This window comes from Coregonus lavaretus (assembly GCF_964263955.1).
Source record: "Coregonus lavaretus genome assembly, chromosome: 15".
Taxonomy (NCBI): Eukaryota; Metazoa; Chordata; class Actinopteri; order Salmoniformes; family Salmonidae; genus Coregonus; species Coregonus lavaretus.
In genome coordinates this window covers 37255429-37399607 of record NC_140002.1, presented here as the reverse complement: position 1 = coordinate 37399607, position 144179 = coordinate 37255429, and the positions used below count along the sequence as shown (strand labels likewise).

The 144179-nt window shown below is 43.1% G+C and overlaps 6 protein-coding genes and 1 pseudogene across 11 annotated transcripts; 1 reads left to right on the top strand and 6 right to left on the bottom strand.

Annotated features, from left to right (window-relative positions):
* Positions 1–14194: 14194 nt before the first annotated feature.
* On the bottom strand, positions 14195–30593 carry LOC311143129 (protocadherin alpha-3-like; annotated as a pseudogene). Its single transcript has 4 exons — positions 28183–30593; positions 25420–25950; positions 16625–17433; positions 14195–14242 (listed from the first exon to the last, which is right to left on the bottom strand). The product of its transcript is annotated as a protocadherin alpha-3-like (transcript).
* Positions 30594–42459: 11866 nt separating this feature from the next.
* LOC311142386 (protocadherin alpha-C2-like) lies at positions 42460–50382 on the bottom strand (the record flags this gene model as incomplete). Its single annotated transcript, XM_084178035.1, has 2 exons — positions 42460–42489; positions 47929–50382. 2 exons carry the CDS (start codon positions 50380–50382, stop codon positions 42460–42462), a joined length of 2484 nt encoding a protein of 827 aa, XP_084034161.1.
* A 2715-nt stretch (positions 50383–53097) lies between these two features.
* Positions 53098–59348, bottom strand: LOC311142383 (protocadherin alpha-C2-like; the record flags this gene model as incomplete). Its single annotated transcript, XM_084178034.1, has 4 exons — positions 53098–53417; positions 53612–53714; positions 54052–54129; positions 56820–59348. The coding sequence occupies 4 exons, from the start codon at positions 59346–59348 to the stop codon at positions 53098–53100; spliced, it is 3030 nt and encodes a 1009-aa protein (XP_084034160.1).
* An 18055-nt stretch (positions 59349–77403) lies between these two features.
* Positions 77404–81750, top strand: LOC311143128 (fibroblast growth factor 18-like; the record flags this gene model as incomplete). The annotated part of the gene is made up of 5 exons (XM_084178927.1): positions 77404–77435; positions 77892–77931; positions 78035–78212; positions 81030–81136; positions 81463–81750. The coding sequence occupies 5 exons, from the start codon at positions 77404–77406 to the stop codon at positions 81748–81750; spliced, it is 645 nt and encodes a 214-aa protein (XP_084035053.1).
* Positions 81751–83319: 1569 nt separating this feature from the next.
* On the bottom strand, positions 83320–95849 carry LOC311142136 (F-box and WD repeat domain-containing 11-B). 5 transcript variants are annotated; one of them, XM_084177722.1, is made up of 13 exons: positions 95586–95849; positions 93517–93579; positions 92484–92712; positions 88944–89130; positions 88636–88726; positions 88398–88535; positions 88073–88191; positions 87679–87928; positions 86177–86295; positions 85895–86005; positions 85493–85571; positions 85232–85396; positions 83320–84440 (listed from the first exon to the last, which is right to left on the bottom strand). In XM_084177722.1, the coding sequence occupies exons 1-12, from the start codon at positions 95622–95624 to the stop codon at positions 85235–85237; spliced, it is 1587 nt and encodes a 528-aa protein (XP_084033848.1). In that variant the 5' UTR covers positions 95625–95849; the 3' UTR covers positions 83320–84440; positions 85232–85234. The 5 variants fall into 5 exon arrangements, with proteins under 5 accessions (XP_084033848.1, XP_084033852.1, XP_084033850.1 ...); XM_084177726.1 differs by lacking the exon at positions 95586–95849 and adding an exon at positions 94942–94963; XM_084177724.1 differs by lacking the exon at positions 95586–95849 and adding an exon at positions 94843–94961.
* Positions 95850–98773: 2924 nt separating this feature from the next.
* Positions 98774–105331, bottom strand: LOC311143054 (eukaryotic peptide chain release factor subunit 1). Its single transcript, XM_084178859.1, has 11 exons — positions 105219–105331; positions 104733–104843; positions 103244–103419; positions 102970–103109; positions 100905–101043; positions 100617–100807; positions 100360–100489; positions 100037–100219; positions 99851–99915; positions 99476–99623; positions 98774–99336 (listed from the first exon to the last, which is right to left on the bottom strand). The coding sequence occupies exons 2-11, from the start codon at positions 104816–104818 to the stop codon at positions 99254–99256; spliced, it is 1341 nt and encodes a 446-aa protein (XP_084034985.1). The 5' UTR covers positions 104819–104843; positions 105219–105331; the 3' UTR covers positions 98774–99253.
* Positions 105332–109041: 3710 nt separating this feature from the next.
* LOC311142333 (short transient receptor potential channel 7-like) lies at positions 109042–122387 on the bottom strand (the record flags this gene model as incomplete). The annotated part of the gene is made up of 12 exons (XM_084177962.1): positions 109042–109172; positions 109318–109393; positions 109508–109594; positions 109693–109914; positions 110210–110405; positions 110548–110808; positions 112115–112361; positions 112563–112779; positions 112910–113074; positions 113444–113626; positions 114871–115633; positions 121996–122387. The coding sequence occupies 12 exons, from the start codon at positions 122385–122387 to the stop codon at positions 109042–109044; spliced, it is 2940 nt and encodes a 979-aa protein (XP_084034088.1).
* Positions 122388–144179: the final 21792 nt, after the last annotated feature.

The window sequence follows — 144179 nt, the reverse complement described above, 5'->3', positions numbered from 1 at the left end:
GAACCTTAGGTGGCATGCAACGTTGTTTTAATCTTCTGGGGCCTCATTTATAAACGTTGCCATTTTAAATGACATTTCTGAAAAGACTGTGCATGCACAAAAATATTGAGATATATGAACTTGGCGCACGTCAAACATACACATCTTTTCCATTATAAATCAGACCTGATGTAAAACTGTGCACGTGTGAACGAGCATGATAACCCCCGCCTGAATAACGCCCATTATGGTGACAATAATGCCCTTGTTTGCTGTATACTTTGGAATAATTGGAATTAGGCCAAGACAGTAGGCTATCTAAAGGAAATAGCAATCGCGAACTTGATCAAATGTCTTTGAAGGTGTTGGCAGAATGTTTTCTTGTGACTTGCTGTATCTGAAAGAGAAAAACAATTGCAAATTGTTGTCGACCTGTTGTTGCAAATTGTTGCATTGACCCCAGCAGCAGGGTCAATGCAAATAGTCTGGGTAGCCATTTGGTTAACTGTTCAGGAGTCTTATGGCTTGGGGTTAGAAGCTGTTAAGAAGCCTTTTGGACCTAGACTTGGCGCTCCGGTACCGCTTGCCGTGCGGTAGTGGAGAGAACAGTCTATGATATCAACAATGGACTAATGAAACAAATACCAAAAATAGTTTTTGGGTGGAGTTTTCCTTTAAATGTGTGGTGAATTATTATTAATGAACTGTAGAGTTTAATGGACTATGAGGTAGAACTGGGTTAATCAAGAGCATAAAGTTAGAATTCTTTGTTACTGGGCCAGGAATTGTATTGGGTCATTAAATTTCACTGTGTTGGTGAGTAGAGCGGGAATCTGCCCTAGGGTCAGATTGCTTGCTCTTACTTAGAATAGTCTGGGTAGCCATTTCATTAGACGTTCAGGAGTCTTATGGCTTGGGGGTAGAAGCTGTTTAGAAGCCTATTGGACCTAGACTTGGCGCTCTGGTACTGCTTGCCGTGCGGTAGCAGAGAGAACAGTTTATGACTAGGGTGGCTGGAGTCTTTGACAATTTTTAGGACCTTCCTCTGACACCGCCTGGTATAGAGGTCCTGGATGGCAGGAAGCTTGGCCCCAGTGATGTACTGGGCTGTACGCACTACCCTCTGTAGTGCCTTGCGGTCGGAGGCCGAGCAGATGCCATACCAGGCAGTGATGCAACCAGTCAGGATGCTCTCGATGGTGCAGCTGTAGAACCTTTTGAGGATCTGAGGACCCATGCCAAATATTTTCAGTCTCGTTAGGGGGAATAGGTTTTGTCGTGCCCTCTTCACAACTGTCTTGGAGTGCTTGGACCATGTTAGTTTGTTGGTAATGTGGACACCAAGGAAATTGAAGCTCTCAACCTGCTCCAATACAGCCCAGTCGATGAGAATGGGGGCGTGCTCAGTCCTCTTCTTTTTCCTGTAGTCCACAATCATCTCCTTTGTCTTGATCACGTTGAGGGAGAGGTTGTTGTCTCTGACCTCCTCCCTATAGGCTGTCTCGTCGTTGTCGGTGATCAGGCCTACCATTGTTGTGTCATCGGCAAACTTAATGATGGTGTTGGAGTCATGCCTGGCCATGCAGTCATGAGTGAACAGGGAGTACAGGAGGGGACTGAGCATGCACCCCTGAGGGGCCCCCGTTTTGAGGATCAGCATGGCAGATGTGTTGTTACCTTCCCTTACCACCTGGGGGTAAATTCCTAACTTAATTGTTGTACGCCTATGTGCTATTACGCGAGCATGAAACCATCACAGTTAGAAAAGGTGAGGGATTTATTCTGCAATGATCATGGAAATGAAATAACCTAAATAATAGAAAATATATGCCCATTTCTAATTATTTTAGAATTCAAAGATAAAATAAATAAATGTTTGCTCTTCTCACTAACGGCAAATGATTGCATCTGGTTCTTATATTTAGCTAGGCTACCAGTGTTTTTGTTATGAATAAGAGTGTCATCATATATTCCCCATTTGCACAAGGCCACATTTTCCTTCTTGCAATTCAATACTTCAACCAATAGAAACTGTGCATATGCATGGTCTAAAGTTTGCGGGAGGATAAGCACATTCTCACGTCAAGTTCATTTTTTATAAATGCGAACTGTTGCGTGAAAACTGCCGCATGCATGTTTTGGGGGCATATTTTGTGCATACACAATGTTTATAAATGAGGTCCCATGTCCTGCTTATCATCAACAGGAGCAGGAAGCTATCTGACACAGACAGAGAGATAAGGTGAGAGGCGAAGAGAGTGACATTGACAGATGGATAGAAATAAATAAAAAATTGTACACAGATAGATATGGAGTGTGTGAGAGAGATATGGAAATTGCCTAAATCTTGCATTCAGCAACCAAAACTCAACATACAAAAAGTTGATCCAAACCTAGCAGGTGGTTGACTTTGCATCCCAGAACTATGCCTCTCGAAAAGTTCAAAATGATTCTGTGCAAACACAAGTTTAAAATAGAAATACTTACAGTTGAAGTCGGAAGTTTACATACACCTTAGCCAAATACATTTAAACTCAGTTTTTCACAATTCCTGACATTTAATCCAAGTAAAAATTCCCTGTCGTAGGTCAGTTAGGATCACCACTTTATTTTAAGAATGTGAAATGTCAGAATAATAGTAGAGATAATGATTTCTTTCAGCTTTTATTTCTTTCATCACATTCCCAGTGGGTCAGAAGTTTACATACACTCAGTTAGTATTTGGTAGCATTGCCTTTAAATTGTTTAACTTGGGTCAAACGTTTTGGGTAGCCTTCCACAAGCTTCCCACAATAAGTTGGGTGAATTTTGGCCCATTCCTCCTGACAGAGCTGGTGTAACTGAGTCAGGTTTGTAGGCCTCCTTGCTCGCACACACTTTTTCAGTTCTGCCCACAATTATTCCATAGGATTGAGGTCAGGGCTTTGTGATGGCCACTTCAATACCTTGACTTTATTGTCCTTAAGCCATTTTGCCACAACTTTGGAAGTATGCTTGGGGTCATTGTCCATTTGGAAGACCCATTTGCGAACAAGCTTTAACTTCCTGACTGATGTCTTGAGATATTGCTTCAATATATCCACATAATCTTCCTTCCTCATGATGCCATCTATTTTGTGAAGTGCACCAGTCCCTCCTGCAGTAAAGCACCCCCACAGCATGATGCTGCCACCCCCGTGCTTCACGGTTGGGATGGTCTTCTTCGGCTTGCAAGCTCCCCTTTTTCCTCCAAACATAACGATGGTCATTATGGCCAAACAGTTCTATTTTTGTTTCATCAGACCAGAGGACAAAAAGTACAATCTTTGTCCCCATGTGCAGCTGCAAACCGTAGTTTGCAGCTGCATATGCGTCGTTTTTTTATGGCGGTTTTGGAGCAGTGGCTTCTTCCTTGCTGAGCGGCCTTTCAGGTTATGTCGATATAGGACTTGTTTTACTGTGGATATAGATACTTTTGTACCTCTTTCCTCCAGCATCTTCACAAGGTACTTCGCTGTTGTTCTGGGATTGATTTGCACTTTTCGCACCAATGTACGTTCATCTCTAGGAGACAGAATGCGTCTCCTTCCTGAGCGGTATGACGGCTGCGTGGTCCCATGGTGTCTATACTTGAGTGCTATTGTTTGTACAGATGAACGTGGTACCTTCAGACGTTTGGAAATTGCTCCCAAGGATGAACCAGACTTTTTTTCTGAGGTCTTGGCTGATTTCTTTTGATTTTCCCATGATGTCAAGCAAAGAGGCACTGAGTTTGAAGGTAGGCCTTGAAATACATCCACAGGTACTCCTCCAATTGACTCAAATTATGTCAATTAGCCTATCAGAAGCTTCTAAAGCCATGACATCATTTTCTGGAATTTCTCAAGCTGTTTAAAGGCACAGTCAACTTAGTGTATGTAAACTTCTGACCCACTGGAATTGCGATATAGTGAATTATAAGTGAAATAATCTCTCTGTATGTCACGACTTCCGCCGAGGCTGCCTCCCCTCCTTGTTTGGGCAGGTTTCGGCGTTCATCGTCACCGGCTTACTAGCTGCTGCCGATCCATTTATCATCACTCCACTTGTCTTGTCTAATTAATCACACACACCTAGTCCTTATCCCCAATTGGTAAGTGTTCCCTCTGCTTCCTTGTCTGTGTGGGTGATTGTTTGTAGTGAGCTGTGTGTAGCTCGGTTGAGCTACACTTACCTTGTTGTTGCCGGGGTAGATATTTCCCCTGTGCCTGAGTTTTGTTGTTGCATGCTTGCGCAACTGTTTATCGACGGAATAAACTCTTTGGATGCATATTACTCTCTTGCGCCTGACTCCTTCTATCACATGCATCACAGAATCACCCATCTGCTATGGAGTCAGCGGGAGAAGAGTGCATGCCTGGAGTCGTGGCACGGGTCCAGGAGCACTCCACGATGCTGGCCAGCTTGGGGGAAGCGATGGATCAGGTTCTTCAGGTCGTCCAGCACCTGGAGAGGAGCACACCCGATCTGTCGAGACCAGCTGGCCAACCGGATCCAGCCACCTACACCCCAGCACCAGGAGGGATCCAGATATCCCGACCACGGGCGTTTGAGGGGACAGCGGCGCTGTGCCAGGGATTCCTCCTCCAATTGGAGCTTTACTTCACCAGCATCAGGCCGGCACCATCGGAGCGGGAGAAGGTGTCCGTCCTCTTTTCCTGCCTCTGTGGGAAAGCCCTGGAGTGGGCCAACACGGTGTGGAACGAAGGAGGAGCTGCGTTTTCGGGTGGTATTCGGGCGGGTGAGCGGGTGAGCGACTGGTCCACCTGAGGCAGGAGACGAGGACCGCGCAGGACTTCACGTTGGAGTTCCGGATGCTGGCAGCAGGGTCCGGGTGGAACGAGCGGGCCCTGATCGACCATTTCCGGTGCCATCTGCGGGAGGACGTCCGACGGGAGCTAGCCTGCCGGGACACCATGTTGTCCTTCGATAAAATGGTGGACATGGCCATTCGGTTGGACAACATGCTGGCAGCCAGAGGACGTCCTGGTAGGGGTCTGCCCGTTTCCACCCCGGAAGACTCAGTCCTCGAACCGATGGAGCTGGGTGGAGCTGCCGGCCGAGAGAACGGAGGAGGACAGCGACAGTCCCGGCTCCGCTGGTCTGCTGGGGCGGATCTGGCCTTCAGGAGACTGTGGGGTCTGTTCACCTCAGCTCCGGTACTAGCCCACTCTGATCCATCACTACCGTTTGTAGTGGAGGTGGATGCGTCCGAGGTAGGGATGGGTGCTGTCCTATCCCAACGCTCGGGCATGCCACCCAAGCTCCGCCCCTGTGCTTTCTTCTCAAAGAAGCTCAGCCCGGCGGAGCAGAACTACGACGTTGGTGATCGGGAGCTGTTGGCTGTTGTCCGAGCTTTGACCATGTGGAGGCATTGGCTCGAAGGGGCGAAACACCCTTTCCTCGTCTGGACGGACCACCGTAACCTGGACTATATCCGGGCAGCGAGGAGGCTGAATCCTCGCCAGGCCAGGTGGGCCCTATTCTTCACCCGGTTTGATTTTACATTGTCATACATTCCGGGTACGAAGAACGTAAAGGCAGACGCACTGTCCCGGCTGTATGACACAGAGGAGAGGCCCAGAGACAACACCCCCATACTCCCGGCCTCCCGCATTGTGGCGCCAGTAGTATGGGCGATGGACGCGGATATAGAGCAGGCATTACGCACAGATCCATCTCCACTGCAGTGTCCAGCTGGGCTGCGGTACGTGCCTGCTCTTATCCGTGATCGTCTGATCTTCTGGGCACACACGTCACCCTCCTCTGGTCACCCAGGTATCGGTCGTGTGCGCTGCCTGAACGGAAAGTACTGGTGGCCTACCTTGGCTAAGGACGTGAGGATGAACATCTCCTCCTGCTCGGTGTGCGCCCAGAGTAAGGCACCTAGGCACCTCCCAGCGGGTAAGCTACAACCGTTACCAGCTCCACAATGACCATGGTCTCACCTTAGCAATGATTTTCTGACTGATCTTCCCCGCTCCCAAGGTAACACCACCATCCTGGTCGTTGTGGACCGCTTCTCAAAGTCCTGCCGCCTCCATCCTCTGCCCGGTCTCCCCACGGCCCTGCAGACTGTGGAGGCCCTGTTTACTCACGTCTTCCGGCACTATGGGGTACCAGAGGATATAGTGTCTGACCGAGGTCGCCAGTTCACGTCCAAGGTCTGGAAGGCGTTCATGGAATGTCTGGGGGTCTCGGTCAGCCTGACCTCTGGGTTCCACCCCGAGAGTAATGGGCAGGTGGAACGGGTAAATCAGGCCGTGGGTAGGTTCCTGAGGTCCTACTGCCAGGACCAGCCGGGGGAGTGGTCGGTGTTCTTGCCATTGGCAGAATATGCCCAGAACTCTCTCCGCCACTCCTCCACTAACCTAACGCCTTTCCAGTGTGTTCTAGGTTACCAACCGGTTCTGGCACCGTGGCACCAAAGCCAGACCGCGGAGACATGGGATGCTGCCCATGTTCACCTCCAATGCGCCATGCGTCGTCAGAAGGCCAACGCTGTCCGCCACCGCAGTGAGGCCCCCGTCTTTGTACCGGGGGATCGGGTCTGGCTCTCGACCCGGAATCTGCCCCTCCGCCTGCCCTGCCGGAAGCTGAGCCCGCGGTTTGTGGGTGTGTTCAAAGTCCTGAGGAGAGTCAACGAGGTCAAATATAGGTTATTACTTCCCCCTGATTACCGTATTAACCCCTCGTTTCATGTGTCTCTCCTCAGGCCGGTGGTAGCTGGTCCGCTCCAGGAGTCTGAGGAGCGGGAGGTCCCTCCACCTCCCCTGGACATCGAAGGGGCCCCAGCATACTCGGTCCGTTCCATCCTGGATTCGAGGCATCGGGTGGGGGGCCTTCAGTACCTCGTGGAGTGGGAGGGGTACGGCCCGGAGGAACGGTGCTGGGTCCCGGTGAGGGATATCCTCGATCCCTCAATGTTACGGGATTTCCACCGTCGCCATCTGGCTCGCCCTGCTCCGCGTACTCCTGGCCGTCCCCGAGGCCAGGGTTGGCGCGTTGCTGGAGCTGTGCATCAAGGGGGGGGGGGGGGGGGGGGGGGGTACTGTCACGACTTCCGCCGATGCTGCCTCCCCTCCTTGTTCGGGCAGGTTTCGGCGTTCGTCGTCACCGGCTTACTAGCTGCTGCCAATCCATTTATCATCACTCTACTTGTCTTGTCTAATTAATCACACACACGTGGTCCTTATCCCCAATTAGTAATTGTATAAGTGCTCGGTTGAGCTACCCTTACCTTGTTGTTGCCAGTGTAGATATTTCCCCTGTGCCTGAGTTTTGTTGTCGCATGCTTGCGCAACTGTTTATCGACGGAATAAACTCTTTGGATGCGTATTACTCTCCTGCGCCTGACTCCTTCTATCACACGCATCACACTGTAAATAATTGTTGGAAAAATGACTTGTGTCATGCACAAAGTAGATGTCCTAACCGACTTGCCAAAACTATAGTTTGTTAACAATACATTTGTGGAGTGGTTGAAAAACAAGTTTTAATGACTCCAACCTAAGTGTATTTAGACTTCCGACTTCAACTGTATTTTTATGTGCATGTATTAGAGAGAGCAAAAGAAAGTGAGAAAGAGAGAAACAGGGAGGGAGGGAGGGAGGGAGGGCGAGAGAGAGCGAGCGAGAGAGTGAGAGAGCGAGAGAGCGAGAGCGAGACAGAGAGAGAGAGAGAGAGAGAGAGCAAAGATTTGGGATGGAAGGGAGACCCATTTCCAGTCGTTATCTTCATTCTGTGTTGTATTTTGATAACTTGTGCTATGTTTTAGGGTTAATGTGTTATTTCTGCTTACTATCAATTGCTTTACACCATTACAGTGAGGGAAAAAAGTATTTGATCCCCTCCTGATTTTGTACGTTTGCCCACTGACAAAGAAATGATCCGCCTATAATTTTAATGGTATGTTTATTTGAACAGTGAAAGACAACAAAATCCAGAAAAACAAATGTCAAAAATGTTATAAATTGATTTACATTTTAATGAGGGAAATAAGTATTTGACCCCCTCTCAATCAGAATGATTTCTGGCTCCCAGGTGTCTTTTATACAGGTAACGAGCTGAGATTAGGAGCACACTCTTAAAGGGAGTACTCCTAATCTCAGCTTGTTACCTGTATAAAAGACACCTGTCCACAGAAGCAATCAATCAATCAGATTCCAAACTCTCCACCATGGCCAAGACCAAAGAGCTCTCCAAGGATGTCAGGGACAAGATTGTAGACCTACACAAGGTTGGAATGGGCTACAAGACCATCGCCAAGCCGCTTGGTGAGAAGGTGACAACAGTAAGAAACACAAAATAACTGTCAATCTCCCTCGGCCTGGGGCTCCATGCAAGATCTCACCTCGTGGAGTTGCAATGATCATGAGAACGGTGAGGAATCAGCCCAGAACTCTTGTCAATGATCTCAAGGCAGCTGGGACCATAGTCACCAAGAAAACAATTGGTAACACACTACGCCATGAAGGACTGAAATCCTGCAGGGCCCGCAAGGTCCCCCTGCTCAAGAAAGCACATATACAGGCCCGTCTGAAGTTTGCCAATGAACATCTGAATGATTCAGAGGAGAACTGGGTGAAAGTGTTGTGGTCAGATGGGACCAAAATCGAGCTCTTTGGCATCAACTCAACTTGCAATGTTTGGAGGAGGAGGAATGCTGCCTATGACCCCAAGAACACCATCCCCACTGTCAAACATGGAGGTGGAAACATTATGCTTTAGGGGTGTTTTTCTGCTAAGGGGACATGACAACTTCACCGCATCAAAGGGACGATGGACGGGGCCATGTATGGTCAAATCTTGGGTGAGAACCTCCTTCCCTCAGCCAGGGCATTTAAAATGGGTCGTGGATGGGTATTCCAGCATGACAATGACCCCAAACACACAGCCAAGGCAACAAAGGAGTGCCTCAAGAAGAAGCACATTAAGGTCCTAGAGTGGCCTAGCCAGTCTCCAGACCTTAATCCCATAGAAAATATGTGGAGGGAGCTGAAGGTTCGAGTTGCCAAACGTCAGCCTCAAAACCTTAATGACTTGGAGAAGATCTGCAAAGAGGAGTGGGACAAAATCCCTCCTGAGATGTGTGCAAACCTGGTGGCCAACTACAAGAAACGTCTGACCTCTGTAATTGCCTAAAAGAGTTTTGCCACCAAGTACTAAGTCATGTTTTGCAGAGGGGTCAAATACTTATTTCCCTCATTAAAATGCAAATCAATTTATAACATTTTTGACATGCGTTTTTCTGGATTTTTTTGTTGTTATTCTGTCTCTCACTGTTCAAATAAACCTACCATTAAAATTATAGACTGATCATGTCATTGTCAGTGGGCAAACGTACAAAATCAGCAGGGGATCAAATACTTTTTTCCCTCACTGTATATGGCTCCTCTCCTGTCAATTAAGCTTATTTGAATTTTGACCAGAGAGCGACATAAAAATAAGTACAAGGGAGGACACAGGACAGTGAGCAGGGGACGAGGGGTCTGTCTAAGTGGATTAAAGGCTGATGGCTCCACCCACTCCACTCCCCTTCATGTTGACACAACATAATGATGACCTCTGAACCCCAGACAGTGGCGCATTCTCTTTGGCATCTGACCTCACACCCAATGCGGACGGGACACATGTTCAGACATGTCCTCCATCTCTCTCTGAGGATCCTTGTTTGACATCTGCTCCTGACCTCCTCGCTTATGTAAGTGTTCTGGATTTCAGCTGAGGTGCACTCATTTGAGAGAGCAGACAGACAGCCCCCACCACAGCACAGCAGAACAGCGCCCTCAGCAAGGGCAACTGCGGTCACACAACCAGCTATAGGCTCAACAGCAACAGGGACCACCCTCTCTTTCTAACAGCACTCAAAACGGCATATCCCTCTCTCTCTCTACTCCTCCCTTTATCAGACACCATCCCCCACTCATTCCAATTATTTATCCATCTCTCTCTCTCTCCCTCCTCTCTTGTTCTCAAGCTGCGACCGGAGACTGCTGCAGCCTCCAGCTGAAGCGTTTGTGTACAGAAACAGCATGACTAGATGTGACAGTGGGTGCCCTCTAGTGTCCATGAGTCACTGCAGTATTGTATGAGGTCCCAACATTGTGCACATTTCACAGTGCCTGCTGATTAGTGCCCTGTCCATCCCAACACCTCAATATGTCAGAGGAGCAAGTCAGGTCTATTCATTTCTAAGTCTGTGTTATGATATACTGTATCTACATCAAGCAGGTGACAATTGATATGAAGCTTAGACATCAACTACACCCTTACCCATGCTCCTATGGCTTGAGAGATTGGTTTGTCTTAGTACAATAACCTGAACAGTACAATACTAGCTTGTGGTGGACTTTATACAAGGAGATAAATCCTGGCATGCACAGAATATGTGGCAGCAGATGAATGTAACTGTTGAATTTCAGAATCTCCAAGGTCAATTAGAGTTATATGCGGATGACACACAGCTGTACATTTCAATGAAGCATGGTGAAGCCCCAAAATTGCCCTCGCTAGAAGCCTGTGTTTCAGACATAAGGAAGTGGATGGCTGAAAACGTTTTACTTTTAAACTCGGACAAAACAGAGATGCTTGTTCTAGGTCCCAAGAAACAAAGAGATCTTCTGTTAAATCTGACAATTCATCTTGATGGTTGTAAAGTCGTCTCAAATAAAACTGTGAAGGACCTAGGCGTTACTCTTGACCCTGATCTCTCTTTTGACGAACATATCAAGACTGTTTCAAGGACAGCTTTTTTCCATCTACGTAACATTGCAAAAATCAGAAATTTTCTGTCCAAAAATGATGCAGAAAAATTAATCCATGCATTTGTTACTTCTAGGTTAGACTACTGCAATGCTCTATTTTCCGGCTACCCGGATAAAGCACTAAATAAACTTCAGTTAGTGCTAAATACGGCTGCTAGAATCCTGACTAGAACCAAGAAATTTGATCATATTACTCCAGTGCTAGCTTCCCTACACTGGCTTCCTGTTAAGGCAAGGGCTGATTTCAAGGTTTTACTGTTAACCTATAAAGCGTTACATGGGCTTGCTCCTACCTATCTTTCCGAGTTGGTCCTGCCGTACATACCAATACGTACGCTACGGTCACAAGACGCAGGCCTCCTAATTGTCCCTAGAATTTCTAAGCAAACAGCGGGAGGCAGGGCTTTCTCCTATAGATCTCCATTTTTATGGAACAGTCTGCCTACCCATGTGAGAGACGCAGACTCGGTCTCAACCTTTAAGTCTTTACTGAAGACTTATCTCTTCAGTAGGTCATATGATTGAGTGTAGTCTGGCCCAGGAGTGTGAAGGTGAACGGAAAGGCTGGAGCAACGAACAGCCCTTGCTGTCTCTGCCAGGCCGGTTCCCCTCTCCACTGGGGTTCTCTGCCTCTAACCCTGTTGCAGGGGCTGAGTCACTGGCTTGCTGGTGCTCTTTCATGCCGTCCCTGGGAGGGGTGCGTCACTTGAGTGGGTTGAGTTACTGACGTGATCTTCCTGTCTGGGTTGGCGCCCCCCCCTTGGTTTGTGCTGTGGTGGAGACCTCTGTGGGCTATACTCGGCCTTGTCTCAGGATTGTAAGTTGGTGGTTGGGGATATCCCTCTAGTGGTGCGGGGGCTGTGCTTTGGCGGAGTGGGTGGGGTTATATCCTTCCTGTTTGGCCCTGTCCGGGGGTTTCTTCGGATGGGGCCACAGTGTCTCCGGACCGCTCCTGTCTCAGCCTCCAGTATTTATGCTGCAGTAGTTTATGTGTCGGGGGGCTGGGGTTAGTTGGTTATACCTGGAGTACTTCTCCTGTCTTATCCAGTGTCCTGTGTGAATTTAAGTATGCTCTCTCTAATTCTCTCGTTCTCTCTTTCTCTCTGAGAACCTGAGCCCTAGGACCATACGTCAGGACTACCGGGCATGATGACACCTTGCTGTCCCCAGTCCGCCTGGCCTTGCTGCTATTCCAGTTTCAACTGTTCTGCCTGCGGCTACGAAACCCCTACCTGTCCCAGACCTGCTGTTTTCAACTCTAAATGATCGGCTATGAAAAGCCAACTGAGAGACCTGAGCCCTAGGACCATACGTCGGGACTACCGGCCGTGGTGACTCCTTGCTGTCCCCAGTCCGCCTGGCCTTGCTGCTATTCCAGTTTAAACTGTTCTGCCTGCGGTTATGGAACCCCTACCTGTCCCAGACCTGCTGTTTTAAACTCTAATGATCGGCTATGAAAAGCCAACTGAGATTTATTCCTGATTATTATTTGACCATGCTTGTCACTTATGAACATTTTTGAACATCTTGGCATGGTTCTGTTATAATCTCCACCCGGCACAGCCAGAAGAGGACTGGCCACCCCTCATAGCCTGGTTCCTCTCTAGGTTTCTTCCTAGGTTTTGCCTTTCTAGGGAGTTTTTCCTAGCCACCGTGCTTCTACACCTGCATTACTAGCTGTTTGGGGTTTTAGGCTGGGTTTCTGTACAGCACTTCGAGATATTAGCTGATGTAAGAAGGGCTATATAAAATAAAATTGATTGATTGATTGATTATATGACATAGTAATAGAAACCTGGCTTGAGTCAGAGAATGACTGCTAATTTTTGTCTGTGTCTCTGTGCCAATGCATAACATTTCTACTATATATCCTGCTACACCCTGTTTCAGTCCTGGAGCCCTCTGCTATGAATGATAACCCCAACGCTCCTCCTTATGAACTCTGATCCAGTACCAGAGCTGTTGGAGCGGGCTGATGACCTCACTGCCCTCCTCTGTGCATTCTGGTGTAATCAGACGGCTTTGGGCGATGACTGATGACCTCACAGCTCCTCCTCATCAGCTCCAGCCAGTGTATCCTCTCTCTGCTCTGACACTGATCGAAATGGGTCAAGCATCTTCAGCCGCTCTCACACGCTCACACTGAAACTGTGACTAATCATATCACACTGAGCATGGGAAGCCATAACAATTCCTAGAGAAACACAATTGTTCCACAGAAGACGAGGCGCCTTAGCCTATTATGTGAATGAGTGAGAAATCCCTGACCTATATGTCTGCAGGTTATGTCATTTTATCAACAGTTACTGTTATGTCCTGACTGAGAGACAGTGAGTGCACTGTGACCTCAATATTGTGAGTCAACAGTCACTATGATAGCACAGTACAAAATACATGTTCCTCTGTGATGTCATTGGCACACTGACTGATTTCCCTTTGTGATACTATTTTTATGGTAAAGAGAACATCACATCACACAGAAATTGGGGGAGATTACTGACACAAAACCATGTCAACCACTGATGGTTTCTAATGGATAAATCTCTTGGCTAAGTAAGACAGGTCAAATTGGAGCCTTCTACAGACGCTGCCAGATAAATCTCCCGTCCTCCCACCTTCCATCACCACCACTACACAGACAGAGGGCGCCAGTGAACAGCTTGCTCTGGCAGTCTCACACACAGCTCAGCTTAGCTTGGTCTGCCACCTGCAGCCCTCCGCAGAAACATACCAGCCAAGCCATTCAGAGACTGACTGTTAGAAACACTCGATTATGATAGCCTGGGCAGCGACAGCCATGCATAAGAAACAACATACTGTACATCTTAGAGAAGACAATAACATGATTAGAAATACATCACATACTTGAAGAGATATCTAGGTATGCATCTGTATGTGTTCTCATCCATCCATCCTCCATCCTCCATCTATCTCTCTCTAGCTCTCGCCTTATCTCAATTTCTCTCTCCCTCTCCCTCTCTCTCTCATATGTGTGTGCAGCACAGGAGGTTGATGGCACCTTAATTGGGGAAGACAGGCTTGTGGTAATGGCTGGCATTCCATTTGCTTTGTTCCACCAATTATTATGAGCCGTCTTCCCCTCAGCAGCCTCCACTGGTGTGCAGGTTGTCTGTGCTGATCTGTAGTGATGTTATGCTCTTGGTTTTGGTCCATGACCTTTGGATGTGATATGAGTAATAGATGTGGTGGACTAATGATGGTTGTATAACGACAGATAGATGGCTATGGATTACCATTTTAGATGTACCTTAAAATGAACATTTCAATTGGACAAACGACATTTTCTCCTACAGCACAGTATGAGATTATGTGGATGATATTTGTTTTAATGAAGTAGACTTTAATTGTGAATTTGAGAGCTTCACTCTTCATGACTATGTGGTTGTTAAAGACAGTGTGTGTCACACTGCTTAGGCCAGGTTTGTAAGAGGCATGCTGCTGCCTCCCCACTGGCCCTGCTGAATAACACATGACGAAATGAAGGACCAATAGAAGAGGTGCCATGTCTGAATCATCTGTCCAACCAATACACAGGGAATGTATTTGTTTTGATTAGGGATCCCCATTAGCTGCTGCCAAGGCAGCAGCTACTCTTCCTGGGTTCCAAACATATTAAAGCACTTACATAACATATAAAACAAAATATAAAACAGTACATCATATGACACGGAGAGGAAAGAGATGATGAAAAGTAAGAGAAAATAGGAAGAAGATAAGGTAGGGATGAGAAAAGAGAGAGAGAGACCTGCATGTGACGGTGTGTCGATTAATACGAATGTAAAATTATTCTTGAATTCCCTTGGGCGGTTGCAGCAGGCTTGCTTAAGTTACAAACAAAATAAGAAGATATGAAAGGACATCCTGTCGCTCCTATTCCCTATTCCATCCTCTCTCCTCTGTCTTTGCTGCACAGCAGGGAATTGTTAATCTCTCTTCCTGAGACAGCTCTACAGCACTACTAACTATAGACAGACAAAGTTTAGAAACTCAGTATTACTGGGAAGCTATCTGAACACTAGTGTTTGAATATGGCTTATAATGCAGTATGAGTAATTGGCCCTGTGGAGAACTAGAGAACCAGTATTCTGACTCCCAGAAATGTTATCTAACAAAAGCTCAGAGAGTGGACATTAACACCGTACCATACATTCTCAACTTCACCTAAGACGGGAGAAAAAGTACAACATTAAACATGAAACATCAACATACACAGCCACTTTATGAGATGTGTCATCTCAGTGTGACACACACTTCATCTGTAAGGCAAACAAGTGAAAAACTGTCCTTAATCAGAATCCTTATCCCAGCCGCCCAACATATAGGTGGGCTCTATGTAATATTCTGCTCTCATGGATGAGGTGATTAACCAGGAGCACAATGAGACTCAATCCCCTCAACTGGTTCAGTCTGCCTCTAGAAGCACTTACAAAGAGTTAGAGGAAATACTGAAATCTTATTAAGGATTAGTGTAGCACACTTTTCATGAGAGCCTGCTGTAATATGGTGATACAAGACACTGTGAAATCTGTGAAAACCGCAGAGAGAAAAGAAAGAAAGCAATTGTGAGAGAGTGAGAGAGCACGTGAAAGAGAGAGAGAGAGAGAGAGAGAGAGAGAGAGAGAGAGAAAGAGAAAGAGAAAGAGAAGAGAGAGAGAGAGAGAGAGAGAGAGAGAGAGAGAGAGAGAGAGAGAGAGAGAGAGAGAGAGAGAGAGAGAGAGAGAGAGAGAGAGAGGAGCAGGGCTCTAGCCCAGGCATGTCTCTCTGAAGTTGCAGTATCGCTCTCAGTGCAGCAGTGAGAGTGAATCCTCCTGCCTTCCACACATAATGCAGGTGGGATTGCTCCAGTGCTCCGGCCTTCAGCCCCTGGCACTTCTAATCCATGTATCTGCCTCTGCCAGACGGGCCAGGTGGAACCTCAGGCTTGACGCACATACAGCTGGACTCATCCGTGTCCTCTGTCAAGGACTCATGCATAACTGACCTGTGGGATGGCATTACAGAAACATGCTATCATTTCATATCCTCAGTGAGAACCAAAACACACAGTCAAACAGATGACTGACATTTCGACCTATACTATACCTCAGGGCCACGTTCAGTAGCCAAACGTTGTTGAATGTTGCAGATAGAAACATGATTGCTTGGTCTTTATGTCGGAGAGGCATGTTTGTTCTACATTACATATTTCTATCTGAATGTTGCAAAACATTGTGTCCTGCTGAACGCAAGGCAGTACTGATGCTGCTTTCCACACCAGTGGTGCTGAAATAGGCCTATACTATACCTCCGTACGGATGCTGCTTCCCACACCGGTGGTGCTGAAATAGGCCTATACTATACCTCCGTACGGATGCTGCTTTCCACACCGGTGGTGCTGAAATAGGCCTATACTATACCTCCGTACGGATGCTGCTTTCCACACCGGTGGTGCTGAAATAGGCCTATACTATACCTCCGTACGAATGCTGCTTTCCACACCGATTATGCTGAAATAGGCATGCAGTACTGATGCTGCTTTCCACTGTGGTGGTGCTGAAGCACTGATTCTGCTGTCTAGCTTGGTGGCACTGAAATAGTCCTATACTCTACTTCCGCAGGCTACTAACGCTACGTTTGATGAAGCAGCATTCGCTGTTGTGAAATTTGACTTCACTTCACAATTGAAGAAAATGTCACTGTCAATTAATCATCCAACAATAAAATGTTGATAAAACCGAAGCCATGAACAGTGAATGAATAAAACAGAGTAACAGACCCAGTACTTATTGTGAATAGTGAAAAAGGCTCACCTTTATCTGAACTCAATGACAAAAAAATACATTATGAAAAGCTTTCCTTACCTTCTCACTGTTTGGAAGAGTTTGCGTCCTTTGGAAAGTGTCACCTCCATTAATACTGATCACCTCACCATCAGCAGGTGGAAACGGTGTGGGGAAAACTACTATGTCACTCTTCAGTGTATCGGAGCTAAAACACTCGTCATCCTGCTGAGTAGATTTGAAGTAAGACCAGCTACCGTCAGGGTGTGCGGTGGTCATTGGGGCGCTGTACCTGCTGAATGTGCCATCTGTCCTGTGGCATTTTACTGATGAGGCTCAGTATAAATATCACTAATACTGACACAATGGCAATGAGCAGATACAGATTTAAATCTGAGAAACTTTCCTCCTTTACAGGCAGTTGTCTGAAAGTTGTCTGCATGTCACCTGTACTTTCAACGACCAAAACATCATTAGACACAGTGGCAGACAGGGAAGGTTCTCCATTATCAGATACCAGAATGACCAACGGGTGAGTTGTAACTCAAGTCATTGTCACTCTTAGTCCGTATTTCTCCATTGCTGGTTCCAATTCTGAAGAGATTGGTCCCCTTTGGTTCAGAGATGTGATAAGAAAGCAGCCCATTATAACCAGAGTCGGCATCTACAGCCCTGATCTTGGCCACAAAGTAGCCTGCTTCAGCAGAATAGGGAATGTTCTCAGAAATAACGGAGCCGTGGTCAGAATAAGGCGGGAGATTCACAGGACAGTTATCATTCTCATCCAGGATAAAAATGTTACCAGTGACATTGCTGCTTAGTGGAGGAACACCAGAGTCTGTGGCCTGAACTTGGAACTCAAACGTTTTAAACTCCTCATAGTTAAAAGACTGCAACCTGTAAAGTTCACCAGTTAAAGAGTTACTATTGACAAAATGAGAACCTGCAGCTCCCTTTGAGTTGTTATCCAAGACAGAATACGAAACTTGGGCATGTTCATTAGTGTGCGGACACAGTGCACATTAGCATTCCAACGGGTGCGTTTCCTTGACATACACATTAAGGGTACTGTCTGCAAAACGTTGTGAGTTATCATTAACATCAGAAATATAAACCGTGGTAACGCTTGCACTAGAAAGAGGAGGGGTTCCTTCATCTGTTGCTAAGATAGTAACATTGTATTGTGAGGCACTCTCTCTCTGTCTAATGCCCCGTTGAGAACAACAGAGTAGTGATTACGATAAGAAGTTTGAAGGTTAAAGGGTGATTCACCCATTAATCTACAGTTTACATTATTTCCTCCATCTTTATCTATGACAATAATTAGTGCGATAGCAGTGCCAGTCTTACCTCACTGCGTGTAACAATGATGTGACACTTATCTCTGGTATGTTGTCATTAACGTCAACTACTTCAACCAACACTTTACAATGAGCACCCATTGCTGATTGGCCTTTGTCCAGGGTCTCAGCCCTAATTTTATAAAAAGCAGTTTCTTCAAAATCGATCACTCCTTTAACGTTGATGTCACCGTCAAATATAAAATGTATCTAGATTGTTTTCCTGACAATGTCGGCTGAAAAGATACAAAATCTCCCCATTTGGACCCTCATCTAGATCAGTCGCATTCAGTATTAAAATCTTAGTTCCTGGAGCTGCGTTTTCATACACACGTACTTTGTAAAGTGGGCTGCTAAAAACAGGACTGTTGTCATTAATATCCAGCACATTAACTTCAATTACCAATGTCCCGGATCGAGCAGGCTTTCCCCCATCAGCGGCAGTCACTACTAGCTTGATAAGAGCCTGTTTCTCTCGGTCTAACGCTTTCTTTAACACTAACTCAGCAGACAAACTCTGCTCTCCACCGCTCTGTACTTCCAAAGAGAAGTATTGATTCGGACTGAGGTTGTAGGTTTTCACCCCGTTTGATCCAACATCGGGATCCAAAGCACTCATCAACGAGAACCTAGCACCTGAAGCACTGACTCAGATATATCAAAGACCTGTTCTTTCACATGAAAAGTGGGCGGATTATCATTGATGTCCATAACATTTATCTTCACTCGATGCAGGCTGAGGGGATGGTTAACAATGGCCTCTAGATGTAAAGAGCACGAGCGAGCATTTGATCAACTCTCTCGCTCACAAACAAGATTCCCGTTTTCAGATTTTCATCGACGTTACTCTTCTTTGATGCAGAAACGATCTGAAACATCACGATTCCATATCTTGTACGTTCAGATTCAAATCCTTAGCCAAATTGCCAACAAATTACCTTGTTTTACCTCCTCTGAAATCAAATACACAATCTGTTCGGAGGACGCTTGCATGATGAAGCACAGGAGTAACGAGTACAAATAAATCCATGAGTGGAAGTAAGATGTAAAGTTAGCCATTGTCTCCTCAAGCAGGTAATAATGCAACACAGTGGTCCTTAAAATTCAAATAATTTATGACGCAACATATGGCTTCCCAGATGTTACAGAAAAAAAGGACCCTCGTTTCGTCCACGTCAGTGTTTCATTTCACGGAGGAGGCCTCTGTACTGGTCACATGAGATTTAAGATTATGTGAGAGGCGGAGTCCAAGGAGTGGAGGGGTTTTATACAGCATTCATGGTCTGTAGTGACACCATGTGGAATATTTTTCAAAGACAAAATAATGTGGCCCTACATCTCTGCCTATGGCGACCCGTCATTCAGGGCAGGTGGGGCAGAGCCTGTTTTGCATGTTATTTTGGCATTAATATGTATCACATTTCAGTTTGCAAATAATGATAATAAATAAATAAAATAATTTAGTTAATAAAGCCGCATACAAACTTGGTCTCTTTTTTGCTTTCTTGAGTAAGGCAGCTCCAAAATGCAGGTGTTTCAGCCTAACTTAGTGCTTTCTGTGGTGGTGGGAGAGCCAGCGGAAAATACGGAGCATAGGGGTTGGTAATGTTCTCTAGTTGTGCCGTGATTTGCTCAGTGTTCTGTCACTTATGGGGACACTACTTCACTGCAAAGTCTAAGGGTAGAGCTCGAAAATGCAAGTCCCTTGGGTGTGCCATAGAGTTACTGTCACGATCGTCGGATATAGAGGACCAAGGCGCAGCGTGGAAGGTGAACATACTTATTTATTAAATGATACACAAACAAAACAACAAATCGATACGTGACGTCCACAGGTGCAAAACACAAACCAACACGGAACAAGATCCCACAAACACTGTGGGAAAACCACCTGACTAAATATGGTTCCCAATCAGAGACAACCAGCAACAGTTGATACTCGTTGCCTCTGATTGAGATCCACTCTGGCCAACATAGATATACAAAAACTAGACTAGACACAACGAGCACAAAACATAAACTCTACACACCCTGGCTCAACTTAAAAGAGTCCCTAGAGCCAGGGCGTGACAGTACCCCCCCCCCCTAAAGGCGCGGACTGCGACCGCGCCTAAACATCACCGAACAGGGGAGGGCTGGGTGGGCATTCCTCCTCGGAGGCGGTTCCGGCTCCGGGCTTGACCACCACCCTCTACTAACCCCCCCGTAGTGCCCCTGGTCTGGTCTAGCCCCACTGGCTGGAGCTAGACTGGACTTCGGTGGAGCGGATTGCTCAGGCTCCGGTGTGGAGCAGCTGACCGGTACCTGACCAGGCACCGGTGAAACGGGCACGGGCTGGCGATGCGCACCACAGGTTTGGTGCGGGGAGCAGGAACAGGCCGGACCAGGCTGGCGACGCGCACCATTGGCTTGGTGCGGGGAGCAGGAACAGGCCGGGCCGGGCTGGCGACGTGACCATAGGCTTGGTGCGAGGGGCAGGAACAGGCCGGGCTGGCGACGCGCACCATAGGCTTGGCGCGATGGACAGGAACAGGCTGGACCGTACTGGGAACACACACCACTGGCCTTACACGGGGATCAGGAATGGGCCGGACCGGACTGGCAACACACTTCAGTACCTCTCGCCGTGCCTCTACATTTCCCTTCCCTCTATACACCAATGGCTCCCGTAACCCGGTGGCCTTCTCTCCTCGTCCACCAACTCGCCCCTTATCTGCCTCCAGTGGCCCCGTCGTCCCTGCCATGTGCCCTCCCCTAAACATTTATTGGGGGTGCCCCTCGCCTGTCCGACGACTGCCCGGTTGGCGCCGCTTCTCCTCTCCTGCCTGGGCACGCTGCTTTGTCCTGTATTGGTGGGATCTTCTGTCACGATCGTCGGATATAGAGGACCAAGGCGCAGCGTGGAAGGTGAACATACTTATTTATTAAATGATACACGAACAAAACAACAAATCGATACGTGACGTCCACAGGTGCAAAACACAAACCAACACGGAACAAGATCCCACAAACACTGTGGGAAAACACCTGACTAAATATGGTTCCCAATCAGAGACAACCAGCAACAGCTGATACTCGTTGCCTCTGATTGAGAACCACTCTGGCCAACATAGATATATAAAAACTAGACTAGACACAACGAGCACAAAACATAAACTCTACACACCCTGGCTCAACTTAAAAGAGTCCCTAGAGCCAGAGCGTGACAGTTACATTAGAAGTGCCCATCCAAGAAGGCTCATCATTGGCCACAGATAAAATTATGTCAAATCACGTTATATCTACAGTAGCTTTGATTGGACTGATCACAACATCATACTTCCAAAATCTTAGCTAACAAGCTAGCAGTCATCATCATGAATCAAGTCGACAATCTACTGGCAAATCCTTTTCAATCCTTGTCATGGGAAGATAAATTATAGATAAAACATATTGGTGCTCATCGGCAATTGGACAAAAACATTACTCAACAAGTTGGAAATCGCAAATTCAACAATGAGTGGTTTGGAAGGAATTAGTGGCTAACTGCAAGCATTGCAAAGCAATCACTAGCCTGCTATTCAGTGGAGTGGGTGTGTGGTCCACGTTTGGGTTTAAGGGTCTCTTTTCCAAGCTTAAAATGATAATCATGCTGTCAATCCAGCATGATTTCTGCCGCGCTCAAAACAACTGGAAACTCAGAACTGGGAAATCTCAAACTTCAGTGAGTTCAAGACAACTGGGAACTCTGAAAAAAACATGCTCCGACTGGGAAAATACGTTTTGAACGGACATCCAACTCGGAATTGCAAGTCGGGATCTCGGGCCTCTTTCTAGAGCTCCATCCTGAAGATCACTGATGTCATCATGATTATACCTTGTTTTTTTCAGAGTTCCCCGTTGTCTTGAAAACACCATAAATCCAGAGAATGCCAGACTCTGATGACAAAGTTTGATGACAAAATTTGCCCACGAAGGACCTCCGCGACACCTTCCTGTTCAAGTGAGCACAGCACAACAAGGTGAGACCAAAGGTGTCTTGTATACTGCTGCATAAATGATGTAATATCCCAGGGAGATATTTGTACTGTAGCTAAGAAAGTAATACTAAGTGTATGTTGGGTAGTAAGCTGTTAGTAGCCCATGTGCCTCACCCTAATAATTTGGTCAATTTTCCCCTCATAACTTAGCCTACTGTTCTGACTTGGTGGTGCACATGTAGCCTATAGTCTGTTTTAGAGAAATGTAATCGTCAAGTATTGTAAGAGCTTTCATTGTCTGCTTATATGCCCCCTTTATTTATCCTACGGTTCTGACTTGGTGTACAGAGAGAATACTGTAAGAACAGCACATGTTCTGAATGATGTCGCTGTACATTTCAAAAGTGCTGAACAAATTGTTATATTGACTACATCCATCCTAGCTCACTCATTAATGTCTTAATCGAAATTACGGATTGAGGCTGAATTAACTGTGTCGCTGCCAGAAAAGGCTCTGCTGATAGCCAGGTGTAGCAGTGGTAAGATGTTGGGACTGCTGTTGGAACAGCTTTATGTAGGCCCTAACAGTTTGTGGGCACCGTTTTTCACCGTTATAGTGCAATGAATGTATTGTTTAGTGTTGTGGTGTGTTGTGTAGTGGCTTTGCTGGCATGCATATTTCATACACTGTATTTCATACACTGCCAATTTTGCAGATTTTCCTACTTACAAAGCATGTAGAGGTCTGTCATTTTTATCATAGGTACACTTCAACTGTGAGAGACGGAATCTAAAACAAAAATCCAGAAAATCACATTGTATGATTTTTAAGTAATTAATTTGCATTTATTGCATGACATAAGTATTTGATCACCTACCAACCAGTAAGAATTCCGGCTCTCACAGACCTGTTAGTTTTTCTTTAAGAAGCCCTCCTGTTCTCCACTCATTACCTGTATTAACTGCACCTGTTTGAACTCGTTACCTGTATAAAAGACACCTGTCCACACACTCAATCAAACAGACTCCAACCTCTTCACAATGGCCAAGACCAGAGAGCTGTGTAAGGACATCAGGGATAAAATTGTAGACCTGCACAAAGCTGGGTTGGGCTACAGGACAATAGGCAAGCAGCTTGGTGAGAAGGCAACAACTGTTGGCCCCGAAACCTGAAGGATCTGGAGAAGGTCTGTATGGAGGAGTGGGCCAAAATCCCTGCTGCAGTGTGTGCAAACCTGGTCAAGACCTACAGGAAACGTATGATCTCTGTAATTGCAAACAAAGGTTTCTGTACCAAATATTAAAGTTCTGCTTTTCTGATGTATCAAATACTTATGTCATGCAATAAAATGCAAATTAATTACTTAAAAATCATACAATGTGATTTTCTGGATTTTTGTTTTAGATTCCGTCTCTCACAGTTGAAGTGTACCTATGATAAAAATTACAGACCTCTACATGCTTTGTAAGTAGGAAAACCTGCAAAATCGGCAGTGTATCAAATACTTGTTCTCCCCACTGTACATGCTAAAATCGCCACTGATCTCTGCTGTTTAACGACTGGTAGCCTAAACATAGTCTGACAAAATGAAATGCATTGTAAAATATATTTTTTAAGGATAAAGGAGAATGCTACAAGACCTATTTACGCAACTGAGAAGTGATAAGCGCATGCCGAACCGAATCGCTGTCCGTGGTGCTGAATGGATGCTTGAATAACTCCTCTTAATGGCGTAATTTTTATCAACTACAATAATCCAAAAACGAATCTCCTAAAATTATAGATAATACAAAACTACTTACATAAATATAACTTCCTACTGGCAAGTCACATTTCGTTACCTAAAAGGCCAATATAGGCCTACCTTCGAGATAACTGAAGTTAGGCCTAAACAAGATTACCGAAATCCACAATAGAAACACACCAAAAACACCAGGTTACAATCACGGTTTTGAATATGGGGTCATTAAAGAAAACAATAGCTTACCTTGTCACTATTTGGAAGCGTGTGTGTTCTTTTAAAAGTGTCCGCTCCATTCATACTGAGTAAGAACAGCTCTCGTCAGGGTGTGTGGTGATCATTGGGGCGCTGTACCTGCTTTAACTGCCTTCTGACCTGTGGCATTTTACAGCTATTAAACTGATGAGGCTCAGTATAAATATCACTGCTACTGACACAATGGCGAGGAGCAGATACAGATTTAAATCTGATATACTCTCCTCCTTTACAGGCAGTTGCCTGAAAGTTGTCTGCATGTCACCTGTACTTTCAAAGACCACAACATCAATAGACACAGTCACAGACAAGGAAGGTTCTCCATTATCAGACACCAGAATGACCAACGGGTGAGTTTTTAAGTCATTGTCACTCATTCGTCTCTTAGTCCTTATTTCTCCATTGCTGGTTCCAATTCTGAAGAGATTGGTCCCCTTTGGTTCAGAGATATGATAAGAAAGGAGCCCATTATAACCAGAGTCGGCGTCTACAGCACTGATCTTGGCCACAAAGTAGCCCGCTTCAGCAGAATATGGAATGTTCTCAGAATGAACAGAGCCGTGGTCAGAATAAGGCGGGAGATTCACAGGACAGTTGTCATTCTCATCCAGGATAAAAACTTTAACAGTGACATTGTTGCTTAGTGGAGGAACACCAGAGTCTGTGGCCTGAACGTGGAAATGGAATGTTTTTATCTCCTCGTAGTTAAATGACTGCAAGCTGTATATTTCTCCAGTGCGTAAGTAAATGTAGAGTTTTCATCGATATCAGGGTGATTCGCTGTCACGCTGCCAACAGGAACCCCACTGTACTATTCTCATAGATATACACGATCATTATGGGCTCTGGAAAGCTTGGCGCGTTGTCATTCACATCAGAAATGTGTACATAATAACACTAGCGCTGGAGAGAGGTGAGGTCCCTTCATTTGTGACTTTAATAGTTACATTATAAAGAGATGCACTCTCTCTGTCCAGAGGCCCGTCTACAACTAGAGTAATAGTTTTTATAAGATGACTGTAATTTAAAAGGAACATCTCCGATTACTTCGGACTTGATGAGTCAATTTTTTCAACCATCTTTGTCACGCACATTTATTGAAGCCACAACTGTTCCTTTCTTAGCATCCTCTTGCAATGCGACAGGAGGTGACGTCACTATTATCTCAGGGGAATTGTCATTCATATCAAGTATTTCAATTATGACTTTGCAATAGGCACTCCTTCGTGGATTACCCTTCTCTTTTGCTTGTACACGGATTTCAAATGAAGGGTTTTCCTCGTGATCCAAACGCCCTTTTACTGTTAATTCACCAGTATGCTGGTTGAGTTTAAAGACATGTTGAGGGCCCATTTCTCCTTTCCCAGTGAATGAGTATTCAATTTCAACGTTCACCCCCTCGTCTAAGTCTGTTGCGTTTAAAGTTAGAATTATGTTCCAAATGCAACATTTTCTGACACTTGCATTTGATAGAGAGGTTTGGAGAAAGTCGGAGTATTTACGTTCGCATCTATTACGTGAATTACTATCTGTTGAGTTCCGGATCGTGGAGGTATTCCTCCATCAACAGCAGTCAGTACAAGCTTTATCGCATCCTGTTTCTCTCGGTCTAAAGCTTTCTGTAGCACTAACTCAGCAGACACACTGCTCGCCACCGCTCTGTACATCCAGAGAGAATAGTTCGTTTGGACTCAGTTTGTAGGTTTTTACAGAGTTACTTCCAACATCCGCATCACTGGTGAACGGTAAAGGAAATCTGTCCCCTGGAAAGGCGGATTCAGTCATATTGACAACGTGGATGCGCTCCGCAAATGATGTCGGGTTGTCATTTATGTCCACAATGTTAACTTCAATACGATGTATATAAATAGGATTATTCAATATCGCCTCAACATCAATAGGAGCCTTTTACTGAGTTTGGGCAGAGGGCTTCTCGGTCAATTCTCTCATTGACAAAAAGATTACCCGTCTTCACGTCGACATCAAAATACCTCCTTACAATCTGAATCTCTCTCGAAACCAGTTCTTTCAAATTTAGATTTAGGTCTTTAGCTATATTTCCAACAAATGTGCCTTTATCCACCTCCTCTGAGACGGAATACACGAACTGTCTAGAACACAATCCCCATGAACAAAGCAGCAGAATATATCGTATCCTAACACGTCTTCTGTGGTCGCACAGGCCCATCGCTGTACAAGTAAGCGCTAATTACAACAATACTCAAAGGGGAAAAATGTGCATAGCCTAATGCAGGCTCTGCTAGTCCGTGCTAGTATAACCAAAGTGATCTCGGACAAAAAGACAAACTATAATTTCCCTCTCCTCCCAAAACAAAAAACTGGTTTCAACTCGATTCCCTTTTTGGTATTCACTAGAGAAGGAGTCCAGCATTAATCCTCCTATTAATAATTATCATGGTCAACAGCGACATCCTGTGTTTTCTGTATGTATAGGCTACAGCATAAATACTATTGACAAAACTAATCTGTTATGTGTCAATTACACCACCGTCACTGTTAACAAACCAATTGTGGCCAAAATCAACCTTTTAAAGAGTACTATTTCAAATAAAAGGATACAACTATAACAAGAACGCATCTTCGAACTATAAAAAAGCTGGGTTGGTCATGCGTAATACGCATGAGTATCCAAAACGATTAAGAGTTCTGCGACATTGCAAACACGACCAAATACATCATGTAGAGTGAGAGACTTGCTAGCACATGTCAATATGGAACAAAGGGCTTTCGAAACTACCCCTGGCACTAGAGACTGCGGATAACTATTTAGCATAAATTAAGCGCAGGCATGTGCATGTCTATACTGGTTGTTACTTCTACAATAAACAACCCAAAAAACTATAATATTTTGACAGGTTCAAAAATAATACAAAACAACCGTGCTGCAGAAAACATGTTAGTATGAACGAGTCTGACACAAACCAATGCAAGTAGTCGTATGTCGCTGTCCATAGAGCTGAATTGAAACGCTAAACACCACAGCATTCAAAGCTGGATTTGACCTAACCTAAACATACCCACACAAGTTGTACTCTCTCGTCAAGTTAGAAGGGATTCAAATTAAGAAGAATGTGTAGAATATACACGCAAGATGATAACAATTTGTCAGTAAAAAAAAATACATCTAAACTCAATGACAAAAAATATTTATTATGAAAAGTTGTCCTTACCTTCTCACTGTTTGGCAGAGTTTGAGTCCTTTGAACAGTATCTCCTCCATTAATACTGGCCACATCGGCCCACATCCGCATCCTCAGCCACTGGCAGAAGAAATCGCTCTCCCGCAGCAGCGTTTTCGTAAACATTTAATGCCAGTGAATTTACCAAGAAATTAGGTTCATTATCATTTATATCCAGTGTCTCTATTTCAACACGAAAAATGTTTAGAGGATTGTGCGCAATGGCCTGCACATTTAAAGAACACTTCTGATTGGTCTCACAAAGCTCCTCCAGGTCGATTCTCTCATTCACCAATAGGACGCCAGTTTTTAGGTTCACAACAAAATACAATCTGAAGCATATGGGACTCAAGTTCCTGAAAATTGAGATTCAGGTCCTTGGCTATATTCCCAATAACGGTTCTCTTGTTCACCTCCTCTGAGACATAATAGACGATCTGACCGGAAGATAAATGCCATAAACAAAGAAGCAGCAGAATCCGAATCCAACAATATCCACAATGTACTGACCGTCTGATTATTCTGTGAGTTGTTTACAGTAGATTCGTAATATTGCTAAGATCGCGTTTTACAAGACAAATCTCTAGTATTCCACGGTTTTTTCTACATACAGGCCTATCTAAAGTGCATCCCCTGACTCTACCTTCAGCAGTGGGAGTTAGGGGAGGAAGGAGCCCCACATAGCAGTCAGCTGAATATAATCACGGTCTACAGCGACACCAAGAGCTCTTACATTCTATGGTGTACACATACATTTTTGTCTTTACTAGTTGTTGCTTCTACAATAAACAACCGAACTACTATATTTCGACAGGTTGGTATATTTATATAATAGAGGAGAATATTAATAACATTGCATCAATTTAATCGAGAAAACATGTGAGCAGGAATGAGACTGACACTAATCAAAGCAGCCGTATGTCGCTGTCCATGATGCTGAATAGTGACGCTTTATACAGTACCTCATTGATTGATTTTGAGCTTCTTTTTACCTAACCAAAACCGCACCAATACAATTTGAACAGTTTCAGTAAGTAATATAGGATTTAATTCGTGCAATATTTTTTATTTATTTACATATTTAAGAAAATATATACAAAGTGCAAGCAAGATAATAATAATCTTTCAGTGGAAAAAAACGACACAACGCAATAAAAAATAATAATAATAGTTGCCCTTACCTTCTCTGTGTTAGGGAGAGTTCGTGTCCTTTGGAAAGTGTCCCCTCCATCAATACTGATCAGCTCGCCATCAGCAGGTGGAAACGGTGTGGGGAAAACTACCACGTCACTCTTCAGTGTATCGGAGCTAAAACCCACCTCATACTGCTGAGTAGATTTGGAGTAAGACCAGCTCCCGTTAGGGTGTGTGGTGATCATTGGGGCGCTGTACCTGCTGAATCTGCCGTCTGTCCTGTGGCACTTTACAGCTATTAAACTGATGAGGCTCAGTATAAATATCACTGATATTGACACAATGGCAATAAGCAGATACAGATTTAAATCTGAGAAACGTTCCTCCTTTACAGGCAGTTGCCTGAAAGTTGTCTGCATGTCACCTGTACTTTCAAAGACCACAACATCAATAGACACAGTCACAGACAGGGACGGTTCTCCATTATCAGACACCAAAATGACTAACAGGTGAGTTTTTAAGTCATTGTCACTCATTCGTCTCTTAGTCCTTATTTCTCCATTGCTGGTTCCAATTCTGAAGAGATTGGTCCCCTTTGGTTCAGCGATGTGATAAGAAAGGAGCCCATTATAACCAGAGTCGGCGTCTACAGCCCTGATCTTGGCCACAAAGTAGCCCGCTTCAGCAGAATAGGGAATGTTCTCAGAATGAACAGAGCCGTGGTCAGAATAAGGCGGGAGAAGCACAGGACTGTTGTCATTGTCATCCAGGATAAAAACGTTGACAGTGACGTTGCTGTTTAGTGGAGGAACACCGAAGTCTGTGGCCTGAACTTGAAATTGGAACTTTTTTACTTCTTCAAAGTTAAAAGACTGCATGCTATAAATCTCACCAGTTAAAGAGTTAATGTTTATCATCATAGACAAAGGGATGTTGTTGCTAGTTTCCAGCATCGAATACGCAACTTGAGCATTCTCATTGACATCGGGATCACTTGCAGTCAAGCTTAAAATTAAAACTCCCACGGCACTATTCTCCTTTGCAAAAACGTTTATTATGGGTTCTGAAAAGCGAGGTGGGTTGTCATTCACATCAGAAACCTGAACTGTAATAACAGTGGTATTGAAGAGAGGTGGGGTGCCCTCATCTTTAGCACTGACCGTGACATTATACTGCGAAGTTCTCTCTCTGTCTAGAGGTCCGTCCACTACAACAGAATAATAGTTATTATAAGTAGAGAGCAGTTTAAAAGGAACGTCTCCCACTATGGCACACATAACATGTCCATTTTTACCTCCATCTTTATCTATTGCATTTATGGACGCGACAACGGTGCCAATTAGAGAGTCCTCTTTCACTGCGCCCATGTGTGATGTTACAGCTATCTCTGGAGCATTGTCATTCACGTCAAGCACTTCAACTAAGACTTTACACTGCTTGCTACGAGGAGGGAGACCCCTGTCCTTAGCCTGTACACGAATCTCAAATGCGGTACTTTCCTCATAGTCTATTTTGCCTTTAGAGATGACAACTCCCGACTGTGGATCAATGGAGAACATTTCTGTATTTTTTGAATCTTCGTTTGTCGTTAAAGAATAAACTATATCTCCGTTTACACCCTCATCAAAATCAGTCGCATTTAGAGTAAGAATTGTTGCTCCACTTGGGACATTCTCAGGAACTTGAACTTTGTAGAGTTGTTCGCTGAAAAATGGGGAATTATCGTTTACATCAATAACGTTGACAATAATCTGTAGTGTCCCGGAAATAGGAGGTTTTCCTCCATCAACAGCAGTCATTATCAACTTAATCACAGCCTGTTTCTCTCGGTCTAAAGGTTTCTGTAACACTAGCTCAGCAAACATCTGCTCGCCACCGCTCTGTACATCCAGGGAGAAGTGTTCATTTGGACTCAGCTTGTAGGTTTTCACAGAGTTACTGCCGACATCCATGTCCTGAGCTTTAGGCAAAGAAAATCTCTCTCCTGGAGAGGCATATTCAGTAACATTGAAGATATGAATTGAGTTTCGGAATGAAGGTGCATTGTCGTTTATGTCTATAATGTTAACCTCAATGTGATGGAGATTAGTTGGATTTTTCAAAATTGCTTCAACATTTACAAAACATTTGACTGAATTCTGACACAGCATCTCCCTGTCGATTCTTTCATTGACAAACAGAAGCCCAGACTCCCGGTTTATGTCAAAATACCTCTTATTCGATCCTGTTACAATCTCAAATCCTCTTGATTCCAGATCTTGCACATTTAGATTGAGGTCTTTGGCGATATTTCCAACAGCTGTGCCTTTATCCACCTCCTCTGACACCGAGTAGATGGTCTGTCCGGAACACAATCCCCATGAATAAAGAAGCACAAAACACTGTATCCAAACACGTATCCTACGGTCACACAAACCCATCGCTGCTCAGCTCCTTGACACCGTAATCCAGAGTAATCCAAAATTGATCAGATTGAAAACTAGGTAGGAGTAGAACTAAAAATTCACGACATTCCACCCAGACGACTTATCTGTACCTCAAAGTATTTAAATGTGTTCTTCAACAAAGGCTCCACTGCTATGCTAGCCTACATATAGACACCCTGTAGCTAAGGACAGGAGGAGCCCAGGATTTCAATCAGGTGCATTTCTATCATGGTCAACAGCGACTCCCAGCGTTGAAACATGAAAACAGTCAGCCCTTTTCTGAAGAGAAAGGGTCATAATATACTGTTAAACCAAATGTCTTTGGAATTTACGCTAACATACTTTTACAGTAATTTACAGGTAACGGCTGCCAGTAAGTTACCTTAAAAACAACAGGATTATTTGTTTGTTTGTTTGTTTGTTTGTTTGTTTGTTTTTACAGCGTAGTCAATAGTTCCTGGTAGCCACTCTAGCACAGGTGGGATTGCAAATGTTCATATGTGCCTACTCTCAAACCAGTACAAAACAATGCTCTTTCCAAACCTGGATCTTTGGTTGGATCTTTTGCCTATTAATTAGCAGCAAAGATAAAAACATAACAACAATGCCTTACAGGCACATGTAAGTAACTGTTTCAAAACACTATTAGTAGAATGATATAGAATATGCTAATATAGTGTTGGGAAGCATCTGTGTCCCCACCATTAATACTGATCAGCTCAGCATCAGCAGGTGGAAATGGCGTGGGGAAATCTACTCACTCACTCTTCAGTCTGTCAGAGCTAAACACACGTCGTACTGCTGGGTAGATTTGGAGGAAGACCAGCTCCGGGTGTGTGGTGTTCATTGCTGGTTCCAATTTGTCCGCTTCAGCAGAATAGGGAATGTTCTCAGAATTAACGGAGCCGTGGTCAGAATAAGGCGGGAGATTCACAGGACTGTTGTCATTCTCATCCACAATAAAAACGTTGACAGTGACCTTGCTGCTTAGTGGAGGAACACCAGGGTATGTGGCCTGAATTTGGAACTGGAACTGTTTCACTTCTTCATAGTTCACTGACTGCATGCTGTACATTTTACCTGTTGCAGAATTCACATTGACAGGTGTCTGCAAAGCTGTAGGCCTATTTATGGGCTCTAGTAAATAATATTTGAGCATTTGCTTCTGAATCTGAATCCAGCGCAATCCCAACAGATATAAAATATCCTGCCAGACTATTTTCTTTTAAGAACACATTAACAATGGGTTCTGGAAAGCGTGGCGCATTGTCATTAACATCAGAGTAATAATACTAGTACTGGACAAAGACGGGGTCCCTTCATCTGTGGCTATGATGGTGACATTATACTGAGAGTTGATTTCCCTGTCCAGCGTTTCTCCAAGGACGAGGCAGTAGTATTTACCCTGAGATGACTCCAATAGAAATGGTGAGCCACCAGATATGGCACAATGCACATTCCCGGTTTTACCGCCATCCTTATCAATAAATCCCCCTAGAGTGATTGACGCACTGGTACCTCAATCTAAGTAACATTTTTGAAAAATCCCCATCAAAATCCGTCAGTTTAAGCTCAAGATATGTTTTTTTTTGCATTGGATGCATCTCAATCACAGGAGGCTGCTGAGGGGAGAACGGCTCATACTATTGGCCTAATGGAGCAAATGGAATGGCATCAAACACATGAAAACCATGTGTTTGATGTATTTGATACCATTCCACCTATTCCGCTACAGCCATTATCACGAGACTGTCCTCCCCAATTAAAGTGCCACCAACCACCTGTGATCTCAATCCACCGCATCCGCCGATGTCGCACTTCCGCATCTGCGTGAAATGTGGCAGAGCTACCTTATTCAATGCGTTTCTCTGGGCTATAGTAGTAAAGTCCAAATTCAATATTTTATCCCCCAAAAAATTATACCTAAAGGGGTCCTAAAGTTCCAAATCAAATAGCTAAATTATCCATAGTATAACCATTTTAAGACAATTCCATATGTCAGCTTAGAATCCCCCAAACAGCTTAGAATTTTAAGAAATAACCGTGATAAGCGCAATTGCCACACCTTTATTTGCGTCCTCTCTAACACTCTCCAAAAGGGAGGAGAGTTTGATGTCTGGGGCATTATCCTTTATGTCAACTACCTCTACCAACACTTTGCAATGTGAGGCGAGGCGAGAGGCAAGTGGCCTCGGTCCTGGGCTTCTACTCGGATTTCATACACACTGGTCTCCTCATAATCTAAAGGCCTTGCCACGGTTATTTCCCATTGCTCTAGTAGATTGCAAATCTATCATATCCTCCCCCTTGTTTGTTTGCTGAACAAATACATTATTTCACCATTCATACCTTCGTCTAGGTATGTTGCATCAAGCCTTAGGATAGTAGTGTCAATGGGTGCTGTCTCTAAGACTTTTGCCTTTTATAGGGCCTTGGAAAAAACCTGTGGCATTACCATTTGCATCTAGTACGTTGACAATTATTTCTGTGGTCCCTGATCTCGGAGGCTTTCCTCCATCAATAGCAATCAGTACAAGTTTGATCACAGCTTGTTTCTCTCAGTCTAAAGCTTTCTGTAGCACTAACTCTACTGATGGACCACGATCAGCCTCAGTATGTACCTCTAGTGTGAAAAGGGCATTTGGGGAGAGTTTATAAGACTCAGTAGAGTTGCTCCTACATCCTGTAGGCAGAGGAAATTTAGCTCCTGGTGCAGTTAGCTCAACAATCCGAATAGTCTGCGATTTCACAGGAAAATGTGGTGCATTGTCGTTTATGTCTAGTATATTTACTTCAACATTTTACATTTGTAAAGGATTAATAACAATAACCTCCAAGCTTTCAGTACAAACAAGGTTGTTAGGACAAAGCTCATCTCTGTCTATCATTTCGCTAAGGAAGAAAGCCCCAGTGTTCAAATATACCTCAAAATGTTTCTTAAATGTTCCAGATTCAATCTGAATCCTGCGTGCCTCCAGTTCAGTCACTTTCAGATGTACATCCTTAGCCAAATTCCCAACAAATGTCTCCGCTTTTAACTCTTCGGAAACGGAATAAGTAGTTTGTCCAGACACAGCACCCGGAATACAAAGCAACAGCCAAAATAGATTCACAATCCAAACCCATTCACGGTTCTCGAATGCAGTTATTGTTAAGTAATCCTTTCACAAATGTAATCCGTACATTGTGACGGAAAGAAAGAGAACCAAATGAAAACAATGGAAGATGTTGCTATCCTAAGGAGAAACAACCTCACTGTCTTCCACCTCATTGCAATTTCACTGATAGTCGGCGCAAAATAGGCTTTTTGCTAGTCCCTAGGTGGAGTTGAGTAAATTATTGTTTTGCTGGTAGACACTGACACCGTGTGGAGAGTAACTTGACTGACAAAAGAGCCCACAAGAGAACCGTAAACTGGTTCCAGAGAAAAAAAGCTGGCATAGGCTACAGGAGGGCAGACTGAAAAGAGGTGAAAAGTTTTGTGCAGCGCTGTTAAATTCTTACGCGCAATCCAACTAGATAAATGTCTGGTGGCTTTTATCAGTAAAAAGTCAGTCGAAGAAAAAGGGGACATAATATATGACTAATGAAAAGGAAGAACGCTCCCCCCCAAAAACGTTAAAAAATAAAGAAACCACTTGGAGTCTGATTTCAGCACCATGGAGAGCTCCCGTCCAACCACCACTCTTGTTTAGCGGACGTCTACTCGCGTTCAGTTCCCACAACTCGCCTGATACACAGTCAGGGTGGTTGTTAAGCCAGGACACAGGAGCGGCACTCAGAAGTCAGACAATAAACTCATCCTGCCATAGAACAATCACACAGTTTTATACTGATAATAATTCCAGACTAAATAGAAACAACATCGTAAATAGAAAATCAGGCATGCATAGCCATCAGTCATCCGTAGCCATCATTCATCGCGTAATGTGTTATAGCTTACACCTACAATGTTAATACTGTAGTCACACGTACATGCAGACACAGTCAAGAGCGCACGCACACACACACAAACACGGGTATGATTTTTCCCTTTTACTCGTACTTACCTTCATTCAATTACTCAGGATAATCATTCATCAATCAAAGGATAGCTATCTCTTTCAAGTCTAGAATTCTCACATAGGAACGAATATATGGAACATGATCACTGTCGAAGTATAACCAAGATAGCCTACTCCTAACTGTTGTGTGTGTTTTCACTTAACTCCTTCATTTTGCTAGTCAAGTGTGCTCTGAATATCTACCAGGCTAGTTTGAGGAGAATGGGGCCCCTCTCTAGTCTAAAGAGCATACCTCGCTCTATGACCCACTGGGCACACGCCGGTTGAATCAATGTTGTTTCCACATAACTTCAATGAAATTACGTTGAACCAACGTGGAATAGACGTTGGGGAGTGTTTCTGGAGTCTCTTTTCTGAAAAGTTCAAGAGTTTTATTCTGAATTCTTGCTCACTCATTGTAGGCCAGGCATCAGCGTCTGCTAAATGGCATATTATTATTGAATCACCCAAAGCCTCATCGGCAAGAGAGAGCGAGAGCGCGAGAGAGCTTCTCGGCTCAGGGGTTTGAACTAACAACCTTTCGGTTATTGGCCCAACGCTCTAACCACTACGTTACCTGCTACCCTGTCATATATGTTCTGACTCTCAGTAGTCCACTTACTTTACCACGATCCCTGTCTACTTTCTTGCTTCAACTCCTCCGATGCTGAGTGCATGTCAAAATGGGAGTATCAAACATAAAAAAACGTACACAAGTCGGCATGTCATATGCAGATTTTGTCATTTTAATATCCCTATGGCTACATCAATGCACAACTAGCTGCAACCTGTCCTGACAGATGGTCATACATCATTGGATCTGATTAATCTGGTTCAATAAAATTACTGACAAAGTAGCTTTACAAATTTGGAACCTTACCCCCACAAAGAGGAAGTATAAGCAGTGAGTGCTCGGCAAACTACTGGAGTGTTTGATATACAGCATATATAATACAGTCATCTGTAGTCATAATGTAGTGTTTGATATACAGCCAGTGGCGACGTATCATTCAGGGCAGGTGGGGCAAAGCCACAGCACAACAAGGTGAGTCAAAAATGTATTGTATGCTTCTGCATAAATGATGTAATATGCCAGGGAGATAGGTATACTGTATGTTCTGTAGTAAGCTGTTAGTAGCCCATGTGCCTCACCCTAATAATTTGGTCAATTTACCCCTCATAATTTAGTCTACTGTTCTGACTTGGTGGTGCACATGTAGCCTATAGCATGTTTTAGAGAAATGTTATCATCGAATATTGTAAGATCTTTCATTGTCTGCTTATATGCCCCCTTTATTTATCCTACGGTTCTGACTTGGTGTACAGAGAGAATACTGTAAGAACGGGCCATGTTCTGAATTCTGTCGCTGTACATTTCAAAAGTGCTGAACAAATAGTTATATTGACTACGTCCGTCCTAGCTCGCTCATTAATGTCTTAATCAAAATTACGGATTGCCTCTTATCCGCTCGTCGTTGCCTTACACCATAGTTTGTCTCAATTGTCAGTAGAAACCACATTTGTTTAACAAAGTCAGCCATATCAGCTATGGTTTTTTAAAAGGCTGAATGAACTATTTCGCTGCAAGACAAGGCTCCACTGATAGCCAGATGTAGCGGTGGTAAGGTGTTGGGACTGCTGTTGGGACTCTGCTGTTGGGACAGCTTTATCTAGGACCTAACAGTTTGCGGGCACCGTTTGTCACCATTATAGTCCAATTAATGTATTGTTTAGTGTTGTGTTGTGTAGTGTAGTGGTTTTGCTGGCATGCATCAAACATTTTTTTTTTAGTTTGCCCCACCAAAATTTACATGCTAAAATCGCCACTGTATACAGCATATATAATACTGTCATCTGTAGTCATAATGTAGTCATCTTTGTCCTGTGTAGTAAAAACAATGATTAATGCTTCAGTTGCTAGAAAATAAATAATTTTAATGTATGTTTAGCCTATTATTTGCTTGTGTGTAAGACTACCTAATATTTTCCAGTCATAGACACTTTCAAACTTGGGGTAGGTAGGATATGTTCCTTGCAATTAATGTATGATGTCTGACTGACTCCTAGTGGACAATGAGAAATGTACCTCTCTCGGCAGCACAGCTCATCTCCATAGCAACAGAAGTTTGAGATGGGTCACTATCCATGGTGCTGAACCACAAGAGCTTTAGTTGAGGAAAACGCTGCCAATAGAAAGAGGAATTTGTGTGTGTGTGTGCACATCAGCATAGGTGTGTATGAGAGAGAGCAACTGAGAATGGTGGGAGATAGAGGGAGGGAAATACTGAGACAGAGGGAGGGAGAGCAAGAAAGTAGAGGTTTGTGTAGGTTGGTGCTGCAGATAGAAGGTACTGACTGTTGTAACTGGAGCACTCTGCAGGGGCTTGAATATGATTACTGCAATACTTTATTACATACAGTATGATGATTACACTAGATTACATACAGTATGATGATAATAAAGTGTCATTCACACTCTAGTCAAACAGAGAGATTATGTCATGAGTTATGAAATATCTGGTGCAAAGACAATCACACAGCAGACACATTTAATCACAGAGAGCGGGAGAGGTACAGAACAGCCCAAAATGAGAGAGGGAGTGACGGAGACAAAATAGAAAGCAGGGTGTTCATGATAATCTTCCCTCCTCTGTAATCACAGGAAGCTGGTGTGGTTGTCATGGCAACCATTTCCTAGGTGCCATGTGGTTCCTGGCAACCAGCCCACTCCCATCAATCATTTGCAGCGGACTGCAGGGTAGAGGCTCTGTGCTGTCATAACAGAGATCATCCATCAGTGTTTCAATGTGTGGTGTAGGCATGTCTTTAATGTCTTTAAGATAAGAAGAAAATCACCATGAGAAAGCTGTGTTTCTACCTCCTACTTAATCTTAACCTCCCACTGGAGTGAGAAAGTGGGTCATCATCGATGTCTGACAATTTAAGTATCCGATCAACACCGATAACTTCAATACTGGCCTTCAGAAAGAAACTGACCCATAGAAGCACAGTTCTTAAAGCTTTATTCACATCCGCATCTACAAGCAGGACATTAAGCAACAGAAACAACATCCAAACTATTTTTGAATAAAAAATGTAAGCAAGGCCATTCTCTCACATACACACTTTCTCATCTACCAATCAGTGTTGTGGGTTGTGTCCCCACCCCCCACCCACCCACCTAGAACACAGGAAGCCCTGCAGAAAGGCAGGCAGATACAGTAGACTGTAGAATCAAAATGTAGAATCAAAATGCAGGAATAAGCAGTGTAGCCGCACAACAGAGACAGACACATCCGCATGATACTGAAGCAAGCAGCACAAACACCCTCCTGTGCTATCAAGCCAAGTGCAGAGATTACAGCAGATATAAAAAAGTATATTGTATAGAAAAAACACAAAGTAGATACGCCGATACAGGTTTTGAACCACTCCGTTGGTTTCCACAGAACATCTGTTCTGTCAAAGTAGAGCTTGAGGTCTCAGGTCACATCACACAGCCATCCAGCCACTGCTTAGGATATTCTCTCCTAACTCCTGGGATCTAGGTTCATCCAGATGGCATTTTATCCCTGGTAATAATCATGACTTGAATATGGATTAAGCACCATTATCTCATTGTCCTCACGTCACATGTACTAGTATAATGCATGACACCCATAAAGAGCACATGACGTCTGAATTTAGTTGGATATTTTCTGTAACCCAAATAAATGTGACTTTATACAATGCTCAGGCAGCATTTCCTCCTTACAGGCAGAGTAGGCAGAGCCCACATGTGTACCATCATTAGTGTAGCACCTCCCCCACACAGTGACCTCACAGTGTGAGGGGAGGTGAGGTCATGATGCACACAGAGAGAGCTTTAAATAGGGAAAAGAGATCAAGAGAGAATTGGAACATTGATTAGAACTTCAAACTATGGCTGCACTGCAGTCTGTGGTAGTTGAGTGGTGCAACCAGGTCTGGATTCAGTGCAAATCACTGTGTATAGGAAGAGCTTAGTGTTTTCCCATGCAACCTATATGATTCAGATATATACAGTAGTATTTAATTACAGTATTGCATTTCAAATGAGATTGGATCGATTGTGAGTGTAGGGCCTATAAGGTCATGCACTAATGTCAAAGGAATAGAATTGTATTAGTAGCATAATCTTTCTGTCTCACGCTCGGCTTCACAGTTTCTCTCTCCTTATCTCTCTCTCCTTATTTTGGCCTTTCCCCTCCATATTTTGACGTGCACGTCTGTTTCCAGTGGTGTAAAGTACTTAAGTAGTACTTTAAAGTATTTTTACTTAAGTAGTTTTTTGGGGTATCTGTACTTTACTTTACATTCCTAAAGAAAATGATGTACTTTTTACTCCATACATTTTCCCTGACACCCAAAAGTACTCGTTACATTTTGAATGCTTAGCAGGACAGGAAAATAGTCTAATTCACACTTATCAAGAGAACATCCCTGGTCATCCCTACTGCCTCTGATCTGGCGGACTCACTTGCTTCGTTTGTAAATGATGTCTGAGAGTTGGAGCGTGCCCCTGGCTATCCTTAAATGTAAAAAAAACTAGAAAATGTGTCCGTCTGCTTTGCTTAATAGAAGGAATTTGAAATGATTTATTCTTATACTTTTACTTTTGATACTTAAGTATATTTTAGCAATTACAATTTATTTAGGTACTTAAGTCAATTTAAAACCAGATACTTTTAGACTTTTACTCAAGTAGTATTTTACTGGTTGACTTTCACTTTTACTTGAGTCATTTTCTATTAAAGTATCTTTACTTTTACTCAAGTATGACAATTGGGTACTTTTTCCACCACTGCTAGTTTCTCATTTCTAAGACCTAATGCCTTTCATTAAATCTTTGCACTTCAGGGTCTTGCTGGGAGAACAGCTACTCTATGTATGAACACTTTGACACATTGAAAATACCATTTTGGTGAAATGCTTAAGCAGTGGAGTGCTCCATTCAAATTTCATAAAATAATTTCGATCGTCTGTCTGTACATTGTATCAGATAAAATAATTGAATGCTGTATTATTGCACTACAAATATAATACAGTAGGCTACAGAATGCACTTGAATAAGTCACATAAAGCAGCATTAAGAATTGTTAGGTCAAAATATAAAAAAACATACAAATTCATAAAACATTGTAAACTTTAAAAACATGTCCAGTGTATTGTATTGTATCATGCCAAACATACAATACATTTGGAATATACAACGATAAATATTTGTTTTAAACAGTCATATTTCTTAAGTGAATGTAGTAACATTTCTCATTTAAAATACACATGGTTTCTTCCCGTAAGCCTCCTGTTTTACACTGATTTCTCCTTTAGCTGATTCCCTGAGGGTGTTCACAGTGCAGGGACACTGGGAGTGTGGGATGGAGAAAGTGATAGATTAATCGGAACCTGGCAGAGAACTGTGCAGGTATGTTGACAAAGCTCAGACGGAGGTATGATAAGTTATTGTAAAGTGAAGCCCTTTAGTGCAACAGATATTCTACATTTTTTGGTTGACCTTCATATTGCACTGTTTAGGCAGGTAGGAGCTATATCCTGGTGTTTGTCACTGTCCTTTTTCTTTGGACATGATCACTCACTAAAAATTGATTCTAGTCTGTGCTTTATATAGATATGCTGAGAAGGAAATGTATATCATCAAAACATACTAAATATAGTGCCAGTGTCAAATGTGCTCATGAATATTTGAACTGTGAGAATATATTAACTCTGTCTGCAATGTGAAGTGGAGCAACATGGGGTACTTCTCTCCTAACTGGCTCATTGGATGACATGTATCAGGTATTGATCTATCTTATAGTAGCAACTCAACATGCACATCCCATACCATGTATCAATAAATTAATAATTCCATACTATAGGCTGATGTTCGGAGTCCAAAACATAATTCAACACATTCAACAAAATTGGTACGGTCTAGAAAGCCAAATTATGAAAAATGTTAGTCTTATTTCTAAACTAAATTAACTAAAGTTCTTACTTACAGTATGCACACGGCAAACCGCATCAATATATCCTTCAAACACCGGCTTCGAGGGCATTATCACTTTTATACAACGGGATACCAACATATTCAAATAATGGTTGACATATTTTCATTAAAAACTTTATTTTGATGAATTTATTAATACTATTCCATCCTTCCACAAGATATAGTCCCGACACAAATCTAGGGTTGCTACCCAAGCCGGCTGGTCGTCCGTTCTATCGGTTCAGTTGCCAGAGACGCGACCCAGTTGTTCAGTCTTTTTGTTCTGTATCTATGGACGTGACCCAGTCACTCGTTCTAAATGTTCCATTGCCATATTGGCTGGCAACATTCTTATCCCTTGCTTGCTAGCTAGCCAACTATGGCTAACTTACAGTCATGTCAAACAGTGCAGCCAGAATAACAACAAAGTAGCTGCATTTGCATTTATTTAAGCTGTTTTCTAGTGACATTTATTTGGATACATGCAGAAGAATGAGCTAATGATGCGTGATTTCACCTGGCATAGAAAATGTTCTCTCTCGTCAGGACACTGTTGTTCAGAGGAGCTAGCCAACAACACAGCTAACACAATCACTTCAAGCAGAAGCTGGTAAGACTGCAAACTAGCTGCATTTCGTTTCATTTGACCTTTTTTCATTTTTTTCTTTCTATATATCCATAAAAATGATGCCAGCTGATTCATGATTTCAACTGGCTGAGAAACGTTGCCTGTTTGTCTGTCTCATCCAGACTCCTGACACGTTCATTACTATGGGACAGCTGGAGATCGAATTTGAATATTGAAACAATGTTGCAAATGTCGGAGAGGCAGACAGCAAGGTATATACAAATCTCCGCTGTTGAAAACTAAATGTTAGTCTAAAAGAAATGTGAGATAATGTCTAATGTCTTTTTATAGTGGAGATCAAGTTTATAAATTGTCTGGCTGGGCTGATGAGACAGTGGATTGCGCAGTCAGATGGAACAGAGTAAATAGGCATTTTAACGTCATAGATTTAGCCGGTGGTAACTTGTGGAATAGACACCAGCTGGAATGCGGTTTTAACCAATCAGCATTCAGGATTAGAACCACCGTTGTATAAACCACATTGTAAACTGGGTGGTTTGAGCCCTGAATGCTGATTGGCTGACAGCCGTGGCATATCAGACCGTAGACCACGGGTATGACAAAACATGTATAATAGCAATAAGGCACCTCAGGGGTTTGTGGTATATGGCCAATATACCATGGCTAAGGGCTGTATCCAGGCACTCAGCGTTGCATCGTGCTTAAGAACATCCCTTATCCGTGGTATATTGGCCATATACCACACCCCCTCGTGCGTTATTGCTTAAATAACGCATTATGACATCACAATGAGGAACCCTCACAAGGACACGACAGAATATCCCATTTGTATCATGTTTTTCCTGGAGAGGTAAGGTAGGATTTTGGAAGATATTGAGTGCCTGGTCCCATGTTTATGGTCAAAAGTCCCAGGGAGGGGTTTATGCATAATGACATCAGTCAACTTTTGTCTGAAATACCTAATGTTTGAAGTTCCTTTCTTCTTTAAGATATTTTCTAAATACAAGTACCTGTTGATGTAGCCATGCAGATTCATGCTTGATGGAAGATGATAAAGGTAGTCTACAGTTGCTGAGGTGGTTGGTGTGGTCTGTTCGGGCAGAGGGTTCGAGGAGCTGCCCCCAGAGGTAACTGATGGATCCCAGTGATTGAAGGAGGGGTGTTTGTGGAGCTCTTAACTTCTTTGAACGTTCTCTAGCTGAATACCCCAGAATGAGGACATCATGGTAGGTCACTGCTGGCCCTGGAATCCTGCCAATAAATAGAAAATACAGTCAACCAATAGGAGATGAAGAGAGGAGGAATCAGCTTGACTGACAGCCTATAAGGAGTCACAACTCATGCAACTGATAAGCTCCCTTAACTGGGACCTGACTGGTTACTGCACCATCAATCAAACATGGGTGGGTGTTAGATACAGAGTTGCTTACATAAACAATTATCATGCCTCTGGATTATGCAGGGAGGTGTGCATGGTGAGCTCCATCAAATTGTCTACATGGGCTATTTGTTCAAATCCTTATCTTATTATCCTCACAGACATTGGAAATCAGGCCAGATTACAGAATGGCTCTATCATGTGCATCTAGGCCAGATTAAAAAGCAAGCAAGTGAAATTTGAATAAATCCAAACAAATGACAAAAATAAGGAAACATGAAAGGGAGACATGTTACCATAGAGACATGCAAATCACAGTTTGGGAGAGTGGGGGATAGGCAGGCTGGTGTTTGAACTACTTTAGTGCAATTGTTTGTGTTGTGTGTGTGTGTGTGTGTGTGTGTGTGTGTGTGTGTGTGTGTGTGTGTGTGTGTGTGTGTGTGTGTGTGTGTGTGTGTGTGTGTGTGTAGGGCTATTTGGTACTATGTCTACGGAGGCCACAGTTAGCCTGTGTTAGTTAGACTGTGGCCGCTGCCTGACACCATGCTGATCATAATTGAAATGTTTTCCCTTGTATTGGGCCAGTGATAAGAGGTGGCTGCTGGGGAGCAGGGGCATAGCTCAAATGTGATGTGTGTGGGTGTGACAGAGGGACTGGATGCAGCCACTGCTCTGAGGCAGGTGTACACCCTGAGAGCTCAGGACCAGGACAGTGCATTCCTTAATCCTCTACTTTATTTGTGTTTAGTGCTTTGCCATGAGTCTCTGCCAAACAAACCACATATTGTCATTATTGCTCTGACCTGGCAGACACTTTGGGCCTAATCTCAGCTGTCAGTGAGTGATTGGTTTCCCGCTTTAGAGAGATTTCCCAATCTAATATTCATAGCTCACAGATGCATCACAATGAAGGCCAATGGGAAGGAGGGTGTGCAGTGCGTGTTAGGGGAAGGGGACAGTGGGAAGGAGGGTGTGCAGTGCGTGTTAGGGGAAGGGGACAGTGGGAAGGAGGGTGTGCAGTGCGTGTTAGGGGAAGGGGACAGTGGGAAGGAGGGTGTGCAGTGCGTGTTAGGGGACGGGGACAGTGGGAAGGAGGGTGTGCAGTGCGTGTTAGGGGACGGGGACAGTGGGAAGGAGGGTGTGCAGTGCGTGTTAGGGGAAGGGGACAGTGGGAAGGAGGGTGTGCAGTGCGTGTTAGGGGAAGGGGACAGTGGGAAGGAGGGTGTGCAGTGCGTGTTAGGGGAAGGGGACAGTGGGAAGGAGGGTGTGCAGTGTGTGTTAGGGGAAGGGGACAGTGGGAAGGAGGGTGTGCAGTGTGTGTTAGGGGAAGGGGACAGTGGGAAGGAGGGTGTGCAGTGCGTGTTAGGGGAAGGGGACAGTGGGAAGGAGGGTGTGCAGTGCGTGTTAGGGGAAGGGGACAGACGAAACATAGAGAAAGGGAGAGACCACACTCTTACAAAAAAAGGTGCTATCTAGAACCAAAAAGGGTTATTCAACTGTCCCCATAGGAGAACACTTTGAAGAAACCTTTTTGGTTCCATGTAGAACGCTCTTGGGTTCCATGTAGAATCTGCTGTGGAAAGGGTTCTACCTGAAACCAAAAAGGGTTCTCCTATGGGGACAACCGAAGAACCCTTTTGGAACCCTTTTTTCTAGGAGTGCAGGAATTCATTGTCCTTTCTCTGCATCCTCTCTGAGAATCAATGTCTGTCTGCTCTTTGCTGACATTTTATAATCCATGCCCCCTTTTAAAAAGGACACTGAACTCTGCCTACACAGATCACCCCACATTTGGGGTGATAAAAGTGACAATTAGACATCCTGCCATTAGAGCAGAACAGAGAAAATTGCACCAAAACAACAGGCCTAGAAACATAAGTCTAGTTTGAGCCACACCAATCACAGTGATCCTACAACATGCTACCAGCAACCAGCATACCTCCAGCTGTAGAATGGGATTCCTTTCATTTTGAGTACTTTAGAATAGAAAAAGAGAAAGGTTCAATGGTCAGAGTCCAAAACACACACACTTTTCAAAAACACACGCTCCACTAATCCAATCCATCCCTTGTTAGTTTTCATGCCATGTCAGTACAATGGAGAGGAGACTCTGCCTTGTCCCTAAATCAGAGCTGAAATTAATTAATTAATTCTTATTGGGCCTGCAACCAGAAAAAAAAATGCACTAACACAAATCTACACAAATGTCATTAGAATAAACACACAATGTCATACAATGTTTAGCCAACACTGACATTCCCATTAACATTACACTGTACAAAGCTTAACTGTGAAATAGTTCACTTGAGTCCATTCTTCTCCCCCGGGTTGGTTTTATTATTACATAAACCCCAGTCCTGGTTTTCAATTCACTGACCTCAAAGAGTTGTAGTGTCTGAGACAACAGCATACAGACAATCTTGGAAAGCAATGTTTTTTTATATATTAAAATTGCATGAACTGCAAGCAAAGAAGGAGAGGAAGTGGCAGCAACATGACTTGGGAATTAGCATGGCTCAATGACTTACATAACCAATTGGAGTGAATGGCTGCAGGGAAAATTAAAAGCAAATAAGTATTTCTGTTAATGTCTGCAAAGCACACAGTAATAGCCTACTTGTGTCCATACACCGCAGGACTAGAGCAGAGCATAACCCTATAAAACCTGCAGACATCCCATAGATCCTTAGAAATAAAGGGGTTTATTTAACAAACCAACCTCAAGCATCCTCTCTTTGGGAAACCCTGGTCAGAGAAGTAGTTATAAATAGTACACTACTCTGTTCATTAACTGGAGTGTGTTAGCAGATATAAAAGGCTGAGAGCTGCAATGAGGCGACACAGGGTCTATAGGCTCCTCCTCTCAGAGGAATGAATATGACATTGTGAAGTGGGTCAAACAGTCACTCAGTCTGCAGGGTGTGCAGTGCAAGCACACAGAAACATTGTCACGATCGCCAATAAAGTAGGACCAAAGCGCAGCGTTGGGAGTGAACATGATGACTTTAATGTTGAAATAACGACAAAACAAATCACGATCCGTAACGTCCTCAGTACACCGACTGAACATAGAACAAAAACCCACAACTAACACAAGAAAACCTACATCTTAAATATGGCTCCCAATCAGAGATAACGAGCCGACAGCTGACACTCGTTACCTCCGATTGGGAGTCATTGAATACAAACAAGGAAACACAACCACAACCTAGAAATAGACACAACAGAACTCCCCACCTAGAAATAAACGTGCCAGACATGCAACCATAAAACATCACCCAAAACCCAACAAAACAACATACACCCTGGCTCAAATACACAAGTCCTGGAGCCAGAGTGTGACAGTACCCCCCCCTAAAGGTGCGAACTCCGGGCGCACCAGCATACAGTCTAGGGGAGGGTCTGGGTGGGCGTCTGTCCACGGTGGCGGTTCTGCCCCTGGTCGTGGTCCCCATCCCACCTTAGTCACCACCCGCTTCCCTAGCCTCCTCCACATTACCACCCCCCAACTACACCCCACTGGGTTAAGGGGCGGCACCGGACTAAGGGGCAGCACCGGACTACGGGGAAGTACCGGACTAAGGGTCAGTACCGGACTAAGGGGCAGTACCAGGCTGAATGGCGGATACTGGCTGGACGGCTCTGGTGGCTCCTGGCTGGTCGGCTCTGGCGGATCCTGGCTGGACGGCTCTGGCGGATCCCGGCTGGACGGCTCTGGCGGATCCCGGCTGGACGGCTCTGGCGGATCCCGGCTGGACAGCTCTGGCGGATCCCGGCTGGACGGCTCTGGCGGATCCTGGCTGGACGGCTCTGGCGGATCCTGGCTGGACGGCTCTGGCGGATCCTGGCTGGACGGCTCATGGCTGGCTGATGGATCTGGCTGCTCATGGCTGGCTGACGGATCTGGCTGCTCATGGCTGGCTGACGGATCTGGCTGCTCATGGCTGGCTGACAGATCTGGCTGCTCATGGCTGGCTGACGGATCTGGCTGCTCATGGCTGGCTGACGGATCTGGCTGCTCATGGCCGGCTGACGGATCTGGCTGCTCATGGCTGGACGGCTCTGGCGGATCCTGGCTGGCGGAAGGCTCTGGCTGATCCTGTCTGGCAGAAGGCTCTGGCTGATCCTGTCTGGCGGAAGGCTCTGGCTGATCCCGTCTGGCGGAAGGCTCTGGCTGATCCCGTCTGGCGGAAGGCTCTGGCTGATCCTGTCTGGCGGACGGCTCTGGCTGGACAGGGCTGACGACGCACCCCGTAGGCTCGGGGCGTTGAGCAGGGACAGGCAGAACCGCACTGGGGACACACACCCCTGGCCCTACACGGGGATCAGGAACGGGCCGGACCGGACTGGAAACACCCCCCAGTACCTCTCGCCGTGCCTCCACACTTTCCATCCCCTTCGTAACCAGTGGCCCCCTTAAACTGGCGGCCATATCTGCCAACCTCTTGCACTCCTCCGGGCCGTACACCTTCTGCCCCGACGTCGTGAGCCCCCCCCTAAAAATTTTCTGGGGGTCTCTCCTCTCGGTGGACCAGGCCTCCATAGTCCTCTCCCAACCTTCGCTCTTCTGGCTCCACCACCCGTTATCCAACTGCTGCTTGGTCTCGTTGTGGTGGGTTTTTCTGTCACGATCGCCAATAAAGTAGGACCAAAGCGCAGCGTTGGGAGTGAACATGATGACTTTAATGTTGAAATAACGACAAAACAAATCACGATCCGTAACGTCCTCAGTACACCGACTGAACATAGAACAAAAACCCACAACTAACACAAGAAAACCTACATCTTAAATATGGCTCCCAATCAGAGATAACGAGCCGACAGCTGACACTCGTTACCTCCGATTGGGAGTCATTGAATACAAACAAGGAAACACAACCACAACCTAGAAATAGACACAACAGAACTCCCCACCTAGAAATAAACGTGCCAGACATGCAACCATAAAACATCACCCAAAACCCAACAAAACAACATACACCCTGGCTCAAATACACAAGTCCTGGAGCCAGAGTGTGACAAACATGCAGAGGTGGCTCTGGTCTAGGCTATTCGTTGACTTCAAAATATTTTTTCAAAGGGGGAAATAATGTTCTTTACAAAACAAGGCCCTGTTTGAATATTTTTGGAACGCATCCTTCATTCATGTAATCAGTGACTGCATGATAGGCACAATAACAGCAAGGCTACTGCTTTCATCAAGCCAACCTTGTCAGATGTGTGATTACATGAAGGAAGGAGGAGTGTGCATTTCATATAAGGAAATATAAGAGGAAAACTGCTCCGGGCCTCCATCTCAGAGGTGCGCATACCTGTAGCGTGGATGCTCTTGAGTCGCTGGTCTCTGTAGGACCTGTGCTTCTGGGTATACTGGACACAAAGTAGCCTGCTCCCTTGGGTACTATAGGCTGTCTGACAACCACCTTGCCTTTCCTGGTCTCTGCTAGAAACAGGCTGTACCAGTAGGCATCACTGGAGATCAGGGTGGAATCGGCTATGGTGGAGCTCCTCTGGCTGATGATACTGTTTCTGCTGATCACACTGTTCCTGTTCAGACTGTTCAGATTCATATTCATAGCAGGAGGCATCTTCATGGGCTTCGGTTTCTGACACTTTAGCACGATGATCACCAATATGGTGATCAATAGAAGGAAGGACACTGAACCCAAACCGATGACCAAATAGAGATTTAAGTCTGTGAACAAGTCATATTCTAAAGGCACCTCAGTAGTTTCTGAGAATGGTGTCACCATGTGTTCTACTGTTGATATCTTGATGGTAACTGTAGCCGAAAGAGCGGGGTCTCCATTGTCTTTGGCGACAACAACCAGCCTCTGATGACGCGGGTCCCTATAGCTGAACATTCTGGTGGTCCTGATCTCCCCATTGTACTGATCTAGACTGAACAGGGTAGAGTCACTGGTCTGTAGAAGCTGATATGTGACCCGTGAGTTCTGTAATGAGTCTGTGTCAATAGCAATGACTTTAGCAACCAGCAATCCTTTATCAGTGGACCTCGGGATCACCTCTTCAATTACCGAGCCCTGCGCTCGCCAAGGCGACACTATGAGTGGGGTGTTGTCATTCTGGTCCAAAATGATGATGTGAACTGTCACATTACTGCTGAGTGGAGGAACCCCAGAGTCTCTGGCCTCTATGTGGAAAAGAAACTCCCTCTCCCTTTCAAAGTCAAAGGTCTTTAGAGCATAAAGGTTGCCATTCTCTGGATTAATGGAGAACAGCATGGACATAGACGTGTTGATGATCTCCTTCTCCATGATAAAATAGACCAGATACTGGTTCTCATGGAGGTCAGGGTCAAAAGCACTGAGTGACGTCAACAGTGCGCCAGGGATGTTGTTCTCCACAATATGGATTGTGTAGAATGACTCGGGGAATATTGGTGCGTTATCATTGACATCCAGTATCTCCAAGGTGATTGTCTCATTGTCAGATAAGCGAGGTGTTCCTTTGTCTGTGACTATGAAAATGATGTCATATCTTGGAATTGTCTCACGGTCCAGTGGTTCTGAAACAAGCAGAGCGAAGTAATTCTCTGAAGACTTATTGAGAACGAAGGGTAGGGATGCTTTTTGGTTCAAAGTGAGTTCAACTTCACCGTTGTCCCCAGAGTCCCTATCGCTTATACTGATCACTGCTATTAATGTTCCTATGGCAACATCTTCCTTGACTGTGCTTTTAAAAGTTGTAATGGTAACCTCAGGATAGTTGTCATTCAGATCGGTAATAAACACCATTATTTTACAATCTCCGGATAACGAATTCGATCCTTGGTCTCTGGCTTGAATATATATATCGAAACTGTGACTCTCCTCGAAATCAATCACATCCTTCACCTTTATTTCACCTGTATTTGAATTTAGAGATAACTTTTCTTGCGTCTTCTCGGATGTATATAACGTGTATGAATATGTAATCTCTGCGTTGGTGCCCTCGTCTAAGTCTGTTGCGTTCAACTTCATTACTACAGTTCCAATTGCGGAGTTTTCAGTTACATTAATAGCATATATCGGCTGGTTAAAAAAGGGGGCATTGTCATTGATATCCAAAACCCTAACGATGATACTGGCTGTGCCTGAGCGCGCAGGGACCCCGCCATCTGCAGCCGTTAGTATTAAATTATGATCCGCCTGTTCCTCCCGGTCTAAATTACTGTTGAGAACCAAATCTACGTATTTAGAGCCATCGCTTCCCGTCTGTATGTCAATTGTAAAATACTTGCTTTCGCTCAAATAGTAAGTCTTAATAGAATTCGCACCGACATCTGCATCCACAGCATTTGTCAAAGAGAATCTCTCTCCTGGAGCGGTAGATTCTGAAATATCCAAGTGCATTGTCTCCCTTCGAAAGACAGGTGCATTGTCATTTATATCCATGATTTCAAGCTCAATGTTAAAAATACGAATGGGATTTTCAAATATGACATCCGTTTTAAGAAAACAAGAGGTTGTCTTGCTCGAGCATATGTATTCCCTGTCTATCTTTTCAATTATGAACAACTCTCCCGTTTCTTTGTTAATGTCCAAATATTTCTTACTGTGGATGATGTCAAGCTTTGCCTTGCGTGTTACCAGAGCGCGAACGTCGAGTCCCAAATCTGTAGCCAGGTTTGCAACAACGGAACCCTCTTGCATTTCCTCGGGAATAGAGTAGCGAGTAATGGGCAAAGCAATTCCCCACATCGCGCTGAATACAAAGAGAACCGTGGCGCACCTTGTCCATACAGTTGCAATGGATAAAGCCATAATTGCAAATCAAATATGATAAAATATGACAGTACTTGCAGCAATACGTTGAAGCCGAATACCTTTACATCTACGATCTATTGTTTATGTGAGAAACAATCGGTAGCCTTCTCTTCTACACTGGGGAATTCATGCCAAGCCTCCACGCGGTACAACTGCGGTGCGTTGCCCTCCCAATCGTGATGACGTCTGCTGGGTAGTCGTCATTAATATTTGTAAAGGAACAGCGACATTGTGTGTGCTATGTGAAATAGTTTAACTTGATTATGAATGTAACGTTAATGCAAGTTTGCAGACGAAATCTAATCTTTCGAAAGCCCTCTACACCCTCATACTTGTTAAAAAGCTTCCGGCAAGTTGTGATAATTAGCACCTCAAAGCTATAACTTGATGGCCTCTCCCTCACTTTATCGTCCTACTGCGACAGCGACAAGCACGAGAACAGCGACAGGGCCTCTCTGAGCAACACTGATCTGGTGAAATAAAACCAGTGCAACAGATAAATAGAATAATAATAATCGTAATGTGATGTCAACGTCACAAGGATAGTCTGCGTAAATTCAGAGCCAACCGAAATTCAGCACCAAACCACATAGACAGCACCACACAGTATCTGGATCTCCAAACAAGATTGCTTGAATGAGCAGCGCTATAATTGACAGAAATGTGATTATAAATGTTTCCATCCACACTTTTTATGCGAGTAAAGTCATACCATATCAAAAAAAGAAATCACAACAGCTGTGATGGAAACAGGAAGTTTAGGTACAACTGTATAAATGCCAACGTATCATTTGTTCGTTCGACATGGTGGGATCTTTATATGTCGGTAAAATGAATTATGTGAGAAATGGTGGTGGAAACGTTGGTTATATTGATATAATAACCATTATATCGAAGTAAACTTGGAGTCACGCGATACAATGTTGTGTGGTCCTCCCACTATGACTCGGGAAAGTATGCAGTTTATTAGGCTACAGATTAAAGAAATTATGATGAACTTCACAGGGTGGTGAAAGTGCACGGTGATATTGATGCTACTTTCCAATAAATATCGATGGTCTTATTTTGGAGAAATTATGACAGATGCTTGACTGCCGTTTGACAAATAAAGAATATTCTCGCTCTTATCCATAATGATCTCATTATGTAGACTAGCCTACCCGCACAGCCTACCCGCACTGTATCTGCGAGCTTTTGGCTAGAGCGCAATGCCAAGACCAGAGTAGGCACATTTGCTATTTAACGCAACAATTTGTGTGACAAAACTATCAGTAGAGTTGAAAATGCGATGGAAACACAATGAACTTTAGATTTTTATACTGTAGGCCTACATGAAAACTTAAGTGAAAAAGTACATTGTGTGTACACTACGTCATCACGCACAGATTTTTTTCTGCAACAAGTCAGTTTGGTGGAAACACCACTGGTGGAAAAATTTATATATTTCCTTTATGCGGATTTTAGAATATTCGCATGAAAAGCTGTCGCCAATTGGATGGAAACCTAGCTAGTGTAAATGTCGATATCAAGCCACAGTTATTTCCTCTGACTGTGTGTGATGGTGAAGGATATTCTTAGGGAACAGCGGCGAGAGTGTCCAATATCAAAGCACATTTGCTCTACGTGTGGATTCGAAACGCAAAAGGTTAATAATAATAATAATAGTCTTCCTCACATATTGCCATTTCTCTTAATCTGCTTCTTTGATTTCATATCGACGGAGCTAGGCTCATATACGGACCCCACTAAATGGTCTGTAAAACATGCAAGACAGTATTTCAATTATGCTATACATACCTGTGATAAAACTCCCCTGCAAGTTGTCATAATCAGCAGCACCTCAAAAACAGAAACTCGATCTCACTGTAGATGTCCCACTGCAAAAGCAACAAGCACGAGAACGAACGCGAGATGGCTCTTTAAATCCCAGAGCAACAGATACTTTGAATTCAACTTTTGACACAATAATCATATTGTGATGTCAACGTCACAGAGATGGTCTACGTCAATTCAGCGCCACATTCCATGGACATGGCTCCAACCATAGAAATATAATCTACATTCTTGAATCTAGATTGTATTTCTATGGCCACAACTACAATGTATGTCCCAGAGCCAAACGTAAGGCTTGGTGTGTCCTCCAGTCCACCCGTCCTAACTCACATTGATGAAAATAAATCAGCAGTAATCTCAGATTTTATACATATATAAATGTTTAAGAAGCCAAACGGGTCAAACATGAAGGTATAAAGTACAATCACATGATATACATGTTTTTAAATGATTGCCTAACAGAATGCCGTGCATAATCTTCACAACGCAACCCTCAAGGCATTAGGAGAATTTGCCATAACTGCTGGCAACAGAGATCCTCAGATCAATTTCACCATTATCCCCACAAGTGGCTATAATTGCCCTTATATCTGCACATTCTCATCATCACCATCGTTATCATTATCAACTAAAACTGTACATTATATTAATTAAAAGAGATAGAATTATGACACTGCTGTATTGAGAGAAAATACTATACTGTAATGTTATAAGTTATGTGTTCGAAGGAGCATGGATTCAAACATACTAAACATAACTAAAATATTTTCATTCTCCTTGTGCACAGAGGGTTATACTTTATGGGTTGATGATATTAATAGTTAATGAACATCCACAGAAAATTGTATTCAATTGTATGCACAGTCTCTTCCAATATATTCATTTAAAAAAGTCATTGTTTATCATGTTGTCCTCTCTCTGGTCACAGCTCGGGTCATAGCTAGAGATGAACCCCTTCTTTTTTCCAAACGTAGAGAATGAGTTGTAGACATCCAGTTCCCCCCTGGGTGCAGGCTTCAGAGTGCAGTAGGCAGACGGTGTGCCAGGGATGTAGACATTGTGCTGGTAGTCAGGTGGTGGCTGTGCAGGTGGAGACTGGGTGTACCTCGGAGTCCACGAACGGTTTGGAACCCCTCCTACACATCCAACATTTCCTACCCCTCCAATCCCTCCGACCTGGGAGGACATCTTGTATTCTGCTAACAAAACAAATCACATAATAAAGTGTTAGTTAGTTAGTGTGATTTCTGCAATAGCAACATGTTAAACAGTGTGGAAGAATGTCATGGCGTCAGTTTTTGAATTATTTATCCAGAAAGCTTGTCTGTATTTTGTTGTCTTTTAGTATTGGTATAGAATATTTTCTGACACTGTAGGTTCCTGGTCCACGTACCACGCATATGATTACCCCAGGTATAGTACTGTGGTGCCACCGGGCAGGAGAAGCCATCAGGGTCTGGCCTGGGTCTACGTGGGATGGTCCTCTCCATGGTGACAGAGCTAAAGCTGTGGAAAGAAAATAAAAAAATAAGGAACTAGAATGACTCCTTGTTGTGTGTGTGTGTCTGTGCGTTCATGCCCCTCCCTACCTTCAGGCTATGCTCAAACCCTACACCCCAACCCGAGCACTCCATTCTGCCACCTCTGGTCTTTTGGCCCTCCCTCCCCTATGGGAAAAAATGTACTTTCTATGCCTGTGATATGTGGTTGTCCCACCTAGCTATCTTAAGATGAATGCACTAACTGTAAGTCGCTCTGGATAAGAGCATCTGCTAAATGACTCAAATGTGAATGTAAAATGTGTGTTTGTGTGCTCGCTTGTTATTTTTCCACCAGCATTTTTGTAGACCTTTTGTGTGCTGAATTGTGTTGATTGTTCGTCGATGTCCAGTCCATGTTCGCTTGCTTGAGCTGCAAAATTGAGGACGTAGAGAGGTTAGTAATACAGCAGAAATGATAACCCACATCAATTACATAGAATTGCCACAAATAAATATGAGTCTGTAAGAAATATTAAATGATGTACTATGTAGTGGATAGTTTCAATTGCAACTTGAAATAAATAAATAATGAAAGAATAAATTAAGTATTGAATAGGAAAAAAGGGCAGCACAGTTGTATCATGTCTTGCAATAAGATTCTACACTTGGCCTACTACAGTCCATTATAATGGACACTCGCATGCAACTATTGCCCCCTTGTGGCACGATGGAGCATCCCTAGGGAGAAGCAGATTATCTGAAGTTGCAAGAGAGCCACCAACCCCAGGCATCAGTGATCATACATACTTACATTACTGGTCAAAAGTTTTAGAACACCTACTCATTCAAGGGTTTTTCTTAATTTTTACTATTTTCTACATTGTAGAATAATAGTGAAGACATCAAAATTAAGGAATAACACATATGGAATCATGTAGTAACCAAAAAAGTGTTAAACAAATCAAAATATATTTGAGATTTGAGATTCTTCAAATAGCCACCCTTTGCCTTGATGACAGCTTTGCACACTCATGGTATTCTCTCAACCAGCTTCACCTGGAATGTTTTTCCAACAGTCTTGAAGGAGTTCCCACATATGCTGAGCACTTGTTGGCTGCTTTTCGTTCACTCTGCATTCCAACTCATCCCAAAGCATCTCAATTTGGTTGAGGTCGGGGGATTGTGGAGGACAGGTCATCTGATGCAGCACTCCATCACTCTCCTTCTTGGTAAAATAGCCCTTACATAGCCTGGAGGTGTGTTGGGTCATTGTTCTGTTGAAAAACAAATGATAGTCCCACTAAGCCCAAACCAGATGGGATGGTGTATCGCTGCAGAATGCTGTGGTAGCCATTCTGGTTAACTGTGCCTTGAATTCTAAATAAATCACAGACAGTGTCACCAGAAAATCACCCCCACACCATCACACCTCCTCCTCCATGCTTTACGGTGGGAAATACACATGCGGAGATCATCCGTTCACCCACACTGTGTCTCACAAAGACACAGTGGTTGGAACCAAAATCTCAAATTTGGACTCATCAGACCAAAGGACAAATTTCCACCGGTCTAATGTCCATTGCTTGTGTTTCTTGGCCCAAGCAAGTCTCTTCATTATTGGTGTCCTTTAGTAGTGGTTTCTTTGCAGCAATTCGACCATGAAGGCCTGATTCACACAGTCTCCTCTGAACAGTTGATGTTGAGATGTGTCTGTAACTTGAACTCTGTGAAGCATTTATTTGGGCTGCATTTTCTGAGGCTGGTAACTCTAATGAACTTATCCTCTGCAGCAGAGGTAACTCTGGGTCTTCATTTCCTGTGGCGGTCCTCATGAGAGCCAGTTTCACCATAGCGCTTGATGTTTTTTGCGATTGCACTTGAATAAACGTTCAAAGTTCTTAACATTTTCCGGATTGACTGATGTTCATGTCTTAAAGTAATGATGGACTGTCGTTTCTCTTTGCATATTTGAGCTGTTATTGCCATAATAGGTCTTTTACCAAATAGGGCTCTCTTCTGTACCTTGTCACAACACAACTGATTGGCTCAAACGCATTATGAAGGAAATCAATTCCAGAAATTAACTTTTAACAAGACATACCTGTTAATTGAAATGCATTCCAGGTGACTACTTCACGAAGCTGGTTGAGAGAATGCTAAGAGTGTGCAAAGCTGTCATCAAGGCAAAGGGTGGCTATTTGAAGAATCTCAAATATAAAATATATTTTGATTTGTTTAACACTTTTTTGGTTACTACATGATTCCATATGTGTTATTTCATAGTTTTGATGTCTTCACTATTATTCTACAATGTAGAAAATAGTAAAAATAAAGAAAAACCCTTGAATGAGTAGATGTTCTATAACTTTTGACCGGTAGTGTATATGTATATGCATTCTGCATGTTTTATTTATTTATTTAATGACTTTTCGGATACATTCATTATTTTATCTATTACTGTATGAGTCCCACACTATGGACGTCATGCTCTATTAACTCTCAAGACCTTGCAACGTCAGTTTATTCTTAAACAGACAAATGGATATTGTTGGATTGCTGAGGCAATCAGAATAACATTACAATAAGTTGTTTTGCTTATTACACGTAATACTTCACATGACCTCCTCTCAATTTATATAAGCCTATACAATTTAACAGTATCACCTGGGCTACAATTTATTCATATTGTATTAAATTATATATTATGCTATATTACATATAAACCATGGTGGATAGACTAACCATGGACCATTTTAAGGATTATTAAACTAGTGACGTTTGACCCTGATGTTAGCTCACTCACTCCTAATAGTATATTTGTTTCTCAGTCCACTTCAATGCATAGTCTTCACACAAGATTTTAATAGTATGACTTTGGAAGTATTTTTTTGAACGTTTAGTTTTATTTTTTACTTTAAACGTTAGCCGTATTTCAAAGTAATCAGCTTTCCTGACTCGTGCGAAATTGCTTTCCGTTCATTGACAGATGTATCAGTTGCAATTAGTTGTTGAACAAGCATGAGTGACAATCATCAAAGTGATACAAATAAAATGATAAATTATCATTATTTTGAGGTATGATGTGATTATATTTGGTGCAGTATGCCTCGGCCTATTTACCTCGTTCGGAATAGTTGCTCGGTTGTTCACTATCAGACTGCGGGAGTCCTGTGCGCTCCAACCCGATGTGAGGTAGTCTGCGCCCTTGGCGTTATTCTTTTGTGGAGTCGCAGTTATCGGATTGCATGACTTTAGGAACATGAAATCGCTCTTGGATGATTCCGGAGTCAGACACATCTTGTAGCAGTATGGCTGGGAAAGGGGGCCGTTGCCATTTGCCTCAACGCAGTTCGTGGATCCTTTGGTGCCTGTGGTTATCTGCACCTTCAAGTTGGACTTCTTGAACACATCAGCGGTAGACTCCTCTGATCGGAACCCGCAACATGCACTCAGAGAGAAGTTATACCCCCGAATGGAATGTCTGTCCCTGTATCCCTTTATCGCGGCCAGGACGATAATAGCCAGCAGAAACGTGAACGAGATAGCGCCCAGAGACACTATTAAGTACAGCGTGAGGTTCGAGCGGTACTGGGGGCTCAGTGTGAGGTCGCCGAAATCAGGCAGCGATTCTGGCACGTTGTCAACAACTGACAGGATGATGGAAACTGTGGCCGAAAGGGGTGGCTGACCGTTGTCCTTGACCAGAATGACCAGCCTTTGCCTTATGGGGTCTTTTTCCACCAATCGGCGAATCGTCCTGATTTCGCCCGTGTACAGGGCCACGCTAAACAGGCTTGGGTCGCTTGCCTGGAGCACCTGGTAGAACAGACGCGAGTTTTGACCTGCGTCTGCGTCCATCGCACTGATTTTTGCCACAAGATAACCAGCATCAACTGACCTTGGCAACACTTCAGTCGCCGCCGTGCCGTTTTGGGGTACAGGTGCTACTATGACTGGTGCATTGTCATTTTGGTCCAAAATAAAGACATTTGCGGTAACATTGGTGCTCAGGGGTGGAAAACCGGCATCTTGTGCTTGGACTAAAATCTGAAAGTTTCTTAGCTGCTCATGGTCAAAAGAACGCAGTGCGTAAATATTCCCGTTGTCTGAGTTTATGGAGACGTAGGTGGACACGGGCATCCCCTGTATATCACCTTCCAGAATAGAGTAAGAGAGATAGGCATTTTGGTCCGAATCTGGATCCAGGGCAGCAACCGAGCAAATTGAGGCTCCTGGTGCATTATTCTCTGTCAAATAGACGGTGTATGATGGCTGCTTGAATCGGGGTGCGTTGTCATTCATGTCTGACACTTGAACTAAAATAGTTTTCCTTGTGAACAAGGGAGGCGCGCCCATATCTCTTGCTGTGAGAGTGATGTTGTACTCTGGCACAGTCTCCCTGTCCAAAAAATCACAAGTAACTAAAGTGTAATAGTTCTTAAAAGAGGAGTGGAGCTGGAAGGGGACATGATGTGGAATTTCACAGTCAACATTCCCATTTTCACCTGAGTCCTTGTCCATGACGCTGATGACAGCTATCACTGTCCCCGGTGGTGCGTCCTCTTGGACAGGTGTGGACACTGATGTCAAGATCACCTCCGGGAGGTTGTCATTCACATCTAAGATATTCACCAGAACTTTACAGTGCACGGCCACTGCCGATGGGCCCTTGTCCTTGGCTTGCACATATATCTCATGCATTCTGGCCTTTTCATAATCTACGACCCCTTTCACTCTGATCTCTCCAGTGCGCGAATCTACACTGAAAAGCTCGCGCACTTTTATGGGAGCATGCCCGCTGAAAGAGTATGTGATATCCGCGTTAGGACCCTCATCCAAATCCGATGCGTTTAGTTTTATCACAATGGTGCCCGTCGGTGCGTTTTCCACAAGCCTCACTCTGTAGAAAGACTGGTCGAACACTGGCGCGTTGTCATTTGCATCCAGAACTGTTATATTGATCTGTGCTGTCCCGGATCTCTCTGTCGAGCCTCCATCCACAGCCGTCAGCACCATTTGGTGCGTATTCTGCTGCTCTCTGTCCAACGGGCTCTCCAGGACCAACTCCGCAAACTTACTGCCATCACTACGCGTCTGGATGTCCAGGACGAAATGTTCGTTCACACTCAGCAGATAGGAGCGGAGCGAGTTGCTGCCAACGTCCGAGTCCTGCGCGCTCTCTAGTGGGAAGCGGGACCCGGGTACCGCCGACTCGGATATATCCAAATTAAACTCACTCCACGGAAAACTGGGTGAGTTATCGTTCACATCTAAAATCTCCACCTCAACCCTGTACAGTTCCAATGGGTTTTCGATTACCACTTGCAAATGGAAAGAGCAAGACAGACTCTGTTCACATAGTTCCTCTCGATCAATTATTTCGTTTACAAATAAAATACCATTTTCTAAATTCACCTCCAGGTATTGCTTTTTTGCGCCTGAAACTATTCTGAACCTGCGCACAGAAAGTCTCTCAACGTCTAAGCCCAAGTCCTCGGCTATATTTCCAACAAAAGAGCCATGTTCCAGTTCCTCGGGGATTGAATAACGAATCTGAGCCCAAACTAAATCCAGGACACATACGACGAGAGCTAGGCATATCACCTGCCATGTCCCCCCAAGCCGTCTCTTCGCGCCTCGGAGGTCCATCTGAGCGACGGACTATACTACAAAAATGCGCACTCCATGACCAAAACGCACTCCATAACCAAACAGGGTTTCAGTTAGAAAATCATTACTTTTAAATATATATTATTCTGTAAATGTTACTCGTTTACCCTAAATGAAAAAATAGTTAATATAAAGATATAGGCTAATATCATCCACAACTTGAAGTGGAGCCTTGGTGTTCGCCCCAGCCGAGTGTCTTTGAATGTGTGTGTGAGTACGAAAAGAAGAGGAGAGAGGGAGGGGTGTGGGGAGGAGGTTGCTGTCTCTGATTAGCATTGTGATGCTCTGGTGTGTGTGTGTGTGTGTGTGTGTGTGTGTGTGTGTGTGTGTGTGTGTGTGTGTGTGTATGTATGTATGTATGTGTGTGTGTGTGTGTGTGTGTGTGTGTGTGTGTGTGTGTGTGCGTGCGTGCGTGCGTGTGTGCGTGTGTGTGTGTGTGTGTGTGTGTGTGTGTGTGTGTGTGTGTGTGTGTGTGTGTGTGTGTGTGTGCGTGCGTGCGTGTGTGTGTGTTTATTGGCTCAATTCCAGTATTCCGATAGGGAGAAGCGACATCTGCTCTGATTCCAGTTTGAGCACAACACTATAGTAATCTTTCGCACTAATCAAATGCAGCGACCGTGTTATTTAGCCCAATGTCTACGGGACGGGGGGCTAAAATGATAGGCTATCATAGTTTAGTTTAATTAAACTCATGTATCTATCTTGAAGGTTACAACACAAAATAGCCTTCATGCATGGTTCATGCGACAAATCGCATTCTTCAATATTTCAAAAAGTTTCTTACCCATTTTGGGGTTACAAATGATCCTCGGTTTTTCAAATAGATCTACTCCAGTAGCTTAATTCAAAATAACCTATTGCAGAATAATAAAGTAATAGGCTACAATCAAATCTATAGCATAAGCATTACAACGTATAGGCAAATATTTGAATACAACCTAAATACGATATATTTTTAAGAGCAAATAAGTAATATCTCACTAAAATAAACGAGTGGGGCAGTGTTCTAAGGCACTGCATCACAGTGCTAGCTGTGCCACTAGAGATCCTGGTTCGAATCCAGGCTCTGTCGTAGCCGGCCGCGACCGGGAGACCCATGGGGCGGCGCACAATTGGCCCATCGTCGTCCAGGGTAGGGGAGGGAATGGCAGGCAGGGATGTAGCTCAGTTGATAGAGCATGGCGTTTGCAACGCCAGGGTTGTGGGTTCGATTCCCACGGGGGGCCAGTATGAGAAATAAAAAATAATGTATGCACTCACTAACTGTAAGTCGCTCTGGATAAGAGCGTCTGCTAAAAAAAAAAAAGACTAATAAAATGAACCGTTTTCAGTAGGCTATAGGCTAGGCTATTCCAGCTGTGTGAGTAGAGGATATGATGGAGCTCAGTGTCTCCTCACCAGTGAGAGGTCATCCTTTCTCTCATCACTCCATCACACGCCAGCTCTAAAAACTCTCTCCAATCCCCTTGTTTTAAATAAGCTGAAAACACAATCTGTCTACCGGAATGAAACCACAGCAGATGGCGAGGTTTTCCGTGGGCTCGTGCTCTTTTTAATTAATGGAGTGGGGATTAGAGGGAAGTTATCCGGGATCATTAGCGAACAGAGGAATTAAGATGTTTTGTGAGAAATAAACCCGGGGCTATCCGTGGGATACACAGCGGTTTTCTCTGGTGTAGTTGCATTGACCTGTTTTCCACATGCTTTAAGTGCATGCTTAACGTCATTTACCCACAGCGGAAACATAACTTAACTGCTAAGTGGCGGTTGGTATCGTGACAAACACATTTACGGATAAAAAGACAAAGGGAATACCACACACACACACACACACACACACACACCATTATAAAACAAATACTAAAAGTAAAGTAGGGTATGTAGCAATATATCTGGTCTTGGTCTTAATTACAGCAAATCTGTAAAGCTGCAGATGTGGTACATACAGTAAACGGTATTTTAGATGTGTTTACCATCAGTGTTAGACCTAATCCTTTATTTTTCAAATCCTCCAGTAAAACTCCAAGGGTGTATGTTAGATTAAGATAAAGGCCTACACTAATGGCCCACCAATATCATGAAATGCACACGATTTCTATTAATCGAATATTTATTTATTTATAGATGTTCTCAATAATGCTTCCAACGTTTTACTGTCTGGTAGTGTGTTACCTGCTAGGATATTACAAGTGATCGTGATAAATGCCTGGGGGAAACGATAGTCTCTGCGCCATCTGGCGTATCAAAGTCAAAAAGCAGTATACCTTTGATGAAGGCGGTGGCGCTCAGAGGAATTTACAGCGGGAGAAGATGCAATCATAGGATATTTCGTTAGGGTGCCTGTGGAGGCCAGTAGAGGGAGACAGAGACTCTAGATTAGCGTCATTAGTCTGAGTCAATGGGAGGCTCTCAAATAATGCAGTCCTGAATGCATCTGTGACTCATAAATGCCCTCAGGTTTGTGTGTGCATTAGATGTGGTAGTGATATTGATTGGTTGAGTAGTGCGGTTAGTTGTAACAAACAGTGAATCATTTGTTCCCATTACTTGTTGACAAGGATTGATGTAGAAATAGAGATGGTAAGGAATTTGGAGTTTTCCTCTGCTTACCATTCCTCTCACTGCTGCATCTCTCTCTCTCTCTCTCTCTCTCTCTCTCTCTCTCTCTCTCTCTCTCTCTCTCTCTCTCTCTCTCTCTCTCTCTCTCTCTCTCTCTCTCTCTCTCTCTCTCTCTCTCTCTCAGGGTACAGAGATGGAGTGGAGCAGGGTGCCACAGACAGGGAATGTCAGGAATGCCAAAGGAATGTGGGTACTACCCTCACCCTCTCTCTCTCTCTCTCTCTCTCTCTCTCTCTCTCTCTCTCTCTCTCTCTCTCTCTCTCTCTCTCTCTCTCTCTCTCTCTCTCTCTCTAACACACATGAACAACACACATGTCCAAACATTTATGGGATCAGCCATACAGGTAGGTCTACACCAACTGTCAATCAAATGTATGCCTACACAAATGTCTCTTATTGAGATGTGCCTGAGATAATGACAGTGGGTAAAGAGAGGGATCGACTGCAGCTTCTTATCTTTTTTCGTTCATCCTATGCTGGCATGTCAAGAGACAGTGGCTGATGGGAAGGAGAAGTCTGAAAAGTGAAGAGCTTAAAGGAGAGACCTTGTTAAGGAGAGAGGGAGAGGCAGAGGGAAAGAGAAGGACAGTGGGTGATGGCAAAAGCAGTGGGGAAGAAAAAGACCAAAGGGAAAGATTATAGGAGGGAGAGAGAGAGAGAGAGAATGAAAGGAGGGGAAGGAGGGTAGAGGACGATAAGGGCAGCCACAGCACCTGTTACTCAGCTGTGTAAACCGGAGGATTCCCACAGAAAAAGGAAAGCTACTGTATATCAATAGGAAAGTCCTAAGTGTCTGTCTCACCCCTTCACAGAGTCAGAGATCAGCACACAAAGTCAGAGAGTATGGTGGTGGAGGATCAAACCATGTGTTATGTAAAATATGGCCTACAGACACAGCTAGTTACTATACCAAAACAGAAGTAAATAAAGATATGGGAAGGTATACATATCATTTGTGTGTGTGTGTGTGTGTGTGTGTGTGTGTGTGTGTGTGTGTGATTCAACCAATTAGAATGATTCAATCAGACAGAATGAAACAGTTGGACATGGCAGGGAAGACAGGTATTTATAAATATTGTCAAGCCAATCAATAGATGTATTTAAGCACAAACAGTGTTTGAAACTAGGCAGATAAAATAGAGATTGGATGGTAGGCTACTTGATGTGCAGTTCCACTATGTCCCTCAAAGCGGCAGCATTGAGTCTTCATCAGTCTTACCTGGCTGTCAGCTTTTACTGTTTATTAGCTCATGTTAATACAACTTCCTGGCACTCCAATGCAAGTACAGTGTAATGACAATATACTCTTGACACTATTATATTCACATGAACCCTGTTCAAGGCCACAGATTATTATCCAAGGCCACATTCTCACCTGTCACCCTTTTGTTATGTGCATGTTTCCACCTCACTTTCAACCCCCAGCTAGGAATTGTGAAAATGGGAATTGTGAAATGTTGATTGAAAACACCCCCAGCAGCCTATGTTTATGTGTGAAAAATGGGAATGGTGAAATGTTACTTGAATAACACCCATGGTGCATAGGAGGACAATGCTCTATCTATGTACATGGAATAAGTCTGAAAGTACTGTGTTCAAACAAGGGCTACATACAATTGCCCATCCAATGTCTGGGTGTGTTTCCATTTCAACACTGTTTTGTTTTTTGACCCAAAAGCTCAACTACCATCCTTCACAACTAGGCTGATATGTCAACTGTGTCTACACAGCTATAACAAAGTTATTAGGCCTGCACATGCTGAAGTTGGACACAACAGTGAATAAATCACAGGATACATTAAAGGCCTTGTATCTTCTTGTATATGTCCATATTGTATTCTGGCTTCCCTTCTTCTCTCCACTCCTTTAATCTCCTCCATCCTGCCAACCCATCTTCCCTTTTCCTTGTTCTATTTTGAGCTCATTTCTGGTAAGAATATCTGCTGTGAGAAACTAGACATGACCTTTGACACAAATTCTATTTAAGTTAAGTGAATATATTCTGAAAAACGATGGTAAGTGTGTGTGTGTGTGTGTGTGTGTGTTGGGGATAGGGGTTTACAGAGCCTTCCTGGAGAGAAGTATGAGTGCTTACCCAGGTTGAGGGATCATAAACAACATACTGCTCAGTGCCATTGAAAGAAGGGGGAGGTGGAGCTAGATGAAATGCTATGTGTGTGTGTGCATGGGTATGCGTGGGTGTGCATGTGTGTGTGTGTGGGTGGGTGGATGTGTGTGTGCGTGGGTGGGTGGGTGGGTGTGTGTGTGTGTTTGGGTGGGTGGGTGGGTGTGCGTGGGTGTGTGTGTGTGTGTGGGTGTGTGTGTGTGGGTGGGTGTGCGTGGGTGTGCGTGGGTGTGTGGGTGTGTGTGTGTGCATGTGTGTGTGTGTGTGTGTGTGTGTATGTGTGTTCCTATAAAGTCCTGAATGTTATGTATCTGTGAAATCGATTGAACCTGATTGACCTCAGATACAGAAAATATACACGCAGTCATTCTTACTTTCGTACACTGTATTTTGTTGCACATTACCTCAGGTGGTTATGTCGAACTGACACATTTTGTAATGACCAGCTGCCAACACCAACATCCATGTAGCACTCAGTCATTCTTCTAATACATCATGCTGTGTATATAAGAGGTGAGTGTTATTTACATGTACCAATCACTGACTCATTCTACTTTTTTTCAATATTATATACCGCTAAACCACTCCAAGTGGGATCATTTGCTATGTCAGGCTTGTTTCTGGGGAAATCAGAAACTTTTTGCATCGACTATACACTACAATTTCTTTATCATTCATCCCTTTTACTGCACAGTATCTCTGTGTGTCAGTATGTGTTTCTATGTGTATTGCGTGTGTTGGCCTATAAAAGTGTCTGTTCTACCAAAGATCACAGCACTGGCAACAAAACAGCCCAACACAGTCCAGCAACACAACTCCCAGAGCACAGTACAACCCTAGAGGCCAACCCCACAGCGGCAGAGTGTGGTACTATTTCCCAGTAGACCAAACCCACACCACCTCCTGAACACACAGGGCAACCTTCTGCAACAACACAGGCCTTCAACACAACCCCAGAGCACGGTGCAGTTTCCACTGCTCCACAGCCCAGCAGCACTGCACTACTTCCTCTACTGGGTGGGTGCCAGCGGCCCTTAGCCAATCACGTTGTGGCTCTAATAAGATATGACTGACAGGAGGCCTCTTTATGCCAAAACCCAACAGGGTCAGGGAATTCAAGCTGGATAGACGTCCCTGTCTGAATGTTAAACACATTTTCCACAAAGCTAAAAGAAACTCTACCATTTATTAGCAATTCATAAACTGCATCTTTTCCTTCTCCTTTTCGTCTGAAGTCACTCCAACAGATAAATAGCAAATAGCAAGTCAAATCTTTCCATTACATTTAGTTGTGTAGCTGTAATAGGCTTGGTTTAGATCAGTCCAGCGTATTTCTCTTGTCATGGTCATGCAGAGGCAAATACACGACTCCGCACTTCGATTTCATAACATATCTCCTACCAGTAGGTTTCAATAACCAATTTATCCTTCATCTGCTGCTGCTCGCCTAGTCCAGGAGTGCCAGTGTGTGTGTGTGTGTGTGTGTGTGTGTGTGTGTGTGTGTGACTCTACCAGTTAGAATGTTTCAACCAGTTAGAATGAAAGAGTTGGACATGGCAGGGAAGACAAGTATTTCAAAATATTGTCAAGCCAATAAATAGATGTATTTAAGCACAAACAAGGAGTGTTTGAAACTAGGCAGATAAAACAAAGATGTGTATCGCACCAGATGAATCAGGCAAATGAAGTCCATCTCTTTCAGCCCAATGTCTCCCCTGTCTCCTTATACCTCATTATGTCTCTCTCTCACTTGTTCAGCTCACCCTTTCACTCACTGCTGCTAATCTATTCCAGAGGAAAGGCTACCATGGAAAACGCATAACAAGTGCACATACTTCTGCTCTTGCCAAGAGCGAAATAACACCAAGAAGGGAAAATGGGAGTGGGGGACAGACAGAAAGGGTGGGAGAGAGAGATATTGTTTATTCTAAGTCAAAGTTAGATCTTTTGTTGTGGTGGGGACCTGTCTTATATTAGACGTCTGAACTCCCTTCAAAGTCTGGAAAGACAGAGGGTGAGCCAAGACCAACTGTTTGTGCGCGTGTCTGAGACAGAGAGAGAGAGAGAAAGAGAGAGGGGGGGGGGGGGGGGAGAGAAAGGAAGAGGGCACACTGATATACTGAGTATGCTGATATACACTGAGTGTAGAAAACATTAGGACCACCTTCCTAATATTGAGTTGCATCCCCTTTTGCCCTCAGAACAGCCACAATTCGTCGGGGCATGGACTCTACAAGGTGTTGAAAGCGTTCCACAGGAATGCTGGCCCATGTTGACTCCAATGCTGCCCACAGTTGTGTCAAGCTGGCTGGATGTCCTTTGGGTGATGGACCATTCTTGATACACACGGGAAACTGTTGAGCGTGAAAAACCCAGCAGCGTTGCAGTTTTTGACACACTCAATCCGGTGCGCCTTGCACCTACTACCATACCTCATTCAAAGGCACTTAAATATTTTGTCTTGCCCATTCACTCTCTGAATGGCACATATACACAATCCATGTCTCAATTTTCTCAAGTCTTAAAAATCTGTCTTTAACCTGTCTCCTCCCCTTCATCTACACGGATTGAAGTGGATTTAACAGGTGACATCAATAAGGGATCATAGCTTTCACCTGGATTCTCCTGGTCAGTCTATGTCATGGAAATGTTCTGTACACTCAGTGTAGATTGATATTGAACATATGCAGCTACTGAAATGAGATGGACATCTTACAAGATACCAACAGACACATGCAAAACATAAAACTCTACTATAAGATAGATACTACTCAGTCTGACATGTATGCATAATATCCATTAGGCTGACGTAACACAGTGGAAAAAAATGGCTAACACACTGTAACAGAAAAAAAAGATCATTCATCCTTCTTTGCACCGTGGAGATTAAGCTTGTTTAAAATGGGTCCAGTTTTCCATTGTTTTTTTTTTCTTCCATATTTCAACATTTCAAAAATAACAATGTCTGGGGTGTGGGACCTCTACTGAATAGACAAAGAGACAGACATAGCGAGGGCGAGACGAGAAAAAAGTATAATTTGTTTGTCGAGACAAAAGGTTATCCAATCACAGTACAGGTGTCAGGTAAAGCATGACAGCCCAAATGAGAGAAGACAGAAAGTGTGTTGGTGGCGCCAGGCCCAAAACAGTGAATAGGGTCAGCCCGACACAGGCCCAGCTAGGCCAAGTAGTCTCATATGGAACCAGTTAACAAGACCATGAGTCTCTCACAGCACTCTTATATTGCTGCACTTAGTTCATTGGCACATTTTGGCTAGTGGTGATGGAGGCTAGTAGTGATGGTGGCTAGTGGTGATTGTGGCTAGTGGTGATAGTGGCTAGTGGTGATAGTGGCTAGTGGTGATGGTGGCTAGTGGTGATGGTGGCTAGTGGTGATAGTGGCTAGTGGTGATAGTGGCTAGTGGTGATGGTGGCTAGTGGTGATGGTGGCTAGCAGTGATGGTAACTAGCAGTGATGGTGGCTAGCAGTGATGGTAGCTAGCGGTGATGGTGGCTAGCGGTGATGGAGGCTAGTGATGATGGTGGCTAGTGGTGATGGTGGCTAGTGGTGATGGTGGCTAGTGGTGATGGTGGCTAGCGGTGATGGTGGCTAGCGGTGATGGTGGATAGTGGTGATGGTGGCTAGTGGTGATGGTGGCTAGCGGTGATGGTGGCTAGTGGTAATGGTGGCTAGTGGTGATGGAGGCTAGTGGTGGCTAGCAGGCTCAATGCCACCAAGCCCTGTTAATCATACAACTATGTGTTTCATCTGGGGGGTTAAGTGTCAGAAGAACATCTGATCCACATTAATCATCTCTACTGCATCCAAACTAACTGGCAAACAAATGCCTGAGGCCTAACATCTCAACACAGTAAATGTTATTTGACAGCTAGGCCTACCCCAACGAACAGTAATTTTATGCCATATTTAGCGTCTGCTAAATGATGTAAATGTAAATGTAAATGTAGCCTAGTTATTTCAAGGAGCAGACTATAGGCCTATACGGTAGGTGGAGCTAATGCTAATGGCTGAAAACTTGAATGTGAGGTACCGCTTACCTAAAGCAGTCTGCATAGGCTGCACTATTGCAGCAGAGCAAGATGGTTTCTCCCATGGACCCAATAATCCTCAAATGTGCACCAAATGAGACCATGGCACTGGGTATTACAATGATAATTGGAATGACACCTACAGACAATATACAGTAGGCATAGGCCTATGCTGCCTATTTTAGTCTGTGTAATTACACTAATGGGACGCACTCACTCATTTCACACTCAAACGCCCTGGAAAGAATTAAATGTGTAACATCAACTCTACTGACCCTGATGTGACCTCTACCTCAGGTGCCAGCTAAGGTAGTTCATCATCCTTAAAAGTGAGAAAAGAAAACAGTGGATATCTGTCTGTGTGTGAGAGAGAGAGAGAGAGAGGAAGGGAGAGAGAGAGAGAGAGGGGGGGGGGGATGAGAGAGAGAGAGAGAGGAAGGGAGAGAGAGAGAGAGAGATGAAGGGAGAGAGGGGGGTAGTAGGGGTTAGCATGGTTGGCTGACCATGTGTCTGCGGTTCTGTGGTGGAGGGGAGTGAGGATCTGCCGGTGTTGTTAAATCCCTAAGAAATGTTCATTTTGGGTTCTACTCTTTGCTTACATACCTTACGCACACCCACCCTCACAGAACTTTAAACTAAATAAGATGGCAGGACTATAGGCTACTACTATGTGTCCCCCTCTCAAACCATGAGCAGTTCTTCAATGTACCCATCATGTTTGTGTAGTGCAAATGCAATGGTAGCCTACTCACCAGTCACCACTACACTTGACACAGAGACTAGACTTAACATAGTACCTAAACGAAAATCCAGGATGATCAAATTGGTCGGGGTGGATGGGTGGGTGTATAATGTGAATGTCTAACAACAAATTGGGATTCGTAACATATCATATGTATTGCAAATTCGTAACATATGGTACGAATTGCAATTCATAACATATCATACGAATTGTAGGCTAAACACACATCACGACAAGAGAGACACCACAACACTACATAAAGAGAGACCTAAGACATCAACATAGCATGGCAGCAACACACAACAACACAGCATGGTAGCAACAACACATGACAACAATGGTAGGAACACAACATGGCAGCCTCACAACATGGTATCAGCACAAAAACATGGTACAAACATTATTGGGCACAGACAACAGCACAAAAGCAAGAAGGTAGAGACAACAATACATAACGCGAAGCAGCCACACTTTCAGTAAGAGTGTCCATGATTGAGTCTTTAAATGAAGAGATGGAGATAAAACTGTCCAGTTAGAACACCTAAAGTAAACGTATCTGCATTCTATTGGGCTTGTCTTCTGATTCTAAGCTTACATAGCTTTACAGTATAGCCTGGGAAAAAGGAAGTTCAGTTCACAGTGTGATGTCTCAATGTGGTCTCAGAGCATTTATTATTGTTCTGTACGTAAATCCTCGTATGTACGTAAATCCTCGTACAATATTTTATGAATTTGCAAAACTTACAATATCTTATGATTTTGCAAAACGTATGATACAGTGGGGGGGGAAAGTATTTAGTCAGCCACCAATTGTGCAAGTTCTCCCACTTAAAAAGATGAGAGAGGCCTGTAATTTTCATCATAGGTACACGTCAACTATAACAGACAAATTGAGAGAAAAAAATCCAGAAAATAACATTGTAGGATTTTTAATGAATTTATTTGCAAATTATGGTGGAAAATAAGTATTTGGTCACCTACAAACAAGCAAGATTTCTGGCTCTCACAGACCTGTAACTTCTTCTTTAAGGGGCTCCTCTGTCCTCCACTCGTTACCTGTATTAATGCCACCTGTTTGAACTTGTTATCAGTATAAAAGACACCTGTCCACAACCTCAAACAGTCACACTCCAAACTCCACTATGGCCAAGACCAAAGAGCTGTCAAAGGACACCAGAAACAAAATTGTAGACCTGCACCAGGCTGGGAAGACTGAATCTGCAATAGGTAAGCAGCTTGGTTTGAAGAAATCAACTGTGGGAGCAATTATTAGGAAATGGAAGACATACAAGACCACTGATAATCTCCCTCGATCTGGGGCTCCACGCAAGATCTCACCCCGTGGGGTCAAAATGATCACAAGAACGGTGAGCAAAAATCCCAGAACCACACGGGGGGACCTAGTGAATGACCTGCAGAGAGCTGGGACCAAAGTATCAAAGCCTACCATCAGTAACACACTACGCCGCCAGGGACTCAAATCCTGCAGTGCCAGACGTGTCCCCCTGCTTAAGCCAGTACATGTCCAGGCCCGTCTGAAGTTTGCTAGAGTGCATTTGGATGATCCAGAAGAGGATTGGGAGAATGTCATAGGGTCAGATGAAACCAAAATAGAACTTTTTGGTAAAAACTCAACTCGTCGTGTTTGGAGGACAAAGAATGCTGAGTTGCATCCAAAGAACACCATACCTACTGTGAAGCCTGTAGTTGGAGCTTGGAGCTTGGAGCTTGGCGTCGGGTAAGTTTGGCTTTATACATAGCTTGGGCTTTGTCGAGTAAGGCTTAAACTATGTATTTAGATTGTAGTTAGGTATTGTAGGTAGGTATCGTGGGTTGTTGTATGTAGTTATTGTATGTAATTATTGTAGGTTAGTATTGTATTCGGCGGTGCCGGGTGTAGCACGAAGCTAGCTAGCTAGCTAACTCACCACCTAGACTAGCTGGCGAGTAGCTATTAGCAACGGTATAGTTGTTTCACGCCTGAGAGTGCCTGTAATTACGCCAGCTGGCTGCCTACAATAATAACATACAATAATTGCCTACCATTCAGCTGATTTCTAACCTCATTGTCTGAACCGTTAACGTTAGGCAGCAAGTGGCTACTGTGCTCGAAAATTAGCAAGCTTGTTGCAACCTGGATAGCTACTTGTAAACAATAGCTGGAACGACCGAGCGAACAGACGCGAACTGGCTGAGTCAATTCAGTGGCTAGCTTTGCACTTGGCTAGCTAACAGTAGCTGCTAGGGGTAAGTCATAACCTACACTTGTGTTTTTTTTTTTTTACATATTGATAGCCCGAGTCGCTCAAGGAATTCGGGACATGGGTGACTAGTTAACGTTAGTTTGGCTCTCTCTGTGTGTTCGTGCCGTGAAAGGAGGGGTTCTTCTTTGTCTGAAAGCAATGGCTAGCTAGTTTGCTAACTAACTGGCTGAATAAGTTGACGACGGACTCGCTCAAGCTGTCGGGACTAACCCACAACGTTAGACACGGACGATCTGCTTGTGTGTTGATACACTGGTGGTTGTTGTGGCTGAGTATTGGCGCTAAACCCTGCTGTTGGAGACCGGCATGCTAGCTGGCTGTGGCGTCTTATGACGAGGTGCCCGGACGTTTTTCACGGAATAATACTGCACCTAGTTAGCTAGCTGAATAAACTAGGTTAGTCTATTCCTAGAAAACATTGAACCGCTGTAGTTTACAATAATTATAGTTTCTGAGGTGGAAGTTGGGAGAGTTATATTTGGGAGTTGTGGTGAGGGAGGCCCCGCTCTCTCCTTTCCCAGATGTTTAGTTCATTTTATTCCGATCTCCTCTGCATTATTGTAGTCATCTGCTGCAGCCTGTCAACTATGCCTCTGCCTATCCCTGTTCTCTCCTCTCCGCACAGGCTACACAAACGCCTCACACCGCGTGGCTGCTGCCTCTCTAACCTGGTGGTCCCTGCACGCACGACCCACGTGGAGTTCCAGGTCTCAGGCAGCCTCTGGAACTGCCGTTCTGCTGCCAACAAGGCAGACTTCATCCCAGCCTATGCTACCCTCCAGTCCCTCGACTTCTTGGCGCTGACGGAAACATGGATTACCACTGAAAACACTGCTACTCCTGCTGCTCTCTCCTCGTCTGACCATGTGTTCTCGCATACCCCGAGAGCATCTGGTCAGCGGGGTGGTGGCACAGGAATCCTCATCTCTCCCAAGTGGACATTCTCAATTTTTCCCCTGACCCATCTGTCTGTCTCCTCATTTGAATTCCATGCTGTCACAGTCACTAGCCCATTTAAGCTTAATATCCTTGTCATCTATCGCCCTCCAGGTTCCCTTGGAGAGTTCATCAATGAGCTTGACACCTTGATAAGTTCCTTTCCTGAGGATGGCTCACCCCTCACAGTTCTGGGGGATTTTAACCTCCCTACGTCTACATTTGACTCATTTCTCTCTGCCTCCTTCTTTCCACTCCTCTCCTCTTTTGACCTCACCCTCTCACCGTCCCCCCCTACTCACAAGGCAGGCAATACGCTTGACCTCATCTTTACTAGATGCTGTTCTTCAACTAATCTCACTGCAACTCCCCTCCAAGTCTCCGACCACTACTTTGTATCCTTTTCTCTCTCCCTCTCCTCCAACACTACTCACTCTGCCCCTACACAGATGGTAATGCGCCGTCGCAACCTTCGCTCTCTCTCTCCCGCTACTCTCTCCTCTTCCATCCTATCATCTCTTCCCTCTGCTCAATCCTTCTCCCTCCAATCTCCTGATTCTGCCTCCTCAACCCTCCTCTCCTCCCTTTCTGCATCCTTTGACTCTCTATGTCCCCTATCCTCCCGGCCGGCTCGGTCCTCCCCTCCAGCTCCGTGGCTTGATGACTCATTGCGAGCTCACAGAACAGAGCTCCGGGCAGCTGAGCGGAAATGGAAGAAAACTAGACTCCCTCCAGACCTGGCATCTTTTCACTCCCTCCTCTCTACATTTTCTTCATCTGTTTCTGCTGCTAAGGCCACTTTCTACCACTCTAAATTCCAAGCATCCGGCTCTAACCCTAGGAAGCTCTTTGCCACATTCTCCTCCCTGCTGAATCCTCCTCCCCCTCCCCCCCCTCCTCCCTCTCTGTGGATGACTTCGTCAACCATTTTGAAAAGAAGGTTGACGACATCCGATCCTCGTTTGTTAAGTCAAATGACACTGCTGGTCCTGCTCACACTGCCCTACCCTATGCTTTGACTTCTTTCTCCCCTCTCTCTCCAGATAAAATCTTGCGACTTGTGACGGCAGGCCGTCCAACAACCTGCCCGCTTGACCCTATCCCCTCCTCTCTTCTCCAGACCATCTCCGGTGACCTTCTCCCTTACCTCACCTCGCTGATCAACTCATCCTTGACCGCTGGCTATGTCCCTTCCGTCTTCAAGAGAGCGAGAGTTGCACCCCTTCTCAAAAAACCAACACTCGATCCCTCTGAAGTCAACAACTACAGACCAGTATCCCTTCTTTCTTTTCTCTCCAAAACTATTGAGCGTGCCGTCTTTAGCCAACTCTCTTGCTATCTCTCTCAGAATGACCTTCTTGATCCAAACCAGTCAGGTTTCAAGACTGGTCATTCAACTGAGACTGCTCTTCTCTGTGTCACAGAGGCTCTCCGCACTGCTAAAGCTAACTCTCTCTCCTCTGCTCTTGTCCTTCTAGACCTGTCTGCTGCCTTTGATACTGTGAACCATCAGATCCTCCTCTCCACCCTCTCCGAGCTGGGCATCTCCGGCGCGGCTCACTCTTGGATTGCGTCCTACCTGACCGGTCGCTCCTACCAAGTGGCGTGGCGAGAAGCTGTCTCCGCACCACGTGCTCTCACCACTGGTGTCCCCCAGGGCTCAGTTCTAGGCCCTCTCCTATTCTCGCTATACACCAAGTCACTTGGCTCTGTCATATCCTCACATGGCCTCTCCTATCATTGCTACGCTGACGACACACAACTAATCTTCTCCTTTCCCCCTTCTGATAACCAGGTGGCGAATCGCATCTCTGCATGTCTGGCAGACATATCAGTATGGATGACGGATCACCACCTCAAGCTGAACCTCGGCAAGACGGAGCTGCTCTTCCTCCCGGGGAAGGACTGCCCGTTCCATGATCTCGCCATCACGGTTGACAACTCCGTTGTGTCCTCCTCCCAGAGTGCGAAGAGCCTTGGCGTGACCCTGGACAACACCCTGTCGTTCTCCGCTAACATCAAGGCGGTGACCCGATCCTGTAGGTTCATGCTCTACAACATTCGGAGAGTACGACCCTGCCTTACACAGGAAGCGGCACAGGTCCTAATCCAGGCACTTGTCATCTCCCGTCTGGATTACTGCAACTCGCTGTTGGCTGGGCTCCCTGCCTGTGCCATTAAACCCCTACAACTCATCCAGAATGCCGCAGCCCGTCTGGTGTTCAACCTTCCTAAGTTCTCTCACGTCACCCCGCTCCTCCGCACACTCCACTGGCTTCCAGTTCCACCTCTGGCCTGCTGGCTCCCCTATCTCTGCGGAAGCATAGTTCCCGCTCAGCCCAGTCAAAACTGTTCGCTGCTCTGGCACCCCAATGGTGGAACAAGCTCCCTCACGACGCCAGGACAGCGGAGTCACTCACCACCTTCCGGAGACATTTGAAACCCCACCTCTTTAAGGAATACCTGGGATAGGATAAAGTAATCCTTCTACCCCCCCCCCCCCCCACCCCCCCCACCCCAAAAAAAATTGTAAAGTGGTTATCCCACTGGCTATAAGGTGAATGCACCTGTTTGTAAGTCGCTCTGGATAAGAGCGTCTGCTAAATGACGTAAATGTAAATGTAAATGTAAGCATGGGGGTGGAAACATCATGCTTTGGGGCTGTTTTTCTGCAAAGGGACCAGGACGACTGATCAGTGTAAAGGAAAGAATGAATGGGGCCATGTATCGTGAGATTTTGAGTGAAAACCTCCTTCCATCAGCAAGGGCATTGAAAATGAAACGTGGCTGGGTCTTTCAGCATGACAATGATCCCAAACACACCGCCCGGGCAACGAAGGAGTGGCTTCGTAAGAAGCATTTCAAGGTCCTGGAGTGGCCTAGCCAGTCTCCAGATCTCAACCCCATAGAAAATCTTTGGAGGGAGTTGAAAGTCTGTGTTGCCCAGCGACAGACCCAAAACATCACTGCTCTAGAGGAGATCTGCATGGAGGAATGGGCCAAAATACAAGCAACAGTGTGTGAAAACCTTGTGAAGACTTACACAATTGGTGGCTGACTAAATACTTTTTTTCCCCACTGTATGTTATGAATCCAATTTGTTGTGGCTAACGTTAGCTAGGTTGCTAGGTGGCTAACGTTAGCTAGGCTAGGGTTAGGGGTTAAGGTTAAGGTTAGGGTTAAGGTTAGGAGTTAGGTGAAAGGGTTAGGGGAAGGGTTAGCCAAAAGGGTTAAGGTTAGGGTTAAGATAAGGGTTAGCTAACCTGTTAAGTAGGTGCAAAGGAGCTAAAAAGTAGTAAGTCATTGAAAAGTGGCTAATTAGCTAAAATGGTAAAGTTGTCTGTGATGAGATTCGAACACGCAACCTTCGGGTTGCTAGACCTTCGTGTTATACACCCTCCTTTTGATTTTGCCTTAAGTAACCTTTTATCTTATGTAACCATTCCAAACTTAACATATTATACTAATTCCAGTGTCCCTGATTTACGTTCACTATGTTACCTCTCGTCTATGAGACCAGTTTGGATGTCTAAACCACTTTTCATCTTGGCCGGTGTCTGCTAACTCACTGGGTTCTCTGAAAGTCGCATTGCCATTGCTTGTGGACTCCTCGATTTACTAGGTATTGCTATGACTGACGCTTTCTGTAATCTGTTCCCCTTTCTACTCCGCCTTCGCCTCTGTCCTGCCAAGTGGTCTCGTCTCCCGCGGGACACACCTATATCATCACTGGGATTACACCCGCCGCGTGCCGCCTCCCCTTCCCCGCCACTACTCCACTCATGCCCCGCTCTCACTCCCTGAATACAGACTTTCCGTGATACTAGGAATGGCCGTTTTTCTGAACGACTATACGTGATAAATGAACACAGAAGAAAGAAAAGAAGACAATAGGAACTAATGGACAATGGCAATAGTTGACAAGAAGTTCAACTGAGTTCTGCATTTAAAATAAGCCTATTTTACAATTGTCTCATAGAAACATTGTAGGCATTGCTGTAGAAATATACTACGTTTTTTTTTAAAGAAGGCAAACCTGCGAACAGTCCTATTTTGCCAAACACCTGTCATGATTTCGGCGAATTGAGGTGTTGGACAAACGGGACATACCCAGCGCGCATTCCCTCAAATTTTGGCTACATGATAAAAATTTTGCAGAGCAAACCCATTCCCATCCGCCAGCATTCTAACCGATGTGCCCGGCGTGCTCTGCTGATGCTCGCAGGAATTATCGCAGGAGTTGTTGCCGTCCTCCAAATCCTTCTCCAACGAACGGATTACAGACAGTACCAGCTAGAGATCGTCGGTAACGGTGCCTGACTTTCCCTGGCAGGGTAGCTGCGCGGGACGAGAGATGAGTTCCCTCCTCTCTACGCTAGTCATGTTGTAAGTTAAATGTGCAGTAACCCTTGATGCGCAACCTAAGGTTTTCTGGAGTGAAACGAATGGAGGTATTGTGTGTGTGTGTGTGTGTGTCTGCTTACATGTTTCTCTTCATGCATGCTCTGACCATCAGTCCAGCACAGCAGGTGTGGTGTTTCATACACTGTCATATAGGGTGCATGTTCTCCTTTAGCCATTGTAATAATGAAAAACGTTCATCTGGACAGCTAACTGTGGTATAGAAATGGCATCTATTTTTCAGTACCATGTGGTGTTGGAATCTTGTGCTTCTTATCTGTATAATTCCTCTGAGGCTGTTCCACATGGTCATACATTTCCTGTAAACTGTCATGTCAGCTCCTGTAGCATATTGCTCCTCTGGCCACTAAAGCATGTCCCATGACCCAGACACCTCTTTCCATTCTCCCCAGACTAAAAGACCAGACATTTGTCACTGACAGAATGTCTGCTAAGGGGTTATGAATTAATGAGATGATGACTGTACCTTATTAGTGTCTTTGATGGGTGTCTGTGTTTGACAGGATCATGTGATTTGTGAAGAGGATAATCAGCAATTAGCTATTCCCCAAATTAGGGCATCCATCCACTTGAACCAAACCTAAAGCAATTCTGTCAGACTCGTTAACGAATCTTACATTTACAATGAAAAATTAACCTGTTTCCAACTTTAAAGTGTCCCTGTCACCACCATTATGACCTTGTATCTCTCAAACTTACACTCCACTTCTCAAACAACAGAGACCAGGTCAGATTTTTACAGAGGTTTCATTTGAGGTAACACAGAAGTAGAACAAAAGTAGTCTGAGTAGAATTGGAGGCCAGACATCTGTGTGCGCTTTGGGCCAGCTGTAGGCTGCGTTCCAGGCATCCCTACATCTGGACAGCACAGGGGGTATGGGGTCCCCTAATGAGCACACAGCCAGGGGGTACGGGAAGATATGAAAGAAAAAACACTCTCTACTGCTAACGTGTCTCCTGCTCTTCCCCCTCTTTATTTAAGTAGTTCAGCATTATTTACGTACCGTAATCTATGTATCTATGCATGTGCTGCGTGTGCTGTGTTTATACAGGGAGGGATAAGAGATTGAAGTGCTTAGATAGATGGCTGGAATGATTAGTGAATATTGATATTCTGTTAGCTCATCATAGATATGAGCTGAGCTCAGCAGCTGTCCCTAGAGAGAGACAGCATGGCCACTGTCTGTTGCCGTGAGGGTTTGATCTAGAAATGACCTTTTTTGGAGGCATAGAGACTGGTTTAAAATTGGTGGTGGAGACAGAAAAGAGGCAGGAGTGTGGCAGCCAGACTGCTTTTGTATTATTTTGGAATGCAAAAATACCAGATGTAATCTCAATGCAGATCCATTCTCCCCTTCTCTCAGATCTGTCCAGGCTTTACTGGTGGTCTGCAGCCCCCTGCAGGTAAATGTGTGTATACAATTGTATCTATTGTGTTTTCTAATATTCCATTCTGATTAAAGTCTCTCATTCTAACCACATGCCTGTCTGTTTTGTGGTGGTACAGGTCTTAGCTGATGACCATGTTAATTTCAGTGTATACGTGGAGAATCAGACACGGGTTCGAGACGCCATGAGCCGCCGGCAGCACAGAGTCTACCAGCTGTACAGCAGGACAAGCAGCAAACACGTGCAGGTGATGGGGAGGAGAATCAGTGCCAAGGGAGACGATGGGGATACATATGGTAAGATATAGTACTACTACTTCCTACAATATACAGAACACGCCAATACAAATCAGAATCAACAAGAACCAAGCAATAATTTCCTATATGTTATCACATCTACAGTACATGGCCCTCAAAATCATAAAGAAAGTAGCAAATAGACAGACAAGCCTATGACACATAGAGAGAAACAGAAAGATGGAGCAGCAGTTTGTGTGGTAGACTCAGTCCCGCTATCGATAAGGTCATCGATTTTCCATTTATCCCGCTTTGTTGCTTTGTTGTAGGTGGATCGAGGGGGGTTTGGGTAGTGAGAGGGAGAGTAATGTTATTGATTTGGTTTGACCTCTGCATTGTGGCTACATCAATTAACTAATTGCATGTAACAATCCCCCCATCCCATCCTATGTGCTCAATCTCTATGCCCACTCCCACATGACAAAATACTACAGTTTACTATATAATACCACAGTACTTACTATAGAATGATATAGAATTCTGTAGTAAGCTGTAGTATACTGTAGAATACTATACTCCACACTGTAGTATCCCTCGATCATGTGTAGTACTTACTATAGAATTGTGTAGTATACTGTAGAATACGATATTTCAAACTGTAATATCCCTCAATCACGTGTAGTACTTACTATACAATTTTGTAGGATACTGTAGAATGCTATACTCCACACTGTAGTATCCCCCGATCATGTGTAGTACTTACTATAGAATTGTGTAGTATACTGTAGAATACGATATTTCAAACTGTAATATCCCTCAATCACGTGTAGTACTTACTATACAATTTTGTAGGATACTGTAGAATGCTATACTCCACACTGTAGTATCCCTCGATCATGTGTAGTACTTACTATAGAATTGTGTAGTATACTGTAGAATACGATATTTCAAACTGTAATATCCCTCAATCACGTGTAGTACTTACTATACAATTTTGTAGGATACTGTAGAATGCTATTCTCCACACTGTAGTATCCCTCGATCATGTGTAGTACTTACTATAGAATTGTGTAGTATACTGTAGAATACGATATTTCAAACTGTAATATCCCTCAATCACGTGTAGTACTTACTATACAATTTTGTAGGATACTGTAGAATGCTATACTCCACACTGTAGTATCCCTCGATCATGTGTAGTACTTACTATAGAATGATGTAGTGTAATGTAAAATACTATTCTACACACTGTGTGGGTCGTTATTATTCACCAATATTGAATTTTAAAAGCCTGTTATATTAAAATATGTGCACTTTAATATAGACCACATAGAGGATTAAATCAATTTTTAATATGAATAAAGGCTTTCTAAAGTGCCAAAATTCAGCATTTTGACATGTCCCTTCGTCAACCCTGTGTCACTTCTAGGAAGATTTCAACCCACTTAATCCCCAAAATGTATCCAAGTTTCACCATCATTGTAAAGGCCTAGTTATTTTTCTGCTTTGACAAAGTCATTTCTGAAGACTATTATTTATATTCATGATATTAGTGATGCATTTACGTCTGTCCCTCATGTTAACCCTGTTATGCAAACAATGTACCCCTTTAAAATAAAGGACCATTCCACCAAGTTTAATGATTCACAGCAGGTGACATCATTTGGGTCTTCTGAACAGCATGGTGGAAAAGGAAGGAAGGCTTCACTCTCTTTTTGGTCTATTTATAATTGTTTTATCATCTTTGACTGATGTGGTCGAGCTTAATAACACGTCAACCCTGTTAGCTCAATTAATGTTAGGAAACTAGAATATGATTTAACTTTCATTATGATTAAACTTTCATCATGCTCTTCACCACATGAGGAGTAATGGCCGATCTTCACCTAAACCTCAACCCTATTATCGTCAACCCTGTTAGAGGCCCAACGGAAACTTTATCAGGTTGATGTTATACGTGAGTTGATTTGTACAAGGGATACTTGATCAATGAGAACATTTTAGATTTATCTCAAACATGAGTTTAATAAATAATATGTAGGCAGTTACATAGGTGTCTGTAACAGTGTTTGTTGACAGACAGTGTGGTTCAAGTGCAGATAAAATGCTCTTAGTTCATAGGATTTTAATGCCTGAGATGGGAAAAAGTGTTTTTCCATAGGCTAAACATATCCTCCATGCAACTGAATGTTGAAAGAAAATATATTTTAAAGTTAATTTCTTTAAAGTTTGCATGTCCAAAAGGCACCCATTTCGTGGAACGACCTGTGTAGTACTTAGTATAGAAATGTGTAGTATACTATAGAATACTATAGTAAATACTACAGTATTATCAGCAAAAAAAAGATTGTAGTAAATACTACAGTAATATCCGCAAAAACACTTCAGTGTCTGAAAAATACAGCAGTTTTTTAACTGTAGTAATACTACAGTATTTAATTTGCATATACCCCACCCATTCCCCTCCCCCACATCCCAATTTGTGCCACTCATGAGTGAGAAACCTACATGCCAAGTATAGACCATATATTGTGTTCCCTACATGATATAGAAAAGCCAGAAGCTTTGAACTATCCGTTCAGACTCCAGTCTTACCTACAGGTTATGGAAAATGTGCTATTTTAGTTTCCTCAAGGAGAAAGCCCCCACTTCTGTGTCAAAGATAAGACAACAAAAACACTATTGTGTATACTACAGTAAATACTACAGTAATGTCCGCAAAAACACTACAGTATACTATAGTCATGTCCGCAGAAACACTACAGTGAATACTACAGTATATAAATATAGTAATACTACAGTATTTATACCATACTATAGTATTTTTTCATGTGGGCTTTTACAATCTGTCTTTTTGTGCCTCTGTCTCTTTCCAAGCCCAGCTTGTTGTGGAGGCTGATACCTTTGGAAGTCAGGTGAGAATCCGTGGTAAAGAGACCAACTTCTACCTGTGCATGAACCGTCGAGGCAAGCTTGTGGGGAAGGTGAGACAAACACGATTCTTATTCTGACTCTCGCTACACGTTCCTTTTAATGTATACATTTAAACGACTTGGGAGTTATTCACTTTGCATCTTATATTGACACTACCAGTGCTCGACTTGGGCAGGAGCTCTCTGGAGCAGAGTACCGGCACCTCAACATTTCTACTGCTTGAGCTCCTGTTCCTTTTATAGAATAATAGCTCAAAAGTATTGTGGAACTCCTGCACCTAAATATAAACAGTACCGGCACCCAAAACGAGTACCGGCACCTATTTCAGTCCAAGTCAAACACTGGACATTATCATGTGTGTGTGTGTGTATTCCAGAAGGCTAGTAATCGCAGTGCAGACTGTGTCTTCATTGAGATGGTGTTGGAGAACCACTACACAGCTCTGATGTCAGCACGCTATCCAGGCTGGTACGTGGGCTTCAGCAAGAGGGGGCGCCCCAGGAGAGGCCCTCAGACACTGCCCAACCAGCAGGATGTTCACTTCATGAAGCGCCTGCCCCCCGGGGAACAGCCCGACCTGCAGCCCTTCCGCTTTACCACGGTCAGCAAGAGGAGTAAGAAAGTGAGAGGGACCCGACCCACAGCTACTACAGCACCTACATAGTCAATGCCACAACACATACCAAAATGACTCGACAACTGTCCTTCCCCCAGTGAATTGAATGTAAGGAGTTAGCTGGGCTGAGCCCAGGTAACGACCTAACTGAGTGGTGCATACTACAGTATGTGCATCAAAAGACTTGGAGCTAAACAATCTGACCACATCAGGGAAGATGTTGTCCTTGCCCTTTTCCTCCCCATTCCAGAGACAGTGTTGTCTCAAAGACTGTTGAATTACAATGTACAGTGCCAACCAGTCTAGTTAGGCCACAGAAGACAGCTATACTCAGTGTTTGCTCCCAGAGGCACTAAAGTTGCTCTACCAAAGACTACTGAACCATAGCGTTCAATACCAAATATTCATGTTTTCAACATCCCAAAGACAACTGGTCAACTGTTCAGTACCAAACACCCAAACCAACAAAGGCGACTGGACTGTAACGTGTACCCTACAGAGGGACAGTCATGGTTTCTCAATACATTATTTCTATGTTTGTCTTCATATGACTTAGGAGCTACTGTTCCTGCCTATTCACTCAATACAGAAAGCTGCTGTAACATAGTTAGTACAATATCTTAAGTTTGTCTCATATGAAAATATTTAAGGAGAAATTGAGAAGTTATATGCATTTTATTAACATTGTTATTATTAAAATTATTTATTTAACTTGTTGGTATGATAGCTGTTTTAGACCAATGGTATTGCCTAATTGAATACAAACATATGGTCCTAAATGTTACTGGTATGCTATATTGTGTGATACACATTATCAATATGCTAATCAACAAATGTTTTTCCATGTTTGTGGCCATACAGGAAAAGACTCAACCATGACATTGTAGACACCATGCTCTGAGTCGTTGCTGTTCCATAAAAAAGTACAAGTGCCATCTGGTGGTCACTGGAAATGGGAGCATCTGCACAGAACCTGCCAAACCACAGTCAACTGATTTATCCCTTGGAAAACAAGCTGAGCCTATTGTGACCTTCTCGATGGGATGCAGCTGCCAATACATATAATCAATTCTGATCAGGTTAATACACATCTTGAGTTCATAACTGAACGGGAAATGAGCTAAAACAAGCAGGGAGTACCTACACTAACAGATAGTGTGTTATAGATGTATCTAGTTGTGAGCAGCGCAGCCCTTTCATAACTGAATGAAGGCCTCAACAGCCACACCCATAATCATGTCATTTCCTGCAGCTGGGATGTCTTTCCCAGGCAGGCAGCCTGCACGTCTCAGACATGTGGGCCCTGTAGTACTGAGGAGGGCGGGGCAGGAGGTAGTCTCTTACTGCCCAACACCATGGAACATTTCCTTGAGAGAATGTGTGAGGCAGAGAATGGGCTGAATGTGGGTTCCAGTGCATTACTGCATTCCTGATCACCCTTTCTGGGTAACAGCATTCCGTCTGCAGACTAACTTTGATCCTCCCCTCGATACACTACACACACACTCTTTCCAAACACCAATTCGGAGTTAATAATATATATCCTCAATTCTCTAGTTTCTTTCCAATTTCTAGAGCCACACTCATTAAATAAAAGAATGTAACACACAACACATCCTGCTTCTGTCATTTTCAGACCAGGCCTCTCTAGATCAGGATTATTTTTAATAGACGAGCAATGTGAGGTTCACTTCAACTGAGTGGTGGTTTGGTCTGTACATATAGTACCAATGGCATAGATGCATGATATTGAACAAGCACACTGCTCATTCATACACGCTGGTTCACATTCAAGTACTTTATTATTAATGTTTTTTTGTCTTCCTTTAAAAAAATCATTTCAATATACAACACCATTTTAGACGAGACAATTCTGTTTACAACTAATTTCAGCTCAGTAAGGGGTCATTCAGAACCTAGACAGGCAGCAAGAAGGGGACAGAACAGGACAGAAGGAGAGCAAGTGAAAGACGGACACAGGATAGAGAACTAGGGATGAGAGGGTGAATTTGAGAGGGGATTGTAATTATTAGTACACTGTAACAAAGAAAGCTAAATGAATTACAAGTCCCAAATAAAAAATACAAATAACTAAAATATAAAAATTTAAATAGGTCACTAGCACACTGTTGTCCCATCACTCATCCATGCAGTACAGTCTTCAGGGAAGAAATAAACATCAGCTTTCTCTTACAGTTTTTTTTTTTTTATACCAAAACAAAATATGAGAAAATAACAAGATTGATATGTCCTTGGTGCCCAAAGGGGCGGGCCTGAGGCATCTGTCACTCAGTCTGGATGGAAAGAGTTGAGCCCCGACCCTTCCTCCTTTCTTTCCTCCCAAGGGCATCTTCAACAGGCCGTCTCCAGCCCTCTCTCCATTCCTCCAGCCATTCAGATCAGATTCCTTCATGTCCATGTCTGTGCCTCTGTCTTGGGTGAGCAGAGTAAAGGGAGGTGGGGCTTAGTTTAACCTAGTAGACTCCGCTCTGAGTATGTTTGTGTGCGTTTTGGTTGGGGGGGTAAGGGGGCAATGTGTTTGAGCACTGAAGGCCCGATGGGGAGGGATGACTCCTCCACATGAACACCAGAAGGAGGACAGAGATGCAGAGATGGTGCAAAGAGGATGATGGAGGAGTGGGAAGGGAGGGTGGGTCCATTCCGTGACCTCTGACCCTGGCACATTGACTTGGCCATTAGGACTGTCCGCGCACACATCAAATTCCACCGGGCCTGCCCTGAAGAGAGAGAGACAAACTCAGCACACTATGCAAGTAATCCTGTAAGTGCATTCAATTTAGGTCAGGAGTCCCGCCTCCAAGCAAATAATGAAGTTTGAGTTGTATATGAGCTGCAGTGCTTACCAACATTTTTTTTGTAGACTGAAGATCAATAGAAGAAAAAGGGTGGCTGGCTTAAAGGTTGAGTCAGCAATGCACCAAGTAAACAGCAATATCGGGCCAACAGAAGCCCACCCATGCAGATATTTTTAGTGAGTGCAACATCTTGCATCGCACTCATCTGCAGTTCATCATGCTGCTTGTGACGTCATATCGATGAGTCTCAGTTCAACTATTGAATTCAATAAATGTAAAATACTCAACAAAAGCAAACTTGTATTTTTTGTGTGTGCACCCTATTTCCACTATTGATCCTGTAGGTGTGTCACTTCATATATTTGTCTGTAGGACACCGTGTGTGTGTGTGTGTGTGTGTGTGTGTGTGGGGGGGGGGTTAGGGAAGGGTAAAACATTTTCTAAATCAATTAGTTGATGGCTGCTAGGGCCGATGAATCAACAACAACAAAATTATTAATCCAAATTTGGCCTGCAAAATATAGAAAGATATGTGCGTGCATACAAGACATGCTTATCTTAACTATCGAAAAGCTACACATTTTCAATCTGAACAACATATTTTTCATAAAAAATATCACTTAATTATGTTCTATTCATCCCTAGTGTGTGTAATTTCTAGTGAGAGTGTATGCAGGTGTGTACTCCTGACAGTGTGTGTGAGTCGTGTGCACCTGCTATCTGGAGATGTATGTATACGTGCGAGAGGGCGACCGGCCCTCAGTCTGTCCATTGGTCGACACGTTCAGGAAGTCCCAGATGAGGATGGTGTCGTCATGGGAACTGCTGATGATCTGGAACTCATCAAACTGTAGCCGGAATACACGCCCAGAGTGCTCCTGAAAGACATCATATTCATCAGTATCCTCTACAATAACCATTCTTATAATTATGACCTCCACCACCTCCATGTTCTAGATCCAGACTAGACTCACCACCAGTGTGCGCAGACAGAGGGTGCTGGCAGGGGCGCGAGGGTCCAGAGCAGCTTGCAGGTCCCATACTTTGATTTTACTACAAAAGGATCAGCACAGGTACACGCTCTTAACATCATCATCATGTAAACAACAAAATAGTATTCAAGTCTTGTTAGTGGATAAGCTGGAGGACCCCTTACTCTAGCCTATAAAAGTTTGACTAACAGACTAACAAATTGACTCTGATTAACAGGCCGAGACTGGGATTGAGATTGGGGAACCAAGAGAATTACAAAGATTAACAGACGCCAAGTGCAGGATTAGAGTGAAGGAATAAAACCATTACCAGTCAGATCTCCATTAGCAGTGAGAGATTAGCTCAGACTAACACCTGCCACAAAAGGATAAACCCTCCCTTACCCATCGTAGGCTCCACTAACGATCCTTTTGTTGTCGAAGCGAATGCAGCGGACTAACTCTTCATGGCCTTCCAATACACGCAAACATGCCCCGCACTCAATATCCCACAACCTGAGGAGAGAGAATACATGTTAGTTTAGTAACATTTGACAGAATAGTCATGACAAATTATGTTCATCTCCAGGTTACAGATTCTATAAATATAGACCAGTAATAAACACCCAGATTAATATTCCACCCTCATAAACAAACACATGATACACATACGACAGCCACACTCACCGGATAGTGTTGTCCGAGGAGCCGCTGACCACTAGTCTGTCTCTGTACTGCAGACAGGCGATGCCTCTTTTATGGCCGTTCAGCGTACGTACAAACTCACACGTGCTGGTGCTCCACACCTGCAGGGGAGACAAGGCAAAAACACAACCCAGAGGTCAACACAAACAGGCAGAGGCATTTAGCCTACATAATCCTTCATGTTAACACTAACAGTTTTTACTTTCCATCTCTTGAAACCTCATCCTTCCTGTTTTCCTTCATTAGAATGCATCTGTACTAATCACTGTCTGGACCGGACGCTGAAGCTGCTGAGAATGTCTGCAGCCAGAGCTATAATCCAGCTGTACACCTCTCCCTCTTCACACTCACTCACGTGTCAGAGAGTGATACTGTGCAGCTGCATGAACACATTAATGTAAACACATGAAGGTATAATAGTACTACACATTTAGGGGTGTTGAGTAACACTCCCTCTCCCAAACACATACACACATACTGCAGTCTGCCATCTCTCCCTTATTACTTAGGGAATGTTTTCAGAGAGCTGGGGCATAGTGTGCGGGAGACGGCTCGGTACGGAATGCCTTGGCCTGTCTCCCAGGGCGATGGGTGGGCTAGCCAGGGTCTCTTTGTTCCTGGAATCCTGGCTGCCCACAAATCCACCGTCTGGAAGACAGGGGGAGGTACTGGGGAGCTGGGGATGAGACTGGGGTTGGGGCTGAGATGAGGAGACAGAAGGGCAGGGCCACAGTTTGGCCCCAGGAAGAGAGACTTCAGCTCTGGACTCTGGGTTCAGTCAGTGCTTCCCACAGCAGGCCTCACACACTGCGCTAACTCCTGCTCTATGCTGCCCTCTACTGGACACGTTGCTGAAACTGAAGCCGCTCATTTATCAGTCTAGCTCACAGGAAGTAACACACACACACTATCATTAGCCAAGAAATCAAAGCCTGGCTGAATAAAGCCGGATGTGCATTCAGTAGACTCTGCTAAAGCAATGTAAAGTAGCTACTTTTGTATGGTTCAGAGTGCTGGAGGATCATTAAGACAGACATGAACAGAGTTGATGCCAAATGGTTGTCTTTGCAAGATCTGCAATATCTACAGGCCAAATAAGATCTCTAAAGCGTATAAGACAAAGTTTTAAAAAATGGCTTTTAAGATCAAGATGCACAGGATCCATTGGGTTGGACACGTGCTAAGAATGTCTCAAGAAAGGATCCCTAAAGTTGCTCTCTGGAAAATACAAGGTAGGCAGACGAAAGACAAAATGGCGACAGACTGGTGGCTGAGCTGGATCTCTCATGGGACAGGACCCAAGCTACAGCAAAAGACAGACTGTAGTGGCAGAGATTGTTGCGGCCTTAGGTCCCACTAGGGACGAAGAAGACTAAGTTAGTAAGTCTTGTGCTACCGCAAAAGTACTAGAAGATATGCTTGTTGAGATGTTGCCATGCTTGAGGCTCTAGTGAGTTGACCTTAGGTCATCGGGGCAAACTTGCCTTGATGGTACGGTCACCGGACGCTGACACAATGTACTTGTCGTCGAAGTCCACCACGTTGACCGCTGCTCTGTGGCCGACCAGCACGCGGCGCAGACTGATGTCTGTGGGCGAGGCCATGTCCCACACGGCGATGGAACGGTCCTTAGAGCACGTCACCATCAGACCGTTACAGAACCGCAAGTGGAGGACCGCCTCGTTGTGGTGGATCAGAGTGTTCAGCACCTCCCCAGTGTTCACATCCCACACCCTGAGACACCGAGAGAGATCATCAATATCCATCAAACACAATATACCACATGCAGATGGCCTCTTCTCTTGAATTAAACACGCTTTGGAGCTTCCTGGAGCATGGGTAAGAGGACAACAGCAGAGAGGGAGAGGAGTTGCTGACCTGACGGTGGAGTCCGAGGACCCGGTGACAATGACCCTCTCATCATACTGCAGACACAACACTGAGCCTGTATGACCGGTCAGGATCTTCAAACACTCCAGAGACTGCTTATCCCAGATCTACACATACACAGAGGGTGAGAAATTCACAAATTCATCCCCAAATATTATTTCTAAAAAATTTACTAGACATTGCATTGACACATTTTAAAGGTACTTTCTTGTATTCTAAATATGGATATTGTAATCTTGTATTCAAAATATCCAGTAGACATTAGATGACACCCCCCACCCCCCTTCAGTCAACATCAAACAGGAACACCGACCTTGATGGAGTTGTCTCTGAGGCCGCTGATGATCTTGTCGTCGTCATACTGCAGACAGTAAACCCCCTTACTGTTCTCTGAGCGACATTGGATCCGTTGCAGATTGTGCCGACCACACCTCCAGTTGGCCTCAATCGTCTAAAGAGAGAGGGGGGGGCGGTCAGTGAATGGGAAACACAGGAAAGATCAGTGAGAAGAGAGGGAGGTTGAAGAAAGGGGGAGCAGCAGAAGCACTCACCTCTATGTCCTGGATGATTTTGGGGTACAGGGAGCGGTAGTAGGAGTTTGGTGGGACTTCTGTGGTTCGATTCTTGAACAGGTACTTTTCCCTAGAAGAGAGAACACAATCACTATTTTAAAAAACGCACAAATATATTAATCTCCACAACATCAATTGTCTTTTCCTAAGGTGAAGATGCTTGGATACATTCTATTATGTAGGTTCTTGAGAACAGATAGAAAGATATTGATCCATTCTACTGGTGATCTGAATGAAACTCATTGTTATCCAGGGTGGCCCAGCCAGAGATCCCAGTCCGTACTCACCACTGGTGCCTCTCTGACAGGCCTTTCCAGAGGGGGTCTGTACGGACCATGCGTTCTATGAGTTTCTTCCAAAGCATGCCCTCTGAGATGACCCTCTGCCACTCCTTACACACCAGCTCTGCCGAACACAGCGAGCGCGCATCCAGGAAGGACAGGATGTTCTCCGCTATGTGGTCCAGACCCTGAGCTATAACCACAAGGAGAGACACAGTGCAACACATACGTTTAACACAATGGGTAGAAGTACTAATTTAATTGGGAATGTGTGGATGAACAGAGCTTGGGGTGTGTTCATTAGTCAGATACCGTAGCAAACAATTGCAAAAAGTTTAGCCTATTGAAAAAGGTTTTTCCCACCGAAAATGTGTTTCTATTGGACAAATTCAGGTAGGTCCCTCCCTGTTTCATTAGCTTCCATTTGGTTCCTAGTCAATATACACCCCTGTAGATGTGTTTCCTTTGGAGCATGCAGTGGTGGCTAGGTTAGGTAGGAGTTACAGTGGGGGAAAAAAGTATTTAGTCAGCCACCAATTGTGCAAGTTCTCCCACTTAAAAAGATGGAGAGAGGCCTGTAACTTTCATCATAGGTACACGTCAACTATGACAGACAAAATGAGCATTTATTTTTCCAGAAAATCACATTGTAGGATTTTTTATGAATTTATTTGCAAATTATGGTGGAAAATAAGTATTTGGTCAATAAAAGCTTCTCAATACTTTGTTATATACCCTTTGTTGGCAATGACACAGGTCAAACATATTATGTAAGTCTTCACAAGGTTTTCACACACTGTTGCTGGTATTTTGGCCCATTCCTCCATGCAGATCTCCTCTAGAGCAGTGATGTTTTGGGGCTGTCGCTGGGCAACACAGACTTTCAACTCCCTCCAAAGATTTTCTATGGGGTTGAGATCTGGAGACTGGCTAGGCCACTCCAGGACCTTGAAATGCTTCTTACGAAGCCACTCCTTCGTTGCCCGGCAGTGTGTTTGGGATCATTGTCATGCTGAAAGACCCAGCCACGTTTCATCTTCAATGCCCTTGCTGATGGAAGGAGGTTTTCACTCAAAATCTCACGATACATGGCCCCATTCATTCTTTCCTTTACACGGATCAGTCGTCCTGGTCCCTTTGCAGAAAAACAGCTCCAAAGCATGATGTTTCCACCCCCATGCTTCACAGTAGGTATGGTGTTCTTTGGATGCAACTCAGCATTATTTGTCCTCCAAACACGACGAGTTGAGTTTTTACCAAAAAGTTATATTGTGGATTCATCTGACCCTATGACATTCTCCCAATCCTCTTCTGGATCATCCAAATGAACTCTAGCAAACTTCAGACGGGCCTGGACATGTACTGGCTTAAGCAGGGGGACACGTCTTGCACTGCAGGATTTGAGTCCCTGGCGGTGTAGTGTGTTACTGATGGTAGGCTTTGTTACTTTGGTCCCAGCTCTCTGCAGGTCATTCACTAGGTCCCCCCGTGTGGTTCTGGGATTTTTGCTCACCGTTCTTGTGATCATTTTGACCCCACGGGGTGAGATCTTGCGTGGAGCCCCAGATCGAGGGAGATTATCAGTGGTCTTGTATGTATTCCATTTCCTAATAATTGCTCCCACAGTTGATTTCTTCAAACCAAGCTGCTTACCTATTGCAGATTCAGTCTTCCCAGCCTGGTGCAGGTCTACAATTTTGTTTCTGGTGTCCTTTGACAGCTCTTTGGTCTTGGCCATAGTGGAGTTTGGATTGTGACTGTTTGAGGTTGTGGACAGGTGTCTTTTATACTGATAACAAGTTCAAACAGGTGCCATTAATACAGGTAACGAGTGGAGGACAGAGGAGCCTCTTAAAGAAGAAGTTACAGGTCTGTGAGAGCCAGAAATCTTGCTTGTTTGTAGGTGACCAAATACTTATTTTCCACCATAATTTGCAAATAAATTCATTAAAAATCCTACAATGTGATTTTCTGGATTTTCTTTTCTCAATTTGTCTGTCATAGTTGACGTGTACCTATGATGAAAATTACAGGCCTCTCTCATCTTTTTAAGTGGGAGAACTTGCACAATTGGTGGCTGACTAAATACTTTTTTCCCCCACTGTATTGGTTGTGGTATATTCTGTATATGTGCATTCATTTTAGGGATGTGACAAATGCATTTTGCATTAAAAAATTCATTTTTGTCTCGGTTTATCATTAAAACAATAAGAAAAAATTGCAAAATTCAACGTCAATTCACAATGCAGAATAATGGTCCAATTACATATGGCCGCTAAGTTATATCTACCGCAGTCATATATCCTTGAAAGCACCTCGGCTACGACATATTTGTTTGTCTAAGGGTACACTACAGCTTTTTAAATGCAGACACAAAACCTTCTCTAAAGATTTATTTGTTTTTTATTTAACCTTTATTTAACTAGGCAAGTCAGTTAAGAACAAATTCTTATTTACAATGACGGCCTACACCGGCCAAACCCGGACGACGCTGGGACAATTGTGCGCCGCCCTATGGGACTCCCAATCACGGCCGGTTGTGATACAGCTGGAATCAAACCAGAGGGTCTGTAGTGACGCCTCAAGCACTGAGATGCAGTGCCTTAGACCGCTGCGCCACTCGGGAGTTTCAAAGTGCCTCTGAACAGGCATTTTTCTGTAAAGGAATGACACTTCTGAAGCAGGACTAACGTCCATCACTAGGCGACCATAACTGTCAATCAAATAACCTTGAACTGCCTGCGCGCAGCCTGCCTGCACGCAGACCACTCACTCCTAAAAGAGTACTTGAAAGTTTAAATACTGTGACTTACCAAGGCATTTAGTAGAAAGAAAACACATCTTCCGCTAGGAATTGACTCCTAACATTCAGTATCTTTTTAAACGGAGACTGATTAGTTGCCGTACTTCCGAGAACACAAACACTTGCATCTTTCATAGCGAGCTAGCAAGGGACAGAGAGAGAGAGGGGAGGGGCACAGTATAGGCAGGTCGGCCACTTGGCAGGCGGAGTCAGAACCGTGCACTAGGCCTATCTATCGGCAACTAAACTTAGTGGTTAAGAGCATTGTGCCAGTAACCGAAAGGTCGCTGGTTCTAATCCCTGAGCCGACAAGGTGAAAAAAATTGGTCAATGTGCCCTTGAGCAAGGCACTTAACCCTAAATGCTTATATCGGCAATCAAAAGCTGTATCTCGCAATGGAATGCTGTATTTTGTAATTTCGTGGCTTGCAATGTCTAGCAACTTCAGTAAAGCAGGGCCTATGATCAATGAATAGACTAGGATATTATACACGCAACAGACCGAAGACTGAACACACAATCGCATCATTCGCAAAGAGAAAGAGCAGGTGAGCCAGCTGCACTGTGATTTAAATGTTAGAAAAATATATAATAATAATAATACATTATTATTCCATTTGGGATTTTTCTTAACATTAAGGATCCCAATTTTGTTTATGTTCACACCCCTAATTCATTTGGTGCAATAATACATGACGTGGTCATACTAACAAAGTAATATCAAACTGCAGTGTGAACCATACCTGGCAGTGCAGTGATGAAGTCCCTTTGGAGCATTGGTTTGAGGTAGGAGTTGATGTGGCCGTGTTGGTAGTGGCACATGCGTGAGATCAGGTGTTCCACAAACTCCACCTGGTCAGCCTCAGACCACTGGTCAAACAGCTGGATGCACACGTCCTTCTCCTTCTCATAGTTCCCTTCCGATGGCCGCTTCCTTGAGCCTGTCATCGTCATCGGACCGTTAGTGATCGTCTGAACACAGAAATGGAAAGGTTATAAACCATCAGTCTACAGTGGTCTGTACTGTAAAATGTATGGACTCGTCAGAGCTTCAGTCTACATGGCTCTCTTGTCAAATGAGGGACGGGCATTGGGCCTTAATAAAGCTAGTCAGTGTACAGAACTCTATGGGCCGGTTTCCCAGACAATCTCTATTGAGCATTATTTTAAGTCCAGTACTAGAATTAATCTGTCTGGGAAACCGGCTTTATATATTGAGTCTGGTTTTGGTCTGTGTAGATTGCCTTTTCAAATTGCTGGCCATGACGACGTTGTGCTCTGAGAAAAAATGTTGATGACAACAGGGTATGCTGTAGTCTGGCATTAATACACCCACTGTTTCACTGACCACTGTAAACCACGACTAGATTGTCAATATTGCTGGCACACGGCACACTTTAAAGATAATTATGAAGACATAAAAAGGGGAGATAACACAGTGTATAAATGTGTTCTTTGAGGTGGACTAGGCTAATGGGCTCCCGAGTGGCGCAGCGGTCTAAGGCACTGCATCTCAGTGCTTGAGGCGTCACTACAGACACCCTGGTTCGATTCCAGGCTGTATCACAACCGGCCGTGATTGGGAGTCCCATAGGGCGGCGCACAATTGGCCCAGCGTCGTCCGGGTTTGGCCGGTGTAGGCCGTCATTGTAAATAAGAATTTGTTCTTAACTGACTTGTCTAGTTAAATAAAGGTTACATAAAAAAAAAAAATACACTACCATTTCACTTCAGTGACTGACTTTCTGGCCATGGACCCATGGTCTGTTGGCTTACCTTGAACACTGTGATCTTCTTTGATGAGAGGTCATCTGTCTGGGAGTCCATGAAAGTGGTGTTCTGAGGGGGAGGAGAGAGAGGAGGCCATTAGTAAATCAAGAGACACATTATCATTAACATAACACAAAGCCAGCCCAAATCTTCTGGTCGAAACTGTACAACATATAATATAATAATATGCCATTTAGCAGACGTTTTTATCCAAAGCGACTTACAGTCATGCGTGCATACATATTTTTTTGTGTGTGTATGGGTGGTCCCGGGGATCGAACCCACTACCTTGGCGTTACAAGCGCCGTGCTCTACCAGCTGAGCTACAGAGGACCATGGGGACCAATTACAATGCCAGAATAGCAGGCTTGCCATAAATTATAATCTGAAGAAACAGTCAGTCAAAGTAAACTAATTGTTTAAGTATGGGGGGCTGGGTTAAAGCTTAATGTGTATTAGCAGATGCTTGTTGGATTTGATGGGGGAGGGAGGGAGGAATCCATGGCTTGTCTACAGCTGCCCCTTCTTCAGACCTGCAAAGCCATGTCAATCTGACACCTGTATTCAGAAGACTGACATGAAATCAGGTAAAGAAATCAGACCTTGTAAGGTTGGCTGTGAGAGGTAATGATATTGCCAGATGGTCTGATAATTCCATTTAAAACATAAAACGAGAAGACAAATTGAGAGCTGGGAAATGCTATGGATGGCAACAGTTGTTGTATCTTGAGGTGTCTTATTGCCACCCCCTTTTTATAGAAAAACACAGCAGGTGCTAGACACTTCCGACTGTGAGTGTGTGTCCTGGCTGTGTCTAAATGTTATCAGCCTTGGTGTCCTCCTAGGATTGTGTGGGTATGTTTGTTTGGGGCAACAAATTACCTACAACTGAACCTAACAGTATGTTTGTTGCCAAAACACACGCAGTCATTGTTTTATTTAGCTGACATTCATCCTGCCTGTATCGACATTATTAAGTGAAAGTGTCATATGACTATAGCCTTACCCTAACATATGCCACAAGACTGACATGCTCTGTCCAATACAGAAGCACAGGACTAGGCTGCTAACGTTACTTTGCAAGATAGCCAGTGACATATTGTGTGGAAACAGAGGAATGATCGATATGGGCAAAGATTTTCTAAGGTGACAAAACAGAGAACACTGTCTGGAACAAATGCACCTATGAAGGAGCAAACTAGATAATCGGATACGTGGGTGACATCAATCTACGGATGGCTAGCTAGCTACCGATTATAGCTACCCATCATCATTTTTCTCTCCAACATTACCGCACGATTACGTTCATTTCTGAATAGCTAACCTACCTACCTGGCCTTCTTGTCTGACGAGAATGTCATACGGACTTGTTAGCTAACGTTACCTACTCAGAAAATGTAGGCAAAACTCCAGCTGTTTGCTTCAACATACCAGCTAGTACTGTGGCTAATGACTTGGGTTAGTTACCGGCAACCTAACGTCAGCTAACCACTTCCTTCTACGCAGCTTGAAATGCCACTGATTCACAATGACAGAAACTAAACTCCAGTGTTCGGTAATGAACAGGGTGGGGAGTGGCTGGAAAGCTTGTGGCTAACTTGTTGGAGCCGGACAAATGGCGCAGCGGCGACGCAGTGAGATCCAATCGCCTAGCTAGTTTGCTTTGCTAGTTAACTGGTTAGCATCTAAGTATTTAACGACCGGCCCACTTCCCGGCCCTTTCTCTTACTAGCCGACTCACTCCTCGTCCTGTCGACCTCTACCATTCGGTTGACAATCATTCACCTCCCAATCATTTCCAAAATCATCATTATGGTGTTAGTTAGAATAATTACAAACATGAGCCACGGGTTAATGTTAGATCACGGACATTGGGGCCCTCCCTCTACTCGCTAGGTAGCTAACGGTACTACTAGCTAATGTTAGTTAGCTAAAATCTATTTTGTATGTCATCTTGGCCCTCCTGTTTGTTAAAAATCCTTTCGGTCGATTATACTCTCGAGACATAATACTATATTACGCACTCCGACATCAATATTATGGTGCAGCAAGTAATCATCCGATCCAAAACTCACCATCAGCTCCAATGTTTTGTCCTCCATCTCCGGCTCCATATTGTTGCTCCCCGAAACTCGCTCGCTGCGAAAATGGAAACCCAGCCCTGCGTCCGCGGCGGGCCGCAGCTGATATGACGTCACAGAACTCAACTGGGAGTGGGGCTTCGGGGATGGGTTCACTCAAGCATAGACTTACTTGGTTGGTCGAGAAATGATCAAGAAGGCATTGTCATTCTATACTATTTCTTGGTTGGCTCTTTTCTGCTGCTAAGGCAAAGAGGCTGTGCTCGTTCACGAGGGTCGACTTCCGCCAGGTGCTGCTCACAGATGATCTGATCTATAAATCACCTCCACTTGCAAAAGACTGATTACAACAGTTCTTCATTATGTAAAGATTAGCGAATCTACGCCGTGTCTAGAATTGGGAAGATGATCGGCATAAATGGTTGATAATTACAATTATATTGAAAGTTATATTATATTATAAATGGTCTTCTCTTTATGCATCCCACTTGCTAATTATTGTTATATTGGCAAGGGCTGGACATATAATTAATATAATAAATAACACGTAACTTTCCCTTTTAGCAGTGAAGAGAATAGTGTACTTTTCACTGGATGTACCAAGACATTCAATACACTGTAAAATTCCTGTTGAAAAAAATGCAAAGGGAAATATTTACTTTGTGTATACTAAATAAGCCCTGAATCAAACAACACACCCCTGCAGTCACACGAAAGTCATGCAGGAGTATCTATCTTCCATAATCTTAATTGTATGAACCCTTCTAATAGGAAATCGACTGGGCCAACCAAGTCTTGACACCTGATTTGCAAACAATGAGGTCATTTAATACGTCTCATACAAAATGGTGACAGATGAATAGATAAAATCCAGAAAATGTCATATGGGCTTTTGATGTTGAAAAGTAGACACTCATCACATTCATAACTTGATAAAACAGCTCACTGTGCCCCAAAAGGGGCTACAGAGAACCATCACGCCACACCATTCTTACATGCCAGATCCAGACAATAGTCTTTCTTTCCCCCATAGCTCACATTCAGGCTGACAAAATATATTTGTTTAGACACTGCAGGCCACAGAGGCCCCCAAACCAACATCCAGTGCCTCTGACCAAAATGTTCTGTGACTAAATTATTTAGGGCAGGGAGACACAGAGCTAGGCAGGAGTCTGTCAAACCTACAGGTCACTGCCAAACTAAAGGAAACACCAACCTAAAGTGTCTTAATAGGGCATTGGGCCACTACTAGCCAGAACAGTTTCAATGCGCCTTGGCATAGATTCTACATGTGTCTTGAACTCTATTGGAGGGATGTGACACCATTATTCCATGAGAAATGCAATAATTTGGTGTTTTGTTGATGGACATGGTGGTGGAAAACACCATCTCGGGCGCCGCTCCAGAATCTCCCATAAGTGTTCAATTGGGTTGAGATCTGGTGACTGAGACGACCATGGCATATGGTTTATATGGATTTAATGCTCATCAAACCATTCAGTGACCACTCATGCCTTGTGGGTGTGGGCATTGTCATCCTATGGGGGCATAGCCATGGTAGCCAAAATAATGGGCTACTGGGCCTGCCCAGCATTTTCATACATGACCCTAAGCATGATAAGATGTTTATAGCTTAGGAATTTATCAGGAACCACATGTCTGGAAGCACCTGCTTTCAATATACTTTGTATCCCTCATTTACTTGCGTTTCCTGTATTTTGGCAGTTACCTGAATATAATGGTAGGGGAAAGACTAGAGACAGAGCCATTACAGTTGTTCACATCAGTACAATCATACTCAAAATAATAAAAACTATACAGATTTCTATTGATGTAGATCCGGGATGGGCAACTCCAGTCCTCAGGGGCCTGATTGCTGTCACACATTTGCCCCAACCCCAGCTGACACACCTGACTGGAACCAACAGGACCCCAAACAACTTCTACCCCCAAGCCATGACTGCTAAATAGTTCATTAGATAGTTAAGCAAAAGCTACCCGGACTATCTGCATTGACCCTTTTTGCACCAAGTCTTTTGACTCTTCACATACGCTGCTGTTACTGTTTATTATTTATCCTGTTGCCTAGTCACTTTATCCCTACCTATATGTACATATCTACCTCAATTACCTTGTACCCCTGCACATCGACTCGGTACTGGTACCATGTGTATATAGGAAAGTTAGATACTCATTGTGTATTTACTCCTTGTGTTATTTTTCTATTATTTTTCTATTTTTTAAAATCTCTGCATCGTTGGGAAGACCCGTAAGCATTTCCCTGTTAGTCTACACCCGTTGTTTAGAAAGCATGTGACAAATAAACATTTGATTTGACACCAATAATCAAGCTCTTCAGTTTAGAACGCAATTAGTTTAAAATCAGCTATGTTTGCTATGGATGGGAAAAAGTGTGACACCAATCCATCCCCCCGAGGCCTGGAGTTGCCCATCCCTGATGTAGATAGAACTGAAAACTTCACACATACAGAGTGCTCATACCAGGGGTGCATTCAGTACACGTCAACGTTTGCAACATTGCACAACGGTTTGTACTGAATGACACGTTTCCCCAAAACAGTACACACTGTTCTTCAACAGCTTTGGTGGTGGCCTGATCAACATGGGTGTTACCATCTGAAATCACAAAACTCATGCAGCACATCATATGTTAACTGCCCTCTGGGACACCATAATCACGTTCTTCAACTGGTTGTTCAGTACTGAACACAACCCAGTAACATGTCTGGAAGACCAGACACAAAACTGCCTGGCAACAAGCACACTGGCTCTCAGATTGGTCAGTTTCTGTCACTGTGCAATTCAGACAATCAATCACAGTAAACATTGGACACAGACTCTCTGGGGAACATGAAAGTCTGCATGGTGCACAGCACTGTGGGCATGGTTCATTATGCTTAAGGAGACAATAGAGTGGTAAGGGTGTGTGTACAAGGCAATATAAAAGCAGACGATGTAGATGTACAACCCTAATCTCAGCTCTGGGAACTCTGTATGAGTCATAAAGGGCAAGGGTCCTCTAAATAAAAAAACATACAAGAAAACTGTATGGGCTCAGAGTACAGCACCTGTAACAGTGAATAAATTACCAGAGGGGAGCTGGGAGAAAATAAAGCAGGTGCTGAAATAAAGATAGGATGAGACGGGAGGCAGGGACAGGGTATGGGATAGTAAAGCAGCTCCAATTTAATCATTATTTCCCTGCCTGCCCTCTACATAAATTTGATTTAAAAAAGGAAAACAAAACAATCAAAATCAAAATCTCAAAACACAACAGCAGCAGGTACAAGTAAAATTTAAAAATAAAGGGAAATTGAGTTGAAGAAGAAAGTGGGGAGTGATGACAGAAATAGATTTGTATAGCCTATCCAGTGCGGCCTAGAGAAGGCAGAGCAGGCAGGAGGAGCGTGGCCTTGCTGTCAGTCACTTTGAATCAGTCATTTATGTAGAGTGGAGCGGAACAAACCAAGACGAGCTCCATCCGACCAGGTGATGAGTCACTGCTTCAAGTCAGGGATATGTCTTTTATTTGAAGGTCTGGGTCTCCCTCCTGACTACTTGCTTTCCTTCCACCAGTCTCTCGTCGGTCAAATCAGGGAAAGCCTTTCAATTGATTAATTTCTTGTTTCAGTCTCAACTACCTAGTAGTCATCCAAATCAAATAACTCATCGTCTTCTCCTTGGTACTCTATGGCCTGGAAATCCACCCTGTACCGCAAGATCCCTGTGGAGGTGAAGTAAAGGAATAATCATAGTCTTAGGTACTCTGCAGAGGTGCATTACACTGACAATATTTTTTATTTATTCACATGAACCCAGAATAGTAAAAGCATTTAGTTATGAATGTTTAATCAAACCCTTACCACCAATTCCACCAAAGCCTTTGACAAACTGTGATCCTTCTTGGCTCTTGTCAGTGACAATCTCCAGACAGGCACCAAACTTCTTATAGCTGTTGGCGAACCATTCAAGTAATGGCATGCTCTCGATCAGCTCATGTTCCTGCCCAGTCTGTAGAAATACACCCACACCCAAAAAGTGGATCAGGAAAAATTGGGAGAGATCCATTTATGAGAATTCACCATATAAAAGTGCTGGATGTGAACACAGGAAGTAGACATAAGTGAAATTTGAGAGAAAATTGTCACATTTTAAAAGATCCTCTAGAACATCTGGGACCACAACAGAACTTCCTTCATACGTTTGTGTTGGTTATGGAAAGAGAACTCCTCACTGACCTCTTTGTCCGTGAAGTGAGACTTGTCTTTCTCCTGCTCTGGTGTCAAATACAACGTTTTCTCATCTGGATCAGTGGAAGAAGAGGTTGAACAGAACAGACAGGGGCAAGAAATAGAGAGATGTGTTAAGACAAGAATACCTCAACTGGATGTATTTTGTATAGGGCGCACATATTATTTACATACCTGTACCCTTCTCCACCATAGCAAGTCCCTCTGCTCCGTGGCATCGTAGGATGTATCTCATGGTATCCAGGTTCTCGTAGACAATCAGGATCTCAACAGCACCCATTTCCAGGGCTTTCAGTGTGTCTTCCACCCCAAAGCAGTACTTCCCCGTATCCTGGCTGATCTCATCAAAGTACCGTCCTGGGAGAAAAGGTCCTCTATATTATCAATATGACAATAGGATGGATCATGTCCATGCCAGAGAGACACTCAAGCACTGATGACCGATATCGGAGTAGACATTCACACAAATTAACAAGAGATCTGCTGTATCCAAGTACCTATTAGTTTCTTCTCCTGGATGAATTTGACATTGGAAAGTACTTCTGCGGACAGCTCAATGGCCTGGTTGAACCCATTCTCCCCACCATATGATATGTCAACCAGCTTCAGGATCTTTGCTTGTAGCCTCTGCATGGACACGAGTCAGCAATTCATCAGTCAACAAACAGATCACATATCGGCCGTTTAATACTACAATGGCAATGCTGACAATGGCACCAGAAAGACCTGGAATGGTGGGTCTGGAGATACTGACCGGGTCAAACATGTCTGACTGGCTGAGCTCCGTCTTGAAGTCAGCTGAACCAGCCAAGACCATGCCTGCTACGTTGACCTTGTCGTTGGAAACAAAAAGCGTGACCGCCGTCTCCGCCACCTTTCGCACGTAGTTGTGTCTCTTCTCCATCCTCAAACGAGCAAAACGCAAGGCAGACTGCCCTCCTCTGCCTGAAAGAGGACTGTTTGTTATACATGGTTGTGTGTTGACAGGCTGGCTGTAATTCTGTTCATAAGTATACGTTGTATGTGAATGTAGGGTTTTTACCGTGCTTCTTGGGTAGGTCCACTGTGAACTTGTGCAGCACCTCCCTGGTGTTGCCCTGCAGGGTTCCGAAGAGGGCGCCACTCCCATCAATCACAATGAAACCAAATTTGCTGTCATCTGAGAGCAAGGCTGTAAGAGCCTGAGAGAGACAAAATACATTAAGTAAGATGAAAAATTACATCGAATTAGGTGGTCAATATTAACCATCGGCTGTGCATAACTTCAGGCTACAAAAACAACGCCAACTTGTTTCACCAAAACAGGCAACACTGATTTTTTATATCATGAGATACCATTTTGTTCCAATAGTGCAATCCAAAGGCAAAACTCCATTCCCAGTTAGTCATAATGTGATATAAGCAAATACAGTTGAAGTCGGAAGTTTACATACACTTCATTCATACAGTCATTAAAACTTGTTTTTCAACCACTCCACACATTTCTTGTTAACAAACTATAGTTTTGGCAAGTCGGTTAGGACATCTACTTTGTGCATGACACAAGTAATTTTTCCAACAATTGTTTACAGACAGATTATTTCACTTATAATTCACTGTATCACAATTCCAGTGGGTCAGAAGTTTACATACACTAAGTTGACTGTGCCTTTAAACAGCTTGGAAAATTCCAGAAAATGATGTCATGGCTTTAGAAGCTTCTGATAGGCTAATTGACATCATTTGAGTCAATTGGAGGTGTACCTGTGGATGTATTTCAAGGCCTACCTTCAAACCCAGTACCTCTTTGCTTGACATCATGGGAAAATCAAAAGAAATCAGCCAAGACCTCAGAAAAAAAATGGTAGACCTCCACAAGTCTGGTTCATCCTTGGGAGCAATTTCCAAACGCCTGAAGGTACCACGTTCATCTGTACAAACAATACTACGCAAGTATAAACACCATGGGACCACGCAGCCGTCATACCGGTCAGGAAGGAGACGCATTCTGTCACCTAGAGATGAACGTACTTTGGTGCGAAAAGTGCAAATCAATCCCAGAACAACAGCGAAGGACCTTGTGAAGATGCTGGAGGAAACAGGTACAAAAGTATCTATATCCACAGTAAAACGAGTCCTATATCGACATAACCTGAAAGGCCGCTCAGCAAGGAAGAAGCCATTGCTCCAAAACCGCCATAAAAAAGCCTGACTACGGTTTGCAACTGCACATGGGGACAAAGAGAAGTACTTTTTGGAGAAATGTCCTCTGGTCTGATGAAACAAAAATAGAACTGTTTGGCCATAATGACCATCGTTATGTTTGGAGGAAAAAGGGGAACGCCTGCAAGCCGAAGAACACCATCCCAACCATGAAGCACGGGGTGACAGCATCATGCTGTGGGGGTGCTTTGCTGCAGGAGGGACTGGTGCACTTCACAAAACAGATGGCATCATGAGGAAGGAAAATTATGTGGATATATTGAAGCAACATCTCAAGACATCAGTCAGGAAGTTAAAGCTCGGTCACAAATGGGTCTTCCAAATGGACAATGACCCCAAGCATAGTTCCAAAGTTGTGGCAAAATGGCATAAGGACAACAAAGTCAAGGTATTGGAGTGGCCATCACAAAGCCCTGACTTCAATCCTATAGAAAATTTGTGGGCAGAACTGAAAAAGCGTGTGCGAGCAAGGAGGCCTACAAACCTGACTCAGTTACACCAGCTCTGTCTGGAGGAATGGGCCAACATTCACCCAACTTATTGTGGGAAGCTTGTGGAAGGCTACCCGAAACATTTGACCCAAGTTAAACAATTGAAAGGCAATGCTACCAAATACTAATTGAGTGTATGTGAACTTCTGACCCACTGAGAATGTGATGAAAGAAATAAAAGCTGAAATAAATCACTCTCTACTATTATTCTGACATTTCAGATTCTTAAAATAAAGTGGTGATCCTAACTGACCTAAGCATTTTTACTAGGATTAAATGTCAGGAATTGTGAAACACTGAGTTTAAATGTATTTGGCTAAGGTGTATGTAAACTTCCGACTTCAACTGTAGGTCCATAGGAAAGATATAGCGAGGTGAGAAAACAATGGACCAAGGAGTGTTGAACAACCTTACCTCTGTGTGGAACTTGTTGTCACAGAGATACAGCGAAGTGTTGATGGGTTTAAAAGGCTCAAAGTCGATATTGACTTTTTTCTCTTTGCCCTCGTCAGTCACAATGGTGCCACAGTATACAACCAAGCCGTTGGGAGGCACTGCAGGGTCAAAAATAAGTTTGCTCTCATAGATCAATTGACTGAAATAAGAAATGCCCGTAACCCAGCTAGGACCACCCCAAATTACTTAATACAGGAGAGAGATAGGGTTTAACTACTGACTTCACACACACCTTTATTGTAGAGTTTGAGTCTCTGCTGTACAGAGGTGATGGCTCCGAGCACAGAGAGCCTGTTGACTCTGCTTTTAATGTTGGATGCAGTGCCAAACTCATCAGCCAACATCTTGGCCACTCTGGAGATCTGGTCCTTAGGAGGGATGATCAAGGAGATCATACTCGTACCATTCCTGAGAGGAGTTCAATTGCATTAAACCCACGTTAAAACACAAGGCATATTCTAACACGTCCTTTGAGTAGAAAGTAAGTTGCACAGTAACTCAGGTGAAATTATGTCTGCAAGCTATTTATTGAAACACACATTTTAACAACTTTGTAAAAACAGAAACCACAGGTTATGGATTACTAAACCTGCCCTACAGATGTGTCCTGTTTACCCAAGCAAGCCAGGCCTTTTCATACCTGGGGACAGGTAGCTTAGTGGTTAAGAGCGTTGTGCCAGTAACCGAAAGGTCGCTGGTTCTAATCCCCGAGCCGACTAGGTGAAAAATCTGTCGATGTGCCCTTGAGCAAGGCACTTAACCCTAATTGCTCCTGTAAGTCGCTCTGGATAAGAGCGTCTGCTAAATGACCAATTATTTATTTATTTAATTATATACAAGTATAGCATTAAACCTGACTGCTCTAAGGCAAGCTCTTATGACAGGTTGTCAGATGAGGACATTACTACAGTAGTAGTCTCATATTTCCACATTTTTGTTTAGACAACCATGTTGACAGGTGTGGGCCACAAGCTTGCTGCTGCCCCTAGTCAAGGGGGTGAAGGTCACAGTAGTTTTACTGTTTCACTCAGAGTGAAAAGCATAGTTATTGCTTGATCTTTTGACCTAAAATTAACTATATCAGCTACTCCGGCTGACAGGTCTATTGCCAGCCAGTCAACGCCTATTTAAGTGATGTGGCACTGACAGTTTTGACTTGGTCAGTGAAAACTGCCATGAAATTACACTTTAAAAAAGAAAACTTTAGTCCAGTCACTCAATTTGAATGTAAAGACTAGCTAAATATGGTTGGGTATCAGCTATGTGTTTGCTATACCAAAACAATGTGTAGATTCAGATTGTCAGACAGCCTACTAGTATTATCAGCTAGCTAGCTGTGAATTTCAGATACTATTATTGTCATCTATCTAGCTGTAAATGTAAAGAAGTCATTGAAGTTACAAAACTAATAGCAAGCTAGTTAACGTTAGCTGTGGTAACATTAGCTAGCTACATGACTACTCAAACGTTCGAAACGTAGATCAATGCCAATGACATGTGACCTAGCTTGTCAGCTAGCCAACTAGCTAGCTAACTATGCGTTCAAATAAATACTCAAACTAACTGCTAGTTAGTAAGCTAGCTAAAACTTCCACTAAAAGAATTGCTAGCTAGCTGGGCCTGGTACCGTTAGCTTCAAGTTAGTGGTTCAATATGATGAAGAAAGTCACTGACAACACCATGCATTTGTCATTTCTTCCACTTGTCATGTCCACACGTACCCACGAGCAGCTTCTAGACTTTTGATCAACTTCTTTATCTTCCATATCTCCACGTTCCTGTCTGCTGCGTTGGGGTCGTCCGCCATTTTTTCCGCGGTGTCTATTTAGGACCTAGTGTGAGGGTATGTAGTGTAACGTTAGTAGCAGCATCAAAATATGGACTGCGATATCAACTTAACAACACGGACGGTTTGTTGTAAGCCTCAATAAATATATAGCAACATAAAAGGGATTTAACTATTTCCCCAACACACCAGCAAGGACAATAATATTGGCCCAGACGGTCTTGTCAGAAACCGGGTGCTAGTAGCTACTGGTCTCTGTTGGGAAATGCCCTGGCTTTTAAATCCTGCCCAGGCCCTAGAGTCCACCCGACTAACTCAAGTATTGCTGAATAATGTCAACGTTATTAGAGACATCATTATGCATATGGACCAAACACCAATTCCTAACAATGATCGCTCAAAAACATGCAATTTTACTTGCCCCAAGTGCCGTTATGTCTGCACTTTATCTCTCAAATTACACCTATTTAATTTGTCGTTTGCTCTGACGTTGTTGAGCTCGAGCTCTACTCAAGCCGGTTTGTTGCTACGCATGGTGGTGCGATGGGGCTTCATTGTGTTGGTGTCGTCACTAGTTACCACAGCCACAAAGTCATCATTATGGCTAAACCATAGGTCGAAAATAGAGTATATTGTCATCTTCAACCTTGGCTAAACCCCGCCCATTTCGAAAATTGATCATCTTAAAATCTTATTTTAAACCTAACCTTAACCCTGACCACACTGCTAACCGTATGCTTAATCTTGAATTAAGACCAAAAAGCGAGGTTTTGTTTTAATGAATTTTTACGACATAGCTGTGGCTTTGGTAACTAGTGACAATATTGTTTTGGAGAATAGTTAGGGTTCATTCTGAGATTTTTCATTGGCCTAAAGAGTGGGTGAAGCTGAGAAAATGTACCTGTAATTAGAGAGGAAAGCCTATTCCCCCTCAGGAGACTGAAAAGATTTGGCATGGGTCCTCAGATCCTTAAAAAGTTATACAGTTGCACCATCGAGAGCATCCTGACTGGTTGCATCACTGCCTGGTACGGCAACTGCTTGGCCTCCGACTACAAAGCACTACAGAGGGTAGTGTGTACGGCCTAGTACATCACTTGGGCCAAGCTTCCTGCCATCCAGGACCTCTATATCAGGCGGTGTCAGAGGAATCCAGCCACCCTAGTCATAGACTGTTCTCTCTTCAAACCCAAGGCAAGCAGTACCGGAGCGCCAAGTCTAGGTCCAAAAGGCTTCTTAACAGTTTCTACCCCCAAGCCATAAGACTAATGAACAGCTAATCAAATGGCTACCTGGACTATTTGCATTGGAATCTAGCTCCGACTACAGATTCGCCCAAAGTCAATACTTAAAAAAATGTAAATCATGAAACGCCTACATTGTACCTATGCTTGTCCTCTGTAGTTGCGTGCCTTTCTTTGTTTGACGAAATCCATACTTTTTCAATAAACGTTAATCAAATACAACCACAGACTTTTTACCAGTGTAAAAATGCTTTAAAGTACTACTTAAGTAGTTTTTTTGGGTATCTGTACATGACTTTACTATTTGTATTTTTGACAACTTTTACTTCACTACATTCCTATAGAAAATAATGTACTTTTTACTCCATACATTTTCCCTGACACCCAAACGTACTTGTTACATTTTGAAAGCTTAGCAGGACAGAAAATTGTCCAATTCACGCACTTATCAAGAGAACATCCCTGGTCATCCCTACTGCCTCTGATCTGGCGGACTCACTAAACACAAATGCTTCTTTTGTAAATGATGTCTGAGTGTTGGAGTGTGCCCCTGGTTATCCGTAAATAAAAATAAAAAACAATACAATTGTGCCTACTGGTTTGGGTACTTTTTATCCCATTGCTTTTTACTCGTTTCTCTTTCTCTAAGATGGCAACTCAGCGCAAATGTGCACGTGTCAATTGAATCTCCGATGACATTCTTTGTAGAGATACTGAGAAATAACGAGAGAGAAATCATAGAAATATAATTTTTATTTAATTAAAAAAAAATACATATTACAATCATTTTATAGCCTGGCGAATAACTTTATTGACTTGACGCATATTCTGTCCAGAGATACTGTGAAATAACAAGGAGAGTGTGCAAATCTGTCATCAAGGCAAATGGTGGCTACTTCGAAGAATCTCGAATATATTTTGATTTGTTTAACACTTTTTTTGGTACTACATGATTCCATATGTGTTATTTCATAGTGTTGATGTCTTCACTATTATTATATAATGTAGAAAATAGTAAAAATAAAGAAAAACCCTGGAATGAGTAGGTTTGTCCAAACTTTTGACTGGTGCTGTAGGTATACCCGCACCGGGTCGGCTAGAGCCTGGTGCAAATACCAGAGTGGGCACACTCGCTATATAACGCAAAACAATTTTTGTGAGAAACCATCAGTAGAGTTCAAAATGCGATGCAAACCCATTTAACTTGTATTTTTAGTTTTCGGTACATGGGAATTTAACAGCAAAAGGTATTTTTATGTGCACAATGTCATCACGCACAGCTTTTTATGGAATTTAATGGAAACACATCTCTGGTGGGAAAATGTGCATATTGTTTTTATGCATATTTTACAATATTCATATGAAAATCTGTCACCAATTGGATGTAAACATAGCTACTGCGAGTAATAGTAATGGAGTCTTTTTTTAGGCACTAACTCTGCCATGGTTAGTTGGACAAAGCCTATTTGGGAAATGAATGGAGTTTTAGTATGGTTGTTTGATAAACGCCAAAAATAAGGTATGTGGTAAACACCGGTTTAGGAGATGTTACATGTTTTGTTCTATGAGATTATCTTCATCAGCTAACTTCACTTTTTGTGAATTTTGAAGCATTTATGTAATTTAAAAAAAGCAGTCTTCACAATTCATGTTAACTGAACTTATTGATATTATCTCATAGAACAAAATGTATCAGATCTCCTAAGCCTGTGTTAACCTCAGACCTTATTTTTGGCATTTACCCCAAAACCCTATTCTTTCCCCATTATTTTCCCCCAAAGAAATGGCTGAACGAACCAGAGGTCACTTATTTCAGGTTTTTAGGACTACAAGCTGGCGAGCTCGATCTACATGTTGATCCTCACTTGTGTTTTGTCTTAGATCAATGTATTGTTGAAAACCAGGTTTACTAGATCTGGAGAATGGCAAGTTGAATACAGTAGTATTGCTTCTTTAATAAAGTTATGTTCAGGATGACATTTCTCTTGGGAGATTGTAGATAGATAAATGTGTGTATTGTTTGCAATGGTCAGTTTGGGCTGCTGGAAAATATATTACTCATATAACATTTGATAGCTTGCCTTGTTCATTATTCATTTGAATTTCCTCATTCATGTTTATTGATAAAGGACATCATGCCGCTTGCTTTATAGCGAGTATCACTTTCTCCTGATTCGACTCACACGAGGCTCGAACCTAGGACCTCTGCATTGCTAGCACATGTAGCTGCCCTCCTGAAGCCTCTTACCAGTTGGAGTAAAGCTAAAAAGCTAGCTATTCGGTGGCGCAAGTGGGGACACTTCAGGCTGAGGAGTAAGTTTCACACATCCCCATGTGCCACATTCCACCCCTCAAACTTACTCAACAGCGAGCCCAATTTTGAGCTGAGCGGAACTGTAGATCCGGGTCACGGTACTACTGTAAAGGACGTAACGCTGCCTGCTTAGTGAGTACCCCTACCTCCTGATTCAGCTCACACAGAGGCTCGAACCCAGGACCTCTGCCTTGCTAGCACACATTACCAGCCTCCTGAAGCGTCTTACCAGTCGGCGCCACACGAAAAAACTAGCTATTCGGTTGCCAAGTGGGGACATTTCAGGCTGTGGAGTACATTTTACACATCCTCATGCGCTACAGTAGCGTCAATAATACAGGCAGGCCTACTGAATAAGCATTATTATTATTATTTTATTTCAAAAAATTCTAAATATTTCAATACAAACATTCTATTTTATTTTTTATTTTTTTACAAATGTTAAATACTCATCTACACACATTCATCAGCATTCCACCTAGGTTATCCTACTATTTTACAGGCAGAATGACTAATGTGAATATATATATTTTTTTATCTATAGAGGAACACAACTTCAGGTAGCCTACCCTACACCTTAAAGTGGAGTGCAATCCCAGAATCTAACAACACACTATGAATCTAAGTTTGAAGGTTTTATACAAAGTTCTTATACAGAGGACACCGCTCAATTCCCATCAGGGTTTCTAGGCATTCTTGCTAAGCTTGTCACCAAGCTGTTGGATCAAGTCAGCTAGTTCCTCTGTGGCCTGAGACTTCTCCTCCAGGAGCTCATAGCGCAGGCTCGAGATGTCCTGCTTGATCTCCTTCAGCTCACCTGCAAGGGATGCACCACAGGTTATTGATCACTCGATCCACTAAAACTCCATGTCACAGCCTTGCAGTTGTAAGAATGATCAGTCTTCCGTTGAGAGGGCACAACAGCTTTATGATCTTACATAATGGATATGAATCATGCTCACCTTCGTTGATTTCGTCATTTTCACTGTCAACCTGAGCCTTTAGCACATATCGCTTAATGAGCCTCTTCATAAGTTTCTTTCAAGAAAAGAGAGGGAATCGGAACTTTAGAGACAACAGTTCAGAATGTAGCACGTCTGAATATTGTCTGATCTTGCTAATTAATCAAATTGACTGGTATGGAGTAAGTACCTGGTATCGAGTAGGATGTTTGATGGGTTTTCTAATGGTGAAGTCATCCTGACCTGGTGTCCTGGTTTGAGGTCTGTTCTGATTAAGCTGAAACGGAACAGAAACCACACACCCATTAAAACATATTAATTAAAGAGGCAGATATACAACCGGCTACAGCCTCTCCCTAAAAGCCAACATCTGACCTTGAATCGCAAATTGATCATGGCCGTCTCACGCTTGTTGTCATGGTGATGGGCTTTGGCCTTGCACAGCCTCACCAGACAAGCCCTTGTGCGCAGGGCTAGGTAGTAGAAGGACTTGGGACTGGGAACCAGGTTAAATGGTGGGGGCAGAGTACGCCCCTCGTCAAAGTAGGAGAGCCAGAGTTTGGCACGGGCGAACTTCCACTCCACATCAGCATCCTCCTGTTGAGATTGAGACAGACCATGGTATAACTGGAGAGTAGTGAAAGGTGAGGGGCAATGACTCAATTTGGAGCACAATCATACAATGAATCTAATATGGTCTGATTATTTTATCATAACTGCTCACAACAGTGTACTCCCAAAATGGTACATGAATACAACAAACATAACAGTAATAACTCACCCATACTGTAAATTGACATAATTCCCCTCTGACCTCAAAGCATTGATTATCGACTATTTATCTCCTGTGAATTCACTAGTGGTGTTTAGGCCTATTGGTTCCTAGTCTCACCTCAATCTCCTGATAGGAGTGATTGATCATTGCAATCAGCATGTTGAGCAGTACGATTACCATGGTTACATTGTAGACGCCAAAGAGAACATAACCAATGTTCTCTATGAACTTATGGTCATATTTCAAGACCACAGAGATAACCTCAGACAAGCCGAAGATGGACCAAAATAGAGTCTTAAAGCTCTCCTCCACCCTGTGAACACACATAATCAAACAAAACACACAGGCACGTGCAAACGCGCATACACAGACATTAATAAATAACACACAAACTAATAAATAGACATATCTACTTAAAGCACGTCATTTACAGGAACAGGCAGGAGGGCACTTACGTGGTGAAGGCGGGGTTGTACTTGGCACCAAGGTAATAGGAATATAGATTGAACATGCCAATCATGAAAGCCAGGAAGACCATTATGAAGATGACCATGAACTTGAAGATGTCCTTGACCGTCCGGCCGAGGGAGATTTGAAGTGGGCCGAAGCTCTCATTGGCAGGCAAGATGTAGGCAATGCGGGAGAAACTGAGCACCACTGCAATTGAGTACAAACCCTCGGAGATCAGCTGAGGGTCAGAGGGTAACCACCTGTTCCTGGCTGAGAGAGAGAGGGGTTGCTTTTAAATGTCACTTTGTGACCTTGGGACTGACTATAAGGTTCTATGACATTTTGGTAAAACATTTGTTATTCACATGGAGTTGCTCATTAGGTGGTCCTTTACATGTGAGATACTGTACAGTATGTCCGATATTCTTTTTTAGAAATATCAGAAAGTTCTATCTGTGCAAACACCTTTTATCTTGGTGCTATATAAGGTTCTACCTGCAATCTGATCACACAATACTCGTTGTCAATAAAAAATAATTGTATGTAAGGTGACATGCTTATTTAGTCATGAAAGAGGAAGACATCAAAAAACAGTTCTGAGATCTGGGACTTGAAAAATACTAATTTCAAAACTATACATTTTGAAGATAGAATCTTATAGTACCAAGTCCATGATTTTTCATATCATAGGTCCTCTTTTTACATAACTTTTTTTTTTATCACTGCTTTTTCAGAAGAATGACCATAATGTAACTCTTTATGGTAAAAACAAATACATACCGGTGCCTTAGAGCATATTTAAGGCCCTTAGGAGAGACATTGCTGTTTTTTTCTTGTTCTATATCAATACGAAAACCTCCATGGAAGGGGTATTTCACAAAAACTACAAACTTACCAATTTTTATTGATAACTAGGAAGTAGTTTACTGACTTTGGGTGTCAGAGACCAGAAAAATATATAAGTTTACTCATCCAGAGCTAAGCTTTAGCAATGTTGCTAGTTATCCATAGGATATAGTGTATTTGTCATTTTAAGGAACTATCGTTTTAACAAATGTGTGATGAACATGAATTCATGTTTGATGATGTGATTAGAAAGAAGGAATGGTTTTCTCTTTATTTAATCTTTAAATGTCTATACTTTTCTATTGACATTGAAATAATTGTAACATTCTGTGCCTGATAGAACCTTGGCTGAACCCAGATTTACATTTCAGAGTCACAAGGTACTATCTGTGATTGCACCCCTTATAAAAACAGACTTACAAATGTCTTAGGATTTTGACATTCTGTAATTTAGGTACCTTTAAGGTGAGGACATTAATTGGTTATGAAAGAAGAATTGAAAGAAGAATTCACTACAAAACAGTTCTGAGATCTGCGATGTGAAAACTTGAAGGCTCAATATCTCAGAACTATGCTTTGCGCAGATAGAACCTTATAGTCCCAAGGTCTCAACCTGTTACAGTTTTAATACAGTAAGGTTACTGTAATGCTACATGCACAGCCTGTTAGGCTGTAGCCAGAGATTAACCATTGTCATTATTATCATTTTGAAATATAAAGTGTCACTGACCATGGGTGTAGTATGCTACATTTGGTGGCAGTGAGGCGTTGCTCAGGTCTATGTTGGGCATGTTGGGCACATACATGTCCACATACAGCTGGGCCTCAGAGGCTCTCAGGAAGGCCATGAGCCGAGCCGTGAAGGATGCCACGAAGATGGACAGCATGCCAAAGTCTAGCACGTTCCACAGGTGCATGATGTACTCCCTAGGCCCATCAGCCCAGATCTCCTTACACTCCGACCAGATCATCCCTAATAAATAGAGTGCTTTTCAGTAAGTGCAAAAGCCCTCTGTTTTGAACATACGAGTGTTATGATTTTAATACTTTAAGATTTTATTCAGATTATACCATGGTGAAGAAACAGGAACAAAGAGATATGAATAGACTGGATAATAAAGTGTCTCCCACAAAACCCCACAAAAGCAGCTGTTTGAAAACCAGAGTAAATTACCAAGCACCCAATTCATGATGAGCATCTCAGTCCAGGAAAACTGACTGGTTTTGACCCTGAACACCTGAAGAGGGTGGTCGGTTATTGTCTCATTGGGAAGGTTCTTGACCCCTTCGAAGCGGTCCGATGCATTGATTACCAGTAGTCCAAGAAAGATGGTGAATGACACAGCATGGGCCACAAACTTCATGAAGGGACTGCGGAGAATCTGACCCAACTGATATAGAGGAAATCAACCACATAAATGGCAACCATCAACCTCATGATATAAACATATAACTATTTTAATCATACAAATGTGTTAATGAGTGATTCTATGAACAAAATAGAAATGGGATTGTGTGTACCTTACTGCAGGGCATGATCCAGTATGCGATGGCGAGGAAAGGAAGGCCGACTGCTACTCCCAGGACTGTCCAGCATTTGACCCCAACAGACTGCTGCCTAAGTCCAGCTAGGTTCTCATACCACAGGGTCAGGAGCTGCTGCTGGCAGTTAGGATGGGCCACAAACTACAGAGACATGATGAAAAATAACTATGACATACTACAAGATTGATAACCAGACGCAAAGGGTGACTGCTTTTGTCATACCTATTATATAGTGTTGTAGAATCCATTGGTGGGTGTGAAACAGCTGTAAAACACGTATTTCATTTATATCCCGTTCCAGTTTGCCTCTTAAATAAACCCTTTAACGTGACGATTGGGAGAATGTAATCACAAGTGTCTTTCTCATGGTGCTCTTGAGATTGATTGCTATTCAAATTAAGACTACTGAATCATGTTAGACACAAATACCAGAGGGAGATAACATTTAAAATGACTTTTAGAAAAAATAGCATGTTTGATTTCAGATTAAGGTTGAGTGGTTCTGCTAACCTTCTTGACCTCGTACTTTATGGCCAGTTTGACCCGGATGAGGCAGGGTCGACTGTGATCACTGGGTAGAGCTTGGTCCACATCCCCATTCAAAATGGCCTCCACCTCCTCCGTGTCTCTGCATAAGTCAAGCACTCCCACCACAAAGTCCTTACACTGCATGGACAGCTTCCTGTAGTCATTCTACCGGAGAGAGAGAGAGAGAGAGAGAGAGAGAGAGAGAGAGAGAGAGAGAGAGAGAGAGAGAGAGAGAGAGAGAGAGAGAGAGAGAGAGAGAGAGAGAGAGAGAGAGAGAGAGAGAGAGAGAGAAGGAGAAGGAGAAGGAGGAGGCGAGGGAGAGAAAGAAAGGGAGAGGGAAAGAGATGTGTGAGAATTATTTAAAATGAGGCATATCCCAGGGGTCACACCTTTTGGTGAATTGTTAATGTCAGTCTCTCACTTTTTGGTCTGCATGTAAAATATTCCAATAGAAACCTGGAAAACCACAGACCAACCGTTTCTGCACTGACAAATCCTGTGTATATTTTCTTATCTCATTAAGGCAGGGTGTATTGGTGTGAGTTTGCATGCCAATGTTTGTGTTTGTCACACATTACGGTTCTTTATAATGAGCATAAACTGTGTGTGTGTGTTTGTGTGTGTGTGTGTGACGCATTTGTACCTGTCTTTCTGTGGGTGTTCTTCAGACAGAGGAAAAACAGTATGTGTGCTTGTGAGTGTGTGTGTGTGTGTGTGTGTCTGTGTTTATACCCATCTATGTTAAACCTCAACCCAAACTATTTGGAGAGTTCAGTAATCAGTATAAAATAACAGAAAGGAGTCAGACTGGATATGAAAATCCTTGATTAGACTTGTTCTCCTCTTACTGATTGTCAGAATTTAATTCCTCTTGGAGTGGAGGTGGCTTATCTGCATGGGAGAGCAAATTGAATGGAAATACCAGAGCAAAGTTACTTTGCATTGCAAAAAAACATGGCCACAAACACTACATAAATATGCTTTATATGCTGTAAGTATGTTGTCGTGTATAATATGTTGCAAAGCCTGACATACAGTACACTCAGAAATTGCGATAATTTCTAACCGATCAATGACCGATTTGAGATTGTTCCCAATCTTAATTTTCTCACAGCGGGTTCCAATAATATTAGAGTGTGTCATTTGGTGAAGTGTACTGTACAGGGACTACCTGCTTTAATCTCTTCCCAATTCATCATTTCTGTGAGTAATCAAAAGACACAAATCAGCTCTAGGGCTTTCAGAAAAATATCTACACAAAGCTTTTACATATTGCTAAATGAGTAAGAGGGGGGAGAGCATGTGTAAGAGAAAGCAAGCCAATACTATACATAGGTGAAAATAAATATCCCTTAGCAGTAAACCCCTTCCTTCAATCCTCAAGATTGGTCTTTGTGTGTGTTTCTCACCTTGAACTCAGTCTCGATGTTGGCGAGGCGAGCCAGCTCGTTGCTGAGCTCCAGAGCGGTGAATACAGGATCCTCACTAGACAGGGACAGGTAGGCGGCGCTGGCTAACCCTTTATAGGCATTCATCCTGGAGCGGGAGTGGCTGAACGAGTCACGGCACTGCTTGTCATGACACTCATTACATTTACAAAAGTAATCATGGGGCTTCTCGATGCGTGCTCCCTTCATCAACAGAGTGTGCACTATCTCATACTCCTGGCAGTGTGCAGCCAGAATGACCGGGGTCACGTCATGGGAAAAACGTGTACCGTCTTCGTCGTAGGCATAAAAGTCATCATCTCTTAGCTCCTGCTCCAGGGGGCTTAGGGTTAGGCGCAGCCCACCACCGAATGCAGGGTGGGCCAGGATAGCCTCTACGATACGCACATATCCCTTACTGATGGCAAAGAGGAGGCCATCGCCCACACGCGCCAGCCCCTCCTTCTTCAGCAGCAGCTCTGTCACCTCCAAGTGCTCATTACCCACGGCCAACTGCAGTGCATTCTGACCCATGTAGTCCACACAGTTGACGTTGAGGGTCTTGGACTCCTCCAGCATCTTACGCACCACTGGGATGTTCCCGTACTCAGCAGCATCTAGGAAGCGCTCCTCCTCTGAAGTGAGACTGGTGCCCCGCTCACTGAACATGTAGGCAGGCCCACGGATAGCCTGCCGACGGCCCTTCTCTCGCACAGTCGTTTTTCTACGGTGCATGGTCTCAACTCTGGATGGAGAAAGACGGTGACAAAAAACACTATTCAGACTACAAGGAAGTTCACAGGAACTGAAGAGAAGAGTAAGTTGAAGAAAACATAACATTCAGTGCAGATGTTTATTTACACTTTTCAAAATGATAGAGTCGGGAGTGCTTGGATACTTTTTGTTAACTACAATTGCATGATTATGTAATTTCAGCATGTATAATACACAACATTCTTGGTTTACTGAGGTTTCTTTACTGAGCCATTGGATGACAGGTATTCGTCTCTATGGAGATAGGTGTGATCTGCATCTGTTGAATTCTGATGGCTTTGATTGACAGCCAGAGGTTTGCTGTGGGCCTACAGCACTAGCTAAGCAAGACATATACTGAAGTCACTGATGGTGACTTCTGTCTCAATCCAGTCCTATAGGGTTTGTATGCCCAGTTACAGTTGAAGTCGGAAGTTTACATACACTTAGGTTGGAGTCATTAAAACTTGTTTTTCAACCACTCCACACATTTCTTGTTAACAAACTATAGTTTTGGCAAGTCGGTTAGGACATCTACTTTGTGCATGACACAAGTAATTTTTCCAACAATTGTTTACAGACAGATTATTTCACTTATAATTCACTGTATCACAATTCCAGTGGGTCAGAAGTTTACATACACTAAGTTGACGGTGCCTTTAAACAGCTTGGAAAATTCCAGAAAATGATGTCATGGCTTTAGAAGCTTCTGATAGGCTAATTGACATCATTTGAGTCAATTGGAGGTGTACCTGTGGATGTATTTCAAGGCCTACCTTCAAACTCAGTGCCTCTTTGCTTGACATCATGGGAAAATCAAAAGAAATCAGCCAAGACCTCAGAAAAGATTTGTAGACCGCCACAAGTCTGGTTCATCCTTGGGAGCAATTTCCAAACGTCTGAAGGTATCACGTTCATCTGTACAAACAATAGTACGCAAGTATAAACACCATGGGACCACGCAGCCGTCATACCGCTCAGGAAGGAGACGCGTTCTGTCTCCTAGAGATGAACGTACTTTGGTGCGAAAAGTGCAAATCAATCCCAGAACAACAGCAAAGGACCTTCTGAAGATGCTGGAGGAAACAGGTACAAAAGTATCTATATCCACAGTAAAACGAGTCCTATATCGACATAACCTGAAATGTCGCTCAGCAAGGAAGAAGCCACTGCTCCAAAACCGCCATAAAAAAGCCAGACTACGGTTTGCAACTGCACATGGGGACAAAGATCGTACTTTTTGGAGAAATGTCCTCTGGTCTGATGAAACAAAAATAGAACTGTTTGGCCATAATGACCATTGTTATGTTTGGAGGAAAAAGGGGGTGCTTGCAAGCTGAAGAACACCATCCCAACCGTGAAGCACGGGGGTGGCAGCATCATGCTGTGGGGGTGCTTTGCTGCAGGATAGACTGGTGCACTTCACAAAATAGATGGCATCATGAGGAAGGAGAATTATGTGGATATATTGAAGCAACATCTCAAGACATCAGTCAGGAAGTTAAAGCTTGGTCGCAAACGGGTCGTCCAAATGGACAATGACCCCAAGCATACTTCCAAAGTTGTGGCAAAAGGGCTTAAGGACAACAAAGTCAAGGTATTGGAGTGGCCATCACAAAGCCCTGACCTCAATCCTATAGAACATTTATGGCAGAACTGAACAAGTGTGTGCGAGCAAGGAGGCCTACAAACCTGATTCAGTTACACCAGCTATGTCAGGAGGAATGGGCCAAAATTCACCCAATTTATTGTGGAAGGCTACCCAAAACGTTTGACCCAAGTTAAACAATTTAAAGGCAATGCTACCAAATACTAATTGAGTGTATGTAAACTTCTGACCCACTGGGAATGTGATGAAATAAATAAAAGCTGAAATAAATAATTATGTCTACTATTATTCTGACATTTCACATTCTTAAAATAAAGTGGTGATCCTAACTGACCTAAGACAGGGCATTTTTACTAGGATTAAATGTCAGGAATTGTGAAAAACTGAGTTTAAATGTATTTGGCTAAGGTGTACAGTGGGGGAAAAAAGTATTTAGTCAGCCACCAATTGTGCAAGTTCTCCCACTTAAAAAGATGAGAGGCCTGTAATTTTCATCATAGGTACACGTCAACTATGACAGACAAATTGAGAAAAAAATCCAGAAAATCACATTGTAGGATTTTTTATGAATTTATTTGCAAATTATGGTGGAAAATAAGTATTTGGTCACCTACAAACAAGCAAGATTTCTGGCTCTCACAGACCTGTAACTTCTTCTTTAAGAGGCTCCTCTGTCCTCCACTCGTTACCTGGCACCTGTTTGAACTTGTTAATGGCACCTGTTTGAACTTGTTATCAGTATAAAAGACACCTGTCCACAACCTCAAACAGTCACACTCCAAACTCCACTATGGCCAAGACCAAAGAGCTGTCAAAGGACACCAGAAACAAAATTGTAGACCTGCACCAGGCTGGGAAGACTGAATCTGCAATAGGTAAGCAGCTTGGTTTGAAGAAATCAACTGTGGGAGCAATTATTAGGAAATGGAAGACATACAAGACCACTGATAATCTCCCTCGATCTGGGGCTCCACGCAAGATCTCACCCCGTGGGGTCAAAATGATCACAAGAACGGTGAGCAAAAATCCCAGAACCACACGGGGGGACCTAGTGAATGACCTGCAGAGAGCTGGGACCAAACTAACAAAGCCTACCATCAGTAACACACTACGCCGCCAGGGACTCAAATCCTGCAGTACCAGACATGTCCCCCTGCTTAAGCCAGTACATGTCCAGGCCCGTCTGAAGTTTGCTAGAGTGCATTTGGATGATCCAGAAGAGGATTGGGAGAATGTCATATGGTCAGATGAAACCAAAATAGAACTTTTTGGTAAAAACTCAACTCGTCGTGTTTGGAGGACAAAGAATGCTGAGTTGCATCCAAAGAACACCATACCTACTGTGAAGCATGGGGGTGGAAACATCATGCTTTGGGGCTGTTTTTCTGCAAAGGGACCAGGACGACTGATCTGTGTAAAGGAAAGAATGAATGGGGCCATGTATCGTGAGATTTTGAGTGAAAACCTCCTTCCATCAGCAAGGACATTGAAGATGAAACATTGCTGGGTCTTTCAGCATGACAATGATCCCTAACACACCGCCCGGGCAACGAAGGAGTTGCTTCGTAAGAAGCATTTCAAGGTCCTGGAGTGACCTAGCCAGTCTCCAGATCTCAACCCCATAGAAAATCTTTGTAGGGAGTTGAAAGTCTGTGTTGCCCAGCGACAGCCCCAAAACATCACTGCTCTAGAGGAGATCTGCATGGAGGAATGGGCCAAAATACCAGCAACAGTGTGTGAAAACCTTGTGAAGACTTACAGAAAACATTTGACCTGTGTCATTGCCAACAAAGGGTATATAACAAAGTATTGAGAAACTTTTGTTACTGACCAAATACTTATTTTCCACCATAATTTGCAAATAAATTCATTAAAAATCCTACAATGTGATTTTCTGGATTTTTTTTTCTCATTTTGTTTGTCATAGCTGAAAATTACAGGCCTCTCCCATCTTTTTAAGTGGGAGAACTTGCACAATTGGTGGCTGACTAAATACTTTTTTCCCCCACTGTATGTAAACTTCCGACTTCAACTGTAAATAAATGCAGGTTCAAGATGATCTTTAAGTAGCCTACACTCAGAATGCTGTAGAATGTGTTTCATTCCAATGACAGCTACTGCAGCTACTTGGTATATGAAGCGGAATGATGGGCCTGGGGAAATGTTACCACTCTAAAATTCATAAATGGGGCTATGGATGCAAGGACTGAGTCCATGAGCTCAACAGGATACAGTAGTTTCACACATTTGGTTATATTATGTTTGTTTTCAAATACTCCAAATGGGAGTGTTATAAATACTAGGAATATCATATACCATAAACAGGCCTACCAATAATAGTATCTCATAAATAATGTAGTAAGACAGGTGTAGGAAGACAGTTGTACAAAACTTATGAGGGAAATATCCCAGATTGTGCCTTTTATCAATAATGAGAATATCAAGAAGGCCGGTAGCCTGCCATGTAGCTAAAACAACCAAGACAAATTATTCCAAAAATACATGTACATTTTGCACGTTATAAAAGGCAAGCTTGTTCCTTTGATTTGACCTATATCAAAATGTCGAGCAAAAATCAACGTGACTTCTCCAATGAGCCAACCTGAAGTATAGGGGTAGCTACACTTTGAAACAGCAGTAATATGTAAATGCTTCCATACAGCCGTTACACAGTAGGTAGTGTAAAGCATAGCACAGAATTTACATACTTCCTCAATTCCCGACTTGGAAGACAACACATCTTCTAAACTTCAATGTCTAGTTGCAGGGGGTTCATTTGAATTTAGAAAATGCTCTGTTATTAAATATATGTTTGGCTCCATGAAGTAATACAACAATGTGTACGCCACCATTTTGTCTATTTCAAATCTTCTCATTGATCGAGACAAGTGAGTGTCATCATGACATTTGGCACTTTGGGGTGGACACCCACCTTTCTCAATTAATGAGAGAAGATTTGAAATAGACAAGATGGCGGTTCTATGCCCGTAAATGCCCTTGTATGGAGCATGCCCTTGTAAATTTCAAACTCTCCAAAAAAGTGTTTAAAATTCAAAAAACTGGCAATAATGAATAATGTAGTTTCTTGCAATAGCCCTGTCTGACTTTAAAAATATTTCTCAATACACTTTTTAAGGTGTCTGACGGAGTTTACATAAATCCAGTTAAGATAGCTGATACTTTGGTCTATGAAAATATATATTTTAAATGTTGTTAATATTGAGAAAAATATTTGTATATAAAAAAGTTGAGATTGTCCCATCTTTCAAGAATCCCTGACTCAGGGTAAATTGTGCCAAGAGACTACTTTTTTTGGACAAGCTATGTTTTCAAAACTGTTATGTTTACATGAATTATGATTATTTCCAGGGATACACAACATCCTGTAATATATGTAGATATCTTTGTTAGAAAGAATAGTATACTTCCCTTGACGCTGTGGTGTAGTGGAGGGTATACGCAGGTATACCCACTCATTTTTCAGTGGGCATAATCATTTCTTAATAATCTCCATTGATGCGTATCAAAGTAGTGTAATGAAGGTATACGCCATATCAATGAATAAGGCTGATGGAACAGATCACAATGTTTAGCTTAAAATGTTGATAAACTATAATTTCATCACATTTTAGGCGCAACAATATGCACATGGCGGTTGGCCTATGTGCGAATTTTCCAAAATGCAATTTGCGGGGGAAAAAAATATTAAATGCGCACTGCACATGAAAGTGGTTTCATGGTGGATAGAGATGGAAACATCCGTTAGAAATTTTGAAGGTGGGAAGATCTAAAGAGATGAAAGTTGAAAGAAAACCAATAGAACAGGAGAATGTATAGGCCATTGAGGAAGCCTTTATAAAATAATTGCCAACACATTTCTATGGTGGGATTTTGGCTATAGGCTACTTTGAAGCAAGATAGGACATGCCTCATAATATGAAGTAAAACGTCCAGGTTTCAAACAATTAGGGAACGGGAAAAATATAGCCATGCTAATAATAGCCTATGCCTACCTGGCAAAATGATATCATGATTACTTGCATCAATCCAGTGGCCATTTGTTTTGCAAACTCCATCTCATGTGCTACAGAAACACTGCTAACCAGACAACAGTACTAGGTGCATGTGCACTTGAATTAAAGGGTAACTGCACTCAAAAATCTAAATGTCTTCGATTTTTCCAGACATCAAAAGTGGTTTCCTGAGGAAGCAATGAGGAAGCATTGTGCACTGAGGAAGCATTGTGGTTTAAGCATTGTTATGGAGAAAAAAAGTAATTATATTAAAAAAGTGTGACATTAAGAGCAAAAACCTGAATAATAAAGAAAAATCTGAAACCTGTGAATTTCTGACTCAGTTGACAGCCTCATTTATCATTCAGTGGTAGGCCTACTATTAGCCTACTTGCACAGTACAGCTTGGGTTGGCCTGACTGTGAAAGACAAATATGGGATTGATCAATTTAGGTAATTCAGGGTGTATGTCACTGTTTCTGATATCATCTTTCACAAAGGGTGCCTTTCCTTTGCTGGGCGGGCCGTTTGGGAGATGTTTGGCAAAATTAGAGTACACCCACTTCACCAGGCACCACTACACCACTGCCTTGATGTAGTGATGCTGAATGTAAAAACTGGCTCAACATACCCCACTCTCCCTTATAGGCGCTACTCTCGCTAATAGGATAACATTTCCTGATATTATTATGGTGGTTATTTACGGTATCGCCCAACAAGTGTCGCACTTACGTTTTCTGAGGTGAGTTGCTGTGATCGTACTCAGAATGATCCCACTGACTGTCGAAATCTTGCAGCCCGACATCTGAATTCCTAGGGATTTCTTTTACTTGAGACTGATAGGCACCGTTGTGGTCCTCATATGTATTCATCGAGACGATTTGTTGGTCGTGATGGTCGGCGTCGCTGTACACCGTGTTATCATACCACTCTCCTCTCGGATTCTGTCGTCGTCTGTACAAAGCATCCGGCAGAGTCATACATCGGGTTAAAATTGGGGGATTAAAAAACAGGGTGTCATCGACGACAGTGGATGGTAACGGTTGAGGATCAACCTCCCACTGCTCAGATGCGCTCTCATGACAGTCTCTATTAGGTGGGGAGGAAACCGCTGCTGCTCTCATCACGAGTGTGTGGCTTCAGGTGTCTTTATCTCGTCCAGTTCCAACAGTCTTCTAGTGGTTCTGAATGACAATATTGACCAAATAGCTACCCATAAAACACCCTTGAGCAGTCGCAATACATTGACAGAGCAAATATCTCTCTCTCTCTCTCTCTCTCTCTCTCTCTCTCTCTCTCTCTCTCTCTCTCTCTCTTTCTATCTCTATCTCTCTCCCTATGCAACTGATATAGGCCTAAATCTGGTGTAGGATATAATCCAATTCAATTGGGACCTTTTTGTAGGTCAGATAGTGGTAGCCTAATCAAAAAGGGTTTTCATTTTTCATCAACTCATCTCCGAAAAGCTTGACATAAACTAAACTCCTGTGTTATCTGTAGTGGAGTCGGTACCCGTATATAACATGTCAGGTGCACTAATTTCCGTCTTTGAACTGCCAAATCTTCTCTGATGAATTAGGGCTGTCTATTAAATCCCAACATCCTGTTGTGGGGCTTTGATCCACTTCAAAGGCGCAAACAGGGCTATCAAGACTGGTGTGTGCTGTAGTGCAGCAGGTTGCACATTATGCTAATCTAATGTAACTGCACACCATCCAAGCTAAAACAATTTTGTCTTTGCCAGAAAACATAACTAATTTGGCCCTACAACTTTCTCCTTTCAGCATTGAGGATTGAGAGATATTTCATTGCCGAACGTTTTATTTTAAGGATTTATTACTTGAACCTTATATGGTTGGGCCCTGATTTTGTGAGAATTCATAACAAATCATAATGTGTATGCAATCTTGCTTGCACCCTTTCATCTAATTATTTTCAATGGATTAGATTAGAATACAAAATCTGTGCCTATATGGGTCGCATATGTAGCTGTAATGAATCAAAATAATTTAAGATGACAAAGAAAAGATGAAAGGTACAGAATGTGCTGGGAAAATCTGTTATCAACAACAGAGTTCAGATAATTTGAGTCCAGGTTATTATGGGGCCCATCTGGTTTAGCCTAATCAATGGCTTTGATTACTGGAGGAACACCTCTGTCACAGACAGTGCTGCTCCAGGAAATCAATTTCCACAAAATTAGACAAAGAGTATCATAACATAAATTAAGGCTACTTAACATACTGTATATTAGATCTCTGGGCCATGGGAATATGTATAATGTGTAATGGTTGTATAGGTAGGATTGTAAAGGGAACCAGTAAACTGCCCGAATTTTGGTAACTTTCAAGGACTTTATGTAATTTATCACAAGACATCTAGTGGCCCTTTCGGGTACTTCAGATTATCACAGGTGTCTGTAATTATCTCTGGCCCGCTGTGTGGCCTTATCAAATGTCAAATGTATAAAATAATCAAATAAGATGATTTTCAACTACAAAATATAATGATGAAGCTGTAAAACATCCTAAATATAAACCCTCAACATAGTGAATACCATTGGTGTTTAATATAATAATATGCCATTTAGCAGACGCTTTTATCCAAAGCGATTTACAGTCATGTGCGCATACATTTTTACGTATGGGTGGTCCCGGGGATCGAACCCACTACCCTGGCGTTACAAGCGCCATGCTCTACCAATTGAGCTACAGAGGACCACTATGAACGTTTCAGGCCGAAATATAATTGATATATATTTTTTATACACTTATTTATTTTACTATGTCAATATGTCTTTGTTCTCAATGTTTTGGCGCCAAACTTTTGGCAGTTGTGAAAAAAATCAATAGTTGGAAGAGTTGCAGACTTAATTCAAAATAATGACATTGCTGATTATAAACTTTTTTCATTAATTAGGCTATTTTCTCTTGAACCATATGGTCTATCCACTAGAAACACATGGACAATATGGACACACATATAACAAATTAATATGAATACATTTTTTATAAGTTATTCAACTATAAATTACTATAGATTGCCATAGATTACCTGTTAATTGCCAAAATTGCAGAAGATTCCGCTAACTTTGGTAAATTACCGGTAGCTTTGCAACCCTGGGTATAGGCCTACATGCTGTAAACATGGATAGATGCAGAATGGCTGATAGTTAAAATGAACTAAGCTGCATAATACACGTATATCATCTATTGGTTAAATGTAGATATAGGGGCAATATTTACTCTTACCTTCATAGAAAATGTGTTGAAGTTTCCCAAAATGTCCTATTGACTCTATTAAAGATTGTCTTTGAGTATCGAAGGACAATATAACTGAACTCCCACATAAAAAGGCACAAAAAGACCAGTGTTCCAGCTTCAAAAGGACCTATAATCCCATCACTGTTTATAATGCTGTTTCTGCCTGTCTGAGAGGAACCTGTCTGAGAGGAACAGGGCACGCACACACACGCACGCACGCACGCACACACACGCGCGCGCGCGCGCACACACACACAGTGGTATGGGGTTTAGTAATGAAAAAGTTAAAAATCTATTTATCATCATTTTGATATTGGATAAGCTGTCCCAAAATAGTTAACCACATCACCACAGGATTAACCTCATGTTACTGTTAACGTGATGCGACATTACTGATGCAGCTGAGGAATTTAATCTGAGTTGGTCCATTAATTTACATTTAAGTCATTAACAAACACTCAAGAGCGACTTACATTTAGTGCATTCATCTTAAGATATCTAGAAGGTGAGACAACCACATATCAGTCATAGTAAGTACATTTTTCCTCAACAAAGTTATCAGCAAAGTCAGTCTTAGTAAGAAATCAAAATTGCATTGCTGTAGTGGCCTACCAATTTCAAAGACAGATTTCAAAATGATTTGCCTACAGTATGTGAGGAATATTAATTAAAGGTTGTTGCCAATTATTTTTTTCAGCTCTCATGGAGTGATGGAGACCTTTGTTAGGCCCTATGAAATAGCACCCTCTAGTGATCAACAGAACAACATATTGTTTGCTGTATGGATTGAATTGATGTAGCATATTGAATATATGCCCAGGATAATTGTCTAGATGGGTGTACATTTTATTAGCCATAGCTTACCCTACAGCCATTAAACTAGAAACTCTTTGTCGCGTTCCCCTGCTCAGACGTTGCATGCATCAAGCAATGGTTGCGTACTACTTCACCAACTGGGCTGTCGGGCACCAGATTGTTATAACATATGCAGGCGTTTAAATGCTGCTTTCATAACCAAGTCGGAAGGTGGTAATTACCAGTTGTGAAGTCGTAAATGGGTAGTTGACGTGATGCCCCCTTTTTTAAATTGGTTAAAATGTTGGCATATTATTACAAGTTATTTTTCTTTATTTTTTTTCTTTACATGGATCACAAGTAAACTCATGCAATGAAAAATGTACATTCTTAAAATGTTGAACCAAACGTGATAGTCTAATGGTATAACTGTCACAGGTAAGGTTGTGGAACTTTGAACTTAAGTAAATTAATGAAAAAATTCATTAAATTCCGCTCTCTTCCTCTTTTAATCATAACAGAAGTCTATTTCAAGAAACAAAAGTCCCCAAGTCAATTCATGTTATTTCCAAATAGTTCTCATTGATTACATTTTGTCACCAAAACCAATGTCCACTTGGTGTGACACGATACTGTGATTAAAAAACGGGTATGAATTCGGGCACCATTGCACAGGGGATGAGTCTGTTTCTTAGTCCTTTGGTGCGACACCAAATGTGACATCAAATATGAAAATCATGAAAATAAAATATAATTGAAGTATAAAAAGCAATGAAAAACATGTTGTGATGAAATCAAATGAAAGGTTTACTGTAAACAATAATGTCCAAAAAGGAACATACAGCCTGAGATGTCCTATGATGTGACAGCCTTTTTCCCTTGGTGTGACATAAAGATAGTGTCACACCAGAGGAAATACTGTAGCTGTCACTCCGGGGGACATAACCCACTAATACACTTCTATAATGACCTTTTAAGGCTTATTTAACATCAAATAACACTTATTTGTATGATACCGGTACCTATTTGTATCCTTTTGCAATTTTGATCCTTTTAGGTGGTTCTGAGTGCAAGTTCTACATACTCATTCTCCCACACCTGGTTCTCACTCCCTGCACGGAGACTGTTTGCCCTGCCTTCAATATACCATGGCCGACCTCAGACCCAGTCGATCCGTTTATCTCAGTGGTCCTCCAATGGTATTCCTTTGCGGAGCATGGCACGCCCAGGCAGCGATTCCTGGGGCAGGAGCCACCCTGAGCTGGTGTCAGAGACACGTTGTGTTTCTCCAACCCTGTTGTTGGCTCCATAGTGTGGTATACTACTTTACCAACTCTGCAACAGGACACCTCTTGAAGGGCATCTTACCTCCCGCAGCTTCAGCTGTAGGTAGGTCGGGGCTTCCCACTGGGTGAACGCAGGGGGCACTGGTCTCCTCCATCACTAGAGGACTGTGCCCCTGTGCCTCGTTGTGCGCCCAAGTTAACCGCAATGTTGTTGGGGGATAACTGGTTGAGCCTCATAGTAGCATATGCTTGTCTCAAAGATTAAGCCAGCTAGCACCTTTAATGGGGATTCTGGGTTCGATCCCGGAATGGGAGCCTAAGAAACAGCTACCATACCCAAGGATTAAGGCAGCAGGCACACAAATTACCCACTGCCGACTCGTGGAGGTATAGCAAAATAACAAAACAGGACTCTCTGTAGGCCCTGTATTTTACGAGGATCCATTGCTGTTGTTTAGAACTTTCATTTGACGACCTCCCGAGTGGCGCTGCGGTCTAAGGCACTGCATCGCAGTGCTAGAGGCGTCACTACAGACCCGAGTTCGATCCCAGGCTGTATCACAACTGGCCGTAATCGGGAGTCCCATAGGGTGGCACACAATTGACCCAGCATCGTTAGGGGAGGGTTTGGACGGTGGGGCTTTACTTGGCTCATCACGCACTAGCGGCTCCTTGTGACGGGCCGGGCGCCTGCAGGCTGACCTCGGTCGTCAGGTAAATTGTGTCATGTTTCAGAGGATGCATGCCTCGACCGAAGCCTCCCGAGTCCGATGGGGAGTTGCAGCGATGAGAAGAGATCGAAAAAGGGGGTACATTTAAAATGCAACATTTTACAGTTGTCAGAAACTTTTGAAAGTCTCATTAATAAATGAAAGGAAAGAAAAGTTTGCCCTGGTCCTCTGTAGCTCAGCTGGTAGAGCACGGCGCTTGTAACGCCAAGGTAGTGGGTTCGATCCCCGGGACCACCCATACACAAAAATGTATGCACGCATGACTGTAAGTCGCTTTGGATAAAAGCGTCTGCTAAATGGCATATTATTTATTATTATTATTTTAAAAGTGCCATCCTGGTAATAATGTAAAAAATAATTGTTAAGCATGAGGCAGGTAAAATGATCATAATATGATCATGATCAAAAGTAAATGTATTTATTTTTATCTAGGTTACTCAAAATGTAATGGGGAGACACTTGGTTAATGTCAACATACAAGGTAATTGTGTTTTTCAATTGAAATTCCAGAATAGGATGACTGATTTAAATACAGAAGTAACTAATAATTAGTAAAAATTCCATTCTTGTCTATTTGGGAATCATTAAACCTGTATATTAGCATTTATAATGATGTCACACCAGAACAAAAATTCAAAGCACCAATGCATGAAATGGTTCATTAAACAGGATATACATTTAAAATCAACAGTGGCCTCATAGCATTTTGAGTTGTTTAGACATAATTTATTGCAACAATAATGTTTATTTTTTACTTCACTTTCAGAATATACTGTATATATTTTTTCCACTTTTGTCAACTACCCAAATACCAGTTGGATGCATTCACGTGCTTTGTACTTGTTGAGAAAGGTTGATTGGCTAATGGCCAACAAGCTGCGTCAACCATAAACTAAAGGGCGGTTTCACGGACAGAGTTTATTTAAGTAAGGACTAGGCTAATTCTACTTCAATGGCTTTCTGAGACGTTGCTTAACTTCAGATTAATTAGTTGTAGAGTAGGGAGTCCCAGACTAAGATAAGTAAGGACTAACCAGTTCATCTTTGTGAAGCCTGATTATATTAACGATGTGCACTTGGTGCTGACCTGAGGATGCTTTAAAAAACAGGGATGGGACAGTAATACATGAGCATTGTGTGGAATTGGAGCAAGTCAGCTAAACCAAACAATGTTCAAAGAATTTCAGTGACTTTGAAAAAACCATCTTGAAGCGAATTGTGTCAAACTTCCCAATTATCGAGAACAAACAGCATGATTCATCAACAGAAAACAAGAAAAACAATGCCTGGACTACCATCTGTAATTAATTAAACTCAAATGATTTAGTAAACAAAAGTATGCTACAACAACTTCAGGTAAGGTACTGTATTTATTGTCTGTCCACTTATACAAATCAGAGTCACTTTGAAATATTAGTGTTCTTGTGTAAACACAGTGGGGACTAAATGTATGTGTGACAAATGTAACAGAAACGATACCATACATAATTACTAATATAATTTCACTGAACAATGACCACGCTATGGTCAATAAGGATATTTTGTATAGAAACAAATCTTTGTTTTTAAGAACTGGTTTGATAATCATATCCTACTGGTGAGTCAACTTATTACATGCAGAAGGGTTGTTACTCAATTATGAATACATTTTAATCGCTTTACAATATCTCTGTTACACCTAGAGAATTCGCCAGTCTTTGATGCTATTCCATCTGGAGCGCTCATGCTGTTTAGAGGTGTAACTAGACCTCACCTTATTGAGATACCCTCGCTTAGTCCTGTTGACTCTCCAGTAGGGAAAATGTGTTTCTCCTTGCGCCCTCAGAACAATAATAGATCTATACATGCTTTATTTCAAAGGGATGTTGTATCTATTCCTTATGTCACAACTTACTGGAAAACATTTCTCAACAATGTCTGTTGGAAAAAGGTTTGGTTATTACCACACAATACCTGCTTGTTAACAAGGTCAAAGAGATCTCTCAGAATGATCCAGAAGTATTACCCTGCGAATCATTACCAGAAGAAACGAAAAAAATACATGAACATTAACTGTACCTTTTGTGATGAGCATCCAGAAACAGTTTTGCATTTATTTATTTTGTCTACATGTAAAGAGATTATGGCAAGATATTTGTATATTTATAATTGATAATATTCTTGATTACTTTAGTTTATTATGGGAGAATGTACTACTCGGTTTTAATAAGGTTAAAGAAAAACATTTTTACCTCTTAAATGTAATTGTGCTAATGGAAAAATGTCGTATTCATAAATGTAAATTCACTAATAAAAAGCCACTCTTCCTTGTTTTCTATAAAGGAGTTAAGATCATTCTACATTATTTGAATAAGAAAGCTGTAAAAACAGTCAATGTGTGTGTATTATTAAGGCCTTTGTATAAACTGTAGATTGTTGTACCCCCTAGACTAGCATACAGTCCATTTGGAAAGTATTCAGACCCCTTGACTTTTTCCACATTTTGTTACGTTACAACCTTATTCTAAAATTGATTAAATTGTTTTTTCCCCTTATCAATCTACACACAATACCCCATAATGACAAAGCAAAAACGTTTTTTTAGAATAGTTTTGCAAATATATTCAAAATAAAAAACGGAATTAGGACATTTACATAAGTATTAAGACCCTTTATTCAGTCCTTTGTTGAAGCACCTTTGGCAGCGATTACAGCCTCAAGTATTCTTGGGTATGACGCTACAAGCTTGGCACACCTGTATTTGGGGTTTCTCTTATTCCTCTCTGCAGATCCTCTCAAGCTCTGTCAGGTTGGATGGGGAGCGTCGCTGCACAGCTATTTGCAGGTCTCTCCAGAGATGTTAGATCGGGTTCAAGTCCAGGCTCTGGCTGGGCCACTCAAGGACATTCAGAGACTTGTCCCGAAGCCACTCCTGCGTTGTCTTGGCTGTGTGCTTAGGGTTGTTGTCCTGTTGGAAGGTGAACCTTCGCCCCAGTCTGAGGTCCCGAGAGCTCTGGAGCAGGTTTTCATCAAGGATCTCTCTGTCCTTTGCTCCATTCATCTTTCCCTCGATCCTGACTAGTCTCCCAGTCCCTGCTGCTGAAAAACATCCCCACAGCATGATGCTGCCACCGCCATGCTCACTGTAGGGATGGTGCCAGGTTTCCTCGAGACGTGACGCTTGGCATTCAGGCCAAAGAGTTCAATCTTGGTTTCATCAGACCAGAGAATCTTGTTTCTCATGGTCTAAGAGTCTTTTAGGTGTCTTCTGGCAAACGCCAAGCTGGCTGTCATGTGCCTTTTACTGAGGAGTGCCTTCCGTCTGGCCACTCTATCATAAAGGCCTGATTGGTGGAGTGCAGCAGAGATGGTTGTCCTTCTGGAAGGTTCTCTCATCTCCACAGAGGAACTGTAGAGCTCTGTTAGAGTGACCATCAGGTTCTTGGTCACCTCCCTGACGAAGGTCCTTCTCCCCCGATTGCTCAGTTTGGCCGGGCGGCCAGCTCTAGGAAGAGTCTTGGTGGTTCCAAACTTCTTCCATTTAAGAATGATGGAGGCCACTGTGTTCTTGGGGACCTTCAATGCTGCAGAAGTGTTGGTGTGAGCCTGGTGTGAGCCTTTCCAAATCATGTCCAATCAATTGAATTTACCACAGGTGGACTCCAATCAAGAAACATCTCATGGATGATCAATGGAAACAGGATGCACCGGAGCTCAATTTCGAGTTACATAGTAGTGTCTGAATACTTATGTAAATAAGGTATTTCTGTTTTTTATTTTTAATAATTTTAGAATAAGGCTGTAACGTAACAAAATGTGGAAAAAGTCAAGGGGTCTGAATACTTTACAAAGGCACAGTATAGCGTATATGTTGTTATTGTTTGTTTGTATACTTCCTGTATGTATACTGGTGTTTTGTGCAATAAAATAAAATAAATAAATATTACCATACTTGATTTAGAGCACGGCTTCTGGAGGAAAAAAGATTACGGCGGGAAATCGGGCAAGTGTAGCCTGTTTTCGCATACAGTAAAGTTTCACTATTTTAATTGATCCAGTCTAAGTTTGTGGTTGGCAATATATCTGTAATACTTACATTTCCAGAACACTCTTAACGGCTAAATTGGTAAACTAGATTTGCTTTTGTCCTCGTTAGCTACAGTCAGTGTTTGTACCAATGACTGTACCTAGGTTGGTACTAGATAGTAGTTGGCTAGCTAGTTCCTATACTATTAGGTTTGCAATAGCTAAACCTCTGTTCCAGTTTGATGGATTGTTTGTCAGCATTTTGTACTATATCCAGGCAACTGATTTCAGGCACTTAATATAATTAAAAACAAAACGTTACATTTTAAGTGAGAAGTAGTCATTGGTCTAAAGCCGAAAAAGAAATGAGTCCAGTGTGTGTGCATAGAGTCAGTGCAAGAGAGTTGGTGCAAAAAACGGGTCAATGCAGTATATGGTATGTGAATTAGAGTGGGTCCAGGGTGTCTGGGATGATGGTGTTGATGTGAGCCATGACCAGCCTTTCAAAGCACTTCATGGCTACAGATGTGAGTGCTATGGGGCGATAGTCATTTAGACAGGTTACATTGGCGTTTTTGGGCACAGGGACTTTGGTGGTCTGCTTGAAACATAGGTATTAAAGACTGGGTCAGGGAGAGGTTGAATATGTCAGTGAAGACACTTGCCAGTTGGTCAGCGCATGCTCAGACTACGCGTCCTGGTATTCCGTCTGGCCCTGCGGCCTTGTGAATGTTAACCTGTTAAAACGTCTTACTCATATCGGCTATGGAGAGCATGATCACACAGTCGTCCAGAACAGCTGGTGATCTCACGCATGGTTTAGTGTTGCTTGCCTCGAAGTGAGCATAGAAGGCATCTAGCGCGGGATTTCTTATAAATGCCGGGTTAATATCCCGCTCCTTGGAAGTGGCAGCTCTAGCCATTAGCTCAGTGCGGATGTTGCCTGTAATCCATGGCTTCTGGTTGGGATATGTACGTATGGTCACTGTTGGGTCAATGTCGTCGATGCACTTATTAATGAAGCCGGTGACTGATGTGGTAAACTCCTCAATGCCATCGGATGAATCCCGGAACATATTCCAGTCTGTGCTAGCAAAACAGTCCTGTAGCTTAGCATCCAGTTCATCGGGCCACTTCCGAATTGAACGTGACACTGGCACTTCAAACCTTCTTAAACAGCCTAATTCATACTCTTAGAGGAGATACTGTGATTTGTACCGCATACAAGGTAATGCATTCCATTCTTCCCACCCCACAATAAGACATGAACCATTCCACTAACTTTTCAAGTATTTTTTTATTATATGAATGCAAGCTTTGCTTCTAAGCTAACATATGGTATTGTTTTAAGATGGTCATACCAAGGATAATTTAGCTTTGATTTTGAATTTTAGGACTCCTCTGGATTTTTATATACACAACCGGTCAACATTTTTAGAACACCTGCTCCCTCAATGGTTCTTCTTTATTTTTACTATTTTCTACATTGTAGAATAATAGTGAAGACATCAAAACTATGAAATAACACATATGGAATCATGTTGTAACCAAAGTGTTAAACCTACCTCATGAAGCTGGTTGAGAGAATGTCAAGAGTGTGCAAAGCTGTCATCAAGGCAAAGGGTGGCTTCTTTGAAGAATCTCAAATATAAAATATATTTTGATTTGTTTAACACCTTTTTGGTTACTACATGATTCCATATGTGTTATTTCATAGTTTTGATGTCTTCACTATTTTTCTACAATGTAGAAAACAATAAAAATAAAGAAAAACCCTGGAATTTTACATTTACATTTAAGTCATTTAGCAGACGCTCTTATCCAGAGCGACTTACAGTTAGTGAGTGCATACATTTTTTTTTTTTAAGTACTGGCCCCCCGTGGGAATTGAACCCACAACCCTGGCATTGCAAATGCCATGCTCTACCAACTGAGCTACATCCCTGCCGGCCGTTCCCTCCCCTACCCTCGACGACGCTGGGCCAATTGTGCGCCGCCGCATGGAATGAGTAGGTGTGTCCAAACTTTTGAACCGGTACTGTATATATACATATATACTGAACAAAAATATAAACACCAAAATGTAAAGTGTTTGTCCTGTGTTTCATGAGCTGAAATAAAAGGTCCCAGTAATGTTCCATACGCAAAAAAGCTCCTGCGGGATCATCTGAGACCAGCCACCCGGACAGCTGTATGAAACACAGGAGTATTTCTGTCTGTAATAAAGCCCTTTTGTGGGGAAAATCTTATTCGGATTGGCTGGGCCTGGCTCCCCAGTGGGTGGGCCTATGCCCTCCCAGGCCCACCCATGGCTACTCCCCTGCCCAGTCATGTGAAATCCATAGATTAGGGACTAATGAATACATTTCAATTTACTGATTTCCTCCTATGAGCTGTAAATTGTTGAAATATATGCATGTTGTGTTTATATTTTAATAGCAGGACACTGTAAAGTCCATTATCCCCCTGAAGATTATGAATGATGCTGTTTGAGAAAGTTTGAATCCTAATTAACGTGCCTACACATTGTTGGAAGTACAATAGACCATCATAGCTACTGTAGTAGGTCAATGTTGTGTGTTGGAAAACCTTGGTAGAGCATGGGTGAAGTCCGCATTGTGGTGCTTGTGAATTTCCTTTCTTTTCGGCTTCAGACCAATGCCTACCTCTCACTTAAAATTAAATTTTTTGTTTTTAATTTCCATGGTTTTTATACCAGAAGGTGATCATACAACATTATAATACAGCAAAACACAGCAATAAAAGTAAAGCAAAAGTACACAATAATGACAAATGGCAACAGAAATAATGTAGTTATTAGTATTTATTGAATATTAACAGCTGATTTTCCAGAGGGAAGCGAAAAACCAGAAACCAATTTAAGCCAATATTAAATTAACTGGAACTGTTTTTCCTGATCACTTTTAACAAGACAATCGAGAAAGTGTTAGGCCTACTGCTGCTAGGTAGCTCTCTCTCTGCTCTCCCCCTCCCCTCTGTCTGTTCTTGATTGCAGGAGTGAAGTCTGGTGTGCGGGAGTCAGGGTTCCAGCTGCAGCTCATTCACCATAATCACCTCAGCCTTAAAGACCCGGTCAAACTTGCCACTCATCGTCAGATCATAGTCAAGACGACCATGTTAGTCTCGCTGCTGACTCAACCTGCTTGTTTTCGCTCTTTGTGTTTTTGGCCTGTTCTATTTACATTTCTCCTGTGCCACAGATTATTGGAACCTGACTCCTGCCTCCGCTTCACTCCTGCCACCACCATCCCGCTTACCACTACTGGACTTCCCTTTTGGACTCACCCCGGACACTAGGACATTACGGTACCACTCCTGCTCAGAACCTGGATCTGTTACCCTCCCTGTAGACCTGGACTTGCTCTTCCCCCTATTTTTGGAAACCTGGACAATTTTACTTTGTAATAAATCTGTTAAACCTTCTCTGGCTCGGTGTAGTTGTCTGCATTTGGGTTCATATCTAGTTAAATCGTGACAGAAAGCCTCTGGAAAGACACAAATAATAAACATGTACCTATTAACTATTTACATTAAAATAAACTTCAAATCTTCACTGAAGAAAGGCCTAGTACTACATTACCTGTAAACAATAGTGAGGTATTACAAAATATACAATTTACAATAAAACGTACATTCTTCAGATAGTGCCTTCAGAAAGTATTCAGATCACTCAACCTTTTCCACATTTTGTTGTTTTACAAAGTGGGAATAAAATTGATTTAATAGTAATTTTTTGTCAGTGATCTACACAAAATACTTATAATTTACATTTAACATTTTAGTCATTTAGCAGACGCTCTTATCCAGAGCGACTTACAGTTAGTGAGTGCATACATTTTATTTTTTTCTTCATAATGTCAAAGTGGAAGAAAGATTCTAACATTTGTAAATCATTTATGAAAAATAAAACACTATCTTGATTAGATAAGTATTCAACCCCCTGAGTCAATACATGTCAGAATCACCATTGGCAGTGATTACAACTGTGAGTCTTTCTGGGAAACTCTCTAAGAGCTTTCCACACCTTGATTGTGCAACATTTGCCCATTATTATTTTCGACATTCTTCAAGCTCTGTCACCACTTTCAGGTTTTGCAATAGATTTTCAGCAAAACTGGAAATTGGCCACTCAGGAACATTCATTGTATTCTTGGTAAGCAACTTATTGTCCTGCTGAAAGGTGAATTCATCAGACTGAACCAGGTTTTCCTCTAGGATTTTGCCTGTACTTAGATCCATTCCGTAAATGTTTTATCCTGAAAAACTCCCCAGTCCTTAATGATTACAAGCATACCCATAACATGATGCAGCCACCACTATGCTTGAAAATATAAAGAGTGGTACTCAGTAATGTGCTGTATTGGATTTGCCCCAAACATAAAACTTTGTATTCAGGACAAAAAGTTAATTGCTTTGCCACATTTTTTGCAGTATTATTTTAGTGCCTTGTTGTAAACAGGATGCATGTTTTGGAATATATTTTCTGTACAAGCTTCCTTCTTTTCACTCTGTCAATTAGGTTATTATTGTGGAGTAACTACAATGTTGATCCATCCTCAGTTTTCTCCTATCACAGCTATTAAACTCTGTAACTTTTTTTATTTTTGTTATTTTGTGTGTGTATATATTTCATTCAAGTTTTACAAAATGTACATCAATGTAAGTACAAAGATTTTTCCATAATCCCTCCCTCCCTTCCTTCCTTCCTTCCTTCCTTGCTCCACACAACACAACACACGCCCCCACACCCAGTTCCTTCCTTCCTTCCTTCCTTCCTTCCTTCCTTCCTTCCTTCCTTCCTTCCTTCCTTCCTTCCTTCCTTCCTTCCTTCCTTCCTTCCTTCCTTCCTTCCTTCCTTCCTTCCTTCCTTCCTTCCTTCACACAACACAACACCCCCCCCCCCCCACCCAGTCCCTTTCCTACCTCTCTGCCCTACCTCAGTCAGCTGGACTAACATCATCCTATTGGTGTCACCTGTGTCTACCTGTTCACCTGTGTATTTATGCCCTCACTTCCCTGTGTTCCCTTGCTCAGTTTTCTCTGCTAGTTCTCGATGCCAAACAGTACTAATCAGTGTCTGATCGCGGGACATATGTACAGGTACTTGAGAAGTGTTTACCCTGTTTCATTGTTGTTTTCAGTCATAGTTAGTATTTCGTATGTTTGCTGTCAGCCTTTTTTGGAGACCAATTAGCTCCTCCTTCATTTTTTTGTCACAAGTCTATGGTATCCTGGTTTTGGGACCACCAGTAAAGATCCTTGTTTCACCATCTCTGCCTACTGCCTACTGTCTATCCTGCACCGCACCTGGGTCACACCTCACACCAAACCTTACACCTCAGATAAAAAATGTAAAATAGAATCCCAGTAATTTTGTAGTTTAGAGCATTGGTGAGACATGAGATCTATCACACTCACACTCATCATTTACATTTGGATACATTTCAGACAATCTGGATTTGGAAAAATGCACTCTACGTAAAACCTTTAAATTGTATGAGACCAAGATGAGCACAAGATGTAGTGGAGCGTCCTCTATCCATCGCCTCATCCCACCACTCCTGTGTAAATTCAACACCCATTTCCCGTTACCAAGCAGATTTAGTTTTTTTGGTGGAGTGTTTGTCCAATGACATAATACACAGGTAGATCTGAGAAATGACTGTTTTCTGTCAAGGTAATAGAGAATAAACCATCCCAGGGTTGGCAAGGGGGTGGAGCAGGGAAGCCAGAAAATTGGGAGGAGACACAATGCCTAATTTGAAGGTAACTGAAAAAGTGAGATGGAGGCAAAGAGTATTTAGAGGCCAGGTTGGGAAAACTAGAAAATATATTCAATTTACATATAAGTCTTGGAAGGACTTAATACCTTTCATTGTGCAGTAAGAGAAAGCATTATCTATTAGGGAAGAAGGGAATAAGTAATTGTTATCAATAGGACCCATAGTAGATGCAGAAGAGAATTAAAAATGCCGTCAAAACTGGTACTAAATATTAAGTGTGGAAAGCACTACAGGATTGCCAGTATAGCGAGAGGGGCATGCTGGGAGAGAAGAGCAGAGTAAAGCAGGAAGAGAAGCAGAAATACAAGAATGTGCCTCTAGGTGGCACCATGGGGTATATGGCGCATGGAACCAGAATGGCAATTTCTGAAAGTTGGCTGCCCAGTAATAGTATAAAAGTTGGGTAGTGCAAGCCCTCCACTAAACTTGCATCTCTGAAGTAAAGATCTACTGACTGGGTACCTTTCCTCCCCAGATAAATGTGGTAACAGCCTGATTGATTGACGTTGGTTAAAAACAATGGGATAGATTGAAATAGATAAAGGAATTTGGGTAAACTGCGTTAATCCTTCCTATAAGTGATAATGGTAAGCTACCCCATCTCTGAAAATCAGATTTCATTTGCGTAAGGAGGGGAGCAAATTTTGCAGAAAAACGAGCATGTAATGAACGAGTTACGTTCACTCCAAGGTATTTGAAACCAGAGCGGCTAAACTGAAAAGGCAAGTCTGTCTGCTGGAGCTGTAGCACTGCTGGATTGATTGGAAAGCACTCCGTTTTCTGGAAATTCAGCTTGTAACTGGAGAAGGAGCCAACGTTCTCCAGAATAGAAAGGATAGAAGGTAAACAGGTTACAGGGTTTTTGACTTAGAGTAACAAATCATCTGAATATAATGATAACCTATGTTCAACTCCTTCCCGTGTTACACCTTGGAAAGAGGAGGATGCCCGTAAAGCTACTGAAAGGGGCTCAATGGCAACAACAAAAAATAAAGGGGGCCGTGGGAAGACTTGGGGTGTCCCATGTCCCAGGGCAAAATAATCAGAACGGGCAGTATCTGATGGAAATTCAGACGTATACAGGGAGGAATAGAAATATTTGAAGGTGTTATTGATCCCTGTACGGTCAGAAATCAAGCTATGAGAGGAATCTTTAATTTGGGGAAACAGACGGGTAGCGGCGCTGCGTTTTAATTGGTGTGCGAGCAGAAGTCTTGCCCTGTCGCTATGTTCATAGTAGGTACCACGTGAATGCAATAGTAACCGTTCTGCATCTGTAGTGGACAAGATATTGAATTCAGATTGTAAGTTCAAGCGTTGCTTATATAGCTATGGAGATGGCGTCAAGGCATATTGGTGGTCTAAGTCAAGGATGGCTTTAAATAAAATAAAATAAAATAAAATAAAATTGAATTTGTCACATGCGCCGAATACAACAGATGTAGACCTTACCGTGAAATGCTTACTTTAGAGAGTTCTTCTAGTTTAGCTTCCAGAGAGTTTTGTTTAAATGAGAAGAATAAAAATAATGTATCCTCTAAGATAGGCCTTAAGGGATTCCCATAAGAGAGAATGAGAGGTTGAGCTTGTCTGATTTGAAAAAATAAAATTATCAATAGAAGTGGAGATAACGTTACAGAAGTCTGCATCAGACAGGAGAAGATAATTGAATCTCCAACAGAGAGGAGTACGAGTTTGTCCTGATAGGACTATGTCGAGGGCTGAAGGTCCATGGTCAGAAATTACAATGGATATATATTCAGAAGAGGTGACATTTGGAAGTAACTTACGATCAATAAAGTAATAGTCAATACGAGAAAAAGAATGGTGTACATTTGAAAAGAATAATACTCTCTTGCCTGGGGATTCTGAAATCTCTCGGGATCTGTACACCCATTCTGAACCATAAAATCTGAGAAGGACTTTGACATAGCAGGAGACATGGTTCTGGGGTTGAAGCGGTCTAAAGCTGGGCTAATAACACAATTCAGATCCCAGCCAAATATCAAAAGATGGGTGTTCAGAGAAGGGATTTTCCACAGCAACCCATAGGCAAATTCAACATCATCAAAATTGGGAGCATATACATTGACCAATACTACAGGTGTGTGCCAAATGGTGCCAGTTATGATTAAATATCTTCCATTACTGTCTGAAATAACATTAGTAGTAGAGAAATGTATTATTTTACTAACTAAAATTGCAACCCCTCTGGCTTTGGAGTTAAAGTCTGAATGGAAAACCTGACTGAACCTGGAATTTTGTAGCCTTGAGTGATCTTTAATGTGTAAATGGGTCTCTTGTAAAAATACCACATTTGCTTTTAGCTTTTTCAAATGGGAGAAGACCCTAGACCTCTTGAAAGGATTATTAATTGTTTTAGTATTCCAAGATAAAAGCTTTATAGGATTAGGCCTACCTATTCCAATATTACTATTATTAGCGTTGTTAGCCATCTAAAATATTGACAGGAAAAAGGTGTGAAAACAGACCAAGAATTTGCAAAGATAACAGAAAACTGATGGAAAAAAACTAACCAAAAAAATAGGACCAAAAAGTCACAACTGATCAATGGGGCGCAATAAAGTGGTGAAAAGTCCTTCAGTAAGTACCTAGATGAAAAAAGAAAAGAAAAGGAAAGCTCTGCAAAAGCCTGGAATTGTAGCCGTGCATTACTACGCTAGCCATCTAGCCAAATAAAAAAGACCTCCCAAACGTGTAGCTTAAATAACAACCCACAAGACAGTATTAGTCATTTTTATCAGAGTTCAATATTGTTTCTGCAGAGTAGAAAAGGAATGGCAACGGGGAAAAAGGCCCTGCCGTGAAAATCTAAACATACCTTAGACTTGGAGGGTAGGCTAGGCTATGCATGCTACCTGGCAAAAGAGTAGGTCATAGATCTAAGATACGACTCAAAAGTGACTGTCAAACCAACGCTGGGTGTCCTCCTGGGAGTCGAACTGTAGCTTCCCCCCGGTATGTTCAACGTGGAGACGAGCAGGGAAGCGGAGTGAGAATTTCACTTTCTTCTCATGAAGGTTGCGTTTCACATCGAGGAATTTAGCTCTCTTCTTGGCGACACTCGAGCTGAGGTCAGGAAAGATGAAGACTTTGCGTCCGCAGAAGTGTAGCTGGTCTCTGCCCTGCCTCTGGAGGATGCGCTCCTTGTCACGGTAGTAGTGAAAACGGACGATAAACACTTTAGGCTTGGCATTGTCGTCTCCGCCCCCTGGGGAAGGGCCAATGCGGTGGGCTCTATCCAGCTTCAAGGGGTGATGGAACGATGGCCGGACCCAGCACCTCCGAAGAAGTCTGACATGAATTTAACTGAGTCCCCTCCTTCAAGTTTCTCTGGTATACCAACAACCCGAAGATTGCAACGGCGAGAACGGGATTCCAGGTTATCATCTTGTCAATCAGCTTTTGGTTTTTGGAGCTCAGACGGGCGATCGTTTTCTCAAGGGCTACTATGCGGTCACTGTAGTCACACAGTTCAAAGCCATCAAGTCGGCGGCCTTGTTCATCCGCAGCGGCTCGGACACCATCCAGGACGGCGGAGAAGGGGGAAATGGAAGATCAGAACCGTACGGAGGTTCTGAAGATCTGTGGGGAGTGTGTTCACATGAGACTCCGTAACGGTTGGACTGGAGTCGGCGCCATTACCATTCACGTTTGCCATCGCGGTTGAAACCTTAGTTACAGGTATTCTACTCCTCAGATCGTGTGACATTTGAATCAAAAAGGTAACTTACGAACTCATCAATCAAATCTGATATGTAAGAAAGTGGAATGTAAAATAAAAATTTGGCAAAATTAACTAATGCGTAGGAGCTTCATCCACAAGCTTCTTCTCCATTCACATGCTCAACCGGAAGCCAAACTCTGTAACTTTTTTAAGAGCCCCTAATAAATGAAAATAAGCGCACACCGGTGTGTGTGTGTGTTGGGAAAGTTAGGGGGTCAAAAACTATACATGAAGAGAATGGTCAAAATATCCCCTCCTGTTGAGCTATGTTTGGGCCAAAAATTGTCTGACAATCCTAATGTTAACGACCCTGTCAAAACTCTGGCATAGTGATTCTCGTAACGGCCTAACGGATCATGACGAGAGGCGGGGAGTGTATTGTGTACCTCCAATCATGTTGATCAGCGAATTTTCATCAACATTGGTGTCATATTGGCTTAGATACAATGGTAGGGAGATTTGAATTTAACATTGAGCTTCAACCAATGCGTACTATAGTCACGCCATCTAGCACAACTATAATCTTGTCAATGCAAATCTATATTTCCCTATATTTCCTAGTCAATAATTTAACTAAACACAAGCTATGTTTGATCAAACAATATTTATTGACGCATTTGACATTCCAAAAAATCTCAGCTGTTCTCCTCATACAAACACACTCAGTTCTCACATGGCAAAGAGCAGGAAGCCACTGAACGAGTTATGGTTTTGAGTATCATCATAGACTTGATGGTTGCTAACCATGCGTAAGTAGACTGTGTCCCCTTTCTCCAGCTGTAGTGTGACCCCACTGGAGAAATGGTCATTGCCTGTGGCCCTCTCTTGGTCAAAAACATACATGATCAGATCTATGTTCATAAAAAGGGCTGCTCCCCTGCCATATGTACTGTAATTCCCGACAACAGTGAATCTGAAGTAGTAGGCTCCTTTCACTGGTGCAGTGAATTGACCTGTATCAGAGGAGACCTAACCACCATCCTTAATCCAACAATGTGGGTTACTGTACTATATGTTAATGTGCTGTAACTGAAAGTCCAGTGTTTCTGAAGCTGATCTGTGTGGAGGGTCAAGATCAGGGTTGCAAAGCTACTGGTAATTTACCAAAGTTACCGGAATATTCAGTAATTTTGGTAATTAACAGAAAATATATGGCAATCCTATCGTAAATTTGGTAATTTATACTTGAATAACCTTTAAAAAAATGAATCATACACCAGTAGTCTTTTTTTTGTTGTATCTGTGTTCATATTGTCCTTCAGTTTCTAGTTGATATACCATATGGTTCAAGAGAAAATAGCCTAGTTAATGAAAAAAGGATCTAATCAACAATGGCATTATTTTCTATTACTTCTGCAACTCGTCCAACTATTGACTTTTTTCACAACTGCCACCAGTTTGACGCCAAAACATTTACAACAAAGAAATATTGCCATAGTAAAATAAATAAGTGTGTAAAAAATATATACATTATATTTCATGCTGAAACCCTCATATTAAACACCAATGGTATTCACTAAGTTGATGGTTTATATTTAGGATAATGTTTTACAGCTTTGCCATACATTTATTTAGCTTTTAGAATCATCTTATTTAATTATTTCATATACACTGAGTATACAAAAATGACAGACTGACCAGGTGAATCCAGGTGATAGCTATGATTCCATATTGATGTCACTTGTTAAATCCACTTCAATAGGTGTAGATGAATGGGAGGAGACAGGATAAAGAAGGATTTTTAAGCCTTGAGACAATTGAGACATGGATTGTGTACAGTGCCTTGCAAAAGTATTCAGCCCCCTTGGCATTTTCCCTATTTTGTTGCATTACAACCTGTAATTTAAATTGATTTTGATTTTGATTTCATGTAATGGACATACACAAAATAGTCCAAATTGGTGAAGTGAAATGAATAAAAATAAATGTTTTCAAAAAAGTATTAAAAAAAAATAACGGAAAAGTGGTGCGTGCATATGTATTTACCCCCTTTGCTATGAAGCCCCTAAATAAGATCTGGTGCAACCAATTTCCGTCAGAAGTCACATAATTAGTTAAATAAAGTCCACCTGTGTGCAATCTAAGTGTCACATGATCTGCAACATGATCTCAGTATATATACACCTGTTCTGAAAGGCTCCATAGTCTACAACTGTCACGATCGTTCATGAACGAGAAGGACCAAGGCGCAGCGTGATATGCATTCATATTTATTAACGACTAAACACACGACAAAACAAACAACAAACGAAACGTGAAGTCCAAGGTAGCATACAAACAACATACCTTACACGGAACAAGATCCCACAACTAACTCGTGCCAAAAGGCTGCCTAAGTATGGTCCCCAATCAGAGACAACGAGCGACAGCTGCCTCTGATTGGGAACCACACAGGCCAACATAGATCTAGACATACTAGAATCTAACATAGACAAACCCAACACAGAAAATACACACCCTGACTCAACAAATACAAGTCCCTTGAGTCAGGGCGTGACAGTACCCCCCCCCCCAAAGGTGCGGACTCCGAACGCGCCACATAAACCTAACAGGGTAGGGGCCGGGTGGGCATTCCGCCTCAGAGGCGGATCCGGCTCCGGGTGTGACCACCACTTACTCTCCACCTCCCCGTTGCGCCCCTGGTCTGGTCTGGACTGGACCTTGGCGCGCTGCTTCCTCTCTCCTTCCTCCTACGAAGTACCACGCCCTGTCTGGACCCTGGTGTGGGAGACCCCGAACCTGGAGAGGGGCTGACGTCTGGGTCTGGACTGGAACCGCTGACTGGAGCTGGACCCGACGACGGTGGATCGAACTGCTCTGGCTCCGGGGTGGAGCCGCTGACCGGAACTGGATCAGGCACCGGTGGAGCGGACTGCTCTGGCTCCGGAGTGGAGCCGCTGACCGGAGCTGGACTGGACCCCGGTGGAGCGGATTGCTCTGGCTCCGGAGTGGAGCAGCTGACCGGTGCCGGACCAGGCACCGGTGGAACAGGCACGGGCCGTGTCGGACTGGACACACGCACCACTGGCTTGGTGCGGGGAGCAGGAACAGGCCGGACTGGGCTGACGACGCGCACACCTGGCTTGGTGCGGGGAGCAGGAACGGGCCGGACTGGGCTGATGACGCGCACCACTGGCTTGGTGCGGGGAGCAGGAACGGGCCGTACCGGACTGGCGACGCGCACCACTGGCCTGGTGCGGGGAGCAGGAACGGGCCGGACTGGGCTGACGAAGCGCACCACTGGCTTGGTGCGGGGAGCAGGAACGGGCCGTACCGGACTGGCG

Excerpts from the sequence above, each read along its gene's own strand:
- LOC311142136 (XM_084177722.1), bottom strand. The coding sequence starts at position 95,624 with ATGGAGCCGGAGATGGAGGACAAAACATTGGAGCTGATG. Across the intron at positions 89,131-92,483 it reads CTTCATCACTGCACTGCCAG|CTCAGGGTCTGGACCACATA; the intron begins GTATGGTTCACA and ends TTGTGGTTATAG. Across the intron at positions 86,006-86,176 it reads TCCTCGGACAACACTATCCG|GTTGTGGGATATTGAGTGCG; the intron begins GTGAGTGTGGCT and ends CTCTCTCCTCAG.
- LOC311143054 (XM_084178859.1), bottom strand. The coding sequence starts at position 104,818 with ATGGCGGACGACCCCAACGCAGCAGACAGGAACGTGGAGATATGGAAG. Across the intron at positions 100,808-100,904 it reads GGACCTACCCAAGAAGCACG|GCAGAGGAGGGCAGTCTGCC; the intron begins GTAAAAACCCTA and ends GTCCTCTTTCAG. Across the intron at positions 100,220-100,359 it reads CCAGGAGAAGAAACTAATAG|GACGGTACTTTGATGAGATC; the intron begins GTACTTGGATAC and ends CTTTTCTCCCAG.